Genomic DNA, 144,179 nt, shown 5'->3' on the forward strand with positions numbered 1-144,179 from the left:
ATTTCTGTCTCGTACGTCAGCGATGGAAAGGTTATTATTTGGTGTCTCGCTGGAGCTTTGCAGTAGCGAGCCACCATCGCTACATCATGGCTCAATGTTACTGCTGTCAGTAGGAGAAACATATTATAAGCGATCAATTTATCTGACAGAGCTTGAATGTTTTTTTACACCTTTGGACCACTTTGGGTTGTTGCTGGCTATTTATTTACCTGTGTGATATTGGTGACATTTTATTAATAACGTTGTCAACTTTGAATGTCCTTGTCAGCTCTGTAATGTTTGATTTTTGTGATTGAATTGTAGCTTGCGATTGCACTCCAGGCTACATTTCTAAGCTATTTGAATAATTCTGTTCTCAGCTAGACTTGTGCATCTCCTCTTCAAATCAGCACATGAACCATCAAACTGGGCTGAAAATGTAATAACAGGAATACAAGTTAAAAATTAAACTCAAAAAAGGTTATTCCACAGGCCAAAAACAGCCCGGTCAGCATTCGTAATGCATTCACCACTATTGATTGATAAAATTTAAAGTCTTACTACTCACAGAATGATGTGTGAGTATGGAGGAGTAAAGTGCTGGGGTAGATGAGGATGAGGTAGTTCGAGGCTGTGCTTGGCTGCTAACATGCAAGGCAGGATATAAAATGATTGTTACAGTATGAAACGTTTACAGTCAGGGTCCAAAATCAATAGTCGTCAAATGCGTGTAGATTTAGTCTTTGGCGAGTAAATTTTGGGACCCCCCCCCCCCCCCGTCACTCTGTCCGGTAGAGGTAAAAAAAATTCCTACACGCGCTGCTGGTGGCGGTCACTTCATCTGTTGGTGCTGCCGTGCGTCGTGTCTCGTGCGTAGTACGTAATTTGCGTCAGTCATCCAGACCTGGCGGGACAAACAAATCCGTGGACGGGCATTAAAATGTCTCCGGGGCGGGCACAAAGATTTTTCAATTTAAGATAAACAAACAGAATGTCGCTGATGATGGCTGTTAGCTGAACCGCGTTCGTTTTTGTCTACAAGAAACACGAAAGCTGTTGATTTGTGAGCGCCGGTATTCTGTTTTTGAATCCAGTCATCAAACCGCTTGATTTGTTTGATTACAGAGGTAGCACTTGTCATCGGGGCAGTTGAGACAAACCCAGCTATGCGGAGATTTACTGCGGGAGTGGAGCCCCCAGGAAAGAAAGAAAAAAAAAACAGGTGAACTTCAGGCCGAAGAGACCACCGCTGCCACGGCCATTGCAAGCGCTCCCTCCTCGACTCATCCACCGACGCTGTCATCGAGAAAACTCCTGAGTGGTGGCGATGCAATGATCCAGGGGCGCCGAGATTGTTATAAATGTTATATTCTCAAACTCTTTAATAGATTACCCTTCGTTCACTTCAAGGGGAATCTCGCTGAATGTATTCAATTGTGCAACACTTAAGTGTTGAAACTGCTGAATTAATATTTCTTTATAAGTTGTCTGGGTACAACCGCCAATATTTCGGGGCTTCCGGTGTAGCTGCCGGCTGCCCGCGCTCCTATGAAGACGTCGTCTTCCGTGCGCCCGTCACAGTTTACGGTCAGATTAGCAATTTCAGACGCGAGAACGGAGTTGCAGTTGAGAGACGACGTCTACAACCGGATTGTTTCACAACCGGTCGACACGAGTCGAACATTTCTCCGCACAATACAAAAACGTCCATACTGTAACGTGCATGGATAAGAAGACACGCTGGCCGCTGGTTGACGAGTCTGACCCTTTAGTCGAGCGGTTAGCGACGTCTCCTGCGGTGCGGGCGATACGGGTTCGCTTCCCGGCCGCGGCAGTTCCTGTGGTTGCGTTGTCCCCCGAAGTCGCTACATTGGTGTCAGAAGTGGGATGGAGCGACCGTAAGGCCATCGGAAGCGTATGCGCCCTGATGCGTGAAGGAGCTGATATGCGTAAGCGCGGCGACGCGCTTCCCGAAGTGGGTAGTGTAACGTGCATGGATAAGAAGACACGCTGGCCGCTGGTTGACGAGTCTGACCCTTTAGTCGAGCGGTTAGCGACGTCTCCTGCGGTGCGGGCGATACGGGTTCGCTTACCGGCCGCGGCAATTCCTGTGGTTACGTTGTCCCCCGAATTCGCTAAAATACTTCTTGAAGCGGTTTGAGGTCCGGACGACATTTCGGCCAATGCGTTCCGCCTCTGTCCCGCCCCCTATGGGCTATTACCAACATGCAACCAAAGCATGTTGTACAAATCACCACCTACTCAAACGTGATTGGTCAATACTACTCGGACTAAAATGGAAACCAGGACGCTTCCGATGCCAAAATATTTATTTATTTTATTGGCGGGTTAAAAAATCTGGCTGGCCAGTAAATTGGCAGGTAAGCCAAGAGGTTAGTTTTGGACCCTCTTAACAGTGATTAGAGATTCTTAAAAGTTTGACAGCATCATGAAAAGTACTCAGTAGACCTGTTGTTTAGTCCTAATTTGTACTAAACCCTGTCATATAGTTGAAGGCATACATCAGATGATGAGTAATATGGAATTGCAATCGAATGGCGCTGTTAGTCCATCTACTCACTGAAAACCCTGAAATGCTTTCAATTTAATGAAAAAATCAGGACCTGTTCATAAATATTGATTAAATATTGTATTGTAAATTCTTTGATCGAGGTTATGAAAAACAATCTGTGTTGGATGTGTAGGAGGATAGTGTAAATAGTGAATGACAATCCAGAAAAATGAGGATCTTTCTGAAGGCAGCATTTCTTGAATTCATTTTGAAAGGGGAAAAAACTTCAGAGGCGCATAGGCAACACCAGTTTATCTAGAAATAAATGTATGTAGTATGGGTGGTCATTTGTACTGAGCTGCTCTCTGAAGAAAGCTGCTCTTAGGCTATCATCATATTATTAACATATAAGGTTCCAAATCCCATGGGTCAGAAAACTAGCATTGATTGGTAAGAGGTCAAGAAATCCCAACCTCCAGCTAAGATAGAAACCTTTCAAGCAGCACAATTTGATTTCGTCCTTGTGGATATACAGGAGAATCCTGCTTCTGTTTACCTTGACTCTCCGGTGGTACGGTATGGTACCTTCTCATGTATTTTAATAAGCCCTTGTGTCAGTTCTGCAGTAATCCCATGCCTGCTCCATGGTTCTTTGATTGTGGTTTGCAAATCTTTGGTGTATACATGCTTTAAGGCTGTGGTGGAGAGCCTGTGGCGTTCCTGAACAAGACCGCACACTTTGTGAGGGGGGAAAGAGGCAGGAACATGCTCTGCCAAGAGCCGGCACTCACCTGAATTATTGAAAATCCTGTGAACGGGGAGGGGAAATGTAGCAAGTTAGGCTGTTGTGAGGGCCCACCAGTGATACTTCTCCATAAGCAGGGCACATATTTGCTTATAAGCCTGTGAAGATCAGAAGTGTACATCAAATGAAACTGAATTCATGTATTATGCTACTGTATGGAAAGTATATGGCCATGTGTGTGTGTGTGTGTATATATATATATATATATATATATATAATGCCGCTATTGTACTTTCTGATTCATCGGTGGTGGATCAGAAAGTACAGGTAAAAGGTTCATGGAAAAAAAGTATTTTTTTGTGTGTGGTCATGGTGACTACCATCAATCCTTGAGAAAACCTTAAACTCTGTGATCCAATGTGATGGTATCAGTATAGAAAGCTGTAAATTGGGTTCACTGTGCTTGGCAATGGTCGAAATCAATCCATGTGCTAGTGTGCTTGGCCAATTTAATACATCCTAATACACAACCAAAGCCATAAAATAACCAATCCTAATGTATGTTTAGATGGAAAAGCAGAATATGCCTCCGGGCAAAAGTACCGCTATGCACTCACTGTCCATTTTACTCAGGCTACTGGGTGTGAAATGGCTTTATAACACAGATACTCCCTTTCCCTTCCTCACCTAATCTTTTCTGTCAAGACTGCTTTTTAATTAATCACCAGTGAATCCAAGATTCACTCCATCTCACAAAGGTTGTATGTGGACATAAACCTTAAGCATTCATCGGGTGGGGGGGGGTGTCTTTTTTGTTTGCTTTCCTTGCTTTCTACTGTTTTTTGTCTTTAACGTATCATAAAAGGAAGTTGGTCCCTTTTTAATAGCTTTACATCAGTGAACAGGCAACCATTATAGGAAAGCTGTCTGTCTGATGATGTTAGAGGTGTTAAGATGAGCCAACCAAAATCCAATGCTGCTGTTAATGAAGCTCTTAGGCTAACTTGCTTTCATGCATGTTACACGCCTGCTTTCAAATCCCTGAATGTTATCCAATAAGTACACACAGTTGAAATATTGTTGGTATTTTATGCCCTTACCTTGATTGGGAAGCCAGTGAATACAATCACTTTGCAAAAGTTAAGCAGTTTCACTGTTAACTTTACCATTAACTGTAGTCTAAAGCAGTGGGTATGAATTAGACTCATGGGGAAGGCTGAATTATTATTATTTTTTATGAGTTTTTTTTTTTATTTGATTTTTTCTACCTGTGTTGAGATGAGCCGCTTTTCAATGCCAGTCAGCCAGAGTCTATACAAAAATATGACAAACCAGAACACTGAAGGATTCAGCTATTTCATAAAATGATCAGTGAACACAAGGGAAGCATATCTTTAATGAAAAAAAACAAAACCTAGACACTTAAAATTGTGGGACCTTCAAAAGAGTGATAACTGCATTTGCCTCTGCTTCATTCCCAGCCCATTTCCAGAACGCATCAATACCCCGACTGCTGTCAAAAAAAATATAAATATTCAATACTGTCTCTTGGTTGGAAGCAAAAAAAACAAAACTTTCTAACCTATCAAAAAAATGTTATTTACTCAGAAAAAAAAGTTTTATTTGAAGTGACATACTGAAAAGAGTCACAACAGTAGCTGTGCGGAAAGGATCTGTTCACGTCATATCCTCAATTTTTCATCCCAGGTTTTCCTTCTCCCACGCATGACTAATGCTGTCACGTGTTCACTCTCACTTCACCGTGTCTGTTTCTAATACCGAGAAACCCTTTCTGAAACGTGGCATCCAGTCGAATGCAAAATACAGAGTCCCGGCCATCTGACAGACTTACTTCATTTATTCAACTGAAGAAGAGTGAGCGCAGTAGTTTATTTTGTTTTGCTCCATTGATGGTAAAGCAGATTACTTTACACTCGGTGGCGCTGTGGCCTCCTGCTCTGAAACGGAAAAAAAAGAGAGAACAGTTCTCCAGTAAATGGTTGTGAATAAAAATGTATTACCCCCTGACTAGTTTGTTCACATAACTGTGACACAATGCTCAAATAATAAGGCCGGATAACGGAGGCCACCGCATGCAAAAACATTTGAATATCAATCAGGTTTGCAGCCTGGAGGCCATATGTAATTGGATGACATTTGAACCTGATGAGTTGGTTGCATACTTGATTCAATTATCCCCCCCCTCAAATAATACTGCACACAGCTGTGAAGTTTACCAACTCCAGGTTTCCCACTCCATGTTGAAACATTTTTGTAGTGAAGCTGGCCGGCAAGGTAAATTAAAGTCCCATAGATCATTGTACAACATCGTTTTCAGTTGGGATTCAGGTTTAACAGTGTAATATGGCAAAAATGCACCCTTTACAATTGTTTCTTAGCTTATTTACAGTGCAGTGGAAAAAGATATATGCGGGCATCCGGGTGGCGTGGCGGTCTATTCCGTTGCCTACTAACACGGGACTCAACGGTTCAAATCCCCATGTTACCTCCGGCTTGGCCCTGCAGACAGAATTGGTCGTGTATGCGGGTGGGAAGCCAGATGTGGGTATGCGTTCTGGTCGCTGCACTAGCGCCTCCTCTGGTCAGTTAGGGCGCCTGTTCGGGGGAGGGGGAGCTGGGGGGAATAGCATGATCCTCCTACGTGCTACGTCCCCCTGGCAAAACTCCTCACTGTCAGGTGAAATGTATCGGAGGAGGCATGTGGTAGTCTGCAGCCCTCCCTGGATCGGCGGAGGGGGTGGAGCAGCGGCCGAGACGGCTCGGAAGAGTTGGGTAATTGGCCAGATACAGTTGGGGAGAAAAAAGGGGGAAAAAATCCCCCTCCCAAAAAAAATCCCAAAGATATGTGCAGGTTTTGATGCCTACAAAGTAAAATGTGTACCTCAGACAATTGTCATAGGCCGGCTCCCTGTTAAAATAGGGTGATTTGATTGTTGAGTCATGTGCTTTGTGCAGCCGGGTGCTTGAATGAATAGTAAAACTGTGCATGTTGCCGTGTCCCCTGCATGACACAGAACTTTATGGACTGGCTGCGTCAAATCCACGTGGAATGGGATTAACTCTCACCCGTTACACAGACATAAAGCTCTCACATCTAGCCTGGCAATAACTAGACCCCAGAGGAGGACGAACTTTCCTTTATACATGGAAAACGCACCACTTTAATAATGTATGTTTCTGCTTTAAACTAGCTCCAACAACAGACCCCATGGGGATGCGCTTGCGTTCTGTGATTAAAAGGAAAAAAAATGTAATGAGTTAGGTTATGCAATAAGCAGAAGTGATGTGTCGAGAAGACATATCCGCCAAAGCTTAGTGTAACACAAACAAGCGAAAAGGGGAGTTTTGAAGTGTAGCAGAGGAAGATTGTGGCTCTCCTGGAGGCCACTCTAAAGATATAAGCTTGTATTTGTATACCAAGGTGCACATACACAGGAGCATCTGTGCCTTGAGGATGCCAGTCCGTGTGTCAGCTTGAATGACTGCAACCTGTGCTAAACCCAGATGGAGGTTGGCTTGAAGGCCGAAGAATCGACCATCCGTTCATCTTTATTGTGCTGCTGGGAAAAGTTTCGCTTTTGTTTGTTTATTGGTGGGCACTGCCCAGCCAATGCCAATGTTATATATGTCTACTGAGGGAGGTGACATTTTTGCAAGGTGAAAATATATCTACTGGATGCAATTACGTACAAGCACGCCTCCGAATATAGCCATGATGTAGAGCTCCGAGAGGGTGCATCTGCTTTGTAGCATTGTGCATGCTCATATTTCTTTTAAAAAAAGGGGGGGGCAGGGGGACGGTAGAATGGGATTTCTTCCTGTCTGAGACTCTCGGCTCAGCTCTTTTCTTCTGCTTCAGCACCGAACCTTCTCAGATAAACAAACCCTACCTGTTAAAACAATGAACGGTCGGGGTCCGACTGTGTCACAAAGTAGTATCAGCAACAGCTTTGTCCGTGATATATCTGGGACAGATGCTTGCACAGCAAATTCACGTAGTGCAGACAGCGACATTCATCGCCATGACAACTACACCTCTCACTCAAAAGACCGGCTTTCCAGTTAAATCAAGGGCCATAAATAGAAGAAGAAGAGAAACACAAGAAACGGAGCTGTCACATCTTCTGCTCCGAGGCCTTTGAAATGCCAGATGTGCACTGCCAGATGCCAGAGAGCCAGGATGTAACTTTCTTCCAATAAGTTGATTTTTCTTTTCTTTTCACCGCGGGGCAGAACTGGGTTTACACACAGTCTGATTGTCTCGCGCCTGTTATGGAAGGTGGAGCCATCATTTGATATGGGTTTCATCGGTTCTGCGAAGTGTGCATTCACTCGATGCAGCACCATTTGCTGTCTCAGCTACACCTCATCGGTTGATTTATTTCAGGTTGTTGTTTTTTTTTGTTTTGTTTTTTCCTAAGGGATTTCCCGGCTGATCATCAATAGCTGTACTGCTGTGGTTAGGTTGAAAATCAACCATGCAGTTCCATATAGCAAGCTTAGTATTTCTGTAATTTGGTAAATATTGATGGAGGGGGGGGGGGCAGAAAGTACTATTACAGTATAGTGAATAGATGTAAGATGGGACTTTATGATCACATTCATCATATCCACTAAATCCTGTCTATGACAGGGAATGTGTATCTGGCATCTAATAAGAGGGACTTTGTCGCAAAGTTGGCTGCCTGGATTTGTTGAGCCTTAATACCCGAGTCTGGGCTGGGACATCCCAGTGTGGGTGATGTTTATGTTGAAACATTTCGCAGGGGAAATTAGCACAGAACAATCTGGTTGGCCATCTGGAATGTTTTGCGTGTGCCTGTTTGTGTGTGAAACTCCAAGACACGGTGTGTGCGTGCGTATACAAACACGTGCATACTTCCCAAACACATGGCATTCTCTACGACAACCTGAGGGCAGTAACCCCTCCCATCCCACCCCCACCCCCGGCTAGCTTTCAGCACAGGCAGAGGGATCGTTCTTATTTTTATAGCAATGCATCAAGTGTTGCCGTGAGTTTGCTTTGCACTTCCTACCGGAGTCAATAAACCGAGAGAGACTCATGCGTGCCATTTCTCCGTCTGAAAGATAGATGGTGGCTTGCTGACATCACCGCCATTGAGAATTAAATAGGCCATAAAATTTCTTTTTTTTTTTGTCTTTTTTTATTCACATTGCTCCACGTTAAACCATCATTAGCCTTGCGATGTCTTTTTTTCATTTGAAATATTAACATTGCTCTCACTACAGTATACATTTTTTCAAGTTTGATTTTGATATACTATATTAATCCCCGTAGGCAAATTCCTCTCTGCATTTAACCCATCCTGGCTGTGTGGCTAGGAGCAGGGAGCAGTGCAGCACCCAGAGACCAACTCCTTCCTGTTCATCTTGCCATGCCTTAGCCCCCCCCCCCTCATTTCTTTCCCTCCCCAATTATATCCGGCCAACTATCCCACTCCGCCCAATTACCTCACTCTTCCGAGCCGTCCCGGTCACTGCTCCACCCTCTCTGCTGATCTGGGGAGGGCTGCAGACTACACTCTATGCCTCCTCCGATATATGTGGAGTCACCAGCAGCTTCTTTTCACCTGACAGTGACGAGTTTTGTCAGGGGGGACATAGCGCGTGGGAGGATCACGCTATACTCCCCAGTCCCCCCCCCCCCCGTACAGGCGCCCCGACCGACCAGAGGAGGCGCTAGTGCAGTGACCAGGACACATACCCACATCCGGCTTCCCACCCGCAGACACGGCTAATTGTGTTTGTAGGGACGTCCGACCAAGCCGGAGGTAACACGGGGATTTGAATCGGCGGTCTCCGTGTCGTTAGGCAACGGAATAGACCGCCACGCCACCCGGACGCCCTTGCAGAACAATCTCTGTACCTGAAAGATTTGGATACTTGTACTTTGGCATGAGCTGGCTGTAAAGATATCCTGTAGGCCGCATCACCACACTCCGCAAAGCAGTGTCACCGTGCTCAGTGTATTGCAGGGGGCGCTCAGCAAGATGAGAGATGACAGTAACAAAAAAACGGGGGGAAAATCAGAGGAGCAAAACATTTTATGAGAGGCTGTTGCCTGCAGAAGCATCAAACAGACATAGCGTGTTACAAGATGGAAATGTTTCCATCGTGACGGGGGGGGGGCGACTGAAGATGTTTGGGAACCATTACAGCATAAATAATCCAGTCACTACTGCTGATTCACTGTTTATAAACTCGTATGGGCGTACGGATGCCACAGTGTACAAAAATGCTTACAGCAGAGCTTTTCTGGAGAGCGTTATACCCAGTCACAATGTCTTCCGAATGGGGGACAGGAGAGACAGACATACCCCCCAACGGGGATGAGGAAGGGTCAAACGCAGTCAAGGCTAACATCGAATTAGCTTTGCAACGTGCGTGCAAAATGTGTTGATGCAAAGTGATCCCATGCCAGCATGCATGAGCATTTCCCACTAACCATTTTCTAATTCTTGAACGTTTCATAAAAATGACTTGAAGCAAGAGTGAAAACAGAGCTACCGTGGCACATAACCCTGACAGTGTGGTACACTTTGTGGAAAACATGTCTTAGGGCAGTTTTGATTCAATTTTAATTCAAATCTTATGGTCAGGCAATACCACAAAAAAAAAAAAAAACCAAAAAAAAACAAGGAGTGTGTATAAGACTGACATGACACTGTCATAACCATGACATGACCTGTCATGAACACGAAGGAGTCTTTATGAGTGTTTATGACTGTTGTCATTGACTGTCATTCGGTCGATTGGAATCAGGAGTCAGGAACATTTACTTGTTATTTCATTTCCCCCAGCCCACAGCAGTGCAACACAATGACAAAAACACATATAAACTACAAGAACACATATATCAAAATACAAAAAAAAACTACAAAAACACATATTTCCAACATATCAATAATAATAATGATAATTCACTGTCCAAGAGAGCGAACGCCAGCCAGGATGCCGGTCTGCATGGGCTAGCAGTTAGCTTAGCCTGCCCCGCTTCCGTGTCCTGTCAGACCGCCCTCGGTGTTTCCTCTTCAGGCACAGCTCCAGGCAGGGCCGTGGCCCCCGGGCCCACAGGACGCAGCAGACCAAGCTTCCCCAGCTGATCCAGCGCCAAGTCTCTCAGCCATCAGACGAAGACACGAACCCAGATGCGGACAAAGACACTGACGCCACTGGGTGAGGCCGCCGCCAACGTGAGTTCACGCCACCATCTTCTGTTTTTGAGCTACAGACGCGGGAAATGTGTCAAATTGAGCGGCTCAAACAAGGCATCTCAAACAATGCAAACTTTGCAATGAAAATGACAAAATTGACCGAAAGACACTTAACGACAAAATTCACAAAGACTGTCATGTTCATGACTGTGTCCTGTCAGGCTTATGCACACCCCTTCAAATAAAGTGTGACCCACTTTTGCAGATGGCTTTCCCTGAGTAATAAAACCAAGAAACTAAACCACAGAGAAACCACCGGTAACATGCAAATACTGTGCTTTGTGAGAATACTGTGTGGGCGTTGGTACTAAACCTGCAGCACTCGAGAAACGGGCACACTGTGATTAATGAATGCACTTGTCAGCGATGAAACCGATTGCTCTCGTGCTCTAACACCTTGACATTCACAAGTGTGTAAGCCTGATGCCTCCCAGACTATTTAATCTGCATTTTGACAAAAACCCCTTGGGCGTGTGCAGCACAATATCCTACAGTTGTTGTAGCTTTATTTGTAAACCAAACAAGCACGCCATTGATTCATCAAAATGTTTAAAGCAAGTCATGGAGACAGAGGCTCTCTTGAAAGCCAATCAGGTGATGTATAACAGTCCTCTCTGCCTATGGGCAATAAATACCCTATCTCCTTCTTCATACTTTATTAAAAAGGACGTTCATTTTACAAAGGTGGAGCAGAACATTTATTTGACAAATTTGACCATTTTCCCACTCCTGGTTAGAATTTTAGCAGTCACAGCTTTGTGAAAACTCAATTACAAAACCATCAACTTGTCGTGTGCGTGTGTGCGTGTGTGTGTGCGTGCACCCGCGCACTTGCTCGCCAGTTGTGTGCATTTGGTTGTGTATGTGTGCTCACGGCACTAAGCCCTGAATCTATACAATTTGCTGCCTTCGTAATTGTGCTCAGAGAACAGAAGAAGCAGCCTGGGCCCTTGTGACCAGGCCACATATATTTTTTATCTGCTCAATTTTACATACTGTTTAAATGGGTCCTGCATTTTTAATGACACACTCTCCTCCTCTGACACGGCCGCCGTTACCCGGGCATCGCCACGGCTGCAGCTCGCATTGTGGGAAAACGGATTCTCGTTGTTGGGATTTGATCAGGATCTGAGGATGTCTCATCACTGTGGTGATAAAGATAAGAGTCTGAATGAAAGGAACCCCTAACAGATCCGTGCATGTGGGCGTCTTCTTCTACCTTCAGAGCATGACGTTGTAGTTTTATGGCTACTGACAAGGTGCTCGCGGGGAAACTGCATTAAAGATGCAGAGGGGTTGAGCCTAGGTGGTCACTGATCAGCATTACTTTACAGTGGAGTCAAAATGACAAATAGACCCTCGCTAAAATTGTTTGTGCAGAACCAGCAGTGCAATAACAACAACACTAAATTTAACCAGATATTTCTTCACTTCTCATGAGGTCATTATTTCGTAATCACAAAAATGTCCTTCCCTTTCACGGTTTACTCATCCTCGTGAAGATGTGTCTTCTGTTGCATCAAACGTAACATTTACAACATGTTTTTATTCCTCCTTCCATTCTCCGTGATATCTACTCTCATAATACTTTTAGCTGCTCTGTATACCGAAACAAAGCAACGCCAATTCACTTTTTACATGTTTTGTTGAGGTATAACATGCATAACAATGCCCCCCCCCCCTTTTCTTCCATTTGATTCCTTCTCTGATACATGTGGAGTCGCCAGCCGCTTCTTTTCACCTGACAATGAGGAGTTTCGCCAAGGGGACGTAGCGCATGGGGGGATCACGCTATTCCTCCAGTCCCCCCCCCCCTCGAACAGGCGCCCCGACTGACCAGAGGAGGCGCGCTAGTGCAGCGACCAGGGCACATACCCACATCTGGCTTCCTATCCGCAGACACGGCCAATTGTGCCTATAGGAACGCCTGACCAAACCAGCGGTAACGCGGGGATTCGAACTGGCGATCCCCATGTTGGTAGGCAACTGATTAGACCGCCACATTACCCGGACGCCCATAACATTGTATTTAACCTATTAAATCCTAAAGACACGGTAACAATTTCTATCAAGACTGACAAGCCAAGAAAGCCTCCTAGGTTAGTGATGATAATGAGTTTTCACCAGACCTCCTCAATCTTTGTGAATTGGTGTTAATTGGGTTAAATCTGTTCAAAAGCCTATTAAATTGAAGGCAGGTATAGAGAACTCAAGTATTTGATGCCACAGTTGCTAGCAATGTGTATTTCTTAACCTCTTTACTAGATTTTCCTCATCTATATACAACGCACATATGCGCTATGGCAAAGTACTAAGTCAAATCTTGACAGTTTACTCAGTATTTAAACATGCTTAAAATGTTTTGTAAAAGCTTATTATAACTTGAGATGATTTTCGTTGGACTATCAAAAGACATATCAATATCTGCAGTTTTGAACACGCTCACCCAACTTTGTGTGCATTTCTGACTCCAATTTGGACAATCATGGTCCACTTTTCTACCTTTTTCTCATTTTTCATTCCCATCCCCCTTTTGTGCTAACCTTTTTTAAGTTAGTTCCACCATATACCATCAACACTCCAAATAATGTGTAATCTATCCAACACGTCTCCGTCTCTTCACTCACCTCCCCTCATTCCTCTTTGTCTGTCTGACAGAAACTCTGTCACTTCCACATCTATCTGATCTCTCATCCTCCTTTGGCCATTTTTTTTTTGTCCCCTTTCCTCTGAACCTTCTCATCTGTTTCAGCCCACGCTTTAGCCTATTGAAGCCTTGTGAATCAAATATATGCGGATTTGACCACTGAGTGAAAGTGCCACATAATTGTCTTGTCAGATGAATGCTCCCACTTCCAGGGTCTCCTCTCTTCATTCTGTGCACCCATTCCCAATGTTAAATCAACCTTTTGCCATTCTCAAATCCAATTCTCTGCTTTAAACTCTTCTCCTCTCTTCTCAGTGCCCTTTCATCTACTCCTGTCTTCTCTCTGACTTTGTCTCCCACTTTGAGGAGCAAACTGGCAACATTTCAGACTGCTTTACCAAGCTACCGTCTCCTTGTCTTGCATATAGCACTCAGGTTGAAGTGTCTGTCTCCATTTTCCAAATGACACCTCCAGTTAGCTGTCTGACCTCTTCTTGAGACTCAACCTCACTAACACTGAACTGCCCTGTATTTTCTTGCAAAACCTGCAAGAAATGCATAATGACTCCTGCCCACACCACCGAGAACCTGGTTATGATTCTTGAGAGCTTGACTACAGCACACAACCCACATTGCAGCTGCGAGCTGTGCTTGAAAACCCTCAAAACATCTGTTGCATTACACTCTTCCCTAACCGGGCACTCTGCCCAGCTCCTTGTTCAAGCTGAAATCCTCTCACCTCTGGATTACTGCAGCAGCCTCCCAAAATACACTCCCTTCATCCCTTATAACTGTTTCAGAATTTGAGTTGAGAGCCTGTCTTAACTTCATAGTCCCAAAATTCCCTCATGTTGCGACAATTCTACAACTTCCTGTGAGTGAATTTTTTTTTTTTTGAAAGCAGCAGCATCGTTGCTTAAGTCTGCTTCGGGATCTGCAGACCTATCCCTCTAGGCTGTGGTGCGGTCCTACGATGGTAAAAATGGCTTTCTAACTCCAATTAGAATAGCAGTCATTCCATTGTTGTCTGAAAACTCATGTCTTCAAGAGGTACCACATGTCAATTCTCTCCCTCCCTCCTCTGTTTTCACCAAAATCCTCTCAATTCCTTCCCCTACTTCTCTGTTTTTTTTGTGTTTTTTTTTAATAACCTTTTCCAATGACTTGGAAATGACTGACAAAGTTTTTGCACAAACATGATAATCTACGATAACAGGCAGATTGTGAAGGCAGTCCTTAAGGCTCTGTCGTGGTGACTTGTAATTCTTTGACAAGGAATTAAATCCTACTCTACTATTACATACTGAATTGTCCTGTTACCTTGCATGATTTTTTTTGGCATTTTGTGCTTCTTCTTTTTTTTCAAGGGAGCCCTTCTCAGTTAACACAGCAAAAACTAAACCATGGCACTTTGTCATAGCGCTTCCCATAGAACACCAAAGTCAAATGTCACCTTATTCCTCTCAAATTTCAACATTTGTAACTCCACTTCCTTTCTATCTATACTCACAGCAAGTCTCAGGACATTTGATCTGTACGTGAATCTCTTCAAGCTGAACATTTTGTTCTCCATAATTGGATTAAGAACTTGGGGGAGTTATGTGCTTTGTCTTGGAAAAAAAAATCACTGAAAAAGATGGGCAGGCTATATAAATATTGTAACTGTTTGTCAGAGGTTTAGCCAGGAGGACACAGCATCACTGGGGGGGACAACGTGTTTACTGTTGATTTATCACTTGTTATTATTATTATTATTATTATTAGTAGTAGCAGTAGTAATACTACTGCTACTACTACTATTACAAGTAGTATTAGTAGTATTAGTATTAATACTAGTACAACTAAAGTAGTAGTACAACTAAACAACAAAGTATCACCACTACTACTACTACTACAAGTAGTAGCAGTAGTACTGTGGTGTTGTTTTAGTTGTTGCAGCATTCGAAGTAGTCAGTAGTAGTGGTTGTAATAATACTGTATGGTAGGTCTTCAAGCCCTGGCAGTATACAGCAGAAGGTTGTGGTTGAGTGGAAAAATGTAATTTGAAACCAGGTGAAACAACCAGGGCAAGCTGAGGGAGACGAGTGTTTGTTAAACATGCTTGCTCACTTTAGCCTAAGGCTAGATAGACAGCAAAATGACATGATTCATGTTCTCAACCCCATCCACAAGCATGTTTCACCCGCAGCAGAGGTTGACCCAATGCCCGAGGCTTTGTAGGTGTAGTCTGCAAATTTCTCCCCTTGTTTGATTTTACTGGTCTTTCAACAGGGGTGCAGAGGGCATACAGAGTTTACGTGTACAAAGTACTGGGGTTGTAATTAAGACCCTTTATATTGACTTTTAGTTAGTAAGCTTTTATCGATGATAGTGATGACATAGAAGAAGAAATTATGATATAGAAGAAGAGGTCATTAATGGATCACAATCTTGCATCCTATATTACAATACTCTGTATGTTAGTAAGTGAAAATCATTTTCCAAATGTCTGACCAACTCATATTAACAGCCACTGGCACCATGTAATTAAATTAGTATGCCTTGCAAGTTTTAGCAAAATTAGCTGTACATGTGAAATTGTAGCTATTGCAATTAATCTGCGTGAACGTCTTCTCCTTAACTGGAGATCAGCCCTGGTCTTGCCCCGGGTATGTTGTACGACCTCACACTCCCTGCATGGAGACATGGCAGCAACACTGTGAAATGTCACTTTGCCATTGCTCATGGAGGCAGCAAGTTGCTGCAGGGCTTCGTCCGTGGCGGTGAGAATGAATGGGATGGGACTTATAGTTAAAGGTCACAGTACAAGGTTCTCCATATTCAGAAGAAGCAACTGGGTTCATTTTTTATTTCTGTTCACAGAATATGTGATATTGCTGAGAAGATGAACTACTATTAGTGTGTAAATAGCACTAGTGTGCATATGCTTTGTGATCACAACAGGGCCATGAAAAGTAGCCTGGGGCTGTCAAATACAACACAGGCTTTTTATGTCAACATTTCATGGTCCAAACTGCAGAGCACATCTGAATCGCAATATTTCCTCCAAGCTAACGCAATCATCATTGTGCCAGCTAACATTATTCCCACTCGTTTCCTATGAAAAAAAATGTGATTCTGAGTTGTATATGGAATGACTTCCACTACTATTTTTATATTAGTTCTGGCTTCCTGTCAAACCCAGTTGCTCAAAGGATTGTCAGGACTGTCAAGGAGAAGACACTCATAAAGATATAATACACACCAGATACTGCACCATATAAAATCTAATTTTCGGTTATATAGAACTCTGATGAAATTACTGCAGATATGGATATAACGCATGAAAATGTTGCACACAATGTTTAAGGCAATTATGCTTATCTTTAAAGTTCTGCAATCTGATTGACTTGTAGAATTTTTTAATAATTTTACAGTTGATGCAGCTATTGCCTGAGAACGAGGGGCTGTTATAATTAACTCTGTAGCTTATAGTTTCAAGTACTTGTCAATTACTTATCCTCTTTGGCACTCATGGGCTGTAAGACTGCAAGAAAGCCTACATGTAGATGAGATTTACGGTTCTTACATAGTTGGGTCTTTTAATTAGTCCACCTTTAAACACTTGCATATTCACTTGTCACAGAGCTGAGATGCCATTTCTAAATGACCAAGGTGGCAACTTGCACTGTAAGTCATCTTACCTGCCAGGTATTGCTGTGAAGAGATAATGTGGTCTGAAGTAGCAGCGAGTTGGAGAAACAGTTTTAATAAGTGCATCATCGTGTCAGTCGATCATTATGGTAATCCTCCAAATACCCCTGTTGCATTGATGATACCTTATCTGATCATGAAATAACAAAATGAATACAGCTGCAAAGAGAAAAAAAATCAACCATTTTTTTTTACTTAGTCAAGTTCACACCCCAAATTGATGTTGTACATCAAGATGCAGTGTTTTGCCTAAAATTCAGTTACATATGCACGATGTTGGCATCAGCTCAGATGGAAGAGCGAGCTCTCAGGGGTCTGTGGTGCAGTCAGAACGGTGTGCAGGCCTGCTTGTCAGCTCACGTACACGCTCTGTCATTTCCCCACAGACTATAAAAGAGATAAGTATGTGTTTACTGACCACCAGAAAGCTAACGGGGCTCAACAAGGCAAATCATACCTTGCTGTCTGTCTGTCTCTCTCTGTTTCCCTGTCTGTCTCTCTCTCTCTCTCTCTCTCTCTCTCTCTCTCTCTCTCTCTCTCTCTGTCTGTCTGTCTGTCTGTCTCTCTCTCTCTCTGTGATTGCATTACTTCAGTGCAGCAGCTTGACTTATTGAAGCAGTTTCTCTAAGACGCTTTTAGAATTCATTCCTCACCTTCCTCAAGATGGGCTGAAAGCTGCAACATAGAGCCCATCACTTGATATTTGTGTTTTTCACCAGATGCGTTTTTCTGCAAGTGAAGGGATCGGCTGTTAATTTAAAGAATAACTTAATCTATCCCACGTTGAGTCTTGATGCTAGCAACTCCAAATTTATTATCTTAAAACGTGTTAGCCTTTTCCAAAGGGGCCAGTTTTTTTCGTGTGCATGTCATGTTTTTGGTGTGTTTGTACTGCATTGAGTGAATTTAATGTTTTTCGGGGTTTGTTTTTTTTTGGCTTGTGTTTTGTAATGTTACCATTAGGGTTGGGCATCGAGAACGGAACCGGTTCCAAAATTCCGATTCCGAAGGAGTCGTTAAAGGCAAAATTCAGTTCTGCCTATCGGTTCCAAAATAAATTTCCCTCGCGCTAAAGTTAGTTTCAGCTTCCGTGGTGGCGGCATGCAGCTTCCGTAGTTTCCGCCTCCGCGAGTCAAATGTGCGCCATCATGGACGAGAGCAAGCGGCGGTCGGAAGTGTGGGTCGGCACAGCGCAACGCCTGTGGCAAAATTATGTCGCGCAAGAGAGGCCGCACAACAAATATGGCCAAACACGCTCGCTACACGGTGTACAGGTTAACCAGTGTACCGTGCTTGACACGTTGCGCCGGTCTCCATCTGCTGCCTCGGCGTCCTCTTCAGCCAACCCTGAGCAAACAGCAGGCGGCACCTCTTCGCAGTTGGGTAGGCGAAAATTAAGAACGTTTGTTTTATTCGCAACAGCGAGACAGCAAACAACTTATACATGAGCGAATTGCTATAAGCTGTATGCAAATACTGATATGGGGTTTTTTCCCCTGTGCTGAACACTCGCGTATACAGCCTGAGAAGGCAGATATGCTCATTTTTCTAAACAAGAACTGTATCCAAAGGAGTTGAATCAAGTGCAACTGGACTTGGTATATATTGGTATACCAAGTCCAGTTGCACTTGATTCAACTCCTTTGGATAACCATGACCTGGATGAATGAGAACATTCACAGACATAAACAAGAACTGTGTCTTTATTTCTTCATCTTCATGTATGAAGACAGTTGTTGTAAATGTAAATATAAGAATGAGACATTCACACGAATGATCCGTTCTTAAAATAGAATGGCTTGTATAAACCTTTTTTTTAAATAAATGTTTCTTCTGTGAAAGAAGCATGTGACCTGTTTTGACCCCGCCTATCAAAGAACGGGAACCGAGAATCGTTAAGAGCCGGAATCGAAAAGCAGGATCGGAATCAGAATCGTTAAAATCCAAACGATGCCCAACCCTAGTTACCATCCTATTTGGTATCTTTGTTTTGTTTTGCAGGGTTTTTTTTATATAGGAATTTCACCGCTTTTTTTCTCCCCAATTGTACCTGACCAATCACCCCACTCTCTGACCCGTCCCAGACTCAGCTCCATCTCCTCTGCCGATCCGGGGAGGGCTGCAGACTACTACATACCTCCTCCGATACATGTGGAGTCGCCAGCCGCTTCTTTTCACCTGACAGTGGGGAGTTTCGCCAGGGGGACATAGCGCGTGGGAGGATCATGCTATTCCCCCCAGTTCCCAGTTCCCCCTCCCCCCAAACAGGCCCCCCAACCGACCAGAGGAGACGCTAGTGCAGTGACCAGGACACGTACCCACATCCGGCTTCCCACCCACAGACACGGCCAATTGTGTCTGTAGGAACGCTCGACCAAGCCGGAGGCAACATGGGGATTCGCACTGGCAGTCCCCGTGTTGGTAGGCAACGGAATAGACCGCTACGCTACCCGGATGCCTCTTCTTTTTTTTTTTTTGCAGTGTTGAGATGTGATTGGAAGCACAGCGTACCCTTTTCCCCAAAGTCATATGTTCTATCTTCCCCCAACAGAAAACACTTTTCAAAGAGAAAAATTGTCTTTTTCATACGAAATGATCAGAGCTGGAAACTACTGTACTCTCTGCTCCAGTGAACCGAGACGCCACGAGAGAAATTCTGGCCAAGACAAAAGGATGTATCAAAGGCCAGCCCTTCCTCGAGAAAATTAGGTTTTCCCCTCTAAATACGCTGGAGTTGTTCAGCGTGATAGATGACAGCCAAATGAATACGTTAGATATGACAGACTCAACACCACTTGGCAGAGCAGGTTTACTTTTATTTCAGCGTCACATATACAGCGTAACAGTTACTCCTTTTTGTCCCTCCGTGCCTTTAGGTCCAACGTAGTTAATCAGAACAATATTAATTTCCCAACACTTCAGCATTATGTGGTGAGTGATTATTCAATTCTCCATCTCAAAAGCACTTGTGGTTTTAGAAAATTAGTGTCATCTCGGCCCACTATATGTATATATGTTCTCTCTGCACTTGACAGCTTTCTTTTAAACTCATTAAGTGGAACAACCAAATCATTCCCTGACATTAACTGATGACTCTTAACAGTTTGTGTGCATCACATTGTGCTTTGTTTTGACATTTTGAGAGAGAATAGGGCGTTTCGGGACGAGATAAAAGAGGTCAAAGGCCAGTTTATGTTCGGAGTGGTTCCTTTTAAGACACCCCGTAATCTCTCAAATAAACATATATATACTTGGTTCTCTATTTCGCACATTCACTTTGACTTGTTTCATTGGCGGGCACAACCCACTTTGCATCCAAGGCCATGTCATGTCCCTTTACCGGCGTTCAATGGGTTCGAGAAAGTAGCCATCGCCACGACAATGGAAAGCCCTCAATTGCAAAATAACGGGCAACAATGAAAGATAACAATGAAAGCATTGCCGATGACTCCCCAACGACTCGGTAGCATACCATTCTTTGTTGTTGTTTTTTTTTGTTTGTCACATTGTCCTTTTTATGCAGTGCAAAGAATTGACAAGGACTGACCAATAAATAAAGTTCATGTTGTAGCGTTGTACATCTCCGTCTGCGCATCCACTTGGGTTGTGGGTGTTCTCCATCGCTACATTAGCACGCAGCTTTTAGCCCGGTCCTTTCTAATGGGCGGCGGGTGCTCATGAAGCTCAGTCCGGGGCGGCTGCTGGGAGACCCGTTTGAGGCCACGTCGCGAGCCGGTACGTTTGAGCTGGGGGCGATGGATGTGGGTGACAGACGCCAAGGTGGTGACGTGGAAAACGTCACGGACGCTGTTCTCTGAATACTTGGAGGTGCACTCGGCGTAGGCCACCGCTCCGATCTGCCTCGCCAAGTTAGTGCCCTAAAGATGTAGAATGGGGGACGAAATTGTCAGTCCGTTGGTTCAGCAGATACGTATGTATATATATAAAAAAACCTTACATAATGGAAAATGTGGGTTAGAATGCCAAAAAAGTGTTGTGTGCTACCATTTGTGATCGTTTTACATTATTGCTTTTGGTCAGAGTTGGTTATCAAGATGATTTGGTTTTTTGATGAAGAACATTTCAGTAGAGTGTTGCCAGCTCACAATCTATCAGTAGTGTGTGTGTGTGTGTGTGTGTGTATGTATGTGAGAGAGTGAGTGAGTGCCCCTGATGGTACCTCACTTACAGTAAGTGTTCACCTCTTGATACCCTGGACTCTTTAAGAAGTAAGATATCCAACCAGGGCACAGAGAGAAAGATCCCCACACAGCTATGAAATATTTAAGCCCCATCTCTGCAACTGTGGGGCTAAAGCATAAAAGCTGTGGTTATTCCCAGTACTGATGAGCACCAGCTTTGATCAGGGGTGGCTGAGCTTCAGTGAGAGGGCCATCATTTAACTCCCCTTACCTTTCCTCCGACAGCCTTATAATTCGATAGGAGGAATCTAAAGAGGGTTCCTGCCAGTTTAGCCGACGCCTCCCTTCGGTCAACTCGCAGATGTTGCTGGGGGCAAGGACGGAAGGCTCGAAAAATGTTACCCTAATCTGACTTCCCCTGCGTCTGTATCTCTCCAGAGATAGCTCGGCCTGTTTCTCCGGTCTCTTCTCTCATTCCTTTGTGGCTGTTTCATGGTCTGCGAGGAAATAACGGCCAGCCATATGGCGCGCAATGATATTCAGAAAAAAAAACATTACAAAGCCGAAGCTGTGTCGCGGCTAGAGGGGACACTCCAGCGCTTCAGGTCTCCATTTTGACCGAGGGTAAATTACAGCGATAGGCACGGGTCATCAGCGGTTCATCGCTGCGTCTGTCCGGTTTCCCCTCGGGATCACATCAGTCGGCTGAGTGGCCGGAATTAGGAAGTTCATGATTGCTGCCATTTGATTTGCATTAGAGGCAGGCATCGCCCTTTGAATGGGGCTTATTCAGGACAGCACACAGCGTGCCGCTCGGCTCAAAGTTAGTTGTACATTTTGAGGAATTTGGCCGTGAGGAGAGCGTGGGCGATGCAGCGTGACTAGATTTTGGGCTTCGTGAACTATGAGCTCGATCTGGTTGATGAGGTGCGGCTCACCTGAAATCTCAATTGCACAACTTTTTGATGTCCCCGCTGACAGGAAAGTCAGGGTTGCTACTTTTGCTTGCTGAGAAGTAACAGGAAATATTAATTTGCCCACAATGGGTTATGGGGGGGTCACATTAACATGAAAATAGGCTATTAAAATTCATGTATGCCACTGTTCACTGCTCCAAGACACAAACAAAACAATTGTTTTATCGCATGCCTTACCATTTGGCTCCCTCTTTGCTTAGTTCCAACCTGTTTCTGCTCTGTCGCCTTTCATATTTGGGAAGGTTATGATCCGAACTAAACGTCATTTTAAAAACTCAATTTCAAAAGTTTTATTAATGCACAGAAGGAAGGAAAATAATGGCTGTTGTCTAATGAGGAAGATACTAGCAAATCATTGATATAGGCAATGAAACTGTTGCTGGAGTGGATTACGCTATGCACATCATTTACATTTTATTTATTTATTTAACTTTATTCCCCCCCCTTTTTTTTTTCCTCCCCCTTTTTTTTTTCCTCCCCAATTGTACTTGGCAAATTACCCCACTCTTCCGAGCCGTCCCAGTCGTTGCTCCAGCCCCTCTGCTGATCTGGGGAGGGCTGCACACTACCACAGGCCTCCTCCGATACATGTGGAGTCGCCAGCCACTTCTTTTCACTTGACAGTGAGGAGTTTCGCCAGGGGGACATAGCGCATGGGAGGATCACACAGTTCCCCCTTCCCCCTAAACAGGCGCCCCGACCGACCAGAGGTGGCGCTAGTGCAGCGACCAGGTCACATACCCACATCAGGCTTTCCACCCGCAGCCACGGCCAATTGTGTCTGTAGGGACACCCGACCAAGCCGGAGGTAACACGGATTCGATTCGGCAATCCCGGTATTGGTAGGCAACAGAATAGACCGCCACGCTACTCGGGCACTCTTTACATTTTATTTTTACCATACTATACACGCCCAGTAAGTAATTATGTTGAGTAAAATGTAGGTCATATTCACAGCATTGTCCCTAAAGAATTGGGTGAATCCACTTCCATTCCATCACTGTCTATTTGTGATGTGCTAAGAAGGAAATTTGCAAGAGTCCTAGGAGGGCTTACTGTCTTTTTAATGCAGTCCTCTGACTTGATATACAAGTAGTTTCCTTTCAAAAAGTTGCTTTTACATAATACTGATGGTGCAACTGCAGTGGAGGTGAAGCAATGCCCTTACAGCAAAAGCAGATTTTCTAATCTACAGCCCCTTTTACATCGGCCATAACCCTGTTTTTTCACATCTTAGACTGTGTGTGAACATTTTACCCTCTACTTAATATTTTTTTTCTTCCTGGCATCATCACACATCTCCAGTACCGACACCGAAATAAAAATTCTCTTTCATCTCACATTGCACACATCATTTAATATTTGCTTCTTGTAAAACTTGTTGCTCATCCGTGATGATTCTGTCAATCCATTTCCTTTGAAAAGCACATTACTGACTATCCTTGACGTTTGCCACTTGTTTGATTTGCATGTGCTGTGCCTCCTGGTTTGGATCCATGAGTAGGAAGTTCATTCAATTTTACATCACTGATGTGTGTCGATCGGGGATGCATCGTAATTACACGAGAGCAGAAGAATGGTTAGGCTGTCACTTACAAAAAGGTTTTTTTTTATTTTGATATACTTTATTAATCCCTGTGGGGAAATTGTGCTCTGCATTTAACCCATCCTAGCTGTGTAGCTAGGAGCAGTGGGCAACCACCGTGCAGCGCCTGGGGACCAACTCCAGTTCGTCTTGCCATGCCCCGGTCAGGGGCACAGACAGGAGTATTAACCCTAACATGCGTGTCTTTTTGATGGTGGGGGAATCCGAAGCACCCAGCGGAAACCCAATGTAGACACTGGGAGAACATGCAAACTCCACACAGAGGACGACCTGAGATGACCTCCAAAGTTGGACAACCCCAGGGTTCAATCCCAGGACCTTCTTGCTGTGAAGTGACAGTGCTAACCACCGGGCCACTGTGCTGCCCAAAGGGGGAAAAAAAAGGTTTATTTGGTAATGACGGATGTTTTGGTTCAGATTTGAGATGGGTGATTAAAAAAAAAAAAGATTTTCCAAATTGATTGAAAAAAACTGATAAGATCTGAAGCCATGTCATATCCCATATCCCCCGTCTCCTTTGGGAAGATGTGTTTGTGTTCCCAAATGTGGATTGGGCCGTTCTGAGAGGAGTGTCTATCCATTAAAAAACCAGCTCTATCAAATTGAATCTGCTCACCTGCTCATGTGTGACAGGAATGAGTCTTAGTTTGGACAGCTCCCTCAGCACGTTGAGGTCCGTCCTCATGTCCAGCTTGCAGCCAACCAGCACCACTTTGGCATTTGGACAAAATTCCTGGGTCTCGCCCTGCCACTGTGGATCAATGGAGAATGACACATCAGCACACACGAGGCTCATATCGCTTACAAGAGGAGTACTTCATTGTCCGTTTTACACAAGGCCCACTGAAATTTGTCTTTTCACATATTCCACCTATCTATACATACCTACACATAGGCATTTCTTAAGACCACGTGTAGACCACGGTGCAGTTTTTTGGGTTGACCACCTTGATCAAGGGCATTTTGGCAGACATGGTTGGCACCGTAGATATAATACCAACCACCCTCGAATCGCCAGCTTACAGCCCTCCTGTCGATACCAGGGATCGAAGCAGCGATCTTTCAGTTACGGATCAGCCTGTTTATTTATTTATCTTTTTTAATATGCTTTATTAATCCCCATAGGGAAATTACGCTCTGCATGTAATCCATCCTAGCTGTGTAGCTAGGAGCAGTAGGCAGCTGCCGTGCAGCACCTGAGGACCAACTTCAGTTTGTCTTGCCATGCCTCGGGTCAGGGGCACAGACAGGAGCATTAACCCTAACATGCATGTCTTTTTGATGGTGGGGGAAACCGGAGCACCCGGAGAAAACCCACCACAGACATGGGGAGAACATGCAAACTCCACACAGAGGATGACCCCAGGATTCGAACCCAGGACCTTCTTGCTGTGAGGTGTGAGGCAACAGTGCCGCCACTATTTCTAGGCCATCCTGCCATTATGGGTAAATAGAGGTTGATGTGGTTTGCGGGGCTTCTCTAATAGGTTATGCTAATCTGACATCACAAGCTGACAAGGTTGAGAAGGGTACTTTAAAATCTCGATCTGTTGTTGTTTACTGACATCCTTTTTAAAGCTGAAATCATTAACATCATTCTCCGTGTGTTCATCTACATCATCCTATGTAAAACAGTTGCTTGCCTGGGATGCAGTTAAACAAGCTTTCTTACTGGACTCTATTTTATTGTACCCCGTACAGTCATTATCAGCAGTTACCTGAATTTGTGTAAACATATTTTCGGTATCCTGTCAAGTAAAACACAAAATTCCCATTCACATCCGGCTGTTAGTAATCCAGACATTCATTCATAATGTGATCAGATTTATTCTGTGTTCACATGTTGTTTCTTCGGGGGAATCCAGTCGTCTCCAACAGCTTAAAGATATGCATGTTAGTCATGCTGAAGACTATAAATTACCCATAGGTATGAATGGTGTGTAGGCAGTTGCGACTTAGTGGTAAATAGAGGTTCACTGGCAGAGAAGGCAAAGCAAACGGGGTGCGTTCATCAATTATTGTGAAATATGTGAAGCTGAATTTAGCTCTTTTGATATGTGAGACCCTCATACATAACCGCTGCCTCATCTCCCCGTGTTAACTCGTGACAGACAGACTGGACAGACACTTGACATCATGATCCTGCGACGACAAAAAACGTCCCTCACTTCCACTGAGACGGCGGACCACAAAGGGAGAACGTATTACAATGTGGCCGTTCACATAGCTGCTGTACACCATGAGCTCACGGGGGTGCAGAAAACAGACAAAACAAGACACCACTGTGGATGCTACGAAGAGACAGCATAGTCAGACAACACCCATGAGACATTGTAGACACAACTTAAGCTATAGGACGTCCTCTCTCTCGCTCTCTCTCTCTCAAATTCATGTATGTCTGTCTATGTCTGTCTCTGTTTCTGTATCTCTATCTCTCTCTAAGTCTCTCTATCTCTCTCTGTGTCTGTATCTGTCTGTTGCTCTGTTGCCCTGTCTCTCTCTCTCTCTCTCTCTCTCTCTCTCTCTCTCTCTCTCTCTCTCTCTCTCTCTCTCTCTCTCTCTCTCTGTCTGTCTGTATCTCTCTCTCTCTCATAGTTTTGCGGTAAATGCATTTGTGAATATTTTAAATCTCACAATCCCAAAAGTGTCCTTTTTGTAACGTGAAACTGTTTTTTTCCTGAAAATATGTAAATATAGGTCTTTTAAAAATAAAAAAACTCTCTCTGTGTCTCTATCTCTCTGAAAGAAAGGGAAGGTCTGTATCTTTTGTTTTTACTGTGTATGGGGATTGTTGTGTTTTCGCTGTGTATATATATGAGTATGTGTGTTAATATTGTTATCTTAATGTGAATGAAAAATTGGGTCATTAAAGACTTGGTTAAAGGTCAGAGGTCTCTCTCTCACTGTATCTCTTACTCTATCTCTCTGTCTTTATCTGTATCGCTCTCTATCTGTATCTCACTGTCTCTCTGTCTGTATCTCTCTGTCTCTATTGCTCTCTGTCTGTATCTCTCTATCGCTCTGTCTGTATCTCTGTCTCTCCATCTCTCTCTCTCTCTCTGTCTGTCTATCTCTGTCTGTATCTATCTCTCTGTCTGTAGCTCTGTCTCTCTGTCTATCTCTCTGTCTGTATCAATTCAGTTCGCTTTATTGGCATGACAAATTGTTCATCTGTGTTGCCAAAGCTTTTGATCCATTAAAATGTATGTATCTCTGTCTGTTTCTCTGTCTCTCCATCTCTGTCCGTATCTATCTCTCTGTCTGTCTCTGTCTATCTCTCTGTCTGTCTGTCTCTATCTCTGTCTGTATCTCTATCTCTGTGGCTCTCTCACTCTGTCTCTCTCTGAGACCGCTTTCATTATCTCTTCATGCCACGGCGAGGCGACCACTTTGAGCACTGTGTCTCTGATTGTTTCCCCAGCACAAAGACGCCCTCTCTCCCACATTACTGTTGTTAGGGTACTCCAGCAAGTTGTGGTGTTTTGCACCGAGCTGCGGTAACTGGTGTGTAATTGTTGACTAGCAGCGATTAAGATGAGTCACAGAAAGACTCATGGGAAGAGTGAGCGATTGTTTGTGCTAATGTAAGACGTGGTAAGAGTTTTGTCCTCGATAAAAAGCAGAATGTGAGCTGTCGGAGCCGCGGGTCTGATTTATCAAAAGATGAATGGGAGGCTTGTTATTATTTATTTAAAAAAAAAATTTTTTTTTTGACATTTCTATCGATACTGAATTGTAGCGGCAAGTATTTCATTGTGTGAAACTGAAGAGTTTGATTTGGGAATGGCTTCAGCACACTTGAGATGTGTAGGAGAGGATAAATCTTTTACTGCCAAAGCCTGTGCTTTTCAAAATACCGCTCTCAATATACCAGCAGGGCTCTGACGTGGTGTAAAAAATGTGTGTGTGTGTGTGTTCATATTACGACTCTTAAGTAATAGTACATTAGTCGTCTTGTGATAATTATTGTTTTTACATTACTACTGTCTGACACCTCCTGTCTGTGCTCCATCCAGTAGAGTTGAGTTGGTAAGACCTTATAATATGGTATTATAAAACCACTCCCTTATATACGTCCCCCACACTATGTGTGTGTGTGTGCGTGCGCGTGTGTGTGTGTGTGCGTGCGCGTGTGCACGTGCACATGTCCCACATCTCCTGTCATATGTATCTGCAGATGTATTTAAGCTTCTGGCCTTTGGCTGCCAAGTCCTCATAGGATCCCAGTAGTAGCCTCAAGGATTAGATGAGGTAATCACAACTTTTACATTTAACAAGTTTCACAGCATTCATACAGGCAAATAGTGGACAGGAGAGAGCACATGGATGATGGAGACAGAGTGTGTGTGCGCATGTGTGTGTGTGTGGGGGGGGGGGTATTGGCAGGTAGCTAGACAGGAAACTGTGAAAAATAAAAGGGTTTGACAAGGGAGCCAGGTGCAGAGCCAGAGGTGAGAGCCAGGCAGAGGAGGGGATAACATTTTAGGTAGGGGATTGCTGGGTAAAAGAGAGCGATGCAGAGAGTCTAATGTGAAAGATTTAAACCATGCGATTCGAGAAACATTGGGATAAAGAGAACAGGAGGTTGAAAAAGAAACACCATCTTGCATCAAGGGGTACTTTTACAGCTTAAGAGGCAATGGGCCTCATTCGTCAATGGTTCGTACACGTTTGTTCTTATACACCCATGGGATTTTTTTAGCCCTGGGGTTTGTCTTGGAGGCCAGTGTAGCACCTGGGTAACCCCTGAATGTAGACACCAATTACCTAACGCTGATGTCTTTGCAAGGATGGATGATTGCTCGTTGCAAGAGGTAGACAATAGATGTTAGGGGGAAGGAATTACAAATCACCATCAGGCTTTGCTGCTGCCTATCAGACCTAGTTGAGGGCTGAAAAATTCCATGGGTGTGTAAGAACAAATTTGTATGTACGAACGATTGACGAATGAGGCCCAACGTTCAGAAAAAGATGGCCTTTCTCAAAGGAGACTCGACGGGCACGAGGCGGTTAGGACAGATGTGAGAACTGGCCGAACGGCAAAAAGAGAACAGTATTTGGTATTATAAGGACGACGTTTACGAACAGTTCCTAGCAGATCGAGGGACATTTTTCAAAAAAAAGGGAAAATGTACCCGAAAATACGACACAATTATCAACACCGCCATAACTAACCTCAAAGACTGGTCGTCCCAAACACCCGTATCTGAGCGCTTAGGTGTGAAATTCCTGCAGCCTGAAGCCTTTTGTTTTCCATCAAAGGTTTGAGAAGTGACCCCCTGCATGTCACATTGGCATCCTACGCACGCATTGTGAGGGCGATGTATTCATCACAGTTAACAAGGGATAATAATGGCATCGCACAAGGTCAAAGTTCAAGTTAGCTCTCAAGTGGACCCCCAGTAGATTTGAGACTTTGTCCGTCATAGAGGATTGAGGGTTTTTGTCTTGCAGTGATTATGTCATTGGCAAAAGACGGTGCTGACAGCAGGAATTCCTACACATTCAAAACAGCCCTACACCAGTGTTCCCACACATTGGAAGTTTGGCATGCATTCAAATGGTCTCTGTCTCTCAGGGCTCAAAGGTGAATGAATACCTGCGGTTGTCCAAGGTTTCGTCATTGTGATCCACCAAAATCCTCGCTAAGTCTTTTCCTCTTCCCATTTGTAGAGTCACTAATTCCTCAGTTATGTGAACTACATCGCTAACCATGATGCAACTTTTGGAAAAGCTTCCATAAAATGTGACATGGCATGATTTGGTGATACGTTTTTTTTCTTTCTTTTTTTGGCCCACCTTGGGCCTGTGTAAATTTTTTGGGGGGGGATTTTTTCCTCCTTGTTTTCCTCAGATGTACTCTTTCGAGCTGTCCCGGTTGCTGCTCCACCCCCTCTGCCAATCCGGGGAGGGCTGCAGACTACCGCATGCCTCCTCCGATACATGAGGAGTCGCCAGCCGCTTCTTTTCACCTGACAGTGAGGAGTTTTACCAGGGGGATGTAGCACATGGGAGGATCACACTATTCCCCCCCAGTTCCCCCTTCCCCCCAAACAGGCACCCCGACCGACCAGAGGTGGTGCTAATGCAGTGACCAGGACACATACACACATCCGTCTTCCAACCTGCAGACGCGGCCAATTGTGTCTGTAGGGATGCCCGAACAAGCCAGAGGTAACACGGGGATTCGAACTGACGATCCCCGTGTTGGTAGGCAACGGAATAGACCGCTACGCTACCCGGATGCCCGCAGAACTTTGTAATTTAACAAGAAATTACGATTCTTTAACATAGTCACCCCTTCACACAAGCCCTATTTCAATGGTCTGTCTAAGGGGGAAAATAGAAATACCCAAAACAGCAAAATCAATGTTAGAAACATCAGGTGACAGGATCACGTTTACATCTGTGTTAGCGTGACACTCACCTTTTTCACCACACTGTCCAGCGTCTCCGGACGGCTGATGTCAAAGCAGATGAGCACAGCATCCGAATCTGGGTAGGCTAAAGGCCGCACGTTGTCGTAGTAGGCCGAACCTATGGGGATCAAAACCAGACACACAAACAGACTTGACATGGCTTTTCTGTTGGATTAATACATGTATATTACACTCACAGATACTATCCAGGCTTGGGAGTTGATCCGATTTTTTTTTTGTCACCACATGACTCAATACAGCGCACTTAACGCGGTAATAACTATAATAAAATGAAATTACTATGCACTGACTGACCTATTCTGCTGTCACTTGGTGCATCTGTTTTACTGTGGATGGCAGTGCGTGGGTGCGATTATTGGCTGAGGAAATGAACAGACCGGGCCTCGTGCACAAGCCCGGGTCTATGGTCTGATAGCCGTGAATAAGTTCCTCGACATGTGTAATGAATGACTCAAACAAAGACTCATCTGCTATTTCAGAATGGTGCTTTTTTTTCTTTTTTCTTTTTTTTCAGGGGCCCTCTATCTGAATTGTCCATTGTGACCTGGCTGAAGGGACACATTCCTAGCCGTAGTTGATAATAAGTCCCCCTGCTCCCCCCGGTTGCCATTGTTGTCACCAATACTACATTCCTTTGTCATCATACACAAGGCTTTCACAATTTAACAAAAATCTGCTGGAGGAAAGAATGTGCAGAGACATGATTTACCCTTTGCCTTTGACACACACATCCACACACAACACAGCACACTAGAAATTCACAATGTTTTTGCCCTCACATATAATGCATCTGAAAATGAATCAAGTTTTTGTTGATATTATTTTTAGTTGTGTTACCGGGGTGGGTTGTGCCAAACACCCTTAGACTAGCGCTTCATTCTACCTTTCAACTCCAAACATCAACATACTCGCAGGAACATCATTTGTATGAGTCACAAGCTGCAAAATCTACGCCTGTTCAGCCGTGCTGTCCCGGTGAAGAAGGCCCCGACGCAAAATACACACGGGTGTTTGCACAGGGATGCCTGTCTGTGTGTGCATGTACGTTTACACGGTGAGAAATGTCAAACTAAAGGCCACAACCTTTCTTTGTCTTGTCTTTCTTACTAATTCCTGCTCCAGGGTTTCACACATGTACATGATGATTACACACAAACACACACACACACACATACAGGAATTTATCACACCCTCACAAAACATTTTATAAAACCACAAAGGAACACCACAAACCCTAGCCTGGACCTTTCTCTCATGATAACACAGACACAAACACACACAAACACGCGCGCACTCGCTGTCACACCCCAACATACGCTTTGGTTTTAATTAAGTTTATTTTTTTCCCCTTATTCTGTTTAAAGAATAAAAAAAAAACCTTTAAACTTCAAACCCAGACAGAAATGAAGGACAATTCATGGAATGAGAGGTGAAGGATGATCGAGATGGATGAAGAAGAAGAAGCGGCCGGAAACGAGTGGAACAGAATGAGGCTGGAGTGGAGAGGAGGAGAAATGGCGGGTGGAAGAAAGGTGAACTGGAGAGCAGATACTGGTGTTTCTGAGAGAGGACGGGGCAGGGGGGCAAAGAAAATGCAATGACTGCAAATAAGGAAAAAAGGGGGGGGGGTCTCGATAGAGGAGAGCTGGAAAGAAAGGACGGACTTCTCCTACTTCAAAGGTAAACTTGGCCGCTAACAATTTGCACACCCAGTAAGTGTTGGTGGTCTATCTAGTCTTTTCAAACTAGAACCTCTTCGGTGCAATTCATTTTGCAGAGAAATGGACGTTCTCCTGCCAAGAGAGCTGGTCTACATTGGCTGCATGTACCAGGATTTGTCGTGCGACAGTTTCTCAACAGAGGAGAACAGAGAATGAACATCTCAGCCAACCCACTGATGTCACTAGATGGCAGAGGTAAGCTAGTTTGCTATAGCAAGGCTACAGCAATATAGACAACATTGGCACGCATTGTATATATTATATATTATGGGGTGACAAGGTGGCCCAGTGGTTAGCGCTGTTGCCTCGCAGCAAGAAGGTCCTGGGTTCGAACCCTGGTGTTGTCCAACCTTGAGGGTCATCCCAGGTCGTCCTCTGTGTGGAATTTGAATGTTCTCCCAGTGTCTGCGGTGGGATTTCTCCGGGTGCTCTGGTTTCCCCCACCATCAAAAGAAACATGCATGTCGAGGTTAATACTCCTGTCTGTGCCCCTGACCAAGGCAATGGAAAGAAGAACTGGAGTTGGTCCCTGGGCACAGCATGAAGGCGGCAGCCCACTGCTGCTAGCAACACCCATCACAGCTAGGATGGGTTAATTTGCAGTAACTGAATTTCCCCAAGGAGATTAATAAAGGAAACGTAATCACTTAATAGAGATGTTCCAGCTACACATAGAAATAAGGTTGAAAATCTGCAAGATTTCCCTTTAACCAAGCACAAGTCTTATCTCTCATTGTACCACCTGCCTATCTTTAGTTAACTTCTTCAAAATCTGTTTCAGTGCGGCGCCCTCAGTCTACTGTGCATAATGGGGTTTCCTTGCATGTGAAGACTGTTTCACATTACCCCTTAATAACCAGAGTTACCCTCATTGTCGACTGATGGCAATGAGTGGTAAGCAGAAGGCGGGTTTAAATCTCCAGCTGCATCATTTACAATGTGAGGTTGGAGCATACACTCTCCATTAAGCACATGGCGGGGTCCTCGGGCCCCTTGCAAAGGCTCCGTATTCCTCCACAGGCTCCTAATAGTCCCCATGAACCACCCATGGCGTCCTCAGCTTCAGCGCATGTCCACAGGCACTGCTGAGCCAGCTGTAGCAGCTGTGGCATGGCTTTACCGTGTCAGCTTGGCGTCTTAACTGCTGTGATGAACTAGGGAATTCAACTTTTGGTCTTGCTTTCGGTTTAAATTTTGCAAATGCTTGAGTGTCACTGCTAACAGCAGTTTTAGGAAAAATTGATGTTTTGTCTTGTCAGAGAGTTTCTGCATCATACCGAGACAGTGTATTCTGTCAATAATATCCTCACAAGATGAAAAAAAAAGCAAGTTTGTTAAAAATGTGCTACCTGTGCCAATCACACACTTCAAATTACTGTCAAACCTGATCTTTAATACTTAGCTGCTGGTAATGGAGACCTTCACCCAACACGTGGACGGACTCTCGAGGTCCAACAGTGTCTTTCTCCCCACCCATAACTCTCTTTTCAGCCTCTCCCATCACCACGCTGCTTCACAGTTCCACAAGCCAAAAAAAAAAATTGCATTAAAAAAATCCTTCATTCCTTTTGCAATAACCTTTTTAAATAAGAAATGGACTTGTATGTGTGTGTGTGTGTGTGTGTATATATATATATATATACACTACCGTTCAAAAGTTTGGGATCACCCAAACAATTTTGTGTTTTCCATGAAAAGTCACACTTATTCACCACCATATGTTGTGAAATGAATAGAAAATAGAGTCAAGACATTGACAAGGTTAGAAATAATGATTTGTATTTGAAATAAGATTTTTTTTTACATCAAACTTTGCTTTCGTCAAAGAATCCTCCATTTGCAGCAATTACAGCATTGCAGACCTTTGGCATTCTAGCTGTTAATTTGTTGAGGTAATCTGGAGAAATTGCACCCCACGCTTCCAGAAGCAGCTCCCACAAGTTGGATTGGTTGGATGGGCACTTCTTTGAGCAGATTGAGTTTCTGGAGCATCACATTTGTGGGGTCAATTAAACGCTCAAAATGGCCAGAAAAAGAGAACTTTCATCTGAAACTCGACAGTCTATTCTTGTTCTTAGAAATGAAGGCTATTCCATGCGAGAAATTGCTAAGAAATTGAAGATTTCCTACACCGGTGTGTACTACTCCATTCAGAGGACAGCACAAACGGGCTCTAACCAGAGTAGAAAAAGAAGTGGGAGGCCGCGTTGCACAACTGAGCAAGAAGATAAGTACATTAGAGTCTCTAGTTTGAGAAACAGACGCCTCACAGGTCCCCAACTGGCATCTTCATTAAATAGTACCCGCAAAACACCAGTGTCAACATCTACAGTGAAGAGGCGGCTGCGGGATTCTGGGCTTCAGGGCAGAGTGGCAAAGAAAAAGCCATATCTGAGACTGACCAATAAAAGAAAAAGATTAAGATGGGCAAAAGAACACAGACATTGGACAGAGGAAGACTGGAAAAAAGTGTTGTGGACGGATGAATCCAAGTTTGAGGTGTTTGGATCACAAAGAAGAACGTTTGTGAGACGCAGAACAAATGAAAAGATGCTGGAAGAATGCCTGACGCCATCTGTTAAGCATGGTGGAGGTAATGTGATGGTCTGGGGTTGCTTTGGTGCTGGTAAGGTGGGAGATTTGTACAGGGTAAAAGGGATTCTGAATAAGGAAGGCTATCACTCCATTTTGCAACGCCATGCCATACCCAGTGGACAGCGCTTGATTGGAGCCAATTTCATCCTACAACAGGACAATGACCCTAAACACACCTCCAAATTGTGCAATTGTTAGAGCAGAAGCAGCAGCTGGTATTCTATCGGTAATGGAGTGGCCAGCGCAGTCACCAGATCTGAACCCCATTGAGCTGTTGTGGGAGCAGCTTGACCGTATGGTACGCAAGAAGTGCCCATCCAACCAATCCAACTTGTGGGAGCTGCTTCTGGAAGCGTGGGGTGCAATTTCTCCAGATTACCTCAACAAATTAACAGCTAGAATGCCAAAGGTCTGCAATGCTGTAATTGCTGCAAATGGAGGATTCTTTGACGAAAGCAAAGTTTGATGTAAAAAAAATCTTATTTCAAATACAAATCATTATTTCTAACCTTGTCAATGCCTTGACTCTATTTTCTATTCATTTCACAACATATGGTGGTGAATAAGTGTGACTTTTCATGGAAAACACAAAATTGTTTGGGTGATCCCAAACTTTTGAACGGTAGTGTATATATATATATATATATATATATATATATACTCTTGAGCGTCATCATTTTTATGTTTTACATTAACTCCTATCTTTTGCATTTTTTCTCATCTTTTTACTCTCTGGTTTTCTTCTAAGTGTGCAACTTACAGGTTTTTATGAGTTCTTACCAAGCATCACTTTCTATCATGTTTTATGATGGAGTGCAAACTTTTCTGCAAATGAGCCTGAGTCTTTTCAAGCGAGTGTTCAGTATTGGTGAGAAACAACACAGATCTTTTTCCCGCTTACCTGCCTGTTTATGAAATATTGCTGGGACAATCTGGGCATTTGCAAGAGATGCGGTTAAAGAAGTCGTTATTGCAAAGCTGCTTGGCTTGCACTTTTGCAGGTATGCCAGGTCTGTACAGGCTACAGCTATGCAGACTAATATGTTTTGGTTAGCTGCTATCATTTGCACTACTGCCGACTTTAGCAAAACAAAGAGCGTATCAGCCCGTAAAGCGAAAATTGCGAAGGGCTGCAACCGACACCCATTCAAATAAAATATAACCATAATTTAATTGCTTTTGATGCCCACATCTGCAATCCCCCCCCCCTCAATGTAATAAATTCATGTAGGGCTAGTTGGCACCAGATGCCATTATAACTTCCATTTCCCACAGCATGTCTGTAACTGGTTGCATATGAAGGCTCTGACAACCAACAGGGACTGGTTTCAGCCAACACCAAAGACAGACATTAAAATCTCATTAATTTGCAAAAAAACAATAATAATAGGAATTAAATACTTAGGAATTAATGGGTTGACAACAAATTACAGTTATAATTCATCCTTGAACCAGGACAGAAATATCCTCATTTCTGTCTGCATGGACGTCAAAACCACTCAGATATTTTCAGTAACCATTTTGTTGGCAGAATGCAGAACAACAATATCAATTTAAATGGGAGGTTAAGATAGAATGTAAGTCAACATGGTTATGTTGCCAGGTTTGGCATTAGTTACCTTTTTTGGGGGGGGGGCTCTCTGAGTATCTGAGTGAAGGTTTAGATGGAGCTAATTAAAGTAAGCGTCACCCGTTTTCCCAAGGCATGAGATAAAAACAAGTATGGCACAACGCTGAAATAATGAATTGACGACTCCCCATTTTGCCCTCATGTAAGTTTAAAAAGGGATTTCATGCAGCTTTTTGTTACTGTACCAAAGTTTTATTCGGGCAAAAATAATGGAAAAGGAGACTTGCTCCCTGCAAAAGCCAGGAAACACGGTAGTTGCAGACTTTAGCCGACGAGGGCCGAATAGAAGTGACACGTGACGCTGACATGTGACTCTTTAAATAAAAATCTCATTAAATCAATGTTCCTCGTTTTCCTGACCACGGCGTCTTGAAGAAACGATATCTCACTTCCTCTTCAAATGTTTGATTGGTGTAATTACAACGTTAGTGGTTGTTCTCTGTTGTGATGAGCAGGGGAAAAAATCTAATCTCACTTTCGAGGTGTCTTGGCAATGTAGAAAGAAAGTCCTTGTGCTGTCTTTGTCAAATGGATGAAAAAAAGAAGAAAACAGGCATTGTGTAGGCTGCATGAGAGCTATTCTTAATGATTCAAAACGTATGTAATGGTAAAAAAAACAACAATTTGGGTGTTGGCTGATTTCAGTGGATATGGTGATGGATAGTGATGCTCAGCTTCTCTGGAGGTTTGTGATGTTGTCACGGAGAAGAACTGAGTCTGAAATAATGGATCTGGAGATGACAGTTCAACTGCTGGAATTAATGTATTGTCTCCAAATTTGTAACTTGACTGTCTAGTGGTTTGGTTAATTCTGTCATCATAAATTGTTTATTCTACTGCGTTTTTAACACACTCTTTTTTTGCAGTCATCTACTCAGCTCAGTATCCTCCATGTAGTATTTATGTGTTGATGCAGTACTCGTGTTGTTAATATTGTATAGCAGATAGAGTCCAACTATATTAGCAAATGTTCCCATTTTGCAAACTTGCCAGTTCTTACTGTTTTTGCTCTGTACAGATAATATCTCTCATTCCCTGTTTCCCTTACCTGTTGGCCAGCTTAGATATTTTTAGATAAGTAGCAAAACTAAGAATGCCCTAATGTATGTGTTAAGTGTTTCCTTTGTGCCGGGCATCCGTTCAAGTCAAAATTTGCTAATCTACTTTGCTTAGAATAATAATAATAATGATAACGTGGATTTGTCACCTAAACTTTGAGTTTGGCGGTCACAGACATTTTATATTTCAAACACAGGAACTCAAGAAATGATGAATAGCTACAAATGAATTCAACCGCTCTGAGCTTCATAAAACTGATACTCCAATATCCTTGGACACTGATATTGCACACAATTTTTCACTTCCTTCCTCTCTCTCTCTACACACACACACACACACCAAACTCTAGGTTGAAGGTTCTGTGAAGTGAACTGATTTGTGTTCAGCACCCGAGCAGAAGCTAATGTTTATTGATCTTTTCTGCTTTTTGATCCTCTCTGAAACCGGTAGTATGACGCCCCCCATGGGAGGATGCCTGCTGTTCTCACTCAGCACAATGAAACTTCACCCCATCTGTCTCCATCTGTAAGCTTCTGATATAGATTGAACTTGAAAAAGTGCTCCTGTGTGCAACAGAAGCAGCTGCTGCAATACTGCATTTAGCGGTTATTTTTAGGTGCTTTCTAACAAAATAGCAAGTCAGTCCCTTTTTTATGGCATTAATCGTCCATGTATTTAAAACACAATTGAGTTGATGTTATTTCATAAGTGATTTATTGGTATTTATTGCCATTTGGACTGAAATCTATTTGTTATAGATTTGGGAATGATCTATAACATACTAACACAAGGATAGAGGGGGGAAAAAAGGATTTGCGTGCAGTAGGTCGTTCATCATGTACTTGTTTCTAGTAGTTCTGACAGCTCCGTTTCCTGGTGAACGCGAGTTATTGGTGTTTTTTATTAGTGACTGAAACAGGGCCAGTGAAATGTCAAGTCGTGCACGTGCTCGCTAAAGCTAATATGCAGGTACCGTACACAGTTTGAGCGAGTGATACACATCCAGAGACTGCAGCGTTGCTGAAAACAGCAAAGCCAAGCTGCAGCTCTGCATGGGGTTGTCATTCTTTTGTGTGGTTGCTTAAAAAAACAAAAACACATTGACACCACATGTTGCACGTGTCACCTTTGCTTCTTATGAAACAACTCAGTATTGCTTTGTCTCAGCCTATATTTAGTGGTCATTTTTTAAATGAACTGGGGTTGGGCATAGGAATTGTCCTCCCAGGAAGAATCATGTAATGTTTATTGAATTATGTCCTTTTGTGAAAACTACGCACTTTTTAGATGCAAAGCACCTCATGAAACCTGGCTTCTATCCCACTCGTAAACTGACACTCATGTTTAGCGGCACCATCTGTGTAGATTTGGGGTGGGGTTGCAGCTCCTCCAACAATGATTGTGAGTGAGTGCATTCAAACATACATGCTGTTGTGAAATGGTGAATTTTTTTTTAACATTATGATCCTCATTGGTAAGAAAAATGGCAAAAATATATTTCTTCCGCACCCCCACCACTATTCCATCTTAGCCTCCCCCTCATATTCAATCACTTGGTGTTTATTGCCCATGCGGTTTCCTTCGAGGTAGAAGTTCACAGAAACACTGTCAACAGAGATGCAAGTAAGACGTACCCTATCACTTTTCACGTGTTCAAACAAATCAGTATTTTGGTAGACGTTTTGAAGTGTTTATGGTGGGTCAGCTTGTTTTTCTGGGTTGTTGGTTTGCTAAATAAATGATTCAGCAAACTTTAGCTCTGCTGAACCGGTGCGAAAGCATTTATTTTACAATGTCAGTATTAAGTATCCAATCAAGCTCTTGTGTAAATAACTTGTAAGGTTAGTTACTCAACTAAAAATGTGCAGTCAATACAAAGCCTTTTTCCAATTAAAGACTTAAGACAATGATCCAATATGGTTTTGTTTACAACAAAGAAGCACAACTTCGCCTCATACCTATGACTGTATAAACCCTTGTTTCTATGACAAACGCAGATGGACTGAATCTTCATTCACATGCCTGTTTGAAAGAATTACACATGCTGTTGACATGCCACCTCATCAGACACTTGACTTTTGGAAATATGGAAGTGAGCTGACTAGTATTTCCTGTTCCTTTTGGCATCATATCGTTCCTCTCATGATACTCCCTTGGGGACGTTTTTAAGCCCTAAGAAAACGCCTGCTGTCAGGGATGAGGAAACCAGTGACATGCGCTCCTCCTGGCTTCACCAGGTGGGTGACAAAGTCAAGAAGCTAGGGCACATTAAATCACTGCATAATTCACCTCCCAAAATCATTTCCCTCATGTAAAACATTGTTTGCCAAAGTAAATACATTCAAAACCATACAGTACTTTAAATTCAGCTTACTGAGATAAAAAATTCTGGATCAGCCCTCCCTCTTTTCATGTGTGTCCTTGGGCATCATACTTTTTATGCCATTTCTTTATTAAGAAGTGGAATGGGAAGATATATTTTCATTGTTGATATATAATCAGAATCGTTTATTGGCCATATAGGTTTACACAAACATGGAATTTGACTCCGGTTTTGTGGGAAGATTTTGTGAGAAATCTTGCTAGTGGTTTTCATTGTTCAGGAGATATTTCCTATTACATATCCATCCATCCATCCATTAGCCAAACCGCTTATCCTGGTCGCGGGGGTGCTGGAGCCTATCCCAGCAGTCATTGGGCGGCAGGTGGGGAGACACTCTGGCGGCCTGTCCTATTACATATGAGATGAGTAATTTAAAAGAAATAAAATCTCATCTTGTAAACGTCATTAGCTAATCTACATTTATTGTTGTCTTTTGGGATATTTCATTCAAAACAGAAGCCTTAAGGTAAGTGATAAAAGCCATCATTTAACGTTGTTCTGCCCCTGCTAATATGTAGTGTTCAGCCTGCTAGCTTGGCAGACGGATAACAGGTTCCCAAAAAAGACTCAGATTCAGGAGTTCCGTTTAAAGCCTTTACTGAAGAAGATCTGTAAAACTAAACATATAGTAAAGAAAAATACATGTCAATTCCATATAAAAACTCAAAATACACTACTATATCCATTATTTGTACATGCAGCCATGTAAAGATGAAACAAACTGACTATAAATCACTGTGTTTAGCTTCAGGCGAACTTACACCTTCCATTGCCGCACAAGCAGTTAGTTTCGGGTTAACTTAGAAATTCCCATTGACATGCTAGCATTTAGCATAATAGCAAAAGGCTATGGATTAACTCCAGAACTGAATTTTCCCCCCCCTTTTTTCTTCCCAATTGTACTTGGCCAATTACCCTATTTCCCGAGCCATCCTGGTCGCTGCTCCAACCCCTCTGCCGATCCGGGGAGGGCTGCAGACTACCATATACCTCCTCCAATACATGTGGAGTCGCCAGCCGCTTCTTCTCACCTGACAGTGAGGAGTTTTGCCAGGGGGGCGTAGCGCGTGGGAGGATCACGCTATTCCCCGCTGAACAGGCGCCCCAACCAACCAGAGGAGGCACTAGTGCAGTGACCAGGACATATACCTACATCCGGCTTCCCACCCATAGACATGACCAATTGTGTCTGTAGGGACACCTGACCAAGCTGGAGGTAACATGGGGATTTGAACCGGCAATCCCTGTGTCGTTAGGCAATGAAATAGACCGCTACACCACCTGGACGCCCCCAGAATGGAATTTCTCTTATTATACTGATGTTCATGAACTGTGTCTCTGTAATCATTTATGAGAGAACTGAACATAAAAATACTTACAGGCAAATGTTTTATGGCCAGACAATGAGACAAAAGAGAGGATAATAACATGTCTGTTGTACATATTGTGACTTCTGCATGGGCTACAGCAACTGTACAGGTGCAATTTTAAAGGTAAATGCACAGTTGCAGTCAACTCCAAACACCGCCACAACACCCTTGCAGCCAGACAACACAAACTATATCTAATGGATTGGCTGCTTAGCATTCAAGGCGCTGCATTATTCAACAGAAACATACCAACCACATGCTGTTTGCACACAGAATCATCACTATCAATTATTAATTCTGATATTTTGGTATACACATTCCACCACAGCATCAGAGTGCTCATTAATATTCAAAACCTTGTTTATTACAGTTATGCCTTACAGTTATGCCTCTGTGACTAAAGTATGTCTTTTTTCATGGTATCAGACCCACTCCTATTTCTGAAATTCATCCAGGAGGGGAATGGCAGCACAACAGAATGTCATCAAGCTATAGATTTTTCCAGCCACCACCTGCACACAATAATATGATTAAAATAGCATCACCCAAAGTGAATAAGCATTGTTGAGACATTTCTGCCATTCTCACACTATGGGAGAAGCAGACACAACATGACAGCTATAACTGAATGATGGAGGACAACAGCGCATCTATACCTGCATGCTTCAATAACACGACGGTTATTATCATGCAGTAACACGGTCTGCGTACCACACACACACATATTCTCAACAGTGGTTCATCACATAGAGTACAAACATGCAGATACTTTCAGACACCCTGCAGGGCAGGCTCTCGGTCCCTCCGTCAGTCTGTTCCTCTCTCTTTTTAAGTCCTGTATTAATTTAAATATTACTGTTCCACATCCTTTGGCCATGTGTCACAAGGACGTCTTCCTTCTGAGTGGGGTTCATTAAGGTGTATAGATCAGACCAAATAAAAGCAGTTTCTCAAAATGGTTCAACTGATCATTCACATTCTTAGCACAGAGGATTGTACTGCACAGAGAGGTAATCTATTTTAGTGTTTTTAAAACAGCTATCCTAGCCATGATACAATGAGGCGGTCGCTACTGAAACAGGTGGTGGGTTAGCTCTACAGGAAATCCAAACCAGAATGTGTCAATTTCAACATCTTTAGTGTTTGAGCCTATGAAAAAGTCTGTATCTATTTTTCATATTTAGAAATTGGGTATAATAATAATAATAATAATAATAATAATAATAATAATAATAATAATAAATTAACTTATATAGCGCTTTTCTAATACTCAAAGTCACTTTACAATAAACAGGGTTAAACAGGACGACAGATAAACATAACACAGACATACGGGGCTAGGATGGGAAGGGGGGCTACGAGAGGGAGAAGCGGCAGCCACACACGATGTCAGCAGTACTCTCTGACTTGAACAGATACAAAAGGGAAAGAAAAACAAACATCATAAATCACTTAAATCACAGATGAAGTCTGAAGAGATGAGTCCTGACCAATGACCTGAATGTAGGCAGCCCGCAGCAGTGTCCGATGCGTTTGGGGAGGGACTTGAGGGAGGGGGCAGGTCGAGCGCTCAGTCCCCAGCCTGCCCCAGACCAGGTATGGACGAGAGGACGGGGGGCACGAGAAGGCAATGGAGAAAATGTGTGTCTTGAGACGGGATTGGAAGAGTGGGAGGGATTCTGACTCTAATGATTTGGGGGAGTGAGTTCCAGAGCCTGGGAGCTGCCCTGGAGAAGGCTCAGTCACCAAAGCCGTGGAGGTTGGACCTGGGGGTAGAGAGAAGGGAGGCTGGGGTGGATCTGAGAGACCGAGGGGGTTGGTAGGGGAAGAGGAGGCCGGTGACGTATGGGGGAGCAAGTTTGTGAAGGGCTTTATAAGTAAGAACCAGGATTTTGTAATTGATCCGGTGGGAGATGGGTAGCCAGCGGAGGTTTTTTAGGACTGGGGTGATGTGGTGCCAGGATTTGGTGAAAGTTAAAAGTCGGGCAGATGCATTGTGGACCAGTTGGAGTCTCTTGATAGAGCTAGCACTGATGCCATAGAGCAGTGAGTTGCAGTAATCAAGGCGGGAGGAGATGAAGGCATAGATCAGTATCTCAGCAGCAGGGTGTGTGAGAGAGGATCTTATTTTTGCAATGTTGCGAAGGTGGTAGAAGGAGGATTTGACCATTTGGCGGATATGTGGCTCAAGGGAGAGGGTGGGATCAGGGATCACACCAAGGTTGCGTGCCTGGGAGGAAGGGGAGACAGTAGTGCCGTCGATGGTGAGTGCAAGGTTGTTGATTTGGCTGAGAGTGGACTTGGAGCCAATGAAGAGGAGTTCAGTTTTGTCACTGTTGAGTTTGAGAAGGTTTTGCAGCATCCAGACTTTAACTGCCGACAGACAGGAGTCGATGTGAGAGAGGGTTGGATTGTGAGGGGATTTGGTGCTGAGGTATATCTGGGTGTCATCAGCATAACAGTGGAAGTCCAAGTTGAAATGGCGGAGAATCTGACCAAGAGGGAGGATGTAGATGATGAAAAGGAGTGGGCCAAGCACAGAACCTTGGGGAACACCTTGTGTGACTGGATGGACCAGAGGAGTGGTTGTGAAGTGAGATGAAGTGTGACCTGTTGGAGAGGTAGGACTGGAGCCAGCTGAGTACGGTGCCTTCAATACCGACATCTTTCAATCTGGTGAGCAGGATGTTGTGGCTCACAGTATCGAAGGCTGCACTCAGGACTAGGAGGATGAGGATGTAAAGGGCTCCAGTATCAGCAGAGGTGAGGAGGTCATTAAGTACTTAAAGGAGTGCAGTTTCAGTGCTGTGGAGTGGGCGAAAACCAGACTGGAGGGGTTCAAGTAGGTTGTTGGAGTGTAGGTAGTTTTGGAGTTGTGTGGCAACAATGCGTTCCAGGGTTTTTGAGAGGAAGGGGAGGTTGGAGATTGGCCAGTAGTGGTTGAGGCAGGATGGATCAAAACCGGGTTTCTTGAGAATTGGAGTGACAGCAGCAGTTTTGTAGGCAGAGGGGACAATTCCATGGGACAGTGAGGAATTGAAAAGGTTGGTGAGGTAGGGGCATAGGACAGGGAGGCATTTCTTCAGTAGAATCTATATTCTTCAGTATAGATTATGTCCAATGTAAAAACTATTCTGTGATTGTGCATCTAGCTATCCCATTGAAAATATACTGTTGACATTATCAATAGGATATTTATGCACTGATTTAGCTCCACAACTGTTAACATATGCTTTGTATTTACACTTACTTTGTACATTCGGTACTGCCCTCTCCTGGCTAAAGTCATATCTGACAAACAGACAGCAGTTCATCAACATCAACAACTGCACCGCCTTCACCGCTCCTCTGTCCCAAGGTGTCCCCCAGGGTTTGGTACTTGGTCCTCTCCTGTTCATCGTTTACATATTCCCCCTTGACATCATAGTCTCCACTTTCACTGCAATGCCAATGATATCCAGCTCTACGTCTCCACTAAATCCATCCCCACTACAATTTACTCCACTCTGACCAACTGTCTCACTGAAATTAAATCATGGATGCAAGACAACTTCCTCAAACTAAATTGTGATAAATCTGACATGATCATCATCTGTCCCGAATCACTTACCAAAACCACTCACAACTTCTGCCTTACCATAGATAATGCCACTCTGTCTCCCTCCCCACAAATCAGCAACCTCCACAGCAACTTCTCCTTTGAACACCACATCAATCAGATAACTCAAACTGCCTTTTTCCACCTAAAAAAAATAGCTCATCTCTGCCCATCACTCTCGTTCTCTGCTGCCGAACAATTTATCCATGCCTTCATCACATCCAGAATTTACTACTGCAACAGCAATCTTTACGGCTGATAGTCCAAAATCCTAAACAAACTCTAGTACATCCAAAAATCTGCTACTCGCCAGCTCACCTACTCCCACTCCTGCGACCACATCACCCCTGACTTCCAGAGCCTCCACTGACTCCCTGTCCCACAACGGAGCCAATTCAAATTCCTTCTCCTCACTTACAAAGCCCTCTATAAACAGGCCACCTCCTACCTCACTGACCTGTTCCACTACCAATAATCCTACCTGCAGCCTTCACTCCTCCGATGCCAACCTGCTTTCTCTACCACACAGGACCAAGCACCAGACCTGGGGTGACAGAGCCTTCTCCATAGCTGTCCCCTCCCTCTGGAACTCTCTCAACCATGGAATCAGCGACAACAACATCGCGGACCCGGAAACGGAGCAACTGCAGACGAAAGTTTCTGCCTGCCTCAGCAATGTGAAGTTGCCGCTGTCCAATATCAGTAGAGACGAGAGGAAAGCTCTCACGACTCTCAGTAAGGACAATAACATCAGCATCCTTCTGGCAGGCAAAGGCAGATGTACTAGAACAGGACAATGCTATTGACAGAATTTTGTACTATAGATTATACCCAGGGAAAGCTACATGTAGTCTGTATGGTTTACCTAAGATACATAAATGGGATGTGCCATTACAGCCATTTGTTTGTATGATTAACTCAGTGACGTATAACATCTCTAGGTTTCTTGCATCTATTCTTAACCCATTGGTAGGCAGTAATGAACATCACATTCAGAACTCTATGGATTTTGTGGATAAGGTGAGGGACATCATCATGGAGGGGGGGGTGAAACAATAGTCTCTTATGATGTTACATCTCTCTTTACATGTGTTCCTGTTGATGAAGCAGTGGAGGTAGTCTGTATGAAATGATAAAATGACCCCACCATTAGCAATAGGACCACCCTTAACACTGACCAAGTGTGTCTAATTTTTTTGTAGTTTTTGGGTATGTGTTTTTGTCTTTGTATTGCACTGTTGTGGGCTGTGGGGAAACAATATTTCGTTTCATTTCATGTACATGAAATGACAAGTAAAGCGTTCCTGATTACTGATGGTGGTCAACTTGTATATGAAAGAAGTGGAAAAGAGGGCTCTGATGTCCTATCCAGGGACACCACCTAGCCATTGGTTCAGATTTGTGGGCGACACCTGGATTAAAATTAAATCTCACTGCGTACCACATTAACTCTGTGGACAACCACATCAAGTTCACCAGGTAGGATATGAAAAATGACAGGTTAGCCTTCTTAGACTGAAATTGTAATTGGTGATGGGGGACATTTGATTGTTGATGTTTATCGTAAACCAACACATACCGATCAGTACTTGAGGTTTGACTCTTATCATCCACTGGAGCACAAACTAGAAGTCATCAGGACGCTGTATCACCAAGCTGACAACGTCCCCACCGACACAGCAGCCGGGGAAGGGAAGAAATCCCACATTAAACATGCCCTGGTTAAGTGTGCTTATCCTAAGTGGGCATTTTTCAAAGTCAGGAAGACGTCCAAACAGTGCACCAGCTGATCAAAGAGAGGAGAAGGACAACAGCTGTTTAAGCGTAAACCAGTGGTGATTCTGGATGTGACGAGAGTGTTGGAACGGTTGAGACGCGTATTTTCCAAACTTTCTGTCTCAGTTGCTTTCAAACCCCAAAACATGCTGTGCCAGAAATTGGTCCACCCTAAGGATCGGGCCCCTCAGAACAAACAGAGCAATATATAGTGTATGCTGTTAAGTGCTGGGTGGATTGCCGTGACTTATACATCAGGGAAACCAAACAGACGCTGACCAAAAGAATGGCACAACACAGAAGAGCTAACACGTCAGGCCGGAATTCTGCAGTCTACACCTATCTACAGGCCAGTGGCCACGCTTTCAAGGATGAGGATGTGCACATCCTTGATAGTGAGGAACGCTGGTTTAAATGAGGAGTCAAAGAGGCCATCTATGTGAAGAGGGAACGTCCATCGCTGAACCGACCGGGGGGGGGGGGGGCTAAGAGTACATCTGTCACCATCTTACAATACTGTGATTGCAGCGATTCCCCAATTCTCTATGAATAGTACACATGGCCATTGTAACTCTAGTTAATGCCACTGTATTGTTCATAAGGGTGGGGATACCTGCAGTCAGTTGAGACTGAAGAGGTCACTTAGATAAGTGATGAAACATTTCTGACAATAAACGTTGTATCCACATGAACTGATTCATCTTTAGTTCTTTGATTCTCTTACCTGGATTATCATCATGCAGGGAGACATCTCTCCCCAAATCCATCAGAGACTGCACTCATCTGTCCATGTTCAAATCAGTAATCAAAACTCACCTTTTCAGAATTGCTTTTATTGTGTGATTAATATGGTGTGTTATATGTTTTTGGTGTGTTCCTTTATGTTAATTTTAACTCGTGTGAAGCTTCTTTGAGTAATTTGAAAAGCGCTCCATAAATAAAATTTATTATTATTATTATTATTATTATTATTGTTATTTGCTATTTTCTCTGGGATCAAAGAAAAATAATAATCTTGAGGTGCATTATCATGAGCAGATTGTAAGCGTATATTTTAAAGGGCAGTCGCATCAGAAATCGCATCAGGAAAAGGATATGATGCGACTATGACATTAAGCAGTTATCAGCCTTAAAGTCATTGCGTAAAAATGCCAGCGAGCACAGCTTTGCCTGAAATCAGTGGTTACCCTGCAGGATTCCCTGAGATTAATGGCAGAGGGTACAGACTGGCATCTGGGCATCTACACTCAGCATTAAGCCTCCCATCTCCTGTGGTTTGTTTATATACCCTTGACTTCGGTGCAGCTGTAATTTGTCACTGCCCAGCCCTTGAAGAGCCAAACGGAGAGAAATTCTGCACTCTGGATCCCAACATTTTTTTTGGGGGGGGGGGTTTGTTCCCCCTTTTTCTCCCCAATTGTATCCGGCCAATTACCCCACTCTTCCGAGCTTTCCCAATTGCTGCTCCACCCCCTCTGCCAATCAAGGGAGGGCTGCAGACTACCACATGCCTCCTCCGATACATGTGGAGTCGCCAGCCGCTTCTTTTCACCTGACAGTGAGGAATTTAGCCAGGGGGATGTAGCGCATGAAAGGATCATGCTATTCCCCCCAGCTCCCCCTCCCCCTGAGCAGGCACCCCAACCGACCAGAGGAGGCACTATTGCAGCGATCAGGACACATACCCACATTCGGCTTCCCACCTGCAGACATGGCCAATTGTGTCTTTAGGGACACCTGGCCAAGCCAGAAGTAACACGAGGATTCAATCCGGCTATCTTCATGTTAGTAGGCAACAGAATAGACCGCCATGCCACCCGCATGCCCTGGATCCCAACATTTTGACCAGGAAGCAGATAGGATGGAGCGGTGGTTTTCAACTCCTGACCACAGGACACTCCAGTACTTGCTGGGTTTCTATTCTGCCAGCTATCTGTCTAATCCGTCTCAACCGGGGGATTTTAAACTGTCATAAATCTGCCAACATTGTGCACCTGCCAATAAAACCACCCTCAGACGTCAGTCAATCAATCAAGTTGCATTTTTTATAGCGCTTTTCTAGCTGCAACAGCCACTCAAAGCGCTTTATAATTAATTAATTTACACAAACAAACACACACACACACACATCTTTTTTCAAAATTCTAGTTTTGACATCCAGTGCTTTTTACCTATTTACTCAGACACGTTACACCTGCAGAAAAAGTATGAATGTTATGGCCCCCACTGATCAGAGAAGCAGTCTGATCCCAACCGACCATTCTGTACATGTCTGTGCTAGCAGATGACAAACGGTTGGACCACATTGATACTGGGCTTGATGATACTCTTTACTATTTAAGCCGCTCAGCATTGTAGGTTTTATGTCAGGGGTGGAATAGTGTGGTCGCTTGCATTATAGATGGGGGACAGAGTGGATTTTAAGGTTTCAGGAGTGGACGGATTAACCCCATAAGTGCCTTCTGTGTGTCAGTGTGTGTGTGTGCGTGTGCGAGCATGTGTGTGTGTATAATTTGATTTCTGCAAAATTAAATCTCATCAGTAAACATTTTACAATGACTGATCAGCTGTGATTTGGCACAATGCCTAATCAGTGCTCCAGTCCGCTATAGATCCACCTGGACAGATGATGACCCAAAATCTCCGTTTCCTGTTTCCATCTGAGCATTCACAGCCTATAACACCTCTGATAATTATCGTTAGACATTACTCAGGTTAGACCTGGGCTAACCTATTACAGTTTGAACATCAGTGATAACTTTTCTAGTCTTTCACTGAACAAGGAATAGGGATTTTTAGTTGCAGCCTAGCTAACAGTCTCCTCTTTACCTTAACTTGTCAAAATTTAATTTGAGCCACATTTAAGATGTTTAATTTAACTGGATGTTGTATTGATCCTGCATTGAACTCGTTTAAGGCAGAGATAGCCCTTGAGATGAGCGTTTTGAAACAGTGCTGTGTGTCCACATGGTGAATGTGAGCATTGGTGAGGCGCTGGATTGCTCATGTGTTGACTGTCATTGTGAATAACTTCTGGTATATTCCTCTGCAGAGCAGCCATGTTTGGGTGCTGGGGCTTTGCTGTGTGCGTGCCTTGTGCCATCCTGACTTTCTGCCAGCTGCGTGTTTGTAACTGAGCCGTCCGGGCCCTGTGTGAGTGAGCCAGTGAGTCTGAGTGAGATGGATGGGGCGTCCCCCTGGGAATGAGAGTGGAGACGCATTTAGGCCATTGATTTTCAATGTTCCATGGCTCTTCTAATGGGCTCCACGAGCAGGAGTGAATCAGACCAACTTGACAGAAGCACAAGTTTGTGCCGTATAAACCTATCGACACTCATTTGGTCCTCCGTTGCTTTCGACTCAGCATTCCTTCTCCGAGGCGAAGCTCTGAGCACTTTGAAGTGTGCACTCCACTTCGACACTCCATCCTGACAGTTTATGCTCTCTCTCTCTCGCTGTCTCTGTGCCCCCCCCCCATCTCTCTTTCTGGCTATCTATTTTCTCTGTCCTCCAATCTCTCAAAAAAAAAAACCCTTACACCTAGATTGCGCATAGACACACTCTGACATGCAACAGCGCACACACTCACTCATTCATATAGGCTTACACACACACTTTTTATGCAACCCCAAGAGTGTTTGGACTAAAAACCCACTTACTCGGAGCCATAGCCTCCACCCATAAATCCACTTCAACCCACCAAACTGTTCTGTCTGCTCTTTTCTTTTCACGGAGCCAGGTGCCACTCACACACACAGACACTCTCTCGGGGCGCGTATGGGTAGGCTTTCAAGGAGCCAAACATGTAATTGAGGTCATAAAAGCTTCTCATAAATGAATGATGACTTGTTAAAGCAATCCCGCCCTCTGACTTCCACTATGCGGGCGATGGATCCAACAACATCTTTAAAATGCATACAGAAGCGGCGGTTTGTTATGCAGCATGTAGGACGGAGATGGGACAGAAAACAGCGTGTGGTGCAAATGGCGGGGGGATGTGTACGTGAATGAGTGTGTCTGTCTCCTTGTGTGTATGCGCAGATATCGGTGCCTGTTACTTAGAGAGCGGTATTTATGTACTGAGCATTTCTGCATGTGTGTGTGTGTGTGTGTGTGTGTGTGTATGTGTGTGTGTGTGCTCAGCTATATTAGGGAAGAGATTTTAAACCATAAGAATGGGGATATTTTCTACAAGTGAGGTCCTGTTGACCTGTCCTCACTTCTTTAGGGGTCTATTTTAGGGTTAGGATTTGGGTTTAGGATTAAATTTAGAATTAGAATTAGGATTAATTTAAGGTGAAGATGAGGGTTAAGGTTATGCATGATAGAATGAATGTAGTCAAACTTTGTGTGTATGTGTGTGTGAGACAGAAAGTGTAACAGGAAGTTGACATTAAGATCCTATACAGCACTGTTTTCTCTCTGAACATGAAGTTGCCGGGGGGAAAGACTACGGGGAGGCACATCTGAACGCCTTCCTTTCTCATCCACTCTTGTTTTCAGATGCCACAGCACAGGTTGAACAAGTTGTTTCGGCATTTTGTTAACCTGAATTTTTACAGCCGCAATGGCAGACCAAAGAACACAAAGCAACGTTTTTCCCCAACCAGCCATGGAGCTTCTGGACTCGAGGAAGTAAAAGCTGATTTTGAGATAGAGAAGACTGCTGCTGAAGCACGAGAGCTCTTCCTCTGTGTTCCTCTATGAATGCAGCAGGCAGTGTTAACAGACCTACCAGCCACAATGAAATTTTAATATTGTCTCAGTTTCGAGCCCTGTTAGCCTTGTTTCCACTACAGCGGTGGATCGGTCCTGCTGCAGGGAAGTGGCTTGTTATTCAACCAAAAGTCTGAGGCTATAGGTAAGGTGCATTGCACAAATAGCATTGCACCTTTTAGCAAACATTATCCTATAAAATTCAAACCAAACCTTTCAAAAACAACAAACCCTTCTCCCACAATTGTCAAAACAGGAACTTCCTGTCTTAATTGCTGAGCGAGCAATGAGTGCAATGTCTTCGCCACAGCCCAGCAGAACAGAATCCGAAGAACAGAATCCGATCCCAGGTCATTTCTGGAAAAATGACTCAGATTTCACGGTCACCCTGATCCCGAAGAGCATTTTGAAATCTCATGCACTTACTCCACAGGAAATAACTGAGATCGCATGAGTTTACAACTATGCCATCCGTTAGAATATCATTTTAATGTGCAGCTTGAGTTCCCCCACAAGGTCTTTTAAAGCTGTACTTAGTTGTCTGACATATCTTTCATGTGTGTACGCATTAAATGATCTGTCTGTTCTCGTTATCTATTCTTTTCTGTTTGATTCCACTTCATGACCTCTCTGAACCTTCAGTGGGGGAATTAGCTGATTAAAACCCGGGGCAGATGCTTGTGAATAGTGAATTCCTCCAGGACCTAGTCACGGGAGCTCTGACTAATATCACAGTCCTAAAGGGCAAGCTAAGAGAGAGAGCCTAGCACTGATATAAAGTCACACTGGGTGATAGCACACATAATAGAAAGAATTCTCTCTCTGTCTCTCTCTCGCAAGCACAGTCTCTCTCTCTCTCTCTCTCTCTCTCTCTCTCTCTCTCTCTCTCTCTCTCTCTCTCATCTCTCTCTCTCTCTCTCTCTCTCGCTCTCTCTCTCTTTCTCTCTCTCCCTCTCTGTCTCAAGCACAGTCTCCCCCCCCCAAGCAGTCTCCCCTCCCTCTCACTCTCTCTAAAGCACAGTCCTCCCTCCCTCCCTCTCTCTCTCTCTCTCTCTCTCTCTCATCTCTCTCTCTCTCTCTCTTCTCTCTCCTCTCTCTCTCTCTCTCTCTCCTCTCTCTCTCTCTCTCTCTCTCTCAAGCATCACAGTCCCCCCCCCTCTCAAGCACAGTCCCCCCCCCCCCTCTCGCTGTCTTTCTCTCAAGCACAGTATCTACTAGGGCTAAACAATACTGAAAAGAAAACAACATTGGGACTTCTTTTTTTTTTTACAATATGTATTGAAATATTAAAGAAGAAAAGAAGCTGCATAATTACACCAGATATGTGGAGGTTTTAACTTCCAAAGCTCCGTTTGCAAAGAATTTGTCATTTTAGCAACGATTAGGGTGATTTTAGAGGAGGAAGTAATGCCATTATCCAAGAGGTTATTAAATTAGATTAAATTATATCATTCGCCAGATGGGCTTTAATATTTTTTCTTCAAGAGTAGTCATAGAAAAAATGGACCTGGCTAGATTTTGTTTTTCTGTCAAGCAGTACAAGTTTTAGCCTGACATGACTGATGGGCTCATTTTGCCTGACATTGCATCCTTTGCAATGAGACTACTGCACATGTGCATATTGCGATATCGATTCTGAAATATATTGTTCAGATGTACTATCTACCAACCTCTCACTTTTGCTGTCATGTATGCAAAAATCTCCTCAATTCCTACTCATCTATCCGCACTCAATCCAGATATTCTGCTGTTGCATTTGAAGCCCAATTAGTTCGGGGGGCGACAGTCATGTAAACACCAATCTGTGGTCAGATTGTGCTCGGCACCAACAACAGTCCCATCCTCTGGCAGTTGTATCTCTCCTTGTCACGGTCTGCAGAGGCTAGCTGATTGTAATACTAGGAAAACTAGATGTCCCCGGACAGATTGAGTTAAGAAAGGATGAAAGCCAATGAAGGTAGGGGCACATAGTAGAAACCAGGGAGAGGCAAATAGAGACATGTGGGTTTGGGATGGAGTGGGGGTGGATCGGGGTGGGGGGGCATGTGGAAGTAGGAAAGGAGTATGAGTAAAAATAAGAGGAAACAGGAAGACATGCAGACAAACCAAAGATGCTTGATACTGAAATTTTTGCTGATATCGAATAACTTCCATGGTCCACGGTCAATAGCAATATTTTTCATTTCATTGCAATAGCACCAGGTGTCTTTTTGTTTTGGATATTTTTCCCCCTTTTTCTCCCCCAATTGCGTCCAGCCAACTACCCCCACTCTTCCAAGCTGTTGCGGTCACTGTTCCACCCCCTCTGCTGAGCCGGGGAGGGCTGCAGACTACCACACGCTTCCTCCGATACATGTGGAGTCACCAGCCTCTTCTTTTCACCTGATAGTGAAGAGTTTCGCCAGGGGGGACATAGTGTGTGGGAGGATCATGCTATTCCCCCAGTTCCCCCCTCCCCCCTGAACAGGCGCCCCGACCAAGCAGAGGAGGTGCTAGTGCAGTGACCAGGACACATACCCACATTCGGCTTCCTACCCGCAGACACGGCCAATTGTGTCTGTAGGGATGCCTGACTTAGCCGGAGGCAACACGGGGATTTGAACCGGGATCCCCGTGTTGGTAGGCAACGGAATAGACCGCTACACTACCCGGACACCCCCAATACCACCATGTGTCTGATTCCAAGTGTCTGCAATCACTGAAGGAGATGCGCACAAATTGTTTGGACCTTAAATGGAGAAAAACATGTAACATTTCTTTCGGCATAACATTTGCAAACATCTTTCTTCTACTGTCGATACTTGAAGGCGTCCATGTAAATTGCTGACTATCACAGTGTTGCCCTCGAGTGAAAACTGTTTTGTTGTGAATATCACCATCTTCCCATCAACACCTGTCGTCGCCGTCAGCACATCGTTCAGGCATCATATCTACACGACATATCGGACATGTGCTGATAAACACATTTTTAAGCAATAATTGGCCAGCACCGATTAGCTGATGACCGATATATTGTGCCGCACCCCCCTAAAACAAACGGATATAAAAATGGACGGATAGAAATCAAGGAAAGAGAGAAAACACTGGACGGGGGAGGGGGGCATGCAAAGCTAATGAAGCATAAGGATGCTGACAGGGCATTACCTCTACAGAATCGGATCACTGACCTTGATTTGGCTGTGAAAGAAATAGAAAGATGGAAGAAAAAGAACGAGAAGGACTCAGGGGACAGAGAGAGAGAGAGAGAGAGGGGAGAGAGAGAATATACAAGAATGAATCAAAGTTTTTGAAAGTGGAAACCAAGATAATGATAACCAAGGGTGAAATCGAGGCAAAAGCAGCAGGGGGGGCGGGGAGGAGGTGCACATGAGCTGGCAGGAAGGGTAAAGTCCAGATGATAGCAGAAAATGGAGAAGTGCACAGAAAGGTCGAGGGGACAATTGAAGTCGGTCACAAAGAAAAACAAAAGAGAAATACTGGTTTCGAAGCAGTGCAGTCCAGTAGCAGAGGAGAGCAGGTTAGCGTGTGTGTGTGTGGGGGGGGGGGGGGGCTGTGGTGAGCCGGCAGAGAAAGATGGAGAGTGAATGAGGACAGAGGGCAAGTGTTTGGTCACACAGCAATTGTCTGATTAATTAATACCAATGTTTCTGTCTCCGCGAAGAGAGGGCCACTCGGAGGTTAAGCCTGCCGCTTGTCCAAACACACTTCCAGGCACTTTCCCTTATCCTCTCTACACGACATGCATGATACTTCACCACTCGGTAAAACTCCCTCCTCTGAAATGGTAAACAGATTGCATTTATATAGCACTTTTCCAGTCTACCGACCACTCAAAGCTCTTTACGGTGTATGCCACACATTCACACACACATTCATACACTGATGGTGGAGGCTGCAATGGAAGGCACCAAACTGCTCATCCGGAGCGGTTAGGGGTTCTGTGTCTTGCTCAAAGACACTTCGCTCCTCTTCCCATTTCCTCTCCATTCCCCTTGCCCTCCTTTTGTCTCCTCTCCCTGTCTTCTATTCATTTGCCGTCTCCCCTCATCACCTCCCGTCTCTTCCTGTAATCTTCAGAGCATTGCGTGGCGTTGTCCCAATATGTAAATATATTACGGACCAACTCACGGGTTTTTGAGTCAATTACAACTCCTTTGTCCGGAGAAAGCAGATGTATGTGTCGGCCCGTCAACATGTGAGAGATGGCGTCCTCTCATATGGGCCCCCGTTCAGCAGTGGCGGTTCTAGGAATTTTAACTGGGGTGGCCCTGGGGTGGCAAAGGGATGTCTAGAGGTGGCCATAACATGTGGTTAATGTGCGCATACAGCGTGTGGAATTTTTTGTGTGCATAGGCTGTATGCATACACATAACCGTTGATGGTCAGTCTCCTATTTTGCAAAACCTTTATAGTCAAGTAGGCCAACATTAACAGAGACCAATACATTGGATCTTTTTCTGAGCTCGTTTACAAAAGTTAAGGCTATTAAGTAGTCAAATGCTCTAAGTAAACCACCAAACAAAAATGTATTATGCAAACCCTGCATTCGATTTTCCTCTAAATTAAATCAAAAGGAATAATCTGAATTATATTATATTCATTATAACATATACTGATATAATAAAACAATTAACCTGGATGTTTTTGGATAAAGAATAAAAAACAGGTTCTGATCATATTTAAAGCTGCATGGACTTTGTTCTGCAGAACAAACTGAAAGGTGTTAAGTAATCCCTGTCATGGTAGACCACCATAACACCAATTTATAGGCTTGTCTTAATCTGAGGAGACTAGCATGAAGTGACTGAATAAGAAATCTATAGTATCATTAGAGAATTAGTGTGAATGGGGTTTTTTGGACAAAGCAACAATGTGTATTGCCGTCTTCAGGTTCCTAAGCTTAATTATAATAAGGCTCTGACCTGTAACTAAATCTGTGCAAGTATTAGTGGTCATGGATCTATAACAAGCCATTCAAAGAGCTGATAAGGCCTTTTAACAAAAGGTAGGCTACTTTGAAATAATGATAATGATAACAATAACAATAAGCTGACTTCTTGAAAGCTATACCTCAATGTTCATAGTTTGGTGATGTGAGATAGCAGGCTGAAGTGCCTCTGTAGCTAACACATGAAAATATTCACATAGCCATTAGATATCCTTTCAGGCTATTTGTTAGATATGAGTTTGTTGCATACTGTCTCAGGTTGTAGTCTTGGTTGTACACGTTACACAGTGTAGCCTAATACAGTGGTACTCAACCTTTTAGGGCCCAAAAATGAAACCAGAGTCACAAGGCACATCAACTCACGGTAATCAATTATGCTGATTGTCTCAAATGTCATGATTATATTGTCATTGTAGATATTTTCCCTATATGGTACACTGACAAATGATTAAATCTGACAGGCAGCAATGACATCACTCATCAAAAATATGTAGGCCTATTTATATGAATCAGTACAAGCGCTTGCAAAACAAGTGTCTACTACTACTACTTTCAGCTGCTTTCGTTAGGGGTCGCCACAGCGGATCATCCATTTCCATTTCTCCCTGTCTTCTGCATCTTCCTCTGTCACCACATCCATAAACCTCCTCTTTGGCCTTCCTCTTTTCCTCTTCCCTTGCAGCTCCATATTCAGCATCCTTCTCCCAATATACCCAGCATCTCTCCTCCACACATGTCCAAGCCATCTCAATCTTCCCTCTCTTGCTTTGTCTCCAAACCGTCCAACCTGAGCGGTCCCTCTAATATAATCATTCCTAATCCTGTCCTTCTTCATCACTCCCAATAAAAATCTTAGCATCTTCCACTCTGCCACCTCCAGCTCCACCTCCTGTCTTTTCATCAGTGCCACTGTCTCCAAACCATATAACATAGCAGGTCTCACAACCATCTTGTAAACCTTCCCTTTAACTCTTGCTGGTACCCCTCTATCACAAATCACCCCTGACACTCTTCTCCACCCACTCCACCCTGCCTGCACTCTCTTCTTCACCTCTCTTTACTCCCGTTTACTTTGGTTAGCTTGCAAGACAAGTATGCTGCACATCATTGTTGTTCAGATTAAATAACAGCAAAAATAGTTATGATTATTATGATAAACCAATGTATTTTATGATTTGGGGATTATATCAAGGCCTATGACTAATACAGTAAAAAAGCAATGCCTTGTTGATGTGCAATCAGAGATTGCAGAAACATGGGAGAACAGTGCAATGTCAACAATAGCACAAACAGTACTTCTATGTGGAAGTAATAGGCATCTGATCGACAAGAGCAGATCTTGTACAGTATATTTATCGCTTATCTCCATCCATCCATCTGGATTAAACAAGGGCCGTTCATATCCCCAGTACCCACAGACTGAAAGGAGGGGTGTAGCCTCGGGCAACTGACATCAAAATAAATGGGGGGAGAGAGAGAGAGAGAGAGAGAGAGAGAGAGAGAGAGAGAGAGAGAGAGAGAGAGAGAGAGAGAGAGAGAGAGAGAGAGAGAGAGAGAGAGAGAGAGAGGGAGGGAGAGAGAGAGATGGCTATTGTGCATCCTAAATGGCCATGTGTCTGGCTTTTGGACGAACAGTCCAGTTTTTCAGCCCTCTGTTTGGCCTCCGGTGCAACCTCCGGACGGACGCCTGTTTGTCCTCCTCTTGATGGTATTGAATAACAATCATGCGTGCTCGTAAATTCACTCTCGGAGTGCTAGAGCTCACTTTGTTACATTGCGTCTTATTGGCTACCGTGAAACACGTCTGCGTTTTTATTGGCTAATAATGCGTGCAGGCACTCTGAACGTGTGTGTATTTACGATCGCAGTTATTTCAACGTCAATATTATTATTTTGCAGGTTATTGCCTGATGTACCAGTCAAGTCAATGATCTTGTATTTCATTGGTCTAATGTGTAAATTAAATGAAATTTAATTTAATGAAATTTAATGAAAATGTTTCTGGCACAGGATACAAATCCTCTACACCAGACTTGACAAATTAAAACAAGCAACCATACAAAAAAGAACCATGATATAGTTGTAAAAATCACAAATAATCACATATCACATAAATACAATAGTCTCTCAAATACATTAGTCTCACAAATAATCATAGTCACACAATACTCACAATGATCACAACTCAGCTTTATAATCATATAAAAAGTCCTTTGTTGACCAAAATGTATCTAATCTATTTTTAAAAGAATTAACTGAAGGAGCCTGCACCACTTCCTCTGGAAGTTCGTTCCATGCTCTTACAGCACGAACTGTAAAGAAGTTATTTCTCTTGTCAGAGTGACACTTTAACGGGAATAGTTTTAAGGAGTTCCCTCTTAATTCATACCTATTATTCCACAAATAGACAACAGGCTCAGCAAATAAGGAGCAACAGGTAAATGCTGGCATTAATGTGTAAACTGTGTGATGGCCTGGCAGCCTGTCCAGGGTGTCTCCCCGCCTGCCGCCCAATGACTGCTGGGACAGGCTCCAGCATCCCCGCAACCCTGAGAGCAGGACAAGCGGGTTGGATAATGGATGGATGGGTGTAAACACTGACTGAAAAAAAGTCAGTGAAAATGCTGAAACGAAAAGCTGTATACAACCCTGAGTTGGTGTAAAGAACATAAATTCATTAAGAAAAGTGCCATGGATGAATTTCATGCACTTTGCAAGCTTTGCCAAGCCGACGTTTATGTGGGCGGCAAAGGAAAAGCAGCTACTGAACGGTATGCTACAGTTCGTTAAAACAAGTATTATTGTTACCCTTCTCCAGTCTCAGCCTCACCCACCGCCTGTTAGCATGCACAGTTTTAAAAGGGCACCCATACAATATGATTGGCCATCCCAGATGCCAGTCCAGAATTTTTGCCATGTCATTGGCTTCCACCTCGCTCTGGGCCGGGTATTTGGCCAGCAAGTTTGATTCTACCGAGACACTACCTTGCCGGTCACACCCTGTATGTATTGACTGTCCCAATTTGCCTGAAGAGGCTCTTGAAGACGAAATATCCCTTCCACAGATAACGTTAGCTGCGCAGCAGATTCAGGTAATGCCCTCTCCCACCCTCCCTCCCTGGAGTTGCGACGTTAATGAGACAGCTACGTTAATAGCGCGTTTTCAGTTTCTCCAGTCCACTAATTCTGTCATGATAAAGCCACATAATGCATCAGCTAATAATTTCGTAAAGTGAAAGTTCGATTCCACCCTTGAGAGATTGGAGCTGCTCTGATTGCCCAGTCTATTTTGTATCAGCAAAGCTGTTCTGGTGATACCTCCTTCCCTTCCCATTTATTTTGATATCTGTTGCCTAAATCCACACCTCTGCTTTCACAGTCTGTACATTCTGGATTTTGATTATTATGGGTGCTGGTAATATGAACATGGCACTTTTTTTTAAATCCAGATAAGCGCTAAATACAAACTGTGCAAGATCTGCTCTTGTTAATCACATACTGGATCATAAATCATTGCACACTCTGTATTTTTTTTATTTATTTTACCATATCTGATCTACTGTGCGGAGGTATGGGGTAACACCTACAAAACTAACCTACAACCATTATGTATGCTACAAAAAAGAGCCATAAGAATACTAAATTAAGTAGGATATCATGAACACACCAACAAGCTATTTTTAAATTCAAGTGCCTTGACATTAAGGGATTTAATAAACTTCAACACAGCACAAATAATGTTCAAAGCAAGAAACAATCTACTACCAAGTAATATGCAAAAATATTCTCAGATAGAGAAGGGGAATATAATTTGAGAAGGAAATTAAACTTCAAAAAATGATGTGTTCAAACAGCTTTGGAGAGCATAGGCATTTCAGTCTGTGGGGTAAAACTGTGGAACAATCTGAGCATGGAACTCAAACAGAGTACAAACAGTGATGAAGAGTTGTGTTAACCGTTAAAGTTTTACTTAATAATAATAATAATAATAAATTAAACTTATATAGCACTTTTCTAATACTCAAAGTCGCTTTACAATAAATGGGGTGAAACAAGACGACAGATAAACATAACACAGACATACAGGGGTGGATGGGAAAGGGGGCTACGAGAGGGAGAAGCGGCAGCCACACACGATGCCAGCAGTACTCTCCCACTTGGACAGATACACAAGGGAAAGAAAAACAAGCATCATAAATCACATAATCTTATCTCCAAACATTCCTAATTACATCTATAACATTGTACATACATTATATAACTTTGTTAAAAGAAACACTCAACAGTAGGCAAAATGCTCAACAAATAAGAAGCAAAATAATCCAGTGAGTCAAGTAAATTCTTTATGAGACAGTACTGTCTCATGAAGAATTTGCTTGACTTGAATTTACTTGATTATATATATAGCGTTTTTCCCGAAACTGTCAAAGGTGTTATAAGTGCGCAACTAATGAGGAGCAGATATCAATAAAGATGCAGGAAAAAAAGTTTTAATGCATTGCCTGCCCTGCAATGCATGAAACTTTTTTTTCCTGCATCTGTATTGATATATATGTGTAATCAAGTAAATTCAAGTCAAGCATGTAATGTCTCAAAGAATTTACTTGATTTTAATTTTCTTGAGATATATACACTACCGTTCAAAAGTTTGGGATCACCCAAACAATTTTGTGTTTTCCATGAAAAGTCACACTTATTCACCACCATATGTTGTGAAATGAATAGAAAATAGAGTCAAGACATTGACAAGGTTAGAAATAATGATTTGTATTTGAAATAAGATTTTTTTTTTACATCAAACTTTGCTTTCGTCAAAGAATCCTCCATTTGCAGCAATTACAGCATTGCAGACCTTTGGCATTCTAGCTGTTAATTTGTTGAGGTAATCTGGAGAAATTGCACCCCACGCTTCCAGAAGCAGCTCCCACAAGTTGGATTGGTTGGATGGGCACTTCTTGCGTACCATACGGTCAAGCTGCTCCCACAACAGCTCAATGGGGTTCAGATCTGGTGACTGCGCTGGCCACTCCATTACCGATAGAATACCAGCTGCCTGCTTCTGCTCTAAATAGTTCTTGCACAATTTGGAGGTGTGTTTAGGGTCATTGTCCTGTTGTAGGATGAAATTGGCTCCAATCAAGCGCTGTCCACTGGGTATGGCATGGCGTTGCAAAATGGAGTGATAGCCTTCCTTATTCAGAATCCCTTTTACCCTGTACAAATCTCCCACCTTACCAGCACCAAAGCAACCCCAGACCATCACATTACCTCCACCATGCTTAACAGATGGCATCAGGCATTCTTCCAGCATCTTTTCATTTGTTCTGCGTCTCACAAACGTTCTTCTTTGTGATCCAAACACCTCAAACTTGGATTCATCCGTCCACAACACTTTTTTCCAGTCTTCCTCTGTCCAATGTCTGTGTTCTTTTGCCCATCTTAATCTTTTTCTTTTATTGGTCAGTCTCAGATATGGCTTTTTCTTTGCCACTCTGCCCTGAAGCCCAGAATCCCGCAGCCGCCTCTTCACTGTAGATGTTGACACTGGTGTTTTGCGGGTACTATTTAATGAAGATGCCAGTTGGGGACCTGTGAGGCGTCTGTTTCTCAAACTAGAGACTCTAATGTACTTATCTTCTTGCTCAGTTGTGCAACGCGGCCTCCCACTTCTTTTTCTACTCTGGTTAGAGCCTGTTTGTGCTGTCCTCTGAAGGGAGTAGTACACACCGGTGTAGGAAATCTTCAATTTCTTAGCAATTTCTCGCATGGAATAGCCTTCATTTCTAAGAACAAGAATAGACTGTCGAGTTTCAGATGAAAGTTCTCTTTTTCTGGCCATTTTGAGTGTTTAATTGACCCCACAAATGTGATGCTCCAGAAACTCAATCTGCTCAAAGGAAGGTCAGTTTTGTAGCTTCTGTAACGAGCTAAACTGTTTTCAGATGTGTGAACATGATTGCACAAGGGTTTTCTAATCATCAATTAGCCTTCTGAGCCAATGAGCAAACACATTGTACCATTAGAACACTGGAGTGATAGTTGCTTGAAATGGGCCTCTATACACCTATGTAGATATTGCACCAAAAACCAGACATTTGCAGCTAGAATAGTCATTTACCACATTAGCAATGTATAGAGTGTATTTCTTTAAAGTTAAGACTAGTTTAAAGTTATCTTCATTGAAAAGTACAGTGCTTTTCCTTCAAAAATATGGACATTTCAATGTGATCCCAAACTTTTGAACGGTAGTGTACGTATATAAAAATAAAAAATCCAGTGAGTCAAGTAAATCCTTGTACTGTCTCAAAGAATTTACTTGACTCACTGGATTATTTTGCTCCTTATTTGTTGGGCACTTTCCCTACCGTTGAGTGTTTTTTTTAAACAAAGTTTTATATATATATATATATATATATATTTCCATCCATTCATTATCCAAACCGCTTATCACGCTCTCAGGGTCACAGGGATGCTGGAGCCTATCCCAGCAGTCATTTGGCGGCAGGTGGGAGATGTGTGTATATACGTGTGTGTGTGTGTGTGTGTGTGTATGTGTATGTATGTATATATATATATGTGTGTGTGTATATATGTGTATATGTGTATATATAGATATCTTTTTTTTTATTGTCATATTTTTTATGTATATATTTTTTTCTTTTCGTTTTTGTAAAGTATAGTAACTGAATTAACTTAAGAGTGGGTGATAAGGGGTATGAAAAAATAAGTGTATACTTCCTCCTACTCCTTTTCCATCATGTAACAAATAATCCGATGTGTGTATATGGAGATTTGTTCACTGAGTTTGATGTGTGGATTTCTTGATCACTTCAGATTATTGGCAATGGATTATCTGTATGTTATATCCAGTTTATTTACATGTTCGAAATAAATCATCATTCAGATGTATATTACTTCCACATAGAAGTGCTGTTTGGACTATTGTTGACATTGCACTGTTCTTTCATCTATGTTTCTGCACTCTCTGATTGCACATCAGCAAGGCATAATTTTCTTACTGCATCAGTCATAGGCCTTGATATCATCTCCAAATCATAAAATACATGGGTTTATCATAACAATTATAATAATTTTTGCTGTTCTTATTTATTCTTAACAATAATGTGTAGTACACTTGTCTTGCAAGTTCTTGTACTGATTCATATAAATAGGCCTACATATTTTTTTGATGAGCGATGTCATTGTTGCCTGTCAGATTTAATCATTTGTCAGTGTACCATAAAGCGGAAATATCTCTAATGACAGCATGATGTTTGAGACAATCGGCATAACTGATTAGCGTGAGTTGGTGTGCCTTGTGATTCTGGTTTGATTTTTGGGCCAAAAAACGTTAAGTACCACTGTATTAGGCTACAGTGTGTAATGTGTACAACGAAGACTACAACCTGAGACAGTCTGCCAAAAACTCATATCTAACAAATAGCCTGAAAGGATATCTAATGTCAATGTGAATATGTTCATGTGTTAGCTAAAGAGACACTTCAGTCTGATATCTAAGGTTATCTCATCTGAATCTGACACATCACCAAACGATCATCGAGGTATAACTTTTATGAGTAGCCTACCTTTTGGTAAAAGGCCTCATCAGCTCTTTGAATAGCTTGTTATAGATCCATGAAAACAAATACAGGTTTAGTTACAGGTCAGAGCATTATTTATTATAATAAAGCTCATGAACCTGAAGATGGTACTACACATTTTTGCTTTGTCCAACACATTGTGGCCACCTCTAGACATCCCTTTGCCACTCCTGGGCTACCCCAGTTAAGAATTCCTAGAACCACCACTGGCTTATGGTCCCTTTAGAAGCTTTCTGACAGTGTCTAGGAATGGGATTCGGTTACTGAACCCAGCCTGGAGATCCATTTATGTAACATAGCCTCCAATTTACCTTATCTCATGATACACCCACAATTCCCCTTTGCCTCTCTTCCTTCCCTGATTTGGAGATGATGCTTTGCTCAGGTCTGTCAGTCACACCTGCCGAATGTCCAAACTTATATAACACACACACACACACACACACACATATATATATCAATGTACTATATATATATATATATATATATATATATATACACACACACACATATATATATATATATAGATACATATATATATACATACATATATATAAACACACACACACACATATACGCACTCAATCACACAGAAGTTCTGATCTCATACAAAAACTTGCGGCAGTTTGTTCTCCTGTGAGTACTTTTCTGTATTTATGTCTTCTAACGAAGCAAATATCAATGTGTCATGAGCTTGTTTTGTTAAAAGTACGCGCTGAACAAATTAGACATGACTCATCTATTTCCTCCCCTGCCAAATGTACAATCCAAGCAGCCAATATAAAATCACTTTTATACTTCCAAATTTTGAAGGCAAAATTCATCCAGGAGGTAGTCTCTAACGATGGTTTGCACCTTGAAACCCTGTCTGTACCAGTACCCATTATGTCACACACTCAAAAATATGTTATGATATTTGCTGAACCCCCACCCAACATATTTCTGTTTCGTAGGCTCACCTCAATGAACCGCTGGCTGGCTATTACTGTAATGAGCAGGGAATTGACTTTGTTGATAACTGGCCTTCTCTCTGGGGTTGCCCTTACCTGCTGAAAGTGGACGACATTCACCCTACTGGGGAAGGCGCCACTCTTTTGTCTAGCAATATAGATAGCTGTTTACGTTTAGTTTGACACTAGGGACTTATCATTCAGCAGGTGGCAGGTGATTAGAGAGCCTGCTAGGTTTAAATCTAGTGCAGATGTGGAGTCAAGTAGTTTAATTAATATGATTAGTCAGGGAATTTCTCATAGTGTAGATTATCAGACTGATAGCTTGGTCTATAACATTGAGACTGTCTACCTACCCTGCTGTATTGCTCCCAAGCTCTCCTCTCCTAAATGTGTGAATCACAATAATCTAATAATTAGTCCTACCACTGGTAGTGGGGAAATGTGCAACGAAGTACCTAATAATCTACAGAACCAAACATCTAATGTTATCAAAAATGTGACCACGTATCATCCAAAGCATTGGTTGTCAAAATTGTCAACAAGGTGTCTAACTCTAATTAATATTTCACCTATTGGTAGCTCTAAAGTTCTGCCTACTACTGATCACTTCCACAAGATGCTTAAATTTGGTTTCATAAATATCAGACCATTGTCTACCAAAGCCTTACTAATAAATGATCTGATTCTTGAACATAGTATTGATATGACTGCGTTATGTGAAACATGTCTGAAACCAAATATTTTCCTTTTCTTTAAATGAAACTTCCCCACCTGACTATACTTATGCCCATGTAGCTCAGGCAAATAAACAAGGTGGTGGGTGTTGGTGTTATTGAAAATAGATTTATATATTAAGATATATAAATCTATTTTCAATCTGACTTCTAGACTTGAATCTAAATTCCAGTCTTTTGAGGCTCTTGTTCTTGGTCCATCTCCCTCAGCCATGAATAGACTCGGCTCGGTCCAAATTGTGATACTCTATCTGCCTCTTGGCTGTTACTCATTATTTCTTGAAGAATTTGGAGAATTTGTCTCAGGCCTTGTTACGCACTCTGATGAAATTCTAATTCTTGGTGATTTCAATATTCATTTGAATAAGGCTGCTGATCCTCTAAGTAAAGCCTTTCTGGCACTAGCTGATACTTTTGGGTTCGCTCAGTTTGTTCAAGAGTCGACTCATTGCAATGGTAACACCCTTGATTTGGTTTTATCTAAAGGGATAGCTATTTCTGATCTGAATGTCTTGCCAACCACATCTGCTGTGTCAGATCATTTTTCACATCAAATTTGAAGCGTTATTGGCCTGTCCAGTTAATGTCGGCACAGATGTAATTGCCACTCACCACATTGGTCCCTCCACTGTAGCTGCATTTGTCCAGCAGCTGCCTGAAGTCTTGGCTCCTTTCACTGTGGTAACTGACTGTTGAAAATTTCACTAGTGACTTAAATATGGCCCTCTCTAGTTTCCTCGATTCAGTTGCACCTCTCACTACCAGAGCTAGGTGACTAAAGAGACCTACACCCTGGTTTAATGATGAGATAAATGCTCTTAAGCAGGCCTGCAGGAGACTGGAACGTAAATGGTAAAAAACCAAATTGGAAGTTTTTTACCTATCGTGGCATAAGTGTTTATTGAACTACAAACATGCTTTATCAGCTGCAAAAACAGTGTATCTCTCACTTAATCAATATTAATAAACATAACCTCAGATTTCTGTTTGACACTGTATCTAAACTTACTAAATAGCAGCTGTCTATTAGCTGCTCACCATTCATAGCCCATGAATTTCTAGATTTTTTTCTGCAATAAGGTCGATGAGATCTTAAACAAAATTAATTCTTCAACTCCAGCTACTCCTGCAGATCCTGTCTTACCAAATTCATATCTATACAATGAGTCACTGATAGTCCCTGTTATTACAGCTTTTGAGACTATCTCTCTTGATACTTTGACATGTCAGCTTCTAAACCAACTGCTTGCCTACTTGACGCCTTACCAGCAAAACATTTTAAAAACCTCTGGTCTTTCCTGGGACCTACAATGCTAGACATTGTTAATTTATCACTTACTACCGGCATTGTTCCCAGCAGTTGTAACTTGTAAGACAGATGTGGTTAAACCTTTACTTAAAAAACATACCTCGATCCAGGGTCTCTTAATAACTATCGACCAGCCTCTAATCCTCCATTCTTTTCTAAAGCACTAGAGAGAGTTGTGTATCAACAACTTTCGACCCATATAAAGAAAACCATCTATATGAACCTTTTCAATCGGCTTTCATGCCCTATCACTCCACTGAAACTGCTCTGACCAGAGTGGTGAACAATCTTTTACTAGTTATGGACTCTGATTCCACTTCTGTGCTTCTACTACTGGACCTCAGTGCAGCCTTTGACACCATTGATCACTGTATACTATTAGACAAATGAAATTGTACTTTTGGTGACTCTGACTTAGCTCTCTCTTGGCTTAAGTCCTTCTTATCTGGAAGAACACATTGTGTCTGCTATAGTAATATTACATCAAAATTCTCTGACGTTAAATATGGTGTACTCCAGGGCTCAGTTCTTGTCCCTTTACTTTTCTCTATAGTTCGCCTCTTGACCAAATTATACGCAGTTATGGAATAAATTTCCATTGCTATGCTGATGATACTCAGCTGTATGTGCCTATAAGGGCTGATGATCATACTCAAATTACTAATTTACAGGCCTGCTTGGCTACTGTGAAAAATTGGATGTCACTTAACTTTCTGCTTTTAAATTCAGATAAAACCGAGATGCTGGTCATTGGCCCTGCAAGACACAGACACCAATTTGATCAAGTAATGATAACGATCAACAACTCTGTGGTTTCACAAAGTGTGGCAGCCAAAAATCTTGGTGTTACGTTTGATCCCATCCTTTCCTTTGATAAGCACATTAAAGAAATCACTAAGACTGCCTTTTTTCACTTATGTAACATAGCTAAAATTCGCCCCCCCCTCCATGGCTGACGTAGACACTCTAATATATGCATTTGTTTCATCCAGACTTGATTACTGTAATGTTCTGTTTTCAGGTCTGCCACATTCTAGTACTAAAAGTCTTCAGATGGTTCAGAATGCTGCTGCTTGAATCCTAACTACATCTAGAAATTTGACCATATTAAACCAATTCTTGCCTCCCTTCATTGGCTTCCTATCCACGTTAGATCAGAATACAAGGTCCTTCTGCTGGCTTATAAAATCCTAAATGGCTCCCTCCCATCTTACCTGTCTGATCTCCTTAAACTGTAGATTCCATCTCGAGTTCTTCGCTCTCAAAATAAAGGGCTCCTGTGTGTACCCAAAGTTAAAAAGAAGTCAGCTGGTGGCAGGGCCTTTTCCTATCACTGCCATCAGACAATCAGAGTCTGTTGAGTCCTTTAAATCCAAACTTAAAACTCATCTTTTTGCCTCAGCCTACAAATAGTTGCCTCTAAGTTGAGTACTTCACAACCTGTACTGCATGGCGGGTCGGTTTCTGTCTCAATGAATTTACCAACCACTCTTCCTCCGATGAGATTATAGCATATAGATTATGACTAGCGGCGGCACGGTGGCGCAGTGGTTGGCGCAGTTGTTGGCGCAGTTGCCTCACAGCAAGAAGGTCCTGGGTTCGAGCCCTGAGGGAGTCCAACCTTGGTGGGTCATTCCAGGTCATCCTCTGTGTGGAGTTTGCATGTTATCCCCATGTCTGTGGGTTTCCTCCAGGGGCTCCGGTTTCCTCCCACAGTCCAAAGACATGTAAGTCAGGTGAATTGGCCATACTAAACTGTCCCTAGGTATGAATGTGTGTGTGTGGGGGGGGTGCCCTGTGATGGCCTGGCGGTCTGTCAAGGATGTCTCCCCGCCTGCCGCCCAATGACTGCTGAAACACGCTCCAGCATCCCCGCAACCCTGAGAGTAGGATAAGCGGTTCTGATAATGGATGGATTATGACTAATTGATGACCTACTTGATTATGTGTAATGACTACTGCAAACTGTTCTCTTCTCTCACATGTCTTTTCTCTCTCTCTGAATGATGTCTTCTCCTTTCTCTTTTTCTGTTTGTGAATGGTGTCATGTGGGTCTCCCTTGTGTCCACGTGCAGTCAGTTCTCCTCCCAGGTCTCCGTGGTGATGGCGGTCACCACCTGGATGCTGCTTGTCATCCCCCCCTTCATCACATTTTCTTCTTATATCTCTTATAAATCCATAGAATTTTTGTTATCCTGAGTTTTTTTTGTCTACATGGTGATGGTGGTCGCGTGGCTCAGGTCCTGGGCTGTTCCGGTGGCGTCTGGACACTGCTTGGCATCCTGCTTATCATATTCGTCATATATTTTATAATTCCATTATAATTCTGTTGATCCTCTTTCAATGTTGTATTCTGTAAATTGTGTAAACACAACATCCATTGCACCTTGTCCATCTTGGGAGAGAGATCCCTCCTCTGTTGCTCTCCCTGAGGTTTCTTCCTATTTTTTCTCTGTTAAAGGTTTTTTTTTTCTTTTTAGGGAGTTGTTCCTTATCCGATGAGAGGGTCTAAGGACGGGATGTTGTGTTGCTGTAAAGCCCACTGAGGCAAATTTGTAATTTGTGATATTGGGCTATACAAATAAAACTGACTTGACTTTCCTACTTGCTCTATGTCAGATGTCCTGGAACACTTACACTTTCAATTGTTTGGTTCACCTGCTGTCATGCAATGTGAACACAAAGAGATGCCATTGCAATGCTCACACATTCACACACACATGCAGTGGATGCTTAACATTCACACATTTGCTAAGCTGTCTGTTACGCATGCCTGCACATGCCATGGAGCTTGTACGCACATCCACGGTCTCGCGCGCACACACACACACACACACACACACACACACACACACACACACACACACCAGCAAAGCTATTTGCACACACAAACAAACAGTTGCTTGCGGGCGCAATGGCGTAAATGTAGGAGAACATAGGTAAACATATTAGAGCTAGAAGTGTTGTTACTGGTATATACACACACACACACCACAGAAACACAAACACACATGCGTGCACATGTGTGCGCACACACACACACACACACACACACACACACACACACACACACACACACACACACACACACACACACACACACACACACACACACCTCCCTTGTATGCATTCCAAGTCAATATAACCCATTTATTTAATCATTAGTAAAAGCAGGCGCTTGCCCAAGGGAATGCTGGTAATAGTGAAATTGGTGCCAGTGCACCTGTTTCCAGAGATAGGCCTTCAGCAGCCTCCAGGTAAGCCTAGGAAACACTGCACCCACATCTCCTCACTCTTATTAGGAAAGCAAGCTAGAGTTCAGGGATGGGTCACAAACCGTTAACTACATAATTCAACATTGGATCTTGATAAGAATCCAATTAACTATCGTACGAATTTACACTTGCAGGTTTTTTATTATGTTCTACTCCACAGTTGCCTTTGGTCGCAAATAAAGCAATGAAATGTACCCATAGGGTTGGTTGAGCATGGCTTCTCTCTTTCAGCAACATCCTGCTTCAGTTAAGTTTGAGCTGAATGTCCAAATGCCGTATGATTTTTGCTCTAAATTGGGGTCGGTGTTTTGGTGTGTGGGAGAAAATCCCTGTTGAAGGAGGGGTAGTCGGTGCAGCTGTTACAAACCGCGCTGAGACGGTGAACAACCTATAATTGCAATGGGTGTTGTTTAAAAACTGTTAAGTAAGTAGCCTTGGCCACTGCAGTACCAAACAAACAAGCAACAGAAAACAAGCCTCTACAGCAAACTCTTTGTCTTGTCTAGCCGGTCTAGCCGTCCCTGTGTGGTAAATGCAACACTGCACATTCGAGTCCCACCCATGGTGTGTGAGAACAGGTTTTGGGGCGTTGTTGATGCAAGTGGAAATAAGGTGAGAAATTACCAATAGGTTAGCCTGTCTTCATAGGGTGAAAGTTACTGTATCACCTGAAAACAAGTGAAAGCCACTGGACCCCCGCCCCCCCATACACACACACACACACACCACCCCACCCCGTTGAGTCCATCGTGCTCTCATGCGCAGTGAAACCCTTCATGGCGTTGGCACAGTGGTTCCTGTCTCAGAATGGGAGGAGTGATGCTCAGGGCAAAACCTGAAGTGTGTCTTACCTGAGGTGTCCCACATGTTCAGCTCGATCCTCTGCTTGTCGATCTCGAAACTGGCCGTGTAGTTCTCAAAAACCGTGGGGGCATAATTCTGCAACGAGAGACGAGTGACTAAAGTGAGACAGGATCCAGACAGGTTGGTTACGGAGGCCTGCGGTGACTAATTGATACGATCAAGTCCCGCGTCGGCGGGCAGCCTACGCCACCGCCACGGCGTCGTCAAACCACCTTTATACCACAAGACAGCCCAGAAACAATACCGACATTATGCCACCAAGCTGATCAGAATGGGTGGTGTGTACAGGAGGCATGGAAGGATGAATCAGAAGTTTGGCCAATTTTATAAATCAGTTATTCATGCTGACGTGAAAGTTGGAATGATTAATCCATCCATGGCTGCTCATGCTCAGGATATTCAGTGTCCTTTGCTTCGGTCCATGTTCACTCTAAAACTACTGGATACTCCACAGTTGCCTGTGTGTTGTTTATTGTGAGATTTCCCAATAAAGTTTAATGCGAAATCTCATTCACAGTAACTTTAGAGTGAATGACGTTTCACTTTTATGACGGCAATCATTTTGTGAGAGGATGTGCCAGCATGTCCCCTCTCTCGGTTGGCTGACGGGTTATTTTCGGGAACTCTCCGTTGTGTTGAGAACTGATACTCATTCATAAATTGCATATTTCGGAATTTTATAAAACACTCAAATCGCCGTGCACGTCATAATTAAACACGCACACACACATCTGTATGTAGCCTATGGAAACAGGTAGCCTACGGGCAGGCTACGTGTTTCGGAGGCAGTGAACCAGAGTACCAGACACAGTATGTGCACTGCGAGAACCGAACTGGTGAGCGTCCAGTTTGTAGACTTGTCCCGTTAAACGACCGGCACCGGCGTCTTGAACCGGTCGCGTCGCGCACTCGATGCGCAAAAAGCGCATGCAGACATCTGCGGACCGTCCTCTCGCGAGGCGCCGTCGCACTTATCCTCGCATCGCAACACGCGTGGCTTCACGCTCTCTTACCTCTGGGTACGAGTCTTTAGCAAATACGTGAAGGAGCGCCGTTTTGCCACATTGCGTATCGCCGACGACCACTATTTTGCAGCGGCTTGCTCCCTTGCTCTCCATGGTGCCCCCCGTCTATCGCTTAGAGTTTCTGCCGCGCTTGCCTCCTTGTCATTTAGTACTCTGCAACTTCAGCAAGTCCCGTCTCAAGGTGCGACACGCAGTCCTCTCTGGACGACGGCAACTTTACAATCCAGTTTTCTCGTTTCGCAACTTCAGCTCCGGTTGCTCCGGGAATCAAACCTTGGCGGCATGCTACGCGCAGAGAGGCACCGGCTTATTGACTGGGAGTAGAGACGCAACGCTGTGAAAGGCGGTTTGTCTAAATTCCATCTTCTGCGTGGACCCGCCCACCCAGCAGGTAGCACCCAATGACAGGTCCTTAATGGGTCCGCATGTCAAATATCGAGTGAACGATTGTGTCCCGAACATCGACAGAAACATCTGGAGCTGGATAATCTCTGCAGTTAATCGTCCCATCATGCAACACACAAAAAATATAATATGTGTAGCAAACACATGTTGAATGTGCGCGTGCACGCGCGCGTGCGATGCCGATGACTGGAATGCGATGCCGTCAGACCAATTATCCCATTAGATCTTCCCCATACCCTCCACGCACCACGGCAACATACTTACACTTGTAATACGTGTACATAACTTAGATAAATGTAAGTGAATGGGGAAAAACTTGTGCAAACTCTAATTCATCCTCAAAACAGGTATTAGTATAAAATGAAATAAGTCAATCTTCTTATGCAAGAACAGAAAACTGTAGGCTCATACCTGCTACTAAATTCCCACTATAATTCAGCAAATTAATATAGATGAATCACTTAACCAACTGTGGCAGATCTTATTGGGATAAAGATTTAGTCTACATAACCATGCCCTGTGCAACACCTGGTCCAAGACAACGGGTAAGAGATGATTTTTTTTTAGTAACAAATTAGTCATTAGTTCTGCTGGCCTCTGTGTCTCTTCACGCTGAACCCGAACAGGTTTTGCCTTGCCTTTAGCGCCACCCTTTGGTCAAAGACGGTACAGGATAGCGTGGAAACCAGGTTATTGTGTCGTTGAATGTGTGTGTGTGTGTGTGTGTGTGTGTGTGTGTGTGTGTGTGTGTGTGTGTGTGTGTGTGTGTGTACTGTAAATTTAATTGAATCCAAAGATCTAGGCTATCACCCACACTTGTGATTGAGTTGGGTCGAGGAAATGGGCTCTTAAGATAACAGAATTACATACATGTGACTCTTTATTTCTATGAGATTTAATTACTTTCATTACATTTACATCTACTTATTTGGCACACGCTTCTATTCTAAGTGTTTCTGTATATAAGCAAATAAAATCAAGAGTTACCATGTCATGGTAGCGGGTCGACTTTATGAAGTAGTGGTAGTAATACATTCACTAGATAAGTAATCCTATCATATTTTATTTGATTCTACTGTCTTCATCTTGTGCGTCTTGCTGTGTGTGTTTGTGTGTTGAGAAAAATATGTGCCAAATCTGCCATGTCTGAATAGAAATGCCAAATAAAGAGTTCTGACTCTGATTTAAGCGTTAAAGGGGCTATATATATGCGATTTAGAACATTAATACAGCAGCAAACAACTATTTGCTATGTGGAGATTAGTGGAGTAATGGCGTCCAGAGCAGAGAATGACGTCATACTCCCTCTGTTACAGTATGTTGTAATCCGAGTTTCTCTGTTCTTTGTTTTTGGAAGCCGGTCCGGCCGCGCATGCGTGTTAGTGCATGTGAGGTAGCTAGCGTTAGCAGCATAGCTAGCAAGCGTTACGCGGATTTAGGTCACTCGGCAGATCGAAGAAATAGATCCTTACCAAGCTGAATACGTTACCAACGTTATAACTATAATGTAATAAGCAATGTTAACACCAATGAAATAGCCAAGAATGCGAAGGGGGGGGTTGTTTTGGTTTGGTCTGAGATGCTGGTTCTGAACGTGGTATTTAAGGTAAGCCTGGAAGAGGGAACGTTCTGGGGCCCTTCGTGAAGGAAATAAGCGAGCTCGGACGGAAATTGAATTGAGAGTTGCAAAGTACGCTACTTGAATGACTTGAAAACCAATATTTTCGTCGTCCGCTACGCTTTTATAAACATGCAGGATTACTCAGGAGTAATTATTTTTTGAGTCACACTTCGCTCCCTCTTATAACTTTGCCTTGCAGTGGTTCTCAAAGATTTAGCAGCGACTGAAACTCATTTTGTCTGGTGGAGCGAGAAGCATTAATAAAACATCAAGGGGCCGTTGAGGGAACCCAACAACCCCTCTGTTATCCATTCCCTTCATTACCAATCACAACTTGTTGCAGGGGGGTCTTACAGACTTCTCTCTTTTTTGCTGTTGGTAAGGTCAAGACAAGGTGTAGGAGGGCATATATATACGCATGTATAAGAGGAAATTTGTATGAGAGAATTTAAAAAGCTTTGTTCTTCCAAATTACAGAACAGATAAGTGGTTTTGGGGGTCTGCTGTCAATGGATGAGCGCAATACGTATTTTCGCCACCAAGTGGAGGCATTGCAACAACACGTCACCTGTGACTGAACGAGACTTGGTTTAAGCAAAAATTGAAAACCCGCGTGTGTGTGTGTGTGTGTGTGTGTGTGTGCGCGCGCGCGCGCGCGTATTTGGAGCAGTGTCCCACGCTTCAGTGAGTCTATTTGAAAAAAAAAGATGGATTAGATGAACAAGAAGCAAAAAGGGAGCAATCCTGGCCTGTCCTAAGGCGTCACCTACCCTGTAGACACATCTTTATTTCTCGCCATTCCCTCTTGTGATTGTGAATGAGGCAACCACATAACAATCAGAGACGGCTTATTTGCTGGCATTGCAATGAACTTGCTGTTTCCTACACAGTATTGCCCGTGCAACTTTAACTTGGGTTTGAAAAGGGAGGGAGAGAGGGCACTCTGGTTTTCTAGCTTTTCTATCAGAGCGGAATCTCCATTTATTTTTTCCATCGACCAAATAAAAAAAAAAAGCATTACAAATCCATACCAGCATAGTTAATTGAAACACGGGCTTTTCGTGAAACATACTGCAAAGACCTGCAAAATATCAAATATAGAAATAAAAAATCATTGTATAAAGGTTCATTTTATCTGTAGGTGCACACAGATGGCCAGAATCAACATAGGTGGACTCCAGTAATATTTAACCGGCATCGCTGCCTTAATATTGGCGATGTGGCCTGAGATATTTTTTTTATAAAACTCCCTATGGAGAACGCAAGCCATTTCACTGTGATGCAGGAAGGCGACCGCCAGAGGGCGACTCTTTTACATAATTTATTTGGTTCAATCCGAAATCTTATCAATTCATATAGGATGTTTTATTCCATATGCAACAAATGACTGCATGCTTTTATATGTCACAGTCCCTTCTAGCTATCAATAATTTAGGAAAGACACTCGTGTGCACACTTTAATGAGTCAAAGAATTTCATGTATATCGCCTATAAACAAGCAATTGTCTAAACCCTAAATCCAAATTCCACAGTGTATGGTTGCATGTCAGCGCAACCATACAGTTAGGGTAAACCTATTTGCAATTAGACATACTGAGCACAGGCGCCGTTTGCGTTGATTCAGTGGGCTCACTGAACCTCCTAGTGGCCGTAGCCAAAACTGCACCTAGGGGTTTAAGGCCATAACAACACAGAACTGATAATTACTTGTAATGCCTTGCTCTATAATAATAAATACAATTGTGTGAATGTGATTATTTTCATAAAACATTGGCTCTGGTCTAATTTCCAAAGTATGGCAGGCTGCATATGGGCACTCTCACATACGCACCTATGACAGGCGGGAGAGGTTACGCGCTTCTTCAGCTCACCACCACTGCCTTGAAAGACTTTCTGACATGATAAAATAATGGATACACGCTGTTTTTGTTTTTTGTTTTTTTTTTTTTGCGAAAAAACAACCATACCAGCTAGGCCCAGAGAAGAAACTCTCAGTGAGACGGAGTTAAGCAGGCCTGGTGAGAATACCGCTGTAGTTGCCAATGTTAATGGCGGCGGGGTAGGTCTATAAACTAGCCTGCAAGGCTCATCTCTGGAGAAACGCTAATAGCTGGGATCTGTATCTGGTTTACTGTTGGGTTTTGCAGTTTGTGCGAGTTCGGTTTCTATGGTGATTCTCGCAATATTCCATCACTCATTGGGCATATTAGTTGAAATATGAAAATGCACCTGCTGATATCAATCCATCCATTATCCAAACCGCTTAGCCTGCTCTCAGGGTCGCGGGGATGCTGGAGCCTATCCCCGCAGTCATGGGGCGGCAGGCGAGGAGACACCCTGGACAAACCGCCAGGCCATCACAGGGCCGCGGCAGACGAGGAGACACCCTGGATAGGCCGCCAGGCCACCACAGGGCCGCGGCAGGCGGCGGACACCCTGGACAGGCCGCCAGGCCATCACAGGGTCGCGGCAGGCGAGGAGACACCCTGGACAGGCCGCCAGGCCATCACAGGGCCGCGGCAGGCGAGGAGACACCCTGGACAGGCCGCCAGGCGATCACAGGGCCGTGGCAGGAGGGGAGACACCCTGGACAGGCCACCAGGCCATCACAGCGCCGCAGCAGGCGGGGAGACACCCTGGATAGGCCGCCAGGCCATCACAGGGCCACGGCAGGCGGGGAGACACCCTGGACAGGCCGCCAGGCCATTACAGGGCCGCTGCAGGCGGGTAGACCCCCTGGATAGCCCGCCAGGCCATCACAGGGCCACGGCCGGCGGGGAGACACCCTGGATAGGCCGCCAGGCCATCACAGGGCCACGGCAGGCGGGGAGACACCCTGGACAGGCCGCCAGGCCATCACAGGGCCATGGCAGGCGGGGAGACACCCTGGATAGGCCGCCAGGCCATATGTATCAATATTTTCATGATATTGCGTGACTTCGCCCCGTACTCAGCATGACGACACTAAATTTTCATGTAAACTAAGCCTCTATTGTATACATTACATTTTCTCTTTTTTTATTTTTTGCTTTTTTAAATTTTTTTATTTTTTGTGAGTCCCCAACCTTAATGTTCAAACTGCGCCTATGATAGGTTTCAGGTTTCTGGTGCACAGCTTTGTTGGTGGAGCTGCAAATTTCTGCTAATATCCACAGCTGTCTTTCAAACCGCCTGAAACGCAAACGATCCCGTATCACTCCCTGTTCTCAGTAGCAGCGAATCCACTGTCCGTGGTTTGACACTCACCACACACGCCTCTGCGCTCTCTTATCTGTGCCAAAAAAACCCGACACGTCGTTTTCTGGGGGCAGAGCTTTACGCACGGGCGTTGCGCTTGGATAGACGTGCGATTGCGCCCAGAAAGTTACATTTCTTTTACGATTCAACGCTTGGAATAATTTCTTTAAGTTGTCTTTCGCGTCTTTGGCAAAATAAATCGTAAGTCAATTACGTGGGGAAAAACAAAACAATCCACAAACAATCAAAGAAGCCTAATTAAAGTCTGCGAGTGTGCGCATCGGAAGAAATTGAGTCATGTCCGGCGAAGAGGCTCAACAAGAACAACAACAAGCCGAACAAGAGAATAGGACGCAAGATGAGGCTCCTTCTGCTCCCTCAGATGAGGCGCAGGAGTCGCGACCCGCGGAGGAGGCGACAACGCCCGCGGAGGATGTCACCGTGCGTGCTCTGGTTCTGACGGGATACGGAGGCTACGACAAAGTGAAGGTGCAGCTGAAAAAGCAGCGGCTGCAGCCCGCCAGCAAGGAGGTGCGAGTGCGGCTCCGGGCCTGCGGCTTGAACTTTGCGGAGCTGCTGGGGAGACAGGGCATGTACGAGCTGCTGCCCCCTCCGCCCGTCACGATGGGGATGGAGGGAGCAGGAGTAATAGAAGCCGTGGGGGAGGAGGTGACGGAGAGGAAGGTGAGTTTGGTTTGTCTCTTTTTGAATGGACCCATGTCAATTTCCCTCGTTTGTCACTGCCCGTTTAGATTGGGACTTGTTTGAGGTTCATTCTACAATCAATCAATCAATCAATCAATCAATCAATCAATCAATCAATCAATCAATCAATCAGAATTTATTTGTATAGGACTTTTCATACAAACAAATGTACACAAAGTGCTTCACACAATAAAACAATTAAATCAATAAAATCCCCCCCATAAAAAAGAAATAAATAAAAGCACAGGCAAATTTTAGAAAAGTACAAATAAGTTTAAAACTGAGTTAGTAAAATAAATAAAAGTGCCATAAACACTGATTAATTAAAAGTAACAACTGAGCAGAATATGTAAAAATAGCAAAATATATAAAACACACACACACACACTATGAATTTAGCTGTAGGCTGTTTTAAAAAGTAAGGTTTTTAACCTGCTTTTAAATGTGTCCAGTGTGGGGGCCTCTCTCAGGTCCTCAGGCAGGGCGTTCCATCTACTTGGGGCATAAATAGAAAATGCAGCTTCCCCTGCTCTAGACCTAGCACGAGGGATGGTTAAAAGACCACTGCCATTGTACCTGAGAGTTCTTGCTGGTTTATAGGGAATTAACATATCTTTTATATAGCGTGGTGCAAGGCCATTTAGCGATTTGTATACAATTAAAAGCATTTTAAAATCAATTCTAGTTTTAACGGGGAGCCAATGCAGAGATTTAAGAACAGGTGTAACGTGCTCATACTTTTTAGTTCTGGCGAGAACATGTGCTGCCGCATTTTGAATTAATTGTAGTTGGTGCACAGCTGATTTTGGGAGGCCGGTGAATAGTCCATTGCAGTAGTCTAGTGTAGTTGTTATAAATGCATGGATTCATTTCTCACAGTCTGATATTGATAGAAAGCCCCTTAGTTTTGAAATGTTTCTAAGATGGTAGAAGGCTGATCTTGTGAGATGATTGATGTGGCTCTTAAAATTTAGATCGCTGTCCATGATTACACCAAGATTTCTAGCTTCACCTTTGCACTCCAGAGACAGAGAGCTGAGATGAGCTGCAATTCTCTGTCTCTGAGTCTTTGCACCAAAAATAAGTATTTCTGTCTTGTCTTTGTTCAGTTGTAAAAAGTTATCTGACATCCATAAAGTAGTATCGTCAATACACTGAATTAGGGAACGTATGGGAGCGAGGTCATCAGAAGATAGGGATATGTACAGTTGTGAATCATTGCATAATTATGGTAATTTATTTTGTGTTTCTGTATAACATGTGCAAGTGGGAGTATATAGAGATTGAATAGTAGTGGTCCAAGAATCTAACCTTGGGGTACCCCACACATTATACCCACTTTGTCCGAGGAAAAGTCTCCAATAGACACAAAGAACTGCCTGTCCTGAAGGTATGTTCTAAACCAGTTGAGAACCGGACCAGAGAGGCCGACCCATTTTTCTAATCTCTCTAGCAAAATATCATGATCAACAGTGTCGAAAGCAGCACTGAGATCCAGGAGCACAAGAACAGAAAATGTATTAGAATCCGTGTTCATATGCAGATCGTTCACAACTTTGATAAGTGTTGTTTCTGTGCTATGGTGAGATCGAAAACCCGATTGACAAATGCCTAGAAGGTTGATAGATATTAGATAGTTATTAACTTGAGAATAAACTGTTTTTTCACAGATTTTGCTGAGGTATGGTAAGTTGGAGATGGGCCTGTAGTTGGTAATAACTGTCGCATCAAGATTACTCTTCTTCAGAAGTGGTTTAACAACAGCTGTCTTAAGTGCTGCAGGAAATATACCTGCCTGAAGAGAGTAGTTAATAATTTCTAAAACATCATGTGCTAAGCAATTAAAAACATTTTTAAAAAAGCTGGTAGAGAGAGGATCCAAGCAGTAGGTGGACGACCTGAGCCGCCTAACAATATTGTCTAGACTTTAAAGGTCCAGAGTGTCAAAGTGAGACATGGCGCCAGTGATATTTCTGGAGAACTGGAGGGTAGGTTCATTACTGGATCTTGAGGTACTAATGTTCTGTCTAATGGCAATAATTTTTTTATTGAAGAATGTAGCAAATTGCTCACATATTTGAGTGGACAGCATCTCTGATGGGTTTGGAGATGGTGGATTAATAAGTCGGTCAATAGTGGAGAAAAGCACTTTACTATTGTTAATATTTTCATTAATGATTTTAGAGAGAAAAGATTGTCTGGCCTTTTTAATTTTTTGCAGTACTTGTTCAGTCTGTCCTTGTACATTTCACGGTGAACCTGAAGTTTAGTCTTTCTCCACTGTCGTTCTGCTTGGCGACAGTCTCTCTTAAGCTGCCTAATAACCACTCCATTTCTCCAGGGGGCTTTTTGTTTTTCTATGTTTTTAGTTTTAACAGGTGCAATGTTGTCAAAGATATTTCATATTTTTGAGTTGAAGTCGTTCACAAGATCCTCAGTTTGTGATGACATGAACGGCGACAACTCATTTATGGTTTTCCAAAAGGTTTCAATTGTGTTATTATCAATGAAGCTTTTTTGATTATTCGAGTGCTCTTCTGTTGTACAGGAAGAGTTGAAGAGTTGTACAGGTAGAGCAGAACAGCAAACACTGAAGATGAAAGTTGATGATGATGATAATAATAATAATAAAAGTGATAGTAATGCTAATAGTAATACTAATACTAATCATCATACATTTCATTTACGTAGCAGCTTTCGTTCAGTTTGTTTCGCTTCAATTCGGTTTACTTCAATTCATTTCAATTTATTGCCATTATATTGTGAGGGGCAGGGCAGGGCTGTAGTCAGCCCACTAAAAGGGGGTTGTGTCTTTTTTCCCCCTCAAAAAGTGTATCTATTCAATCCAAACACAGGATACCTTATGCAAGCCAGTCTATTACCTTCTATGACTGCAAATACTCTTATCTTTTTCAGCATACTAGAACTTGTAATCTAGTGGAAGGATCGGCAAATTATGGATATTTCAGGCTTAAAAATATCATAGTGGCTGTAAGCTTAGTTTGTTCCGAAGATAGCATCAGCGGGGGTGTAGTCCAGAAAGCAGGTGTAGTGAAAAGTCTGAGTTTGTTAACCCTGAGACGAGGGAAACGCTGGGGCTTTCCGTCCCAGAAACAGAGGTAACTCTAACGCTGGGTGGTTACTGAGTGAGATGCCGTGGTAACAGACCCAACGGAAACGGAAAACCCACGAGTTTCCCCCCATCTTAGGGTTAACAAACTCAAGACTTTTCATGAAACCTGCTTTCTGGAATACACCCCTGCTGGGGTTCAATACACTTTATTTGGACTTTTTGGACTTTTTATTTTTTGGGGTAGGTCGACCCCATCGGTAACCTCAACCTGCCTTGGCTGCAGCCATGCAAGGGGCACAAACAACAAAAAGTAGACTTGAGAACTCCCACTTGGTACAGAAAGACATACCATATTTCCAAATCAAGGAAAAAAATGACAGCAAACATAAAGCATATTGAAAAGTACTAGAATGTGCGAATTACTAATACGTGATATATTTATATGTAATGTCATGTAATGTATATGTCACCTGGCCGCGTGACTAACCATGGTTGAAGGTGGCAGACGGGTCAGGTCAGTAGCAGTGCAGCTCAAGGTGTGCTACATCAGTAACAAACAGACAAGTTATGACAGGATACAAAAAAGATATGATAAAAAAGCAGTTTAAAAAGAGTGCTTTGATACAACAGAGAGTCGAAAATCAGACCATAATAAGAGACATCCGACAAAATGGTGGATGTGATAAAAAGCGATAAAAAGGATAAAATAGTGACTTAAGTCAAACCCATTCGATTAGCCTCTCTGCTTTTGAAACATTTGTATGGATTGGGAGCCAACTTCCCGCAGACTGTAAATGAGTGGCTGTGGAAATTTGCCGTAATCAGTGATTTATTCTGTTTAGACGATCTTCACACTCTTATCACCCGCACATACCTGCAGCTACTGCTTGATAAGAGCTCGATAGAGGTCAACTGAGGCCACATGGAATGACAAATATCTAAAATACTCTGCGACATTTTGAGCTCTGTCCAATCATCGGTATTGGATATACCGGCTGAATTAAGTATCTACGGCTGCCCCTAAATTTACCCTGTTGCCCTCTGTTAAACGATTACAGAATTAGGAAATGGTGTCTGAATTGTTTGTCCATATCAGCCATTGTTGGTGAGCTTTCACTTTACGTGGTTTTAATGGCACTTCAGTTTTTTAGCGGGGGGGGGGGGTTAGTTGACAGGATGAGGAAGGATGACATGTGATAAGGACATAGGGGACTTGAACTTATGTCACCGTTACATGTGATTGCTCATCTTCCTGTCTGTGTGAGACACAGTAGTGTGGCAATATCGTCCCACAGAGGTTCATATAAAGGGTGTAACAACACTAGCAGGCAATCCCCATTGCGTTATATCTCAGTAGTCAGCAATATATTTCTTACTGGGGTGTTTATTTGTGCCTCCTATGTAGGAATGCCTGCGGCGGGGCCATGTTGATTTTTAACTCGATTTTTCGGTGGGTAGTTTTTGCAATGAAACAGGAAAGACATTTTGCTTTTCATCCAAATGTCTCTGTTCTCATGCGAGTAGGGGAAGGTTTGTTTCCATTTCCCACTTCTCAAGTGAACGGGTTTCGTTCATACCGCTGCGCCTTTATTTTTTTTTGAGTGTACCTGTTTGCCGGTTGCCGTGTGTCATGTTGTGTGATAGTATGGTCTGTTTTTAACACTTCTGTTGGTGATGCTATGTTAGCTCGCCCACTGTGTGACGTTGGTTATGGTCACGTGATTCTCCTCCTGTAGTAGAACTATTCGGTCAGTAAGCTTTTCAGAGCTTGCGTGTGATTGGCTGTAAGCCTGTAGGCCCCACCCAGTCATTTCTAGGCCCGCCTACAAATTTTCTAGCTGTAACAATCAAACAACAGACCTTAGAGGACTTAAATGTCCCTTTACAGATACCACACTTACAAGTGAACTGTAAAATGAGGTACTGAGGTTCAAAGCACCCACCGGCCCTCACCTTAGAGCCGGAGACGGTATCACCGCCGTTACAAGAGCCTACATAACTGACCTATGAATCTGCTATCAGCTGTCTACCCATAAGCCCCGTCTTCAGTGCATGTGTGAATGTGTTGTGTGTGTTTGAGTGCATGCACAAACACACTTGTGTTATACTGTTCACTATGACTACTAAAGGCATGCCTGTGTTTGTGGAAATGCACTTGCATTATTTGGACCTCCTCCCTTTCCCTTGGTGCCACTTTGGAATTTCCCTCCTCTTCCTCTCCCTCCTCCTCCTCATCCTCCTACCCCACATACTGCACCCATATCTCATCCTTCTCGCCTCTCTTTCCTCCATCTGTCCATCCATCCTCTAAGAGCAGGAATCCTGTAGCGGGAGTGGAGTGGTGCATTCCAACACCATTCTTTCTCGGGAGGGAGTAGTTGGCCACGAGACAGCAAACCACAACAACAGCAGTGACAGCAGCAGCTTAGGGAGGACCAGATAGACAGAACAATAGAAATAAAGGCCAGCTGTGACTGGAGAGAGGGACCTAAACTCGTTTTCCTTTGTCCTCGGCCGTGTCTCTTGGCTGAAGTGGCCGTTGCTTCACCAGAGGTGAACAGGAGCTCTTGGGCGTTTCACACGATGTGGTGGAACAGATGTCTTGTACGAGACCCCCGTTTTCCAACATGACACTCCCGAGTCCCTTCCAAACCATTTTCCTGATTAACCAGTGGATACGGTTGAAATTGAAAACAGCCAAAACGTGTTCTCCATTGAATTCAAACCTGCTTACGGAGTGGACTGCAAAAAAGTTTGACGATCAAGTTTTTCGATCGGTGTATTATGCAACAAGTAGACAAGCAGTTTCAACACCGTGTATACGTCACTGTTTCAGTAACACGTTGCAAAATTGTGCAAGTTGTGTGTTTGAAACGTTAGATGTTTGTGTGTATGCATGTGTGTTTGTAAATGGATGTGTCAACATGTTTGGGTATGCTTGCTGTGTGTGTTTGTCGACTGTGTCTATTGTCTGAGTCTGTGTGCAGCAGGAAGGCGGTGCGGCCTGCAGATCCTTAAGCTGTGTTAACAGGAAGCACCGTAGCATTCACAGTCACATCAGACTTCTTTCCTGTGCCCAGCAACACCAACCAAAATGTTTTATTGAGTTGTTTTTCCTCCGCGAGAACACAAACGAGGAACAGCACAGACCTCCCTCCCCGTGTCTCATTTACTTTTCTAATGTTCACACACAAAACGTTTCCCGGCGTGGTCTCAAAGAGTACAGTGTAGTCTGCGAGGGTGTTGGTTTGGATTATGCCTTGAGTTAACAGCAAGTTCATAACGTGCACGATTACAGTAAATTAACGGGCGCTATTTTGTAGCTTTTGGCGGCACCTGCAATCCACACGGTTACGCGTAGGGTGCATGGATGACTTAAGGGAAGTGTGCCATGGAGCTCATGTGCTGCTGTCGAATGGAGAATTGACAACCCCCCCAACACACACACACACACACACACACACACACACACACACACAACCTCCACTCCTTTCCTCTTTCTCTTTTTCTCACTCTCTCGCTCTTATTCTCTCGCTCTCCCCCTTCAATTCTCTTGGTTTTCCACCTCTTCCTCTGCCCCCTTCCTTTGCTTCTCCCTCTCCTCCTCTCAACTGACATCACCCCATTCATCAGTACCTTGTTTCTGTCCACCCCCTCATCGCCTCCTTATCCTCTGCTTGCAACACTGTCAACAGGCATAGCCCTAACCTTTTTATTTCTCAGCTGGAAAGGATGTTTCTGAAGGGTGTCCTTGTCCACGGCATACTAGGTAAAGCTTTACTAAAGCAGCCAGCAACACGTAAAGCAACTTGGTTATGTTTGTAAGTGCAAGATACAGTGTGCAGTATGCAGTACACAGTGCGAGATGTTTGAAGTTGTCTGCCCGCTGCCTCAAAATTCAGTATGTCTGTGAGGATCGATACAGCTCATCTTATCTTGCCTTGTCTTTTCTCTCTCCTCTGCCTTCAGGTGGGGGACCGCGTCATCTTGATGAGCCAAAGTGGCATGTATCAGGAAGTGGTGATCGTGCCCGTTCACTACACTTTCCCCATGCCCGACTCAATGAGCTTTGAGGAAGGTGCCGCTCTCCCCATTAACTACTTGACAGCCTACATGATGCTGTTTGAGATGGCCAACATTAGGCCAGGGAAGAGTGTTCTCATCCACATGGCAGCAGGTAAGATACAAAGGCGTGCGCGCACACACACACACACACACACACACACACTCGCAAAACTATACTTGTGGGGCCCCCTTATTGACTACATTCATTTCCTAGCCCTTAACCCTAACCTTAACCATGCAAACTACATGCCTAACCCTAACCCTTACCCTAACCTTAACCTAACCCTAATTCTAACCTTAACCCTAAATCCAAGTCCTAACCCTAAAATAGACCCTTTTACTTGTGTGGCCCCATAAAATGGCCCCACAAGTTAGGTGGGTTCTGGTTTTTCTATACTAATGGGGACATTTGGTCCCATTAGGATAGTTAAACATGGTACACACACACACACACACACGCACACGCACACACACACAGAAACAGGTTTTGGGGGCATCCAGGTAGCAGAGCAGTCTATTCCGTTGCCCACCAACACGGGGCTCGCCGGTTTGAATCCCCGTGTTACCTCCAGCTTGGTCGGGTGTCCCTACAGACACAATTGGCCGTGGCTGCGGGTGGGAAGCTGGATGTGGGTGTGTCCTGGTTGCTGCACTAGCGCCTCCTCTGGTCAGTCAGGGCGCCTTTTTGGGAGGGGGGGGGACTGGGGGAAATAGCATGATCCTCCTATGTGCTATGCCCCCCTGGTGAAACTCCTCACTGTCAGGTGAAGAGAAGCGGCTGGCGACTCCACATGTATCAGAGGAGGCATGCGGTAGTCTGCAGCCCTCCCTGGATCGGCAGAGGGGGTGGAGCAGCGACCAGACGGCTCAGAAGAGTGAGATAATTGGCCGGATACAACTGGGGAGTAAAAGGGGGAAATATCAACAATAAAAAGGAACAGGTTTTGCAAAATTAAAAAAAAGAGCAAGCCTTTTCGCAAACACTCTACCTTTTTTTCAACAGCAAATCAAATGCAACATTTTTCTGATCACACAGACTCAAATGGACACGACATGTTTGCTTGCACACCATCACAGAAGATCAGGCTTTTTCAAACCAGCCGAGCAAACAGTTTCCTGTCTTCCTGGGCGGGCGCTGTGTAATATTTTACAGCTCGGTCATTCTAGGTCACTAATTGCCTCTTTGAATGCAGCCACATGTCTGTGTAGGAAATGAGCTGCCAAGAGACCTTGGGTCAAAGGTTTTGTGAGTATGTGTGTGTGCACTGCAGATTCAGACATGCATGCATTTGTGTGTGTGTGTGTGTGTGTGTGTGTGTGTGTGTGTGTGTGGGAGGGAGAGAGAGTGTGTGAACCTTTGGTTACACAGTTTGGCAGCTCCTTTATTAAATATCAACATTGATCATTATCAGGCATGTTGCTTTGGCAACACATGACATTTCCAAAAGCTGTTGAATTTGCTACCAGACCACAAAATTGAAGTGTAAGTCTGGTGTACTGTGGCATATGGCCAAAAACTTGAAACACCACATCACAAAAGACTACATGCTCCGTATTGACAAGAAAAGACTCAGATGGAAATGTTGAAAACACTCACTGCATCAGTGCTGAGGTTATTGTAATCACGTTGTTATTGTACATTATTTTAGAATAATTCAAACAAACTGATAACATACAATTCAGAGGAAGCTTCTGGCACTTTTCCTCTTCTGTTTATTCACTGGAAAAACTGAAATTTGCCTGCCTCCCAGTAGGCTACAACATGACTGAAATGATTTTGTGACTGTCATAAATTGCAGCCATCTTGCACCATGGGTGAGTGTGTTGCTGCCGTGCACAGAAACCCACACAATTCAATGTAGACTCAAAACGTAAAGACAGAACTTCAATAGAAACAGCAGCTAAATGACAACTGGTTGAGCCAGTACCATACGGTATGCATCATTCTGTGTAGAGTCAAGTTTATTTGAAAATATATTGTCTATTTGTGGGCGGTTCGATGGTGCAGTGGTTAGCATGGTCACCTCGCAGCAAGAAGGTCCTGGGTTCGAACCCCAGGGTAGTCCAACCTTGGGGGTCGTCTCGGGTTGTCCTCTGTGTGGAGTTTGCATGTTCTCCCCGTGTCTGCGTGGGTTTCCTCTGGGTGCTTCAGTTTCCTCCTACAGTCCAAAGACATGTAGGCCAGGTGAATCGGCCATACTAAATTGTTCCGAGGTGTGTGTGTGTGTGTGTGTGTGTGTGTGTGTGTTTGTGTGTGTGTGTGTGTGTGTGTGTGTGTGTGTGTGTGTGTGTGTGTGTGTGTGTGTTTGTGTGTGTGTGTGTGTGTGTGTGTTGGCCCTGTGATGAACTGGTGGCCTGTCCAGGGTGTCTCCCTGCCTGCCGCCCAATGACTGCTGCGATAGGCTCCAGCATCCCGCGACCCTAATTAGGAAAATGGATGGATGGATTGTCTGTTTGTCCAAACCACCTTCAAATAATGAGACAAATACAACACTATTTCCTCTCCCAGTAACCATAATGTAACACTGAGTGTTAAAAGTTGTATAATTTGTTTGCAGTAAATACACAATCATTGTTTTAATGGCTGTATTTTGCTTAGTCGCACTATTGAGTATTGGCATGTATGATAACATGGCAACAGACGCAGCAAAGCATTATGAGGCAGTTACGTAGGTTGGGTCTTGCTAGCTAGTCAAGCTCTTCCTCTCAGTCCGAATTGACCGCAAGAAGCATCACTTACTCTCTTGGTGTGGATTGTCTTGTCTGAGTTCCATGTAGTTTTTTCTTAGTAGTTTTTGACCTCTTTTGGACTCGACCTCCCCTACACCCAAGCAATCTCCCCATCACTGCTCTGTATAAAAAGAACTGTTGTAGGCGTCCAGACGGCATGGCGGTCTATTCTGTTGCCTACCAACATGGGAATCGCCGGTTTGAATCCCCATGTTACCTCCGGCTTGGTTGGGCGTCTCTACAGACACAATTGGCCGTGTCTGCGGGTGGGAAGCCGGATGTGGGTGTGTGTTCTGGTCGCTGCACTAGCGCCTCCTCTGGTCGGTCAGGGCGCCTGTTCGGGGGGGGGGGACTGAGGGGAATAGCATGATCCTCCCACGTGCTACGTTCCCCTGGCGAAACTCCTCACTGGCAGGTGAAAAGAAGCGGCTGGCGACGCCACATGTATCAGAGGAGGCATGTGGTAGTCTGCAGCCCTCCCCGGATCGGCAGAGGGGGTGGAGCAGCGACCGGGATGGCTTGGAGAGTGGGGTAATTAAATGGGTACAATTAGAGAGAAAAAGTGGAAGAAAAAAGAAACTGTTGTGCAACCATTGTTTCTGGTTTTGTCTATATTAATTACTACTACCTGTAATTACTGTATTGTGCAATTTCCTGTTCGCCATATTGCTTCTATGGACAGGCTGATAGACTGGTACAGTATACAGTATGTGTACAGTGATATGTATAGCGTGCTATTTTCATGGTTAATTTGCAAAATGTTGTAAGAGATTTAGCACACATTTCTATGGTTTCTATGTTTACTGTCTGTGCCACTGTGTGCTCCTTTGTAGGTGGCGTTGGCATTGCTGCTACCCAGCTATGTCGGACTGTGCAGGACGTGACTGTTTTCGGCACGGCATCCGCCAACAAACATGACACCATCACCCAAGGCGGAGTCACCCACCCCATTGACTACCGCACCAAGGACTATGTGGATGAGATCCGCAAAATCAGCCCTAAAGGTGAGATCAGGGACTCTTGTTATCTTGTACTTGGGGGTGCCTGTCATGGGTCCCCACTTCTGTCCCTACTGTCAATTTTGAAATCCATGCACACAGACTTGAATGTCAACTTGAATATTAATTTGATGCTGAAAGAAATAAAGCCATTCTGAGACTCTCTTTCTGTTTCTCCTCAGGAGTGGACATAGTCCTGGACCCACTGGGAGGCTCCGACACCCAAAAAGGCTACAGTTTATTGAAACCAATGGGACAAATTATAGTGTTTGGTAAAAAGCCATAATATGAGACATTAAAAGTCATTTACATTTTATGTAATAGATTTATAATCTTAAAACAATGTTAACTTTCATTTTTAAATTTAAGCTTATCTCAGAAAAATCTAATTCTGTATTCAAAAGTTTTATAGTTTGGGATTTTGGAGAGAAAAGGAGTGGTGATGCAAGACTGCCAACAGCCGTTTTACATTCTCACACCACCAAATGAAATGTTCCCCCATAGTCTATCATTATATACAAGCCTGATGGTTTTGGGTAAAGTAATTCCCTTTTCTTTTTTTTAAACATCACTATTTTATTGTTTCCTGTCAAAATTTCCCCATTCAGAATATAAATTTGTTAATCTTTTCATAATAATGATAAAAATCTGACCACAGTTGCAACAGTAATATTTTCTAACATCACCATTTACTTTAATTGTCATGCATCATGTGCTGTCTCTTACTGTGATGGCTGTTATTTATGTTGTTATTTATTATGATGGAGAGTTAACGGGAAGGTTTACAAGGTGGTTGTGAGACCAGCTATGGTATATGGTTTGGAGATGGTGGCACTGACTAAAAGACAGGAGGTGGAGCTGGAGGTGGCAGAGTTGAAGATGCTAAGATTTTTGTTGGGAGTGACGAAAAAGGACAGGATTAGGAATGATTATATTAGAGGGACCCCTCCCATCACCATCACACTATGCAGCCAAACTGAATTTAATGATAATATGTTAAGGCAAAAAAGTTATCCGTTGTCACATTACAGGTGGATTTTATTCTGTTTGACTCTATTCTACTCTATTTGATTTGTTTCTATTCTATTGTATCCCCTCCCCCCCAAGGTGCGGCTAATGCAGTGACAGGCCAGAAGAAGAACCTCCTGGCCCTGGCTAAGACCTGGTACAACCAGCTCTCTGTCAGCACGCAGAAGCTGATGCAGGCCAACAAGGCCATCTCTGGTTTCCACCTCGGCCACATCAGAGAGGAGGAGCTCATCATCAGGACCATGACCACACTGCTGGATCTCTATAGCCAGGGAAAGATAAAGCCCCACATTGACTCATCCTTTCACTTTGAGGAGGTTGGTTCAAAAGAATACTTTTTAAACTTACTTTGCAAGAAGGCTTCGCAGCTTTGAAAGTTGGCAAGAAAAAAAAAAGCTTCTGAATGAAAAGCCGTGTGTCATGCATGTGCTTTTTATTCTTTAGCAAGAATTCGATTTGGCATGTAGAAATGTGTAATTTAGTATTTAAGGTTTTGGGTAAAATCATAAATTCAGTATTACTTATGTAAGCTTTTAGTTTTGGGCTGTTTTGTGTGTGTGTGTGTGTGTGTGTGTGTGTGTGTGTGTGTGTGTGTGTGTATGTGCGTGCATATACAGCTTATCAAAGATCAAGGACCATGTTCAGAACAGGATGGAAATGGGTCAATTTTACCCACACTTCCCAAATGATGTAACCCCAAATACATCACTTTACTCCAGACCCTTCAGTCTTACTCTACATGTCTCTGGGCCTCGACTCACCCCACAGCTTGCATGGTCAGGGTTGGTTTAGATGAAATCAGACCTAAATACCTGATCTTGGTTTTGTCTTCTCAGTGCTGAGGATGGCTGGTGAAACTCTTGTTTGAACTGTTTTATTATCTGGTTAGATGGGGGGGGTCACTGCCATAGATAAGAGCCTAAAACGAGAGTGTCCAATGAGAGTTTACATTTCAAATGTTAACACAAGGGTGCAATTCAGGTAGGAAGTATCATTATCAGTGTATAAATGATAATAACCGCTGAAAGGTAACACAATGTGTGCTTGTGGTTCAAGCGAGTCTCTCTGCGACTGTTACCTACATCCAATTCAAGTCGAGAGTTAACTTCCTCTTTCTACTGCAGCATCTCATTCAGAAGCGAGCGTAGGAGCTAGAACATTTTTGTCAGTAGCGACATGTTGTAGGTCAGAGTGTTGCGATCAGAAACCCCACCGAAAAGTTGACACTGTGACACAGGATGTGAGTGCCTCGTAAATGACATCAGTGTCATGGGTACCTATCTGCCTGACTGACAGCGACAGGCCAAAGTCCTCCTGGCTTTTCCACTGCATATCGCTTTGAAGGCTGTGAAACACTGAAACTGTTTGACGGAGATTATTTTTTGTTGCTGTTGTTGTTTTCCACTGATAAAAGCAAGATACTGACACCGGTGACGCGAACCCGTTGGAAGCTGTCGACTCCAGACAGGAGGTGCGCCAACGCTCGCCGTGTGTCAGAGCTCCTCTCCATCACTCGCAAATCGTGGCAGACGAGTGAACCTCGGTCACCCCGTCAGATGAGATAGTCCTCGGCAACTTGTTGCTAGGTGACGGGTCATTGTTGCCGTGGTATCAGCCATTAGGGAGGAGAGGAGGGGGGGTGGGGGGGAGGGTTGCGTTTGGAGTTTCTGTAGATCCAGGGCTAGACAGGAGTCAGAGGAGGAGGGGGGGGGTTATTTGCCGAGCGTGACGATGGAAAATCCTCTGTGTGTGTGTTGAGAGATGGGAAAGAGGCAAATGCTGAAGAAGGGCAATGATAGGCAGCAAGTGTTGTTTTCATTTCAAATTCCAATCTTTGCAATACACGCTTTTCTGTCTTGAATTTCTTTCTTGAAATAAAAAAAAAAAAAAAACCCACATTATTTGGTGTCCCAGTTCACCGTTCCGTACATACATGCACGCCCGTGTCAGGAGGTGGCCAGTAAGGATGACTCTATGTACAAGGGTCGAGAAACGCTGTTCAAACCCGTTGTGTATGTGTCTGTTTTGTTGACTCCTCCGTCTTCTGTCAGGTGGCGGACGCCATGAGACGCATGCACGAGCGGCAGAATATTGGGAAAGTCATTCTCCTCCCCGAAGCCAAGAAACAGGGAAGTGAGGTCACGAGTGAGCCCGCCGCCGCAGAAAAAGTGGACCAGTCAGACGCGGCAGCGGTCAATAAAGAGAAGACGGAGGAGTCTGATGCAGCGGAGGGCAAGGCGGAGGAAAACTGAGCGTTTGTTTAAATGGTATTGTCACACGCTCGACTGTACAACCGCCTCCACACACACACACACACACACACACACACACACACACACACACACACACACACACACACAAATGAAAAGAGGAACAAGAACCGGCGTTAGTCCTTCGAGTTTGTCAGTATTTTCCAAAGTCTGTCTGATGATTTGTGGCACAATGTGTCATGTGTCTGTACTGTGCTGTCAGTAAATATAGACGTGAGCCCTGTTAGGGGATACCAGTGGAGATTTGCAAGTGAGGATGCGTTGCTCAAAGTTTGTAAGGATGTCATCCCATAGTCCCCCCCCTTTTTTTTTACTGTACTCCCTTCTTCTGTGAACGATGTCGGACTGTTTGGTAGCATCGTTAGTTTAACATTACGAGTCCCTCATAGCCTGTTTTGGTGATGCAGCAGTTCAACATGGGAATGGGGGGGAAATCACACCATAGTGTAGAGCGGTGGATTTTAAAAAAATTTTTTTTACTTCTTCCTCACATTATAAGTGCACCAAAGGGGGAAAAAAAACCAAATTGCATTCCTAATGCCAAGCTAACTGTGAATCAAGACCTGCGCCTCCTCGCTTTTGGGTTATTTGTAAGCAGCATCATGCCAAAGTTTGGCTTAAAGCGTTTTGCGCGTTGTACACAGGTTGGCGGTTCACTTCGACGTCTGGGGGGCTGCTCCTCCTCTGTGATTTGCCTTTCGATATTTGCAGCGCCTCTTCTGAAATCCAAAAGATTGATGGCAAGCTTACAGAACTGGGTGTCAGCTCAAGGTGCACTCCTCCAGATAGACTTAGACCTCTTTAGGGGGAAACTGGGACCGTGTCGCTGAGTTTTATGTCAAACAACAGTCTGACATAAAATTGCCATCTTAATGTTCTTGCCGCTCGTGAAGTGATGCTGAGAGAGTCGTAAATATCCCTTGATTATAAGGTGCGTGATAACACTGTCGTTTTTTTAGAGGCGGCACAGATGCGAATTTCAATTCAAATCACTCCCGTGTTGATGGATTAGCAAGCTGCCGTGTGTGTTTAACAGCGCTCTTCATAATGGGCCGAAATGGCTGAAAGTCAGCGAAGTTTCCAGAGAATTTAGATGTTTTCTCCATATGTGGATGTAATTCGATGCGTTGACACAGAAGACACGACTTGTAGGAAAAAAAGAGACGGCGAGGGATGGAGAGAGAGAGAGAGAGCGAGAGAAAGAGAGAGACAGAGTAAGAGCCAGGGAGAGAGAGATGGAGAGAGGGCGAGAGAGGCAGAGAGAGAGTAGGAGTGAGGGAGAGAGAAAGACAGACAGAGAGCCAGAGAGCGCGAGAGCGAGGAAGAGAGAGAGAAGGGGGCGAGAGAGAGGGAGGGAGAGAGAGAGAGAAAGAGAGCGAGAGAGGGCGCTTTCCTTCCACTTCCACCACAACAGCAGCACACATTCCTTTCCTCCCTCTCTTTCTCTCTGTCAGACTCTCCAGATAATAGCCTCTCCCCAAGAGCCCTCCATCTCCCTCCATCTCCAGTTTGTCTTGCCCTTTAAGATGTCTCATACGTCTCATACGTCTCATACGTCCAACATGTTTGATAGATATTGGGGTTTTTTTTATACCCAATTGCGAATGTTCAATGACAGTGGTTGCATTTTTCTCCCTGACCTGAGAGCATTGTTAGAATTGAGTGTTTTCCGCTCTCCTTGGTGTGAAGTAAAACCCGGTGTGGAGTTTCAGTGGGAGCTGGAGTCACATTCTGATTCTCTGCCTACGGCTTGAAGCGGTGTTGCCGTTTGTCCTATGAGACAAAGGTGGGCCGGGGGGGGGGGGGCTACCCTCAATAAACACCCGGATTCCCCTGTTACCAACCCACCATCTAAAATATAAAAAAATAAAAATAAAAAAAAGATGCTGGTTTTGTGTTAGTGCCCAGGTCACATGATCACAAGCACTTTACGATAACGTCATTGGTTTCAGATTGGCATGGCTGCAATTCTTACAAGAGACCTCATAATTATAGACCCTGAGCTTGGATCCAGATATTTCATTTCTCTGCGACCGTAACGATCATGCGTTAATGAGGGGAGACTGCTAAGGTGGCTTGGGTACAATATTTTCAACTCTCTACGACTACAAACAAGTTTCTTATGCTATAGCCATTTGCGTTAATTTACCAAATTACGTCTCCTTATCCTCATGATTGTATACTAGATGTAAACGCTAAATATTCCACATTTTAGGAACAATTTGAATGCCATCCTCAATAACCACTGGCTCTCCTTTTAGCCACCCCATACAACATTCTGCTGGCCTGACGTCACTCTTACTGCCTTTGTGAGCCGTCCAAGTCTGTGTGGTGCAAGTGTAATTTGTGCTACTGCAATGTTTTCATGATTGAGTGACACTTTATTCAACCTCGAATCTACTAGCCATATATATCAGCTAACGTAGAAGACAGTTGTTGCCAATCTATTTGGGTCAAAGACGCGATCCTGAATTAACCAGAGAACAACATTGCCATTTGTTATCTCCAACGTTCAACCAGTGTCTTCAACTCTATCACACATGTGCACGCAGCATTCAGGAAACTGTTGTTGTACTGCACAGGACCATTTACAGCTTGTTTTTACATGTCATTATTCTACTTGTTGTACAGCGAGCAGTTGCCTGTCTTTGTCGTTTTAAGAAACACATTTTCCCCGCTTGTCAGGAAACTGGAGCCTATATATCAACACCTGGTTACACTGTATTCAGTTGGATGACGTTTTAATGAATCCTGAGGGCCAAGTTGCGGCAGCAGCAGAGAATAAGTATGTCGATTCTATCAAGACAAATACAGCGCAAACAGTTACACAAACACAACGACTATACATTGAAAATATTACAGCGGTTATGTAAATAAAGCTACAAACAATACAGTAAATGCTGCTTGCAAGTATATTAGAAGTACTACATGGTTTGAGAGATGGAAGGCGTGCTGATGCGTTCAAGGTGCTACTTTGTTGGGAGTACGGGACTTAAATTTAGGCTACAAATTTGCTTATTTCTTTATTTTTGTACACACTTGAATACTGTTTGCATGAACAAGTAGCATTAATTGTCTGATGTGTCATTTAAGTGTTGCCAAGTGTTGTCCACTAAACATTTAAATGGTTTAATCGATCCTACAGGCTCTGAATATACAATTATGGAATTCATGAAAGTGTGCTTTTTGCTGCTGTGCTGCAACATGGCTTACCTGTTGTTCACGTCTTGTGAACTGAAGATAAAACATTGTGTATTACTGATTAATATATATATATATATATATATATGTATATATATCTCTTTAAAGTATGTCTCTATGAAGATGTTCTGTCTTTGCGCTTCCTGGATGTGTTTGAGTAAGTCAGTAGCGCCCCTTTGTGGTCACTTAAAATAGGACACGGACGCGCGCACGCAAGATCAGCGTACACTGCTGCCATGTCAGGCTTAACCCAGGCGAACCTTTACTTTTTGATATAATCAAAGAGTTGGACCACAGTGTAGGTAGGAGCTTGCTATGACCTTTGACCAGATTAGGCATTTACTTTCTTGACCTTCCAACGAGTGGCTCAAAGGATTCCAGCGTAAATATGACCAGTTCACCTTATGGATTAGACTACAACTATAATATTTTTTGCATGTTTACATTCCAAACGCTGCATGCACCGTCAAGTTATTCCTGCAAGGTCAATGTCCTGTCAACGGAGCTGAAACTGAAGACGACTTGGTCCGAAGACTTGCAAAATCAATGTCCTCACCTGAATTTGATGTTTTGAATTGTTATTGTATAGCTTACATTATTGTTTTATTATGTTTACAAATAAAAAAAATATATTTCCAAAAAGAAAAATTTATAACAAAGTGTTATTTCCCTTATTTCGCCCCCCCCCTTATTTCGTTTTAAGCGTGTGCCTGCACATTGTTTTTAATGACAATAACTTGAATTGAATTGAATGGAATTAACAGAAAAAGGAACAGGGTGAGGTGGTACTATAGGTAATCTCTTATGGTACATCCAATATGGCTGGCAGATCGCGTTGTGATAGAACTGTTCTTTGTGAACACAACTTGGCAGCTTTTAACGTAGTTACCTCTGAGATGTTCAGAGGAATGAAGCCTCCTCCAAGGCAATAGAAGAAGAAAAAAAGATGTCTCCCACTTGAATCATACCAATACCCACGCCCGTAACAACATCTTGAGTCACTCCGTGGAAGCCATCTTAAGTGTACTCGCCATAGGACCAGTCAATAATAAACGTTAAAGGGAATGCCCGCTATGCGCTGCGGGGGGAGTCTCCTTCTTAACAGTCTCGCCGCGTCATTGCGATGCGGTTGCTGGGGCCGGGAGTCCGCCGTATCAACCCGTTCTCATCTGGAACAACCACATGACCGCTACTGGTAAGCCCTTTGTTTTTGTTGTCTTAATTGGCCGCCGTTTCTCTGTCAGCGAGCGAGGTTTTGCCGTTAATTTCGCCTTTTAATCCATTGCCTTGTAAAATGACACAAGCAAAGATCAGTGAGTTACTTGAGAGAACGCCGGGCCAAGGACGTGTATCGGCAAATTTGGTAACGCCGGATGACTGCCCTCCCGTACGTCCGTGGCGCCGCGTTCCCGCGACGAAAGCGGCAGTGCTGCAACAGGAAAAAACGCGTGCGCTGTCAAAAACGTCGGTTTGTAATAGGCTGCCGTGTCGGTAGTGTATAGACAGTACGTACAAACCAATCCAAACAAATTACATAACGATTATTTTTAATTTCCTTGGGTGGAGCGGAACGCGAGGTCCCGCTTTAAGGGAATGGACGCGCATTCCCGCGACGCCACGGATCTAGGGGATACCTACTCTTTTAGGGATTCAAAATGTACCATACAACTCCAAGGGTAACCTCACACGAATACCTCTCGCCTGGTTTAAAATTAGACGGCTTAGTCCGTACATGTGCTCTATTAATAGAGTAGCCGCCGTGGCGAGGGCGAGCACGCACTCGTTGCCACAATACCATAATAATGCGTTGGAGTCATCTAGCGGTATGTGAAATGTACAAGGCGGTGTAGACCACCTAAACAGCCCCTGGCCCGCTTTTCTTTTCTTTTTTTGTGTACACACTAAGCAAGCCACTATCACAACATGTATAGAAGTATAAAGCGCTTGCATGCGTGTGGTTTCTGCGTTATATAAAGCTGTGTTGTATTTTCGCCTGGAAAACAAGCGCTTGTACCAAAGTCGTCATTTGCTGTCTGTATGAATGGCACAGAGGGTGAGCAAAAATCCCGGGCTGTAACAGTATGGATTTGGACTGCATGGTATGCGCCTTAATTCAACAGTGTTCTTTGTGGCTGTTGCTGTAAATCTTAACATGGAAGAAAAACATGGGTCTTTGGCTTTGGTGACTAATTGCTCTGTCATTCTTTTGCAATAACGTATTATTTTATAAACACAAAACAAACCAGCTAAATTATATTTGTGGTGATTTTTTTTATTATCATTATTATTTAACTGTTGAACTGATTTGAATCTATGTCTTAGGGAAATGACTTTATAAGGGGCTTTTCGTTTCAACTCCCTGTTTAACTTATGGCCGGGATACGTTGTGATGTAACATCCTTTAAGTCCAGCCTTTTCTCCTCACTCATGTTACAGCAAGTCTGGACAGTAGATGTCGTGTGCCTGAGCGCTATCTCCTATGTCAACATGGCACTGCTCCGAGATCTGGTCTGCGTTTGAGCACCTGGGCTTTCCCCTGAATCTTAGGAGAGTGAATGGCCACGTGGTGTAGTGAAGTGCTCCTCACGAAACAGCACGAGCTAGTAGCGCGCGCGTGTCCATGGCTCATCTTTCATACTGTAGCGAATTCAGGGGAGGGCAACCACAGGAACTGCCACAGGCGGGGCGCGAACCCGTATCCCCCGCACCGCGGGAGACATCGCTAACCGCTCGACTAAAGGGCCAGACCCGTCGGCCAGCGGCCAGCGTGTCTACTTATCCATGCACGTTACTATACTATTAGACCCCCATCCATCCATTATCCAAACCGCTTATCAGCCTAAAAGTTTTTGTGCGCAAGACAGGGTTAGGGTTAGACCAAAATGGTCGCATGGCAAACCTTTTCTTTTTGGAAAGTTCAACGTCACGTTAGATTTGATCGCATTCGTGCAAGGGTCCGCCTAGGAGGCTGCGCATCCTCAGACCGACAGGCAAACCGTTTTTATTAGGTTGTTTTTTTCTTTTTCAGCTTGAGCGCTGCATGTTAAAAACTCCCCCCCCCCCCCATATTTCCTGTTCAATCAACTTGGGTGCTGCGCAAAAGTCTTATAACGACAGGAGACCGAAGTCAGATTCCATGTAGTGCAAACCTACATGGCCAATAAACACGATTTTGATTCTGATTCTGAAAAACACTGGTTTTTCTGTCCGCTGCTAATCTCGTGCACTACTGGGTCTGTCAGGCTAATATGACTGTATGATCAAGAACCTGTCATTGTTGAAGTGATTCAAAACCTTTGAAAAACCCGTTTTATACCGCAGTTGAGTGCTAACTGGTTTGTCAGCTAAATCCGAGCACAGGAGGAGAGATACGCCGGGCGGGGATCTGCACTCTACTGAGTGTACTCTCCTAGTTGTAAGGGTGTTTATGTATTCCATAACAAAGACAGCCCAAGTGTAGTTAACATTGGTGGAGTTCTTATTCAAAGCAAATGAGTTGATCCCTTCAAAGTCAGCATGGGTTTCTTGGCAGCTGCTGTCGAAAGCCACATGCTCTGTACATTTTGTCCTTTGTTCCCTTTGTTTGTTCTAAGCTCCTTATCCCTTCCTTCCCGCTTGTAAACACAATTTCCCCCCATACAGAGCATGACTTAATTATGAGTGGTTATAGATACTGCTCCTTCCCTCAGCCTCGAGTTATGTCAGCCTTGCAATTTAATCAAGCTCATGTAGCAGTATAAGGCCCAACAACCTTTTTCCTGCAGTGGGGCAAAAACAAGCCCAAGAAGGTTGCTGATAGCTAGCATCTCACACGCTTACTGACCAGATCTTTTATTTCCACCCTCCTCCTTCTCTTAGGCAAGGGAAAGCCGTCGTATCCTCCTGCCAAACATGGCTGCTCCTGCCCACCCCGCCCCTGCTGTGGCGCCGCCCAAGCGCTTCCTCGTCCTCTTCGACTTCGACGAGACCATCGTCAACGAGAGCAGCGACGACGCTGTGGTTCGCGCCGCACCGGGCCAGCAGCTCCCGGATTGGCTGAAAGATTCCTACAGGGAGGGGCACTACAACGAGCACATGCAGCGGGTCCTGGCATACATGGCCGAGCAAGGGGTGTCGGAGGACTCCATCCGATCTGCGGTGGAGAACATCCCACCCACACCCGGCCTGCAGATCCTCCTTCAGTTCTTGCTGACCCACCAGCAGGACTTTGAACTGGTGGTGGTGTCTGACGCCAACATGTACTTCATCGAGACCTGGCTGGAGCATGCTACGGTGCGTCACCTTTTCCAGAGAATTTTCACCAATCCGGCCAGTTTTGATGCGGCCGGCCGGCTCGTTCTGCTGCCCTTCCACTCCCACTCGTGCCCACGCTGTCCGGAGAACATGTGCAAACAGGTGATCGTACGCGAATATCTGGCGCGGCAGCAAGAGGAACGCGGCGGCGTCCCCTTCCAGAGGGTGCTCTATATTGGGGATGGGGCCAACGATGTCTGTCCCTCTCTGGCTCTGGGCCCCAGAGACACGGCCTTCCCGAGGAGGAACTTTCCAATGCACCAGCTGCTGGAGAAAATGCAGCAGTGCCAGCCAGCAGCTTTTAAGGCCAACTTAGTGCCCTGGATCAGTGGGGAGGATGTGGTGGGCCATCTCAAGAAACTGGTGGAGGAGAGATGAGATGTGTGTGTGTGTGTGTGTGGGGGGGGGGGTAGACATTTCTGACTAGCCCCCAGTTCTGGAGAACAGCAGGAGATTTACGATTTTCCTGAATTATACCGTCATCAGACCTGGCACAACTAATAAGGACAAGTGCTGTTTGCAGATCGAGTTGAATCGCATATCTTTATGTTGCCCTTTTCTAAAAACCCTTTATTTAACCATGTCAAAGTCAAGTATTAAGCATGCTCTATTGTTGGTTTGAAGGATTTGAGATTGTATGCGGTCTTAGAAAAGCCCTCATAAGAATGCCAAGCCAAAAGGTCAGCAGTAAAGAAAATCAGCACATAGGATATATATATACATATATAGTATATACGCAGTCAGCAAAGTACTAGTTCTTGTTCCTGTTCAAAACACTAAAGGAACCTCTTAACCAAAGTTGTGTGTAGTGTGCCCTGGAATGAAAATAATTCGTTTGTAATACGATAAGTCCATGATCACGCACCATCCCCCTCAAAATGAATGTAATTAGCTCCTCGGCCAACGGTCCACAATATTTAACTAACCCAATTTCATGACATTTCTGAGGGATCTATAATTGGGTTGGCTTTGGAATTTTACCTCTTGAGCGCTACAAAAACACAGAAAGTGACGTCTTTACAGTCTTGGGCCCGTGGGGGGGGGGGTCTCAGTGCCAACAGGCTCCTCTCCTAAACCCTATCCTTTAAAATACATTCATTTATTCATGCAAAGCCCTGGTGATTGTCTGATGAGAGAAACCAGGCGTGTTAGCACCGTCTTAGACAAAGACCACCTATGTAGCAGCTCTGCAAGACAGCGACAGGAGAGCACAGGGATCCAGACACTCACACACTTGCTGTGGAGGATGCTGGGGTGCACACACACACACACACACACACTTGCACTCGTTTCTGACATCTCATTTAGAGCCTATTATCATGACAATCATAGGGACTTTTACACGAAATATATATGTAGATATATCTATATATATCGCAATATTTGCTTGCATATTCAAAAATGCCATATTTAAGAATCAAACGGAGGTTCGTCACATTGATTTGCTTGGTAGTGTAAAGTATAATATCAAACTAAAACTGACTTTCAAACTACACCCCCCCCTCAAATATTTCAAACCCGCATTTTGCGAGAAACTTCAGGAAATAGATCTTCGTTATCACTCATTTAGACCACAAAATTGTCTACCCGGAAATGACAGTATCCGAATTCCCTCCTGTTAGATGATAATAAATGAGAAAACTGAGCTGTTGCCCAGCCAAGCCGTGGCAACAGTGGACACTGAGACAGACTACTGAGGGAAATCAACCGGACGAAATCAAAGTTTATCAGTGCAGCGCAGTGGCAGCTCGGCGAGAAAGAGAACTTGAAACAGAATAAAACACAATAAAACACAGGCAAAGATGATAATGAGCGCACACAGCTCTCACTAACTGCAGGTCACTGTGTCGGTGACAAATGTCAGAGAACAGTAGAGAAATCCATCATAATGAGGTATATGCACACTTCAGCCTCCATTAAAGGCTGGGTTACTGTGTGCAGATGGCCTCAAACAGAGATCAGGGATGCTGCGTGTGCATGGAAACACTCATTGGTAGACGTCCAATTCAGTATTATTCACAGTGTTATGAATTAAGAGTTGGTTGATTTAAATGAATGGATTAGTATCCATTCAAATAATTTCTCTTAATCTGTTATGATGAAAAAACATGAAATCTGCAGATTTCATGGTGCAGGTGTATGTGTAGGAGAAATTTTTAAGAATGACTTACTGATCAGTGAGCAACTGACAAATAGCATGTATTTTTCATCAGACCGAATAACTTAATAACACATAAATAGTGGAAATGTCCTTTAGCCAGCGATGTCTAACTCTAGTTTCTCAGGGAAAAGAGAAGGAGGTGTTAACAAGCAATCATAGCAACGTGTGTTCATAAAAATGTTAATTTGCACCTTTCGATTCGTCAGCATGAGAATAAAATGGTCTTTTGTGATCGACAAGTTTACATGTTGACAAAATGCAATCTAGCCATGGTGTCTGAGATCAGCACCCATCCTATTCATCGTTTGTGTCAGAAATTTTAGCGCTTAGTTTTCGCCTTTATGGTACCCTCATTGTCAGAATACAGCGTGGGCACTTGCCTCCTGTATTTGTCATACTTTAATCGGGGTTTGGGCAATATTTTCACACGCTGTACTTGGCATGATGGCTCAGAGGCCGTACGGTGAAGGGAAAGCAAAAACGTTATTTTTCTTTGTACTTTATGCACTTAACATGTTTTTAACACTGTGTCCCACTTTGTTTTTGCTGTTTTGTAATCCCGGATTACAAAACAAAAAAAAGTGTCATGATTGCAATGTTCATATATCATTTTACCCTCACAACCAAATTACTGTGTGCTCAATACCTGGTTGATTGATGATTTGTGATGTACAGGCTAAAGTTCTCAGAGCTTTAGTCTCCATGGTGCTACAGTTGTCAAACGGCTGCACAGTATTACTTGAATTGTCAGTTTAGCTGCAGGCCTTTCTATTGAGTTCTGTGCAATAATTGAGCGCAGTGCACTTGACATTATAGGCGAGGAGACAAGATGCACAGAGGGAAAAGGAAGCAAAGACTTCCTATTTGAAATATTATTAAGATCTAGAATGCTTTAAGCACTACTTCCTGGTTTGTTTTAGCTAGTATTGTCCCCAAAATACTTAAAATTTGCTCAAATGAAAATGTCCGTAAAGTATTAAGGATTCACCGTGCAAGTAAAATAATGTGATACTCTGCTGGGACTCTGCTGCGATAATGTGTGAGTTTTTGCATGTTTTTTTTTTTTTGTGTGTGTGTGCAATTTTGGTTTGCTAAATGGAATCGCTTCTGCAATACTGTCCCAGTTACCTTCACATTTAACTTTCAGCCACAGAGATTTTAGCTGGACTGTGTCTTGAGTGAACGTGTCCTTTATCAAAAAGGACGTTGTGTGTTATACAGTACATCATTTGGTATGGGAATATAAAGCCATTACCTAACTAATCTGTTGTGTGTTTGGCAAAGTCTTTCCTACTCAAACACCACCCACTTTGTCCTCTGGAGATCAGAGGAGCTCATTGTTTTGTATTGTACTCATTCATGCACACTGCCCTATTTGGTGAACAAGTAAAGTAAGCAGAATACTCCAATCTACATTTTGGGGCCTGCTGCGGCTCTCCCACAGGATAAATAAATGACATTTTAGCCGTTAACCGACAGTCTTATCCAAATCGACAGAGGAAAATAGTAGAAATCCTACATCGGTAAACTTGAGCTGGTGATGAGCTTTTCTTGCTTGTAGCGAGAACAAGGGCCGTAGCCACATTGTCCATACTAATCATCCTGTGTCAGGATCGCAGACAGCTCATAATCCTTTGAGCGATTGGTCATTAATAAGTGGAATGCTGGGAAAATAAGAGAGAGAGAGAGGGAGACAAAAGATTAAGAGCGATTAAGGGAAGGAGGACTCCGTTGGGAGAGGGTGACCTGAGGAACTTCCTGAGTAGAAGTGTTTTCAGTCTGTGATGGAAGATGGGGAATGACCCCACGCACTCTTGGTGGGAAGGCCAGCAGGGAAGTCTGGAGAGAAAAGAGTCAAAACTGCTGGATGAACAGATGAGTAGACCAGCAGTGGGAAGGGAGACAGACGTAAGCAGCCAGTGGTAGCAGAATACAGTGCGCGGGGTGGTATTTAGGCCTGTGGTAAGGAGATATGGGGTGTGGAGCTATTCACATCCTTGTATGGTACTGCCAAGTTTTGAACTGAGTATAAGCAGCTGCAGGCGGCTGATGGATGGGTAGTGGGAGGGGAGTGACACTGAGGAGGTTTGGGAAGGAATGAAGACAGGATGGGCTGCAGCAGTTTGGATGATTTCAGTTGTTCATGGGAGTTTTTTAGAAGAAGGCCAGGCGTGACAGCAGTTGATGAATAAATGTTGACATGAAGGAACACTCACAGAGAAGTACAGTTACCCGTAATTCTCTGCAGATGGGAGTGTATTTAAGCATGTATAGGAACTGAGCACTGAGGAACTGGGAGTTGACTGTGTAAGGCATTTTAGACCAGATAGTTGGACAGAACGTAATGTATGCTACGTCATGGAAATGTGTACAGGATGTGATATTCAGGATTCTTCCAGTCTAGCCTGCATATGGAAAATGATAGATAGAATACCCAGTGAGACGCCTCAAACTGGGTGTAAATAAAATGGGAAAGAGGATATACGCATATATGATTGAATATATACAGACAGGTGACAGATTAAAGGAAAATCCTGAATGCTTGACCCCTACAGTGAGAGGGTCCAGGGGCTCTGTTATACGGTGAGGGGCAATTTCCTGGCATGGTTTGGGTCTACTCGTCCCCTTAGAGGGAAGGGTCACTCCAAATCAATACCAAGTTATTCTGAATGATCACCTTTATCCGATGATAAATCATCTCTATCCTGACGGGAGTGGTCTCTTCCGGGATGACAACGTCCCCATCCACAGGGCACGAGGGGTCACTGAATGGTTTTGATGAGGATGAAAATGGTGTAAATCATGTGCTATGTCCTTCACAGTCACCAGACCTCAACCCAGTTGAACACCTATGGGAGATTGTAGACTGACTTGTTAGACAGTGCTCTCCACCACCATCATCAAAACACCAAGTGAGGGAATATCTTTTGGAAGAATGGCGTCCATCCCTCCAGCAGAGTTCAGAGACTTGTAGAATCTATGACGAGGAGCATTGAGGCTGTTCTGGAGGCTCTTAGTAGCATCAACACCTTACTAACACACTTCATGTTGGGTTTTCCTTTAGTGTGTCTGTATATATAGGCTACAACATATGAATATGTTAGATCATAATAAACACACTTCAAATGAACCCCCACCAGAGAAAATGACGTCGTCCTTGGGATGCAATGACAAGCCCAAAAAATCTGGAAAAAAGAAGGGGGGGGGGTCTAAGGATACAATACCTGATAGGGGTGGTCCAACAGGTAGGAGATAAACTATAACAAATACAAGATTTAAATATGCTCTTCGTTTTATTATGCAAAATGAGAACACAACGAGAGCTGAATCGCTTGCCAGCAAGTTGCAAAGTAACGATCATAATGACTTCTGGAAAGAGGTCAAAGTCATGAGTAATCATAAAACCCCCCTGACGTCTGATATTTAGGGTGTTTGTGGCCCAGACAAAATAGCTGAGGTATGACGAGAGCATTATTGCAATTTATTTAACTGTGTTAAAAGTAGTGCAGTTGTAGTGGGTAATGCTGAACTCCCTGTTAACACGGTAGTCAGGTCAGCTAATGTCTCATTATGATGCTACATAATAAGACTTGAGGTATGGACTGCATTACTGCAGAACACCTTAAGTATGCCAGCCTTAGGCTCTGCCCAATGCTTGCCATGTGTTTCACTGGTCTTACGGTTCACGGGGTTCTTCCTGATTCTGTGATGTCTGTACTGTTAGTCCCTGTCCTTAAAGACAAGACTGGCAAACTAAATAGCATGGACAATTATAGACCTATTGCCCTTCCCAGTGTTCTGTCTAAAGCGCTGGGAAGAATTCTCCTAACTAGGTTGGAAATGTATGTTCTCACGGCTGACATCAGTTTGGATTTAAAAGAAAACACGGCACTGATTTATGCATTTATGCTCTAAAGGAGAGAGTGGCCAAATATAGAAGCCAAAATTCTACCGTATTTCTACGTTTTATTGATGCTTGCAAGGCATTTGACAGGGTTAACCATGAGAAATGATTTATGAAATTGCTGGCTAGTCAGAATCCTTGTCTTCTGGTACGCTCATCAGACATTTCAGGTTAAATGGGACAATGATGGGTCTGCTCCATTCCATGTAGGCAACGGGGTTGGCCAAGGTGGAATTTTGTCTCCTGTTTTGTTCAGCGTGTATACGGATGACCTGTCGAGGCAGCTGGATGGGTGTAACACGGGCTGTCTTGTGGGTGGCTCTGTCGTCAATCACCTCAGGTATGCTGATGATTTAGTTTTAGTTAGCCTATATGGTGCTGGACTTCAGCAGCTACTGAAGGTGTGCTCGCAGTATGGCGAAGAACATGACATTAAATATAACGCCAAAAAAGTAATGTCATGACTGTCAGAACTAGAGAGGACAGGAAATCACATTTTCCTGTGTTTCAGTTATCAGATAGTCCTCTCCATACATGCAAGGAAATAAAATATCTTGGACATGTCCTCTCTGATGACCTGACGGATGACAGAGATATATACTGGCAGTGCTGTAAAGTCTATGCCCAGGCTAATGAGCTGCTTCGGAAGTTCTCCATGTGCTCTGTTGATGCCAAGTGGTCATTGTTTAGAGCTTATGTAACACCTCTGTATACAGCTCATCTCTGGTCTTCTTACAGGAAGAGGAGTGTGCAGAGGGTCAGAGTAGCTTACCATGATGCTATGAGGCTGTTGCTTCATGTCCCCAGATGGCATAGTGCCAGTCAGTTGTTTGTGTCCTCAGATGTGCCTACATGTGATGTACTTTTAAGACGGTTAATGCATAATTTCATGTGTCGCCTGGATGTGTTGGAGAACAGCATCATAGAGGCTCCAACCAGCCCTACGAAAAGCTGCTGTCGGTTCACATGCAGACTTCAAAAGCACTGTTCTGTTATGAACTGGCTGTGTTGAACGGTGCAAATGTGGACGCTTCACATGTTGTGTGTGCGTGCGTGCGTGTGTGTGTGTGTGTGTGTGTGTGTGTGTGTGTGTGTGTGTGTGTGTGTGTGTGTGTGTGTGTGTGTGCTCGTGGAGTGTAGGGGTGTCATGTAGGCCTAAATATTTTTGGGTTTTTTTGTATTTTGCTTTTATGCTATGGACCGACTGTGTGTCCGAAATAAAGATTATTATTATTATTATTATTATCACCAGGTTAGTACACCTGTCAAGGTGACAGTCACTGCTCAAGCTTCTCATGTGCCGACACACTCTGAACAAAAACATATGGTCAAAGACAAATCAACCCATGAACTCCAGTCCATTCTCAGCATCAGCTGAGCTACAACTTTTGCCCCTGTGCCAACACAATACAGGACAACGATCAACACTACAACGTTGCACTCAAGTCTTTTAACCTGAAGGTGGCGCCAAGTCGATTGATTTGAATCTCAAAAACTGGGAGCGTGGGAATGTATGGCATGTAAACAGTGTTCACCAGCGGTTCCCGCTTCCGGTGCTCAGAGACCCCCCAGGACTGCTGGTTTTCTGTTCTGCCAGGTAGTTAATTACATCCCGCTCTGCCAAGTCTAATACCCGGCTTATCAGACGGCTGAGCGGCTGGCAGAAGAGAAAACCGCCATTGCTGGGGGGCCCTCGAGGACCGCGGTGTGCAACCCGTGGTGTGTCCTATATGCGTGTGAGCGTTAATAAGGACACCCGGTGAGGAGGACACAAGTAACAAGAGTTGCCTCTGTGTAATCAGCAGTGTGATGGGAGGTCACGGAGCAACTTCTGCAGAATGTGACAGCAGGGCTCAAGGCTGTGGCAGCGGAGATGACGCTCGCCTTTTGTCTGCTGAGGTCAGCCTGGTGATTTTGTCAACGCAGCTTTCTCAATTTATACTTTACGAAATTCTGCCCCGACCCCCCCCCTCACTTCCTCTCCTCCCTCTCTCTCTTGCTGTCTTTCTCTCTCCCTCTCCGGCCTGTCATAGCTGTCTCTGTATTGCAGCCCCCTCCTTTTATCTCTGCTGTCTTGTCTCCTTCGTCTTCCCTTGTCCTTCTAACAAGTGTCCTCTGTTTTAGATGCGCTCCCTGTGCTCTGACATTGCACCGCGGTCTAACCGCTAACTCCTCTCTCTTTCTCTCTCCCCCCACCCCCCCCCTCTCTGCATCTCATTCCTTTTTCTCTGTATTGATTCTGTCACTTTGCCCCCCCCCCCCCGGATGAATCCGCGTCATTGTTTTTGTCTACTGTTATATTTCCTGTTGTCAGTCCAGCTCTCTAATGATTATATCACAGCCAAAAGCTGACTTGCATAAAAACAAACCCAGCAGTGGTATTAGCTCACACTCCCTCAATCCTCATCTCTTTCTTCCACAACCCTTCACTGCCAACTTCTCCAACAGGGTCATATATCAATGCTTGGGATACCTTATTTTGTCAAGTCTAGTCCTCTTATTGAGGGGCAGTCCAACTCACAGCTCAGATGGCGTCCCCAGAACTGAGGTTTCACTTCAGATGATGCTGCAGCTGATGTTGCTGCAGAGAGACCGGGGCCCCCTGGGCCCGGCGGTATCTACATGGGCAGAATAACTGACACGGCTAACCCAATTGTCAGGGACCTCGGAGAAAAGGGGAACGGGAGGGAAAAGTAATTTAACATCAGTCCGTGACGAACGATGACAAATAGTCTTTAAGGATCTCAGCGTCCGGACTGGCAGTCTTCCATCTCTATCTCTCGCTCTCTCTTTTCCTCCTCCTTTATTCTTGTGCATCCCTCCCAATATCCCAATAGCACGTCCCAGTGCTTGCTAACTAATATGACCCCCCTCCCCTCCTTTTCTCATGACTCCAAACCGCCGAAATGCTTTAAATTGCCAGTGCGAGATGATGACAGGCTTCACAGATAACCCCCATTGATTTTTCTCTGTTCATTTACTCCTCTTAAGGGGAACAATAACTCAGTTAAGGGACTCCTGTCCTGTAAGAGGTCACTCTGAAGTAGAGCAAGGCCTCGCCATGCCAGAATGCCATCAGGCTGATTAGGATCTTGGTGTTTCCCTTGTCTGCGTGTGATTCTTTCTGCTGATTGTCTAAAAATGCTGTAGCAGCCAGTGGTAAAGCTGGTGGCTTTATCCGTCCGTGGCGGCTGCGGTTGATTAGCCAAAGTGCAGGAAAAGGACACGATAGGTTGGGATATCTGATTTAAAGTCAAGCTTCAATATCCCAGGAGTGGAAAAGGTTAACGAGTCCTAATTGTCCAGTTAGTCAGAGATCATGAACAGATGCTTTTTTTTTTGGTACGGGAGATGCAAACAAATTCAAACCAGAATAAAGACATGTTGCAGTGTGCAGTCATATATTAACACCTTAAAACACTCAAAGGAAATAAAAAAGGTCACATGTTGCTTTTGCTGTTTAATATATTACTGTGGTCCAGACTGCACAATGCAAAACCCACAACTAACGTCACCAAACATGTCAGTGTGTGTGTCCCTGCAATACATGTCAGCCAATGCAACAATACTTTAGACAGAACAATCTACATCAAATTCAACAACGTCGATAATGATGTGAGCAGACTCCTCATGCTCCTCCATTCATCGTTCATGAGGTTTAAGACTCAGATGTCAACGCTGGCCTGTAGTCTGTGTGGGGTGAGCCAGAAGAAACTGGTTGCCCTAGGTGGTGAACCCCATACCCGCCACCCTTCTTTCTTTCTTTTTTTTGACAAACTGTATTGTATCCCAAGCTGTTTTAACACAATCTGTCTGGTGCATGATTTGACAAGGCAGTAATTTTAACAGCGAGCAAGAAGAACCTCATTCCTTAGAACAAGGTGATGTTTTATGTCACCAGTAAAAGATAAGCTCTATGGGGGCATCAGGTCTTCATACTGGAGGGAATCTGCCTCTTGCCAAAGTTGTAAGGAAGGCACGCATAGCTAAGCTCATCAGAATTTGTCATCGCGCTGAACATTCACTTCAGAACAAAAATCCAGCCGGCGTTTTGGACAATAACAGCATGACTGTCAGTGCAGACACAGAGAGTTAAACAGTCTACATTAGACTTTCTTACAACTTGTTCAGTTGTAATCCATTTGAAATGTGAGTTAGTTAATATAGCCGTGGACATATTGACGTAGAATTAGAAACAAGTCATATATGCATGTCATTTTCTGCAATTAAGAACTTGTCAGTCTCTCATACACACACACACACACACACACACACACACACACACACACACACACACACACACACACACACACACACACACACATCCAAGATTCAAGATTCTTTATTTGTTACATCTCATTATGAAAGTACAAGAGAGTAAAATTCTTGAGTTTCAGCTCCTCAACACTGCAGCAACAATAACAACAAAATAACAACAAAACAGAACAAAAAAGCAGCAATAATAATAAATAGTGTGTGATGTACGTAAGGTGCTCTATGTGTGTAGGCCCAGCCTTAATAAATGTGCATATGTGTGTGCAGTTGTTTGCATATTTGTGTGTTGTGTATGCCAAGCTACTTGTGTGTGTGTGTGTGTGTGTGTGTGTGTGTGTGTGTGTGTGTGTGTGTGTGTGTGTGTGTGTGTGTGTGTGTGTGTGTAAACTGATGATCCGCTGAAGACCATAGGTTAGTACCATCAGTCCAGCACCAGGCTTAGTGTCTTTTAATGTTCTTTGTTCAAAAGCCTGGTTGCTTGGTGGAAAAAGCTGTTTCGGAGCCTACTGGTCCGGGCTTTGAGCCTGCGGTACCGCTTGCCTGACGGTAGCAGCTGGAACAGTCCATAGTTGGGGTGGCTGGGGTCTTTCATAATCCTATGGGCTTTGCTGACACAACGTCCATTGTATATGTCCTGGATGCAGGGAAGCTCGCATCCACTGATGTCCTGGGCCGTCCACACAACCCTCTGCAGTGTTTTGCGGTTGTGGGCAGTACAGTTCCCATGCCAGGCGGTGATGCGTCCAGTCAGGATGCTCTCGGTTGGGCCTCTGTAGAAGGCCCGTAGAATCCTGGGCCCCATGCTGAACTTCTCTAGTCACCTGAGGTGAAAGACGCATTGCTGTGCCTTTTTCACCACATGGCTGGTGTTTTCATCCCAGGTGAAGTCCTCAGTAATGTAGACACCAAGGAACTTGAAGCTCTTGACCTTCTCTACAGCAGTCCCGTGGATGGTGATGGGGTCCAGCCTCCCCCCTCTTTTCCTGTAGTCCACAATTAGCTCCTTGGTTTTGTCGACGTTGGCACCACTGTGTTAGATTGTTGACCTCTCTCTTGTGTGCCGTCTCATCATCGTCAGTGAGCAGGACATCAGCAAACGTTATCACCAAGTTGGAGCTATGTGTGGCCACGCAGTCATGGGTGTACAGGGAGTAGAGGAGGGGACTCAGGACGCAGCCCTGGGGGGTTCCTGTTTTGAGGGGCAGAGGTGTTGGAGCCCATCCACACCACCTGGCGTCGGCTCGAGAGGAAGTTCAGGATCCAGCTGCACAGGCTGGGGTTGAGTCCTAAGTCCCTGAGCTTGGTGTAGAGTTAGCAGGGGACTATGGAGTTGAATGCTGAGCTGTAGTCTACAAACAGCATTCTCACATAGGAGTTCCTTTTCTCCAGGTGTGTGAGGGCGGTATGGAGTGTAGTGGCTATTGCATCATCAGTGGATCTGTTTTGTCGGTAGGCAAATTGATAGAAATACAAGAACATGCACACAGATTATTGTATTTCTATCTTTATGAGGACCCCTCGCTGACTTAATTCATTCCTACCCCCTAACCCTACGCTTAACCATCAGAACTACATGCCTAACCTTAACCCAAACACCAAATTCTAACCTTATAATAGACCCTTAGAGAAGTGAGGACCAGCTAACTTGTCCTCACTTTGCAAAAAAATATCCTTACTATTAAGGTTAAAAACTTGAATTGGTCCTCACAAATATAGCTGAACAAGAACACACACACACACACACACACACACACACACACACACACACACACACACACACACACACACACACACACACACACACACACACACACACACACACACACACACACACACACACAGAGTCAATTTTCAGAAACTAACCCCTCCTGTTTCACGCTCAGTCGAGCTCGTCTTTCACTTCAGTCTCCTCGGTGCCATTTACCGTGGGGTCTTTGCTGATGTTTTGAATGTGTGTGTGTGTGTGTGTCTGTGTCTGTGTAAGTGTCCGTGTGTGTGTGTGTGTGTGTGTGTTAAGTAAAGTTAGACGACGTGAATGGGAACCGTGTGACTTGGCGATGAGGATTTCGTGCCGTGTCCCGGGCGCTGGTGCGCGTACAACACACGGGCAGCAGCTCCAGATGTGCGAGGAGGGAAGAAGTCCCGAGGGAGGTGAAGCCTGGCGTGTGAGCAGGATGCTGTGGTAAATAAATCCTCACCTTTCCATTTAATCACTCTTGTTCAATATATTTCTTATTACTTTTTGATGTTTTTTTTTCTTAGTTGAGGTTGTTTTTGTTTTTGTTTAATCCGAATTGAGGGCGCCGTACGTTTGCGCCGACTCCGATTCTCTCTGTTGGAGAATGTACAGTGAGCGTAAAGCCCAGCGGGACTGTATTTGGATGTATGCTCATTTTTAAACCACATTTTATGCAAATACAACGTGGTTTGTCTTCATGTGACTCTTTTCGTTGCCGTCTTTTGAAAACATGCCCGACGAAAACTAAGTTGAGTAAGTTTAATGCCTGGCTCCAGACCTTTGAATCCGCCCACCCCACCGAATGGACTGATTCCTCTGAACCCGAAGATGGAAATGGAGCGTAACGAGTTGGCCATCCTATCCGATATTCCATCCATTCCCCAGACCGCTCTTCCTGCTCTCAGGGTGGTGGGGATGCTGGGAGCCAATCCCAGCAGTCACTGGGCGGCAGGCGGGCAGACACCCTGGACAAGCAGCCGGGCCAACTGTCTGACGTCAGGCAACTAAATTCATGAAACCGAGATCAATTTAGATACCAGAAGTTACCGGCGAAGTTTTGTCGATTTATTTGTCAATTTCATTGCCAAAATCCACTAAAGGCTGCTTTAATTTAGCGGCCAATTGGTGTTCGGTGTGAGTTGACCGAGCGTCCTCTGCGTTGAACCAGCGTCGCTCTAACAGGTAGTTTAGAAAGGTAGCATGCGTCACCTGCTACCACGTGTTTGACTTCACGTCGACGAATTTGCGTGTAGGTTGGTAAACTTTGGTGATTTAACAGCAATACACCCAGGAAACAAAGATTTGAGATTAGCTTTCCACGTTCATCATGACAATTATGACAATTATGCCTCTTCTGCAGTAAACTGGGTTAACGTCAGTTCGCTTAAAATGGCACAACATCGGACGTGTTCGTGCTAATTGGAGGGCGCGTGTGTATGTGCGCGTCCCGACTAGCTTAAACAGTGGTCAGTTTAACGTCACTCAGGTAACATCACGGGTTTGCATCTCAATCTTAACACAACCGTGCTCCTTTCTGTTTTTTTATTTTATTTTATTTTTTAATGCAGTTTTAACTCGAGGCCCGGTTTTTAAGCCCATGACGTAAAAACGACTGACATAGAGCAGTTGAAGAAAACAAAACAAATCGGTTTCCGGTATCAGAGGCTCGCTGAGCCCGTTTCTGAGCTTTCCGTCTTTGCACGTACCCAGTTTCTTAACCTTTACTTTCCTTCGGATTTCCAGGTGTGTGGGGTTTGACATCCCTTTCACTCCTAGTCCAGGGAAATAAGGAAGACGGGAAAGGTAGAGTCAGAACAGGTAAGGATTTCCCATTGCATAGCGTTTTATGCTTCACACCATAAATTTAGTTTTTCCATTCATCAGTGTCCACACTGAACGCAGCAGACGTCTGTTATACATGGAAGTACTCATTTGTGCTAACTTGCACAAATGTGAAGTTCATGCCAAACAAGACAAATCGTTGTTTTCGAAGAACACACGTTGAGCTGGCAGGGTTTCTGCATTTGCCATAGAGGGGTGTGATCGTATGGCAGGCTGTTTTATCATTCGTTCATTTTAAGGCAAATGTCACTAAAAATCAGACAGGAATACTTATTTTTGGCTGGACCAGCCAGCGGGGCCAGTGCTACAACCATAGGCGTTTGTAGGCCATTTTTGGGGGTGCTGCAGCACCCCTAAATTGAACCCCAGCACCCCTAAAATTGAAGAGATTTTTTATTTTTTACTGTATGTCCATGTTTAATAAGCCGAAGAAATGTCAAAACCATATCCAGTATATGGTTTAAACGTAATATTTTAACAACAAAAATACAGCACCCCCCATGCTTCGAAAATGGTTTGATCCACCCCCCACCCCCCAAATTTATCTTGCCTGGCCGGCCAGCACTCTGGGTGCTCAGCACTCCTAAAGCTCTGATCCTAGAATCGCCCCTGGGGCCCGTGAATTTCAGTGACTGATCATGCTTAGAGTGACTGAGTGATCATGTTAGAGTGACTGAGTGATCATGTTAGAGTGACTGAGTGAACAGTTTACGTGATTGGGCCGCTGGATCAGGCTACCGATGATATTTAAGTTTGGGTTTTTTTCTTTCTTTCAAAAACCTTATAAGTTACACGATTGGTTGGCCGACCAACGACGCCACTGGTAAACACGGAAGTGGTGGTTTCCCTATTGGCTGTTGCTCTTTCAAAATGCTCATTCCACATTTATTGCACACTAACGTATGGAATATATTGCTGCTCGTGGATACTATGGAAACACTAAGTATGGAATATTTTGCTGCTCTTTCCTCGCCTGATTACGCACTGTTAACAGACCAGCATAGAGCAGAATAGGAGAGAAACCAGCTCTCCGTGTGCCGAGAAGCATGAGGGACAGTGCACAGTTAAAGTATCCCAAACAACAATTCATCCATTCATCCATTATCTGAACCACTTATCCTGCTCTCAGGGTCACGGGGATACTGGAGCCTATTCCAGCAGTCATTGAGTGGCAGGTGGGGAGACACCCTGGACAGGCCGCCAGGCCATCACAGGGCTGACACACACACACACACACACACACACACACACACACACACACACACACACACACACACACACACACACACACACACACACACACACACACACACACACACACACACACACACACACACACACACACACATTCAGTCATACCTAGAGACAATTTAGTACGGCCAATTCACCTGACTTACATGCTTTGGACTGTGGGAGGAAACCGGAGCCCCTGGAGGAAACCCGCGCAGACACGGGGAGAACATGCAATCACTCTAACAAAACACTCAATACATGGAGTGTAGTGGCTATTGCATCATCAGTGGATCTGTTTTGTAGGTAGGCAAATTGATAGAAATACAAGAACATGCACACAGATTATTGTATTTCTATCTTTATGAGGACCGCTCGCTGACTTAATTCATTCCTACCCCCTAACCCTACCCTTAACCATCAGAACTACATGCCTAACCTTAACCTAATCCCAATTCTAACCCAAACACCAAATTCTAACCTTATAATAGACCCTTAGAGAAGTGAGGACCAGCTAACTTGTCCTCACTTTGCAAAAAATTATCCTTACTATTAAGGTTAAAAACTTGAATTGGTCCTCACAAATATAACTGAACAAGAACACACACACACACACACACACACACACACACACACACACACACACACACACACACAGTGTCAATTCTCCAAAACTAAAATTGTAATGGTTTTCACTCATTACAATTACATTGTTACAGTCGCTATTCAGTATCGACAAGTAGCTTTTTAATGAGATCTAGTTTCTATTCCAAATCTTCTTCTTTCGGCTTGTTCCCTGTTTCCCACGGCTCGCTGCAGCCGATTTGATAGTTTCCATCGGTACCTTGTGAGGGCACAGCACTGATGACGGTCTTTTCAATCCGCATAATGATTTGGCAAAATTTTACATCAGATGCCCTTCCTGACACAACCACTAACCCTATGGACTATTAATATATTATAAAATTCTTATTATATGTTATTAATTAATATTAATTTTATATATATTGTTATTTTAAACTACTATTATAGTTTCTATTCCAAATAAAGATATCAATGTTTTTACTTAACCTATGTTAGTCGCTTTAGTGACACTAGTCTCTAAAGATTAAACACTAGTAATTTTTTTAAACACTAGTCACTACTGTTAAGGTACTTGTTGCTAAAAAGATAATATTAGAATAGTCACTAGTCCTTTTTAAGTTAGTTTCTTGTAACTAAATAAAAGAACTAGTGTATTTAATTGTGACTAGTAAAAGTGAAAAGTGACAGCTTATGGTGAAATTAGTTAATAGTGCTTATTCGAATATACCTAATATCTAGATTTTAGCAACCAACTAGTGGCTTTATAATAGCGACTAGTGACAGTCAGAGTAGTGACTAGTATTTAACAAAGAATCAGAATCAGAATACTTTATTCATCCTTGAGGGGAAATTGGGTAAAAAAAGTACTTGTGTTTAAATTTTAGCGACTATTGCCTTTCAATGAATAAATGATAAAATGGCTTGCCATAGTAAATGCAAAAATTTCACTTTTTTAGTAACCCGAGTACACCCTAGTACACTTCATATACAGGAATCCACCACCTTTAAAATGTGAATTGTGCACAATTGTGCATTTTGTGTAAAGTACTCTTCGTGAGCACCCAGGGTGGTTCTCGTATATTTTCCCTCTGACTAACAGGAAGTATAATGAAGATAACAAGATGTGATAACAAAACCTGTCGTTAAACCATTTTCCAGTACAGACCAAGGCATCGTCTACTTGCCTTGGCAAATATGCAGACTAGCTACTTAGACTCTACAGGGTTGTATTTACATCAAGTTCAATATGGACACAGAACCACATCTACTTTCTATGTGGTTAGAAATAGATAAGCCACAAAGTAGCCCTAAAAATTGTATTAGCTACGAGACCAGAGCTGGTGATACGACATGCTGAAACAACAACTTGTTGTCAGTTTTGTATATAATTCTACTAATTACACACTGGCCTTTATTCATTCTTTCAAATACATTTGCCAGGACATGTATGGAACATTTGAGTGACTATATCTGAAGAATGAAAGCAGGAGATGCAATTTGTCTTTTTATCGTTATTGCTGCATGTTTTTTCTTCGATTCTCTGACAACAGCTCCCTTTATCTGATTTTCTGTCATCTCAGCCGGCCCTCCAGCTGGGCACCAGTTTGATCAATCCTGACCTTGTTCCCCAGAGTAGACTGGACTCCAGCTGGGCTACACCATTTTCTGGCATCTTGTCGCCACATCAGGCCCAGAAAAAAGTGGGGTAGGCGATAATTTATATTGTCCTACAAATTTGGTCTTGACCATACTGGATATAGCCGTTCAAGAGGCAATGTCTTTTATGCCACTGTTGCAAAGACGGCCTAGGTGCTCTTGTGTTTTTTTCTTCTTACTGTAGCAGCAAGACACATGCATTTATTTTCAACAGCCATCAAAATCAGAATCATGTTTATTGGCCATGCCATGTAGGTTTGCACTACATGGAATTCGACTCCGGTTTCATGGCTCCTTCGGTGTACTTAACATAGAATAACAACACAACAATCTTCAGATACATACACAAGGATTGACTATATACAGGCAAAATAAGAGGCGATAAAGTGCAGTGGTGCAGAAAATATATCAGAGATGCTAAAATAAATGTCAGCAGGTTACTTACATACATGCCTGAGGTAGATGAACATGACAGCATACCAGTATATGTACAATGTACAGTACAGTATATACAAAATGGTTGGATTTATTTGACAGTATTATGTGTTCATTTGGGCGGCACGGTGGCGCAGTAGTTAGCACAGTTGCCTCACAGCAAGAAGGTTCTGGGTTCAAACCCTGGGGTTGTCCAACTTTGGAGGGGGGTCATCCCAGGTCATCCTCTGTGTGGAGTTTGCATGTTCTCCCCATGCCTGTGTGGGTTTCCTCCGGGTGCTCCAGTTTCCTCCCACAGTCCAAAGACATATAGGTCAGGTGGATCGGCCATACTAAATTGTCCCTAGTGATAGCCCTGTGATGAATGCGCAACCTGTCCAGGGTGTCTCCCTGCCTGCTGCCCAGTGACTGCTGGGATAAGCTCCAGCATCCTGTGACCCTAATTAGGATAAGCGGTTTGGATAATGGATGGATGAAAGTGTTCATTTGAATGACAGCCTGCAGAAAGAAACTGTTTTTGTGTCTGGTTGTTTTGGGGTACAGTGCTCAAAAGCACAAGTCCGAACCATTGCGACAAAATTGAAAATGATGAAATAATATCACTATAACTAATTGTAAATTAAGAGAAATTCAAAGGGTTGGTAGAAAATGTAATAAAGGCACAAAGTTGGTGAGTAAACTCCTGTGATGAGTCTTGATCAATATATATTCGAAAATGAGTGCGGTTCCAGACTCACAGTCAAGGGCGGGGCTGGGGGAGGTGGGTGCCCACCTCTGATTGGAGGGCGTTAACATTCCTTTTTTTTGTTTTTTTGTTTCATTAGCTAGACAAGGCCCAACCGGTCAACTGTATGTCAGCATGGGTCTTGCAGGTTCAAGGGCTGATTTAAAACAGTCGATAAGTGGTTTGGATAATTAAGACCAGCATTGACGTGTTTCATCACTGTACAGTCATATCATTTAGTTTACAGCTCAAAAAACACATATAAGTGTAAAGTACCTCTTTAATGATGATATGTGGCATCAAAAAAGTTACCGAGTGCTGCTTTATTGTTTACACACTTTTCTTAGACAAGTTAAACTAAGGCTCATACAGATGGCGTATACTTGTTTATTCTGCGTGTATTAACAAATGTTAGTGTGGGATCCATTCTAAATAATGCACGATGACGCTTTGATTCCATCTACAGTCCAAAATACAAGTTTTAATTGTTGAACAATATCAATATTAATATGTTCATAAACAAACAAAAAAAATGCTTGGATTTGGCTGTTGTGCATCTGTAGATAAAGGGACAAAATATTTTAGAACCACTATCACTAAAAATGTTAAAATATGCATTTACACATTGACATGCCTTGTATGATAGCAAATGTAACTACATAAAGTACAAGCACCATTAAACCCACTACAATTTAGCAACAACGACAATATAGTATTGGTGCAGCATCAGCAGTAATGTGGACGTTGTACCAGACCGTTGTGGTGAAGAGAATCCGAAATCAGGAACATATTATTTGTCATTTCATTCAGGGAGCTGAGCCGGAAGGCAAAGCTCTCAATTTACCACTCAATCTTCATTCCAACCCTCACCTATGGTCATGAGCTTTGGGTAGTGACCAAAAGGGTGAGATTGTGGATACAAGTGGCTGAAATGAGTTTCCTCCGTAGGGTGTCTGGGCTCAGCCTTAGAGATAGGGTGAGGAGCTCGGACATCCGGAGGGAGCTCAGAGTAGAGCCGCTGCTCCTTCACACTGAAAGGAGCCAGTTGAGGTGGTTCGGGCATCTGATTAGGATGCCTCCTGGGTGCCTTCCTTTGGAAGTTTTCCAGACATGTCCAACTGAGAGAAGACCCCGGGGTAGACCCAGAACTCGTTGGGGGGACTACATGTCCAATCTGGCTTGGGAACATCTTGGCATCCCTCAGGAGGAGCTGGAGGGCGTTGCTGGAGAGAGGGACGTCTGGAGTGCCCTACTTTAGCTTGCTGCTATCACGACCCGACCCCGGAGAAGCGGCTGATGATGAGATGAGATGAGATGAGATGAGAGAATATCAAAATATTTCTTTTTTGGGGGGTTTATAGGGATTAATCATCTAGCAACCTGTTATCTAGGTAGTTTTGTCATTGCTTATAACAAAGACTACAAGTGTACTGGATGTCAAAGTTAAAAATATTTAAAGTTGAATACAGTTTCGAATGATCACATTCAATTTCAGATTAGGTCTTACTGGTTCAAGTTTTGTGATCCACGCAAAATTTTTTTGAAAACAGGCATTACATTTGGGCATGACAGTTGTTTTTAGTGCCATTGAAGCCAGTTTTCAATGGCATAGATGTCACCATGGACATCAAGAGTTTCTTCTCATGATGTCGCTTACTTACTTCTTTCTGCTGACTTTCTTTTCTTACTGCATACTGTAACTCTCTTATACACACCCAGAGGGTTAGTTAAGGATTTGAATCATCAAGCTGACGCCATGGTTTAAAAATTTCTTTTTTTAAATTACAAACTTTGTCTCTCACAGCTTGAGGTCTTTGACAGGCATGTACCATGAACCTTTTTACCTCTAAGTTTTATACTGACGCTGTGAGGAACTGGAGGCTATTGGTCTGGTTCCTGTAGACATCTGGGGACGGTACACTGCTCCCAAGTGGTATTCATTATGGCACTCAATTTACTAACAAACAGCAATCTGGCATTGGCAGTTGTACTCTCACATGAACGCTAGGCAGATTCTGCAGAAATTGAATGGCACCGCCTTTATTTTGATTTAATAATGTTTATGGGGTTGAATTGATATCCCACTGCCATTGCATATGGTTTCTGTCAAACAAAATACTACTACTACTACTTTTGGCTGCTCCCGTTAGGGGTCGCCACAGCGGATCATCCGTTTCCATTTCTTCCTGTCTTCTGCGTCTTCCTCTGTCACACCAGCCACCTGCATGTCTTCCCTCACCACATCCATAAACCTCCTCTTTGGCCTTCCTCTTCTCCTCTTCCCTGGCAGCTCCGTATTCAGCATCCTTCTCCCAATATACTCAGCATCTCTCCTCCACACATGTCCAAGCCATCTCAATCTTGCCTCTCTTGCTTTGTCTCCAAACCGTCCAACCTGAGCGGTCCCTCTAATATAAGCATTCCTAATCCTGTCCTTCTTCGTTACTCCCAGTGAAAATCTTAGCATCTTCAACTCTGCCACCTCCAGCTCCGCCTCCTGTCTTCTCGTCAGTGCCACTGTCTCCAAACCATATAACATAGCTGGTCTCACAACCATCTTGTAAACTTTCCCTTTAACTCTTGCTGGTACCCTTCTGTCACAAATCACTCCTGACACACTTCTCCACCCACTCCAACCTGCCTGCACTCTCTTTTTCACCTCTCTACTGCACTCCCCGTTACTTTGGACAGTTGACCCCAAGTATTTAAACTCATATGCCTTTGTCACCTCCACTCCTTGCATCCTGACCATTCCACTGTCCTCCCTCTCATTCACGCACAGGTATTCCGTCTTGCTCCTACTGACTTTCATTCCTCTTCTCTTCAGTGCATACCTCCACCTCTCCAGGCTCTCCTCAACCTGCACCCTACTCTTGCTACAGATCACAATGTCATCCGCGAACATCATCGTCCATGGAGACTCCTGCCTGATCTTGTCCGTCAACCTGTCCATCACCATTGCAAACAAGAAAGGGCTCAGAGCCAATCCTTGATGTAATCCCACCTCCACCTTGAACCCATCTGTCATTCCAACCGCACACCTCACCATTGTCACACTTCCCTCATACGTATCCTGCACCACTCCTACATACTTCTCTGCAACTCTTGACTTCCTCATACAATACCACACCTCCTCTCTCGGCACTCTGTCATAAGCTTTCTCTAAATCTACAAAGACAATGCAACTCTTTCTGGCCTTCTCTATACTTCTCAATCAACATTCTCAAAGCAAACATCGCATCTGTGGTGCTCTTTCGTGGCATGAACCCATACTGCTGCTCGCTGATCATCACCTCTCCTCTTAACCTAGCTTCTATTACTCTTTCCCAAATCTTCATGCTGTGGCTGATCAACTTTATACCTCTGTAGTTGCTACAGTTCTGCACATCGCCCTTGTTCTTGAAGATCGGTACCAGTATGCTTCTTCTCCACTCCTCAGGCATCCTCTCACTTTCCAGGATTGTGTTAAACAATCTAGTTAAAAACTCCACTGCCATCTCTCCTAAACATCTCCATGCCTCCACAGGTATGTCATCAGGACCAACTGCCTTTCCACTCTTCATCCTCTTCATAGCTGCCCTCACTTCCTCCTTGCTAATCCGCTGAACTTCCTGATTCACTATCCCTACATCATCCAACCTTCTCTCTCTCTCATTTTCTTCATTCATCAGCCTCTCAAAGTATTCCTTCCACCTTCTTAGCACACTCTCCTCGCTTGTCAGCACATTTCCATCTCTATCCTTGATCGCCCTAACTTGCTGCACATCCTTTGCAGCTTGGTCCCTCTGTCTAGCCAATCGGTACAAGTTCTTTTCTCCTTCCTTAGTGTCTAATCTGTCATACAACTCTCCATACGCCTTTTCCTTTGCCTTTGCCACCTCTCTCTTTGCTTTACGCTGCATCTCCTTGTACTCCTGTCTACTTTCTTCATCTCTCTTACTATCCCACTTCTTCTTTGCCAACCTTTTCCTCTGTATAATTTGCTGTACTTCCTCATTCCACCACCAAGTCTCCTTGTCTTCCTTCCTCTGTCCTGATGACACACCAAGTACCTTCCTAGCTGTCTCCCTCACTATTTCTGCAGTGGTTGTCCAGCCATCTGGCAACTCTTCACTACCACCCAGTGCCTGTCTTAACTCCTGCCTGAACTCCACACAACAGTCTTCCTTCTTCAACTTCCACCATTTGATCTTTGGCTGTGTCTTCACTCGCTTCCTCTTCTTGGTCTCCAAAGTCATCCTACAGACCACCATCCGATGCTGCCTAGCTACGTTCTCCCCTGTCACCACCTTGCAGTCTCCAATCCCTTTTAGATGGCGCCTTCTACATAAGATATAGTTCACCTGTGTGCACTTTCCTCCACTCTTGTATGTCACCCTGTGTTCCTCCCTCTTCTTGAAATATGTATTCACCACAGCCATTTCCAGCCTTTTCGCAAAATCGACCACCATCTGTCCTTCCACATTTCTCTTCTTGACGCCATACCTTCCCATCACCTCCTCATCACCTCTGTTCCCTTCACCAACATGTCCATTGAAGTCCGCTGCAATCACCACTCTCTCCTCCTTGGGTACCCTCTCCACCATGTCGTCCAACTCACTCCAGAATTCTTCTTTTTCGTCCATCTCACACCCAACTTGCAGGGCATATGCGCTGATAACATTCAGCAATAAACCTTCAATTTCCAGCTTCATACTCATCACTCTGTCTGACACTCTCTTCACCTCCAGCATGCTCTTGACATACTCTTCCTTCAGAATTACCCCTACCCCATTACTCCTCCCATTCACACCATGGTAGAAGAGTTCGAACCCACCTCCGATACTCCTGGCCTTACTCCCCTTCCACCTGGTCTCTTGCACACACAGTATGCCTACCTTTCTTCTTTCCATCATGTCAGCCAGCTCTCTCCCTTTACCAGTCATAGTGCCAACATTCAAAGTTCCAACTCTCACCTCCACATGCCTACCCTTCCTCCTCTCTAGCTGCCTCTGGACATGCTTTCCCCCTCTCCTTCTCCTTCGCCCAACAGTAGCATAGTTTCCACCGACACCCTGCTGGTTAACAGTACTGGTGGCGGTCGTTGGTAACCCGGGCCTTGACCGATCCGGTATGTAAGTCTTATTTATGATCCGCATATTTGATTTGGCAAAGATTTTACGCCGGATGCCCTTCCTGACGCAACCCTCCCCATTTGTCCGGGCTTGGGACCGGCACTAAGGATGCACTGGCTTGTGCATCCTCAGTGGCTGGGTTTTCTGTCAAACAAAATACAATGAGTATAAATCATTGCCTTTGCTTCCCCCCTCATTTGTTTAAACTACTTTGAAACAAACCTTTGATAAAGTATACGTTGGTTGCATTGCTTAAAATCCATAATGTTAAAATTTCACGTTTATGCCCCATTCATAGTCACATCCCATTGGGTATTATTGCTGTAATCGAGACTGTGTTAGGTAACTATGCTGTTGTCCTCCATTATTGCTCTAGAAAATAACCCCAAAGTTTATCAGAGGGAAACTAACAAACCAATGACATAACATGCTTTTTCTAAGATGTATGCAGGCTTGGAGGAGGGCCTTTTATTCATTTAGATATGGGGCTGTCAAGTTTTTTGAGCATGACTACAGAATATAAATGTTCACCATAATTTTAGGGAAAAGAATACCTCATGACTATTGCATGTTTTTTTATTGAGGAATACAAAGGAATCATAAAATTGTAATACTGAAAACACAAAAACCGGTACTTGTAAGTAAGTCCAACTACACTTGATAATTACTGCAACAAGTATTTCATCTAGAAACTTCATTCCAATTTCATCGGAAGCCCTTGTGAGCAATGTTGCAGACCAAATTCAAAGTAGTGTTACAAAACCATTTTTTCGTCAATCCCTTGACATTTTGTTTTACAAAAAGCACACACAGTATTGCTCTCTTTCTCTCTCTGTCTCTCTCTCTCTCACACACACACACATGCTATAATGCTCTCAGTTCACCTGCTTAATCACGGGGGTCTTCCTGTCTCTCTTTTATGTTTGTAGAAGGATGGGCCATAGCTCAGGGAATATGTGTGTTCTCTACAACAAGAAAAAGACGTGGATAAAGAGGGGATGTTAGCAGATGTCAGTAATGAAGTTCTCAGGGAGTTCCCAAAAGTTAGATCGTAACACAAACACATTTCCAAGGCTTTTTTTGTCCAGTGGATTCTGGTGCTGTTAGCTCACAAACGAACTAGTCGATCAAAGGAGAAAACCTCTAATTTTAGATAGAGACCTGTTTTAGGTCATCTCAGCAGTCATTGGGCGGCAGGCGGGCAGACACCCTGGACAGGCCGCCAGCGACCCCAATTGGGATAGCGGCTTGGATAACAGATGGATGGATGGACTTGTTTTAGGTTTTAAAGCATGTTTATCGACCACTTTTGTGGTTTAATGACTCTTGGATATAGAGGCCAAAAGAAAAACAATGTTGATTGTTATAGACTAAACAGGCCATAGTTGGACTCTGCCTTATTTTTGACCACCCTGAAACTCTTCCTTGGTTGATAATTAGAGAAACAACACAATGTTCAAGGTATCCATGTTGTACATACGCTTAATTGATATAACTATCTCATCCAAGAGAATTGGCTTCAAGAGGGAAATAATTTTTCGCTTAAACAAACATGTTAAGAAAGGGCTATGCAACTTATTAAATGTTACCACACAATATGAAGGATTAATTTGTGATTTGATGGAGGAGGTAGAAAAGTCTGTGCACTCGCACTACAAACCCACTGTTCGGTAAATTGGAAAATGTAACACAAGATACATCTCTGTGCCAACATGGGGCTGCTGTTTGCGCACCCCTTTGCAGCACGAGGCAAAATACTTTCTGTAGATTACCATTGCAAGTTATATTAAAGATTTTCTTTGCAAAAAATGTAGGCTATAGCCTTAATAGGCTTGAGTCCCAGTACAGTAACTAATGTGTTTATGTTGGGTTACACTTAAGCCCGCTGTGGAAGCAATGGCTCTGTAAAAATTCTGCAGAAAGTTAGCAGGCATTAAATAGAAAAGTGAATTTTAGGTAGAAGTCCTAGAAAATCCTCAAGCAGACATCTGTGCTTAGAGAGACTGATTTATCATCCAGGGTTGGCTAATTGTTATGGCACACCAGCGTGATGAGCTGAAAGTAAAAGGTGTTAAGTGATGTGTAAAACATTATACCCAGTCTGTCTCCTGATTTTGGTGCTGGGTTGGGGTGGTTTGGGGGGGGGGCAGAGTGGTCAAGAACCACAGCAACATGCATATTGGATTCTTTGAAACTCTCCTTGCTCAACAGCGCACACACAATCACATGTTCAGAGAGGATCCCCACGGCTCTCGTCTTTACCCTGAGCAAATCAGACATTACACAACATGAACAGATGTGCAATTTTGGAAGATGGGTTGACTGTTAATGAGCTAACCCAGGTCATTAAAATACTCAGGCCTCCATTCATTTATTTTCAGCTCACACAATGGGGCATATTTAAACTGAATTCAGCTGGGTCTGCCTCCATCCACAAATATGCTTCAGATTTAAAAAAAAAAAAAGGCTTCCCCCCATCAGTTTTAAGTCCCTGTTTACTGTTGCTAAATGTTTTTGTGAGACAGAAAACCTGGATTGATTGCATATAGTAGATTTTTTCATCAAGGTCTCGAAATACATTTTACATGGCTCTCTAATACAATGTACAAGAGGTGTCTGAGTTTTTTCTTAAAATAGGCCAGTAAGGAACCGGCGTTGAAGGGCTGCAAAGGCATCACATGTCAATGAAACGCAAAATTAATTGCGAAAGTTGAACAAAGGTTCCCAACACTACGCAGTAACCAGTGTTCATATTAAGAAAGCATTTTCCTGACGTAAACAAAGCTATCAATTCAGAAATGTGAAGTGCAAGGCTCTGGATTAACACCAGATTTGATAATCGAACAGTGATTCCTTAAATGACTATTTCTAAAGGATACCCATATGTTCTTCAGTAGGCTTCAGGCATGTGAAAACATTAGTCTACTTGCCACTGGTCTGTAACATAGCAAAATACACTCATGAAACCAGTCACTAGTGATTTCTAGTGATCGAATTCTACTAAAGGCACACTTAAGTAGAAATCGATATCTTGTAGTGCTGTAAGCCCTGGGTAACCCTATAATTTACAGGCTGTTAATTATGTAGTAATTGTGAAGAAATTGCTAAGAAATTTCGTAGTAATGTGAAGAAACCCACCTGGCTTACCCTGTATGTGGGCTATACCACAATTCCCATATAATTACCGACCAAACCTCTTTATTCTGCTTTAATTGTACTCTATAATTACCCAACACTTCCTGGTAGTTCTACCACTACAACTTTTCATTATATTGATTCTACTGATTTTAATCTACTGTTATTTATTAGCAATTTCATCACATTACTATAATTTCTTGGCAGATTATTCACATTATTACATAATTTCTCAGCAATTTATTCACAATTACTGTTATTAATGGCCTGTAAATTATAGGGTTACCAAATCTTGTTTTATTTTAATGTCATCTGTGGGTTCTGGAGCCAGGTCTAGTAGCGATCTAACTACATCGTTCCTCTATGATCAAAACTGCATGAAAAGCCAAAGAATGGCCTATCTATTTAGTAAAAGCCTAGACATGCTTTTCTGCAGAGCGCTGCAGTGTGAAAACATAATGACGATTGTATTATATTCATATGAGACAGGAGGAGGAGTCTAGGTTGTGATATTGCACGCTATGTAGAGAATGCCCACACACGCAAACGCTCACATGTGCACACACCACATGCACACCTAGCCTACCCCATAAATCTAAATTTTCTGATCCTTTCATCAGAGATTCAGAGACTTGCAAAGAATTAGCTTGGGGCAGATGGATGTCTGCAGGTCAGACAGGGGTTTTTCAGGGTTAGCTGTGTGGTGGTCCAAGGCAAGAGAGGATTTATAGACACAGTAAAAAACAAAACACTACTGACAGAAAGGCAAGTGTACTTTAAAAGTGGCTACTTTGATGCAAAGTCCCAAGTGTTTTAACTCTGTGCAAGCTGATACCGTTTCTTTCTTCTTTAGTGTTGACTGCTGCGTTTATCCTGCCTCTGCTGGTTTTCTACTTGACCAGTGTGCTTATGCCTCAAAGCAGCGCTTCACCCAAGCCCACCTTCTCTTGCTAATTACAGCACACAGACGTGTGTTGGCATGAAGCCGAGTGATATTCATGCCTAACATTAGCCATAATGTACGCTAAGGGCCAGTCGTTAATCATACCTATGTTGTTCATTCTCATCTTGTGTGATTTCTTTACAAGAATTAAAACACCTTGAACCAGAATGTTACAGTTAATCACTCATATTTATCTTTCAGCATGCCAAATAGTTTTTTTTAATTGCAGGGTTGTAAACTGCGTTATGTGATGTATGCAAGTGAGAACGTGCTCTCTGTTTACATTGAATGCCAGTATCAAGGAAGCCATTCACCGTATTATGTTTGTGTTAATTTAGTGTGCTAATTAAATGCCACTATTATCACCACAGATAATAACAGATTTATTCATATCAATGAATGAACAAATTCTTTGATTAAAAAGTGGAAGATACTACATTTTAAAGGGATATTAGACAAGAGAATGAAGGTCTAGCAGGATTAAATTTAGAGGAGAAATGACTGAAAAAGGTGGTCCTGTTAGTTTTGGAAATGGAACGATTATGGATATTACAGATATTCACATTTAGAGTCATGACGCTACTCTTAGCCAACACTAAAATGTAATTGAAAGTTTAGTTATGCATAACCAGACATTTCTCTGTATGCATCTACTTTGCATTAGTGCTGGCATCAGCTAAAACAGGGCACACCTATTTAATGCAATCATAACTTCTGCTGAAATAAGACCCATCGGCAACCACAGCTTCTTCTACCAACAATGGTCTAGTTTCTTCCAATCTCACTCGTGTGATCCACATTACCTTTGGCAGCTATTACTGTGATGACAGCGCCACCCCAGGCCAAGTAGCCTGGTTATGGAAGACAAGAAAAGACCTTTACAATTAGGTTTTACAGTTTGTTGTCCTAAGCATCCTCCATCACAGTGATTCTTTTCAACGTAAAATGTAATTGTAACTTAACAAATGTTGAATTTATGTTGCATTTTGTAATTTTCAAGCATTGGAAATACTCACTGCACTGCAAACAGACACGTTTTTGCAGATCATTGATGTTTGTGATGAATGTGTCAGTCTTCAAGTTACTACTGAGAGGTCAAAGGAGACTCTCTGGACCACAATCCTCTATGCTGACTAATCCAAGTCCTCCGCATACCCTTTTGTTTGCTTTCACTGTAAGTGACTCTCTCTCTCTCTCTCTCTCTTGTTTATGTAGTTGATTGTATTTAGCTGTGGCATTGGTAGAATAAATAATTCCTAGACTGAAGAGTGCCTCCACATTTGCACAATATAAACTTGTTAAACCCAAGTACTAAAACTTAACTTGCGGTCTGTCTATGTCTCTATCTTGACTCTTGTAACTTGCTGCAGTCCAATGCTAAAACAGCACAAAGTCCTTGTCAGTGTCTTTGACTCACTGTGAGAGGTGGGTCTTTGTAATGATTGTGATTGTGATAACATATATTGTTGTCTGCCTGTTGTTGTCTTGTCATACTTTGCCCTTGGCACAAGACTGTTTGTGTGCCTGGTGTCCTCGGAGTCCACAGATGACAACAGAGAGTAGTTTGCTAATAAGGAAAAAGTGTCCTTTGGATAGAATTTGCTTCTACAAGATTACATTTAAAGCATTGCATGATCTTGCCCCCAGTTATATTTCTGATCTTCTCATTTCTCATTCCACTTCCCGACCACTCCGATCCTCAAACCTCGGTCTTTTATCCATTCCTCACTCCAGCTGCAAAACAAAAGGTGACCGTGCCTTTGCAGTTTTAACCCCAAGTCTCTGGAATAATCTCCCCCAATCCATTACATTCACTGAATCTTTGGACTGTTTTAAGCAGCTTCTAAAAACCCATCTTTTCAGCCAAGCCTTTTCATAGAATATCACCCCTGACTTCTCTTGTTTCATTTTTAGCTTGGTTTGTTACTCCCGATGCCATGTATTTATATTCATTCAATTTATTTTATGTATTTATTCGTATTTTGTGTGTAGAATGTAAAGCACTTTGTAACTGTGTGTTTTTAAAAGTGCTATATAAATAAAATTTGCTTGCTTGCTTGTAAAAGCTAGCACTTGGGGGTGGCATGGTGGCGCAGTGGTAAGCACGGCCGCCTCACGGCAAGAAGGTCTTGGGTTTGAGCCCTGGGGTAGTCCAACCTTGGGGGTCGTCCTCTGTGTGGAGTTTGTATGTTCTTCCCGTGTCTGCGTGTGTTATATTCTTTGGTAGAATAACCACACGACGTATTGCTTAATAACTTTACTAAAAGAATTGCAAGGCAAACCGTTAGCTTCCAACATACTCCGACAGGTTCTCAGCAGCAACTCCCAACAACATTCAAAGAGTCAACCTAACCTACTGCTACTAGTGACCTAAGAATACAGCGCCCTCTAGCGGTTGGCAGTATAGAACTCAACGTAATATAGGGTAAATAGATTACTGAACACAACATCCCCCCTTTACTTAAAATAATTATTCGTCTTTGCATAACACTGTATCAATAACAATAACATCTACTTGTATTATTTCTTTACGCTATCACAATGTATAAGCTTTAACAACAAAAATGCTTATTAGTTTTTTTTCACAATTATCTAATAGTGCTCACATTTAAACAAATAATCTCAGTATTTTTTCATTACCCATTTTACCAGATAACCACAATATTTTTCATTCACAGTAAGAAAATGTTTTTTTTTTTCTTCTATGAAGTCTCATAGTCCTCCATTTCTCCACTGCCCAGATGCACGCAAGAGCCTCTTTCTCTACAGTGGAGTATTTCCTCTCTGTTGAAGTCAGTGAACGTGACGCAAACGCCACTGTGTGTTCTGTGTGGTCTGGATGCATCTGGGTGAACACAGCTCCCAGTCCGTAGTCGGAGGCGTCAAGTCGAAATTATGGTTGGGAATTCCGGATTGAATAGAGCAAGTGCCGGGCTGTCCACCAGCAGCTGTTTCACATTCAGGAAGCATTTCTGAGTCTCCTCAGTCCACTCGAATGTGCCCTCTTGTCGCAGACCGGCACGGAGAGGCTCTACCTCTGTAGCGTAGCTGGGTGTAAACTTTGCATACCACGAGAGCATACCAAGGAAGGAGCGGAGGCTGCCCGCATCTTTGGGAGCCGGGGCCTGAGTAATGGCCTGCAAGTGCTCTGAGTCAAGTTCGATGCCTTTTGCTGTCACCAGGTGTCCCAGGAACTTCAGACTGGCTTGGCGGAAGTGGCATTTCTTTTTGTTCAGCTGCAGGCCTGCTCCTTCCAGCCGTTGTAGGACAGTTTCCAGAGCTGTGTCATGCTCCTGTGCTGAGCGCCCGTAGCAGATGATGTCATTCAGGTAGTTCTGAACATTAGACACACCCTTCAACACTGTCTCCATCAACTTTTGAAAGGCTGAAGGGACTGAAGCCAGGCCGTAGGGAAGTCTGCAGAACCGAAACAGCCCATCGTGTGTGATGAAAGCTGTTAAATCTCGACTTTCGGGATGCAGCGGCACTTGGTGATATGCACTCTCCAAATCAATAGTTGAGAACACAGTAGCACCTGTCAGTGTAGAGAGTAGTTCCTCCACGTGAGGAAGGGGGTAGCTATCCACTACAATCCCTTTGTTGGGTTCTCGAAGGTCTACACACATTCGAATCCCTCCTGTTTTCTTCTGTGTGACCACGATAGGGGAGATCCACGGTGAAGCATCGATGTGCTCTATCACACCAGTTGACAGGAGACGATTCAGCTCCGCTGACACATCAGCTCGCACGGAGAAAGGAAGGCATCTCAGTTTCTGACATACTGGCACAGCGTCCGGTGACACTGTCACTTTATGCATGAAACCTTTTGCACAGCCTACGGCTACAGGCGAGGCTGGCTGGGTGGCGAGACATCCCACTGACACTGCAGCGGCGGGCAGAGATGGAGGTGCTGCGGATGGCGGATATACCGCGTTACCTTCGATGCGCAGGCAGAGAGCGGATATGAGGTCTCTCCCCATAAGTGCAGTCCCTGAGTCCACTACATAGAAGCTGGCTGGCCCTTTTATGCCATCCATGTGAACGGTCCCTTCCATGCAGCCCAGCAAGTTGATAGGGGTCCGTGAGTATGTCACTAGACGGACTGAGGATTGTTGTAGAGGAGCTTCTTTGAAGTGCTCCTCGTAGATGCATCGAGGTAAAACAGACACTGAAGTACCCGTATCCACCGTTAGTTTCACTGTCTTCACCACTTTCGCTGTTTGAATGTCCACTGAACACTGTATCTTATCAGGGGTGTCTGTTCCTTCCACAAGCAGGAGTGTATATTCAGGCATTTCAACCTCCTTCACTGAATGAGTCTGCTGAGACTGCTTACACACACGGGAAAAGTGTCCTTTTTTATTGCAACCTCTGCATGTTGCTTTTGCAGCTGGACATTCCTGTGAGTTAGCAAGGGGTTTCTCTGAACCACACCGGTAGCAGGTACGTGCGGAGGAGGCTGTAGCAGATTTCTGAGCAGACTTTGCATATGCACCCTTGTGTGGCTTTCCCTGGCCGCGTGCAGTTTTCTGGGTCTGCACAACTTGTACTGGTATTTGCTGCTGACCTGCCATAGACTTAGCTTGTAGGGTAGCTGCTTCCCATTGAGTAGCTATGGTAATAGCATCGGCTAATGTCAGGCTTGTCTTTAGCAATAACCTCTCTTTAATGCGAGGGTTAGCTACATGCTCCACGAGCTGATCTCGAATCATGTCATCCGTGTTTGGAAATTCACACGTTGCAGCCAATTCTCTTAATGCAGCAATGTATTGCACTATGGATTCTTGTGCTCCCTGCACTCTTTTTCTGAAAGCATGCCGCTCCACAACTATGTTCACCGTCGGCGTAAAATGGCCCTGTAATGCCGTAATGGCGGATGCTAATTCCTGACCTGTGTCCGGCAATGTATGGACGACCCGCTGTCCTTCCGAGCCCAAACAATGCAGAAGTAGTGCTCCTTTCCTTGCCCCAGGCCACGCGTTTCCACTTGCATTGGTCACGAGAAGGTAATTCTCGAACATCTTCACCCACGTTTTTAAAAGTATCGCCGGTTCTCCCGGGCACGGCAAAAAAAAGGTCTGGAAACGGTGCATTGGCCATCTTGTCCGTTTTAAAGTATGCAGGTCCGTCTCGTCGCCAATTTGTTATATTCTTTGGTAGAATAACCACACGACGTATTGCTTAATAACTGTACTAAAAGAATTGCAAGGCGGACCGTTAGCTTCCAACATGCTCCGACAGGTTCTCAGCAGCAACTCCCAATAACATTCGAAGAGTCAACCTAACCTACTGCTACTAGTGACCTAAGAATACAGCGCCCTCTAGCGCTTGGCAGTATAGAACTCAATGTAATATAGGGTAACTAGATTACTGAACACAACAGCGTGGGTTTCCTCCGGGTGCTCAAGGTTCCTCCCACAGTCCAAAGACATTTAGGTCAGGTGAATCAGCCGTACTAAATTGTCCCAGGTGTGAATGTGTGTGTGTGGGGGGGCCCTGTGATGGACTGGCGGCCTGTCCAGGGTGTCTCCCCGCCCGCTGCCCAGTTACTGCTGGCATAATAATAATAGTTGTTATTATTATTATTAATAATAATAATATTATTATTATTATCATTGCATAGCATCCTCGTGACCCTGAGCAGGATAAGCAGTGTGGATAATGGATGGAAAAGGTTTGTTTGAATCCTCTACCATAAAGTTGAATCAGTTCATCTGGACACTATGTTCACTCAGAGAAACGTTTCATCACTCATCCAAATGATCTCATCTCAACTGACCGCAGGTATCCCCACCCTTATGAACAATACAGTGGCAAAATGACCGAAACCAACAATCGGTTTCATATGCAAATGTTATGCAACTGATGAGTGATGAAACGTTTCTCCCGCTAAATGTTGTGTCCAGATGAACTGATTCAACTTTCTGGGATTTCCTTACCTGGATTATTGATCATGTATGAAGACATTTTGAATACTCTAGTTCAAAAAGCTGGAAAGTTGTATAAGCTATCATCAATTGCAAGCTTGAAAATATTTGTAAAAGGTTTCGATGGTAAGAAATGGAAAAAGCAATTTCTTTTGTTGACATTGGGGAGCTCGCTGATGAGAATGGCATTATGATTAAAAGTACTTCGAACTGTAGGTTATTGAAAACAGAAAATTGATTATCTAACAAAACAAATAAAATTAATTCAATCACTGTACTGTTTTTCTGGCTGAGGTATAAAGAGCTGAAACATTCTCCCTAAACGTTTGCGGATTTTGTGTAATAAATCAAAAGGAAAGCAGAGAAAGGTCTTAAAAAAAGTGCTTTCGGCAACCACCAGTGACGGGACTGGAGCCGTATGGAAGCCCATTCTGCCCCCGCCCCCCCATAAGCTTTGTTATATTTTCTGCAGTAGTTGCTCTGTTTTCAGGGAATGATAAAAAGAAATGAACATTGAGAGTCAGAGCCACATAATTGATAAGAACCATCATTCACAAAACTTAGTACAAAACAGTACACAAAGCACAGAAGGTGAATCAGTTCATCTGGCCATAACGTTTATTGAGAGAAACGAAATGTCTTTATGCATGCTCAATAATCCAGGTAAGACGATCAAAGAAAGCTCATCACTCATCTAAGTGAGGTCACTTAGATGAGTGATGAAACGTATCTGTCAATAAACGTTGTATCCAGATGAACTGATTCCGCTTTCTTTGATATTGAGAGAGAAACGTTTCATCACTCATCTAAGTGACTTCGTCAGTCTCAACTGACTGCAGGTATCCCCACCCTTATAAACAAATGGTATAATGACCAAAATCAACGATTGGTTTCATATGCAAATTACTGTGACCATTAACTAGAGTTACAATGACAATATGTACTATTCACAGAGGATTTGGGAATAGTTCCAACCACAGCATTATAAGATGGTGACAGATGTACTCTTGCCCCCCCCCCTCCCCCCAGGTTCAGGGATGGTCGTTCCCTCTTCACATAGATGGCCTCTTTGCTCAAACCAGCGTTCCTGCCTATCAAGGATGTGCACAGTATCATCCTTGAAAGAGTGGCCACTGGCCTGTAGATGCATAAAGCATGCATAAAGATAGTACACCAGTAAAATAGTAACAATATACCAGTCATAACTAGCACACAGTATTATATGATTGATTTAATATGCAATTATCTAATTGCCCATTGTGAACGCTAACATTCTACTTACATGACCTGAATCTGTATTACAGACACATGACTGTGAAATATACAGGTCACCAGTGTCCCCCATCTTTTATTGATGAAATCACCACAGACTCAGTTCTGTTCCCTTTTCATCAAAATGTGTAGTCTGTAGAATTTTGCATATTTTAGGCTAAATTTGCAAAGAACAGCGTTTCAGTAGTTGATTTCAGAATCTTTACTCGTGTCTGCACTGTCTTCTAGTAACAACAGCAAACATGGACAAGGACAACAACACTGTCAATAAGGCGATTAACCAAATAGCGTTCAACTGGTGTTGTAATGTTATTTTACTAAGAGTGATATCAAAGCTGATGTTGATAAACACTAATAAAAATAACACTAAATGAGGGAAGCGTGAAAGAGTCACAATCAAAACATCAAAAACTGCTCTGATGTTATGGCCACAGCCATAAAAGGCTCTGTAAAATAATGCAGAAATGGTCTGGCAAAGGAAATCATTATATCTTCCTTCCAGTCTCTGCATAGACCAAATTGTCTGTCAAATTACACTTGATTGTCTCCTGCAGTTCAACTTGTCTGCTGTTTTGCTGACGGTGGAGGTTCTCTCCTTTCCACATTTAAACTAATATCGTATTGACTTTTTACAAAGGCATGGCTTAAAGGAGGAACAATTTATTATGTTCCAATCAATTCATTCAAAGCTAACACCATCCCTCTTGGGTCACCTCTCCAATAGTAATGAACCCATCTCTATTTGGCATCCAATGCAAACCTCCGGAGGAACTGATTGCACCACATACACCTGCAACTGGTTTTCCCTGTGTACTGGTTTCTTATAGAGCCCTAGTTTGTCTAGAGGGTACTCTGGTTGTGTAAAATGCCTCAGTAATCAGTTTGTTCACATGACAATACAAGTCGGCTCCTTCAATATCAAGTTAATTTCTAGAATATAGATATGAACTTTATTGTCTCTTCAATTTTTAAGCAATGTCCGATGGCCCGTATCCAGTCGATCAAGTTTTATCTTAATGATTATATTTTGTACTTTGTATGTTGCTGGGTTTTTTGTTTTTTTACTCCTAGGTTTCACTAATTCTTATGTAGAAGTTAGAGCACCGCTTTAATTAATTGGCAGTATAGTATTCCCCCCCCCCATTTTTTCTCCCCAATTGTATCCGGCCAATTACCCCACTCTTCTGAGCTGTCCCGGTTTCTGCTCCACCCCCTCTGCCGATCCGGGGAGGACTGCAGACTACCACATGCCTCCTCTGAAAGATGTGGAGTCGCCAGCCGTGTCTTTCCCCCTGACAGTGAGGAGTTTCGCCAGGGGGATGTAGCATGTGGTAGGATCACTTTATTCCCCCCAGTTCCCCCTACCCCCCGAACAGGCTCCCCAACCAACCAGAGTGGATGCTAGTGCAGCGACCAGGACACATACCCACATCTGGCTTCCCGCCTTCAAACACGGCCAATTGTGTCTGTAGGGACACCTGACCAAGCCGGAGGTAACACAGGGATTCGAACCGGCAATCTCCATGTTGGTAGGCAACGGGATAGACCGTCACGCCATCCGGACGCCATGCCGTATAGTATTTAACAGGAACAGGAATACTTTGTCATTTCACTTCATGCACTTGTGTACATGAAATGAAACAAAATGCCGTTTCCCCCAGCCCACAGCAGTACACCACAAAGACAAAAACATCCAAAAACTACAAGAACACACATATCAAAACTAAACAAAAAAATCACTGTCCAAGGGAACAAACGCCAGCCAGGATGACTGTCAGAACCGCCGGTCTGCATGGGTTAGCAGTTAGCTTAGCCTGCCCCGCTTCCACATCCTGTCAGACCGCCCTTGGTATTTCCTCCTCGGAGGAAGCAGTTCTCCTAATCAGATAGTCTAGCCATTTTTTCCCCCGTAATTTATTTATTCTTATTTATTTAGCCTTTATTTAACCAGGTTTGTCCCATTGAGCTCAAAGATCACTTTTTACAAGGGAGACATTGCAAAGAACAGCAGTAACGCAGTTTCACTGTAAAATGAACATAAAAGCACATGGATTTGAGTAACATTGACATAACCAGATAAAACATTTGCACACAGACAAGCTACACTCAGTCGATTTCACCATAGATTTAAAACCGATCAGGGTTACTGTGTTGTGAAGTTTAACATCAGTCTAGATTGTTTTGAGTAGCGGGTGCAGAAAACCTAAATGCTTTCTTTCCCAGTTCAGTTCGGACTTTGGGAACAACAAAACGTAAAACATCATCAGCCGCTTCTCCGGGGTGAGGTCGCAGTGGCAGCAAGCTAACTAGGGCACTCCAGATGTCCCTCTTCTCAGCAAAGCCCTCCAGGTCCTCCTGGGGATCCCAAGGCCTTCCCAGGCCAGATTGGACATGTAGTCCCTCCAGCGGGTTCTGGGTCTACCCTAGGGTCTCCTCCCAGTTGGATGTGCCCGGAAAACCTCCAAAGGAAGGCACCCAGGGGCCATCCTAATCAGATGCCCGAACCACCACAACTGGCTCCTTTTGATGCGAAGGAGCAGCAGCTCTACTCCAAACTCCCTCCGGATGTCCGAGCTCCTCATGCTATCTCTAAGGCTGAGTCCAGACACCCTACGGAGGAAACTCGTTTCAGCCGCTTGTATCCATGATCTCACCCTTTCGGTCACCACCCAAAGCTCATGACCATAGGTGAGGGTTGGAACGAAGATTGACTGGTAAATTTAGAGTTTTTTCTTTTGCCTCAGCTCCCTCTTCACCACAATGGTCTGGTACAACATCCACATTACTGCTGATGCTGCACCAATCCGCCTCTCAAACTCCTGCTCCATCCTACCCTCACTCGTGAACAAGACCCCGAGATACTTGAACTCCTTCACATGGCCTCAGACTTGGAGGTGCTGACTCTCATCCCGGCCATTTCACACTCAGCTGCAAACCGCCCCAGTGTGTGCTGGAGGTCGCATTGTGATGAAGCCAACAAAACCACAGCATCTGCGAAGAGCAGAGATGCAATTCTGAGGTCACCTTGGCTGCACCTTGAGATCCTATCCATGAATATCACAAACAGAATCAGAGACAAGGGACAACCTTGGCAGAGTCCGGCCCGGTACCCCATACTCCCGCAGTACCCCCCACAGAGTGCCTCGGGGTACACGGTCATAAGCCTTCTCCAAGTCCACAAAACACATGTAGACTGGCTGGTCAAACTCCCATGCCTCCCTCAGCACTTCCGCAAGGGTAAAGAGTTGGTCCATTGTTCCACGGCCAGGACAGAATCCGCATTGTTCCTCCTGGATCCAAGGTTCGACAATCAATTGGAGCCTCCTTTCCAGCACCTTAGAGTAGATTTTCCCAGGGAGGCTGAGCAATGTGATGCCCCAATAATTGCAGCACACCTTCCGGTCCCCTTTTTTAAATATGGGAACCACCACCCCAGTCTGCTGCTCCATAGATACTGTCCCTGACCTCCACACAACACTGAAGAGGCATGTCAGCCAAGACAGCCCAATGTCCAAAGCCTTCAGCATCTCAGGGCGAATCTCATCTACACCCGGTGCCTTGCTACTGAGGACCTTGTTCTGAGAACAGAGGTTGTAATTTCCATATTTCAAGTTTAAAAGAGAAGATAAATGGGGCATCCAGGTAGCGTGGTGGTCTATTCCGTTGCCTACCAACATGGGGATTGCTAGTTCGAATCCCCGTGTTACCTCTTGCTTGGTCAGGCATCCCGCTTTGTCTGAGGGTGGGAAGCCGGATGTGGGTATGTGTCCTGATCGCTGCACTAGCGCCTCCTCTGGTTGGTTGGAGCGCCTGTTCAAGGGGGAGAGGTAACTTGGGGGAATAGCATGAGCCTCCCACATGCTATGTCCCCCTGGTGAAACTCCTCACTGTCAGGTTAAAAGAAGCGGCTGGCGACTCCACATGTATCAGCGGAGGCATGTGGTAGGTAGTCTGCAGCCCTTCCCAGATCAGCAGAGGGGGTAACTGGCCAAGTACAAATGGGGGGGCATTAAAAGATAAGTAAGTAGAAAGTTTTCCAAGAATGGCTTTGTAAATAAAAGCATACCAATGACTGAGGTGGCGTGTACATAAAGCAGGCCAATTCACTTTTCAGTATAATGCACAATGGTGAGTAAGAGATCCCCGATTTGTAATGAATCTCAGAGCCCCATGATACACGCTATCCATCATGGGAAGACATGGAGCAGAGGCATTCATGTACAACAACACATCACCATGATCAACGACAGGTAAAAAGGTAGACTACGCCAATTTCCGTTTCACGCAAAAAGAAAAGCAAGACTTGTTTCTGTAGTAAAAACCTTAACATACTGGATGACCACTGGCCTTAAAAGATGAGCGGTCATCAATTATAAACCCTAAATATGTAAAAGTAGATACCGACTCAATTTCTTGACCATTTCTGGTAACAATTTTCTCGGACAATGCTGAGCTTACTGTTCTTGAAGCAGTAAAAAACGCAAGTTTTGTTTTATCTGTATTTAGAAGAAGTTGCAGTTGACAAAGCTGTTCTTGCACTCTATCAAGTACATACTAAGATGCAAAATGCATACTCATTACGAGTCGTCCATAGTTCAGCAATCTACATCGAGGCCTAATCACATTAATTGAGGTTGTTAGTGAGATGAAATGGAGATTGGCATTTGTTACAAACCTTAGATGGGCACACTGCCCTCTAGGACCACAGCGCAGGAGAAAAGATTGTTTGTCAATGCAAATAAAGTACTCCTTGGCTGATCTGGAGAAAGATGAAGTTTGTTTAACATAAATTGACACTTTTAAAACATAAACTGAGAATAAGAGCTTAAATTAGGTCGTGGCTAGATAAACATCCACTAGAAGTGCCAGTCTTTCTACTTCTATACCTTTTAGGGAACAATGCATTGATAAATAGTCTGGCATGGGTGGAGGGGAGGTATGCTGTAAATGTTCATGGTTCCTATGATTTTCCACTGGATGGCTTTCATGAGCTGGATGCTTTTTATTTATTTATTTTTGTTTGTTCAGTATTTAACATAATCTGATTTCCTCTGGGGTGGCGCAGTGGTTAGCGCGGTCGCCTCACAGCAAGAAGGTCCTGGGTTCGAGCTCCGTGGTAGTCCAACCTTGGGGGTCATCCCGGGTTGTCCTCTGTGTGGAGTTTGTATGTTCTTCCCATGTCTGCGTGGGTTTCCTCCGGGTGCTCCAGTTTCCTCCCACAGTCCAAAGACATGTAGGTCAGGTGACTCAGTCGTACTAAATTGTCCCTAGGTGTGAATGTGTCGGCCCTGTGATGGACTGGCGGCCTGTCCAGGGTGTCTCCCGGCCTGCCGCCCAATGACTGCTGGGATAGGCTCCAGCATCCCTGCAACCCTGAGTAGGATAAGCGGTTTGGATAATGGATGGCTGGATGATTTCCTCTGTCCTGTATTAGTGAAATGTGGCCACAGTCCCAGTCTTTTATCTCAGAAAGTCTTAAGTTTCAAGCAACAGGAAAAATGTTAGGCTGTAGATAGAGCGTGTGTCAGATGGCTAGCTTATGGCATATTTCAAAATGGTCTTTTATGATCAGCCGCTGACCGACTGTTATATAGACTTAACTGGACAGAATAAAAAAACAGGGAACAATAACATCAACTTTTTAATGTCTTCCTACCAAGAACATAACATCATCCAACATCCCTACTTGCTGGCAGTTTTCTGTGAATTCCAGTACATGTATTACTGTTGACTTGAACATTTTCCAATGCAAAAGGCTGGTCTCTGCCCGTTTTCCTCAAAAACCATAATGTATGGCTGAGCTGGCAGCCGGCTTTTGATAATTGGAAGCATGTGCCCACCAAGAGGATATGCCCATTTAACTGGCTGTGTTTGAAGCACAGGCTCTTGCTGTGAGGCTTGATTTAACATTCATCATACATACATGCTCACACACACACACACACACACGCGCACACACACACACAGACACACACGCGCGCGCGTGCGCGCACACATACACAAATCGTAAAACAAACAGAAACCCTTACTTGTTCAGTCAGCCATCAAGCATATTTGATTAGACTATTATCTTAAACTCCCAACCCAACTCAAACCCTATTATGTGAACTGCTATTCCTGGGTATTTTGTGTTAATGTCATAATCTTATGCATTGCACTGTAGTACTTTGAGTGCCCATGGTCTTTTACTTTAGGCAAATATGTTTGGGTTTACGTCGAAGAACTAAACTGAAAATGTAGAAATACACTAGCCTTCAGCTCACAAGCAGATTTTGGAGATTGTTTCTATTATTTTGCGCTCCGTCTGTATCATCCTTATGTCCTTTTTTAAGATGATTTTTCTGCACCCCTACAAAAAGTAGTATTAGAGAAAACAATAATGTACATGCTCCCAACACAATAACTGTCAGAGCTGCATCTCAGATTTGAACGCAACATAATTTCAACCTGATATTGGTTTTCTTCTTTTCAATCTGCTGTTTTCTTGTGGAATGAGCAAGTATGTGTATAACTAAAATGGGTCCATCAAAGAGCAACAAAGCCAATAGGATAGCCATATATTTATTTGAACAGGCACAGCACTGATGCACCCTATATTTCTGCAATAAGGTCAAAGATAGGCTGCATGTAAGAGACTTTTTCTCAACACATAATCATATGCATTTATTGGTGAGACGTGCAAATAAATATATCTGTACATATTGTACAATATCTACTACTACTACTATACTTTCGGCTTTTCGCATTAGGGGTCACCACAGCGGATCATCTGTTTCCATCTCTTCCTTTCCTCTGCATCTTCCTCTCACACCAGCCACCTGCATGTCTTCCCTCACCACATCCATAAACCTCCTCTTTGGCCTTCCTCTTTTCCTCTTCCCTGGCAGCTCCATATTCACCATCCTTCTCCCAACATACCCAGCATCTCTCCTCCACACATGTTCAAACCCTTTCAATCTTGTTTCTCTTGCGTTGTCTCCAAACTGTCCAACCTGAGCTGTCCCTCTAATATACTTGTTCCTAATCCTGTCCTTCTTCGTCACTCCCAATGAAAATCTTAGCATCTTCAACTCTGCCACCTCCAGCTCCACCTCCTGTCTATTTGTCAGTGCCACTGTCTCCAGACCAAGTAACATAGCTGGTATCATAACCATTTTGTAAACCTTCCCTTTAACTCTTGCTGGTACCCTTCTGTCTCAAATCACTCCTGACAGTCTTCTCCACCCACTCCACCCTGCCTGCACTCTCTTCTTCACCTCTCTTCTGCACTCCCCGTTACTTTGTACAGTTGCCCCTAAGTATTTCAACTCATACGCCTTTGTCACCTCTACTCTTTGCATCCTCATCATTACACTGTCCTTTCTCTCATTCAAGCATATGTATTCTGTTTTGCTCCTACTGGCTTTCATTCCTATTCTCTCCAGTGCAGCCCTCTCAAGGCAATCCTCCACCTGCAACCTGCTGTCGCTACAGATCATAATGACATATTGTACAATATGTGAGTTATAATTTGAGTTATACTATCCTATGCCCCTATAGGATAGTAACAGATGGATAGTATTTTTAATTCACTTGTTTGATTTTTCTGCGATTTCTCACATGGTTTTATATGTATGTCACACAGTGTTTAACTATCCTTCCCCTAATCCTCCACAGAAACCTAGAGGAGTATCAGGAGAGTTTGCTGCCCTAGCTGTGTAGACTGTGATCCCTGCCACTACCATGAGTTGGAGTTTACTTACTCGTCTACTGGAGGAAATTCATAACCACTCCACATTCGTAGGCAAGATCTGGCTCACTGTCCTCATTGTCTTCCGCATCATGCTAACAGCCATAGGAGGCGAGTCCATCTACCAAGATGAGCAGAGCAAGTTCGTCTGCAACTCAGGCCAACCGGGCTGTGAGAATGTGTGCTATGATGCCTTCGCACCACTCTCACATGTCCGTTTCTGGGTCTTCCAGATCATCCTGGTGGCCACACCTTCACTCATGTACCTGGGCTATGCTGTCAACAAGATCACCCGGGCTGAGGAGCAAACAGACAGTGGGGGAGTAAATAGTTCATCCCAGCAGAAACCAAAGGACTACCTAGGGGCCAGGAGGCAGCATAAGGGCACTGAGGAGGCAGAGCATAACCAGGAGGAGGACCCTATGATCTATGAAATGGCCGAAGTAGAGAGCAATGAGGGTGGAGCAGCAGGAGGAGGCAACAGTGGTGTACGAGGAAAATTCAAGGTGCGCCATGATGGGCGCCAGCGTATTAAGGAGGACGGGCTGATGCGCATTTATGTCCTACAGCTCTTGGCCCGATCTTTGCTGGAGGTTGCCTTTCTGTGTGGACAATATGCCCTCTATGGCCTGGCAGTGCCTGCCACCTATGTGTGTTCGGGCCAGCCTTGCCCACACAGTGTTGACTGCTTTGTGTCACGGCCCACCGAGAAAACCATCTTCCTACTCATTATGTACGCCGTGTCACTGCTCTGCCTTGTACTCAATGTATGGGAGATGCTTCACTTGGGCATGGGCACCATCTGTGACATTTTGCGCTCCCGTCGTGAGCCACTCCCTGAAGACGACCTTTACAGATTGACAGGTGGACCTGGTGCTCTCAATGAGGTAGGAGTGGGAGAATTAATCAGAGAGACTTATGGTAGCTACCCCTTCTCTTGGAATGCACCTTCAGCTCCACCAGGTTACAACTTCCCTGTCAAGCCTCCTGTGGTGTATAGTGAACACCATGATGAGCCACTACCCATTACTGACCTCAGTAGTGCCAAGATGGTGTGCCGGCAGAACCGCGCCAACATAGCCCAGGAGGAGCATGAGCAGTATGCCAGCAATGACGACAACCTGACCAGAGGTGGTGTAGGCAATGCCCATGGAGTTCTTCAGAAAGAGATTCGTGAGGCACAGAACCGGCTTGAGGCTGCCCTTCAGGCCTACAGCCAGCAGCAGGACAACAATCATACCCACAAGCCCCACCGAGAGCGCAAGCACAGGCAGGCTTCTAAGCACACCATAAGCAAGACAGACAGAGATAGAGGCAACAGTAGCAACAGTAGCAGCTGCAAATTTGGACAGAGTAAAGGTTCAGAGTGGATTTGAAGTCCAGATACAGATTTAGTTATAACAAATTCAGTCCATTCACTTGGCCTTAGTGTGGCTTTCAGTGTGTGTAAGCAACTTTATTCAGAAAATGCTTTTTAAGGCCAAATACATGGACTCCACAGGGTAGCAGAAAATAAATTAAGGGGAGTAATTCTTGAGACTGGGGGGAATCATGTTCAGTAGATGGACATTGGCAATTTTTTTTATTGTTTCAACAATGCAGGGCAATTTCAAGTAACACATGCGCCCGCACACCCGTCTATGCATACAAATTTATAGGGATCGGTCACAAATTTCAAATTATTTGAAGTTACTGTCTTTCTGTCAAAGTAGTTAGCTGTAACTATACGTTGGTGTCAGGATCCACGTGACATTATCTGCCACAACTTGAGATAATTTGACTATTATTTGATATTGATTATTAGCATTGCTAACACTCTTCAAAATAAGATCTGAATCCAGTTTACACAAGCTGGAAATGGTCTGGTTTGCATAGTATTTACAGTTATAACTTTACAGTACAAATCCTTTTTTTACCTTTTGGTAGAAAAAGAAAAACGCAAGAAGTGTTTTTTCTTATGTTTTTTCTGACCTTCAAATGCAATAGTTGATGACAGTGTTTGGCAAAGTTTAGCAATCCATTGTCACTGTTACACTAGTTGTTCAGTGTTCTTAATTTCCTACAAGAAGTTCTCTTTCTAGAATACTTTTTTGGGTAAGAGTGTTTTGTCACCCACCGTTAAAGCGGTCATTCTTTTCACTGTGTTTTAAGCACTTATCCTGTATTTTAGGGTGTGTTTACATAAAAAGATACATTTGACCCTAAGTGAGTTTCCCCTGTCAAGCAATATGTATGTTTTTTCTTATTTTCAAATTGAAAAAATGTTTAAGGCTCGCCCTTTGCACTGTGCCATTGTTTCTATTTTATGGGAAATGTTTTATATGAAAA

At 43.7% G+C, this 144,179-nt stretch overlaps 4 protein-coding genes across 4 annotated transcripts; 3 read left to right on the top strand and 1 right to left on the bottom strand.

The window, feature by feature from the left end:
- Positions 1–19,642: 19,642 nt before the first annotated feature.
- LOC130127421 (rho-related GTP-binding protein RhoN-like) lies at positions 19,643–71,808 on the bottom strand. The gene is made up of 5 exons (XM_056297052.1): positions 71,543–71,808; positions 70,517–70,604; positions 29,985–30,094; positions 24,174–24,308; positions 19,643–20,710 (listed from the first exon to the last, which is right to left on the bottom strand). The coding sequence occupies exons 1-5, from the start codon at positions 71,645–71,647 to the stop codon at positions 20,456–20,458; spliced, it is 693 nt and encodes a 230-aa protein (XP_056153027.1). The 5' UTR covers positions 71,648–71,808; the 3' UTR covers positions 19,643–20,455.
- Positions 71,809–76,908: 5,100 nt separating this feature from the next.
- Positions 76,909–95,536, top strand: LOC130127265 (synaptic vesicle membrane protein VAT-1 homolog). The gene is made up of 6 exons (XM_056296847.1): positions 76,909–77,501; positions 84,565–84,772; positions 88,224–88,394; positions 88,571–88,660; positions 89,496–89,734; positions 91,469–95,536. The coding sequence occupies exons 1-6, from the start codon at positions 77,115–77,117 to the stop codon at positions 91,667–91,669; spliced, it is 1,296 nt and encodes a 431-aa protein (XP_056152822.1). The 5' UTR covers positions 76,909–77,114; the 3' UTR covers positions 91,670–95,536.
- Positions 95,537–96,020: 484 nt separating this feature from the next.
- On the top strand, positions 96,021–99,559 carry LOC130128028 (probable phosphatase phospho1). Its single transcript, XM_056297739.1, has 2 exons — positions 96,021–96,083; positions 98,747–99,559. Exon 2 carries the CDS (start codon positions 98,780–98,782, stop codon positions 99,557–99,559), a length of 780 nt encoding a protein of 259 aa, XP_056153714.1. The 5' UTR covers positions 96,021–96,083; positions 98,747–98,779.
- Positions 99,560–141,844: 42,285 nt separating this feature from the next.
- On the top strand, positions 141,845–143,227 carry LOC130127449 (gap junction gamma-1 protein-like). The gene has a single exon (XM_056297091.1). It carries the CDS (start codon positions 141,845–141,847, stop codon positions 143,225–143,227), a length of 1,383 nt encoding a protein of 460 aa, XP_056153066.1.
- The last annotated feature ends 952 nt before the right edge of the window (positions 143,228–144,179 follow it).

The sequence above is a fragment of the Lampris incognitus genome, chromosome 17, assembly GCF_029633865.1.
Source record: "Lampris incognitus isolate fLamInc1 chromosome 17, fLamInc1.hap2, whole genome shotgun sequence".
Classification (NCBI taxonomy): domain Eukaryota; kingdom Metazoa; phylum Chordata; class Actinopteri; order Lampriformes; family Lampridae; genus Lampris; species Lampris incognitus.

Coding starts and splice junctions, on each gene's coding strand:
- LOC130127421 (XM_056297052.1), bottom strand. CDS start 71,647: ATGGAGAGCAAGGGAGCAAGCCGCTGCAAAATAGTGGTCGTCGGCGAT. Junction 70,605..71,542: donor CTAAAGACTCGTACCCAGAG/GTAAGAGAGCGT, acceptor CTCTCGTTGCAG/AATTATGCCCCCACGGTTTT. Junction 24,309..29,984: donor TGGACAGTGTGGTGAAAAAG/GTGAGTGTCACG, acceptor ATTGATCCACAG/TGGCAGGGCGAGACCCAGGA.
- LOC130127265 (XM_056296847.1), top strand. CDS start 77,115: ATGTCCGGCGAAGAGGCTCAACAAGAACAACAACAAGCCGAACAAGAG. Junction 84,773..88,223: donor TCTCATCCACATGGCAGCAG/GTAAGATACAAA, acceptor GCTCCTTTGTAG/GTGGCGTTGGCATTGCTGCT. Junction 89,735..91,468: donor CATCCTTTCACTTTGAGGAG/GTTGGTTCAAAA, acceptor GTCTTCTGTCAG/GTGGCGGACGCCATGAGACG.
- LOC130128028 (XM_056297739.1), top strand. CDS start 98,780: ATGGCTGCTCCTGCCCACCCCGCCCCTGCTGTGGCGCCGCCCAAGCGC.
- LOC130127449 (XM_056297091.1), top strand. CDS start 141,845: ATGAGTTGGAGTTTACTTACTCGTCTACTGGAGGAAATTCATAACCAC.